The 120,512-nt window shown below is 32.2% G+C and overlaps 5 protein-coding genes, 2 long non-coding RNA genes, 1 other non-coding gene and 1 pseudogene across 11 annotated transcripts in view; 5 read left to right on the top strand and 4 right to left on the bottom strand.

Annotated features, from left to right (window-relative positions):
* Window positions 1–11,719: 11,719 nt before the first annotated feature.
* CENP-C (centromere protein C) lies at window positions 11,720–23,457 on the bottom strand. 2 transcript variants are annotated; one of them, XM_088807692.1, is made up of 11 exons: window positions 23,177–23,457; window positions 22,877–23,052; window positions 22,679–22,767; window positions 22,467–22,569; window positions 22,217–22,359; window positions 21,051–22,030; window positions 20,845–20,944; window positions 17,620–17,702; window positions 16,205–16,286; window positions 16,007–16,117; window positions 11,720–12,152 (listed from the first exon to the last, which is right to left on the bottom strand). In XM_088807692.1, exons 1-11 carry the CDS (start codon window positions 23,360–23,362, stop codon window positions 12,022–12,024), a joined length of 2,184 nt encoding a protein of 727 aa, XP_088663818.1. In that variant the 5' UTR covers window positions 23,363–23,457; the 3' UTR covers window positions 11,720–12,021. The 2 variants fall into 2 exon arrangements, with proteins under 2 accessions (XP_088663818.1, XP_017979460.2); XM_018123971.2 differs by having other exon boundaries at window positions 21,045–22,030; window positions 23,177–23,456.
* Window positions 23,458–26,916: 3,459 nt separating this feature from the next.
* LOC148762151 (uncharacterized) lies at window positions 26,917–91,247 on the top strand. Its single transcript, XR_016027200.1, has 3 exons — window positions 26,917–27,041; window positions 90,193–90,276; window positions 91,112–91,247. It is a non-coding gene; the product is annotated as an uncharacterized LOC148762151 (long non-coding RNA).
* LOC148762152 (zinc finger BED domain-containing protein RICESLEEPER 2-like) lies at window positions 54,110–54,688 on the bottom strand (annotated as a pseudogene).
* TRNAS-AGA (transfer RNA serine (anticodon AGA)) lies at window positions 57,884–57,965 on the bottom strand. The gene has a single exon. It is a non-coding gene; the product is annotated as a tRNA-Ser (tRNA).
* Window positions 58,037–62,620, top strand: ATXRCC1 (BRCT domain-containing DNA repair protein). Of its 2 annotated transcripts, XM_007023980.3 has the most exons (8): window positions 58,037–58,121; window positions 58,375–58,608; window positions 58,697–58,885; window positions 59,370–59,481; window positions 60,170–60,249; window positions 60,372–60,482; window positions 60,601–60,687; window positions 62,033–62,620. In XM_007023980.3, exons 2-8 carry the CDS (start codon window positions 58,444–58,446, stop codon window positions 62,369–62,371), a joined length of 1,083 nt encoding a protein of 360 aa, XP_007024042.3. In that variant the 5' UTR covers window positions 58,037–58,121; window positions 58,375–58,443; the 3' UTR covers window positions 62,372–62,620. The 2 variants fall into 2 exon arrangements, with proteins under 2 accessions (XP_007024042.3, XP_017978017.2); XM_018122528.2 differs by lacking the exon at window positions 58,037–58,121 and having other exon boundaries at window positions 58,171–58,608.
* EMB2753 (tetratricopeptide repeat (TPR)-containing protein) lies at window positions 65,037–80,569 on the top strand. The gene is made up of 26 exons (XM_007023977.3): window positions 65,037–65,283; window positions 66,407–66,485; window positions 67,208–67,290; window positions 67,381–67,530; window positions 69,578–69,693; window positions 70,512–70,617; window positions 72,711–72,782; window positions 72,885–73,000; window positions 73,524–73,656; window positions 74,522–74,599; window positions 74,691–74,744; window positions 74,881–74,951; window positions 75,228–75,282; window positions 75,393–75,488; window positions 75,956–76,084; window positions 76,192–76,274; window positions 76,358–76,588; window positions 77,361–77,484; window positions 77,562–77,669; window positions 77,791–77,922; window positions 78,275–78,331; window positions 78,451–78,548; window positions 78,706–78,764; window positions 78,856–78,967; window positions 79,071–79,171; window positions 79,803–80,569. The coding sequence occupies exons 1-26, from the start codon at window positions 65,233–65,235 to the stop codon at window positions 80,003–80,005; spliced, it is 2,697 nt and encodes an 898-aa protein (XP_007024039.3). The 5' UTR covers window positions 65,037–65,232; the 3' UTR covers window positions 80,006–80,569.
* LOC18595860 (RING/U-box superfamily protein) lies at window positions 80,823–85,807 on the bottom strand. 2 transcript variants are annotated; one of them, XM_018123303.2, is made up of 5 exons: window positions 85,653–85,807; window positions 83,985–84,850; window positions 82,262–82,387; window positions 81,890–82,175; window positions 80,823–81,496 (listed from the first exon to the last, which is right to left on the bottom strand). In XM_018123303.2, the coding sequence occupies exons 2-5, from the start codon at window positions 84,647–84,649 to the stop codon at window positions 81,320–81,322; spliced, it is 1,254 nt and encodes a 417-aa protein (XP_017978792.2). In that variant the 5' UTR covers window positions 84,650–84,850; window positions 85,653–85,807; the 3' UTR covers window positions 80,823–81,319. The 2 variants fall into 2 exon arrangements, with proteins under 2 accessions (XP_017978792.2, XP_017978793.2); XM_018123304.2 differs by having other exon boundaries at window positions 85,559–85,737.
* Window positions 91,248–100,487: 9,240 nt separating the features above from the next.
* On the top strand, window positions 100,488–102,324 carry LOC148762150 (uncharacterized). Its single transcript, XR_016027201.1, has 3 exons — window positions 100,488–100,599; window positions 101,249–101,332; window positions 102,168–102,324. It is a non-coding gene; the product is annotated as an uncharacterized LOC148762150 (long non-coding RNA).
* Window positions 102,325–118,733: 16,409 nt separating this feature from the next.
* LOC18595859 (acyl-[acyl-carrier-protein] hydrolase FATB2, chloroplastic-like) overlaps window positions 118,734–120,512 on the top strand; it is a 2,977-nt gene continuing 1,198 nt past the window's right edge. Inside the window, exons 1-6 of the mRNA XM_088807650.1 lie at window positions 118,734–119,145; window positions 119,282–119,391; window positions 119,503–119,639; window positions 119,787–119,900; window positions 120,014–120,182; window positions 120,430–120,498. Of these exons, the coding sequence (XP_088663776.1) occupies window positions 118,734–119,145; window positions 119,282–119,391; window positions 119,503–119,639; window positions 119,787–119,900; window positions 120,014–120,182; window positions 120,430–120,498 (1,011 nt within the window). The remainder of the gene's footprint in view (window positions 119,146–119,281; window positions 119,392–119,502; window positions 119,640–119,786; window positions 119,901–120,013; window positions 120,183–120,429; window positions 120,499–120,512) is intronic.

Below are 120,512 nucleotides of genomic sequence, written 5' to 3'. Positions count from 1 at the left end.
TTAACTGTCTCTATTTACTCGGCTTTAGATGTTGTAGATGAACTTTGCTTATTCACTGAGTTTATAAGAACCCACCCCTTCTTTTTACCCATTTCAGGCTCAAAACAGTCTGTAGACAGCCGATTTTGTTGAAGGTTGCTTTTGGATTGCATCCTTAGAAATCGAAGGTCTACAGTCTTGTACATATTTGTTTATTTTTGGGGCTCACATGTCCTTGTAGAATATTTTGTATACCTGGCTATGTGTGTCACTGTATGTATGAATTTATTTTGATTTTACGCTATAAAAATTATTTACGCAGAGTTCTATAAATGTTGTTTTATAAGAAAATGAAATATTTTATTTAATATTTTTATTTAATTTGAATAGCTATAATTTCACTTTAAATTGATGAATTAGACAACGAAACTTATTTTTAGACATGAAATGGATGCTTATTACTCGTATATCATAATTTTACCAGGGTTTGAAAATTTTGGATAAAATGACCAAAATACCCCTGTGTAGTAGAAATTACTTTTTGATTGTTTTTGATTTGAAATTAGTCTATATTTCTTTAAAACATGGTATTTAATAATTGTTGCTCACAGGGGAGAAGTAAAACTGATGCGAAAACCTTATAAGGTTTCGATTGGCATTCCGGGTAATGAATGTCAATGGAGACATCGCGACGGTTGTCACGGGCTCAATGGGAATTCCGGGTCGTGACAACTTTCCTCCCTAAAACATGTTTTTTTGAAAAAGATCAGTTCTCCTCCATTTGTCGACTATAAAGTAAGAAAAAAAAGAAAATGTTGTAACCATTTTCACTTTTGACCCATTTACTTTATGAACTTCTTGGTAATACAGGTGTTATTAGGCTCGATGAAAGCGCTTTAGTTATAATTTTTTGTTTAGGGTCTGTTTGGTAATCAAAAAATAATTTGTTAGAGAAGATTTTTTCAATGTAAAATATTTTATAAGAAAATTTAATGTTTTCTGTTGTTTGAATAAATTGTCAAAAATATTTTCTATCGTTTGGATCATCCTGTGAAAAATATTGTTTTGCTATAATTAGTAGAGTTTTTTGGGTGTTAAGATGATAAATAAGAGTTGATTACAAAGTAATAATGTCATTTGATTTTTACTAATTTGGGATCAAAATAAAAAATGGATATGAAAATTGGTAAAATCAATAATAATATTTTTCAAAACATTTAACCATGTATCTATAACTATATATAAAAAGAAACCTTTAATGCCTTGTCTTTGCGTCACTTGGAGTGATAGTTTTGTGTTGTTTGGAGTTCCAATTGACTGACATGTGGGTTGGTTGAGTTTGGAGCCTTCTAGACGTGGATTTGGTCGTTTTGGTCTTCCACCCTAAACCACTAGATTTAAGGTCTCCCATACCTATGTTTTTCATTTTTAACTTCACAATCTCCCTTATCATCTCTATTCCCTTTATTAATTCTATTCCACTTAGGCTTATGAATTTCTGTATCAATTCCATTACCTTATCCTCAGCCATAATGTTTTAAATAATGGATTAGATCTTTGCCTTTTGTCTCAGTTTGACTTTTTCTAACTTGTGAAACTTTATTTTCTAGGTTATGGGCTTTGCATCCATGTGGGTATGGACCATTTTTGCTCCCCTATTGCCAATTGTTCTCTGTATAAAATTCCAATGCTTTCCTTAGATAAATTATCGTCCTTTGGATAAAAAATAGTTTATAGCAATTAAGTCATTTAGATTCGGTTAACAGGTGTTTATAGATACTAGTTAAGCATTCTCATCTCTAAATATTTTATTTAATGATTAGTGCAATACAATCATTCATACGATTCTTAACTCTTATACAATGATAGTTTACGATTAAAATAACCTCTAATTTTCAAAAAAAAATTCTATCTCATCCTTTTTTTACCATAACACGAAAAATATTAATATTTATCAATTGTGTAACACATCCAAAACTTATATTTATGTGTTTTCACTGTAAAAATATCAATATTTATTAATTGTGTAAGATATCTAAAACCTATACTTATATGTATTCATCATATCATTGAAATATTTTTTATTATAATTATTAGTAAAATTTATTCAATTTATAAATAAAAAATTTTAATTGCATTGAACGATTTTATTAAAAAATATTTTTTAAAATTTTAATAGTATTGAATAATTTAAATATTAATATTTTAAGTTGAATATTAATATATTTTTAATTTTTTAATATTTTAAGTTAAATATAAATATTCAGCAAATTTATATACTTAGACTTAATATAAGAGTTTTTTTTATGTTATCTGAAAAATGTCTTACACCCCTCAAAGGCGTAAGACATTTTTCGTAGTCAATGGTTGTTTTTCTCATTAACTCGTAAAATATTTTGTTAGCCTTAAAATTATTATAATTTTGATTATGACAAAATGATCAAATTTGCTTAAGCATTATTTGAGTGATTCTTGACAAGCTCTTGAATTGATTTAACTCTCATACATTTGTTCTTACATAGTTACAAGCTTGACTCTTAAAGTTATTGAACTATATCTATAAGCTTGTATGACTTAGTTGTATATGTGCTTATGATTCTCATTCATTAAAGTCGAATTTAAAGATTAAAGGAAAATCTAAATGCACTCATTAAGGGGGAGTTTTAAATATCTTTTTTAATGATGACAGAAAGAGGGAGAAGGAATACTAAGTTAAATAGAGTTTGATAGGTCTTTATGTTTAATTTATGTGTATGATGCTTTGTTATGGTTTTGTGCTACTTATTATGGATATGTAATATATCTTGCTTAGCTACTATGGATATTGTATATCTTGCTTAGCTACTATGGATATTGTATATCTTGTTTAGCTATTGTAGATATTATAAATATGTTATTGCAAATCTTAAAAAAAAAACTAGATGCATTAACTAAGGAGGAGCAATCCTCATTATGTATAAAGATTTAAAGCTTTCATACTGAACATGGATATTGCACTCTTAACTAAGAGTGTTTTTTCATTATCAAAATAAGAGAGAGAATGTTGATTCCATGTGTTTTAATGATAACAAAACATTCTCATTCATTGATGTTTAATTATATTATTTAAGTGTGTAGGGGAAAGTTTAAATGTTTTAATATATTTGTTGTTTGAAAGCAAGTCAAGAAGCTTGCTGTGTTACAAGAATCGTTAATCAGTTAAAAGAACAAAGTACAAAGGGCTAAGTGGAAGCAGAAAAATGTTAACTGATTAACATAAGGCCTTAATTAATTAAGACTATCCAGGGCACTATATAAAAGTAAGATAGAAAAGTGTTAATTAGTTAGCACAAGGCTTAACTGATTAAGAGGGTATTGAAAGCGAAACACAAAAGCTTGCTAGTCGTTTAAGTAAAGGGGCTAATCGGTTAAAGCTCGAGTTTGAAGTACCAAAAAGCGTCAAAAATTCAAATTTAAAGAGTGAGTATTTCAAACTTAATTGGAAAAAATCAAGGTAGTGGATATAAGTCAAAAAGATCAAACCACAATAAATATTTATGTTTTGTCATTTTTCTTTACCCTCTCTTTACTTGGTGATTTTCTGCCTTTAAAAGTTTTAAACTCTCCTTTCGAAAATCCTTCAAAAGTTTTCAACTTTTAGAGTTTCTTTCAAATTTTTTAAAACTGTTATTCACCCCCTTCTAACACTCCATTAAAACTAACATGTTTTACATTTGAAATAAATTTTCTATCTTCCAAATAAGCATAAATCCTGAAAATATTTTTTGATAAATGTTTTACATCAAAACAAACAAACCTTTATTTTCTAACTAAAGAAAATGACAAAATCCTTCCATATCTTACATGAATAGCCCTGCCCAACTAAACTCTACATAATTGACACGTAACTAAAAAGTTAATTGAATGGTCCTTCCATATAATAGTGAAAAGCCTATTTTTATGGAAACTAGACATGAAAATTTGTGTTTTCATATTTTAATAGCGTCCTTATAATATAAGGTATTAATTGTTATACGGATAAACACAAATAAGACACAATAGTAAATTATATTAGGATCTTAAATACGTACATATTTAATAAATGTGTAACACTATATGACACAACTAACTCGTTTATTAAATGTATGAGATTAAATTTTATGCAACATGAAAAGATTTATTCACGTGATTAAAGTTTATGTAATTTATAACCTATTTACATGATTAACATACAATTGATATAATTAGAATGATTAAAACATAATTAAAATAATTAGATTAAAATATAATTCCATTATTTAAATTTATAATAAAAAATTATAAATATCATAATATTTATTACATAGAATAAAATTCACTATTAATAAATTTTAATTATTATAAAAATATTAGTATTTATATAGGTCAATAAATGGAGCTTAATCGTGTACTAAATGTATTTACTTGACACATAAATATGATTACATAAATGGATAATATATAGCCTTGTGGCACCACAAGACATTGTCTGCGAGTACACGATAATACAATTAATTACTCGTATATTAAATAGATTAAGCAAATTTGACATGATTAAGATGTGTCGACATAATTAATACACGCAACACGACACGATTATTCAAAACTTAAACTCATTTAAATTCGTGTTGTATTGGTATCATATTATCATGTCATATACAAAATTATCAAACATATCAAAAACATTACACGTGAAATTTGGTACCAATCAAAGTCAAGTTACAATGAATGAAGCAAAAGAAAAAACTGCGGTCTCTTTTCTAAAACTTGCACAATCAGATATACCAAAACATTGAAATAAAAAAAGCATGAATCTAAAGGTTTTCTTTTTCTTTCGATGATTTCAAAACAAAGAGTACGGCTTTTTATAACTCATGGGCTGACTCATGATGGAGAAAGCCCTCCCTAACCCCAACAACGAGAGTGACCTTCTGAAACGAACTAACAAAACATTCAAGCATTTGAAGGTTGTGAATGAAGATAAAGATGAGGATACGAAGACTTCTGTTGTTGTTGAAAATGGTTTTGATCATGTTAATGAGAAATCCTCATATAAAGATATGTTGACTGGTTCTAAAGATTCTTAGCAATCTTTTTGGAAAAAGTGGGATGATGTAAAGCATGGGGATGAGATGCAATTTGATGAGGTGATCTCTGATGATGAATCAGACTCAAACCAATCACCATGTGTGGAAGGACAAAAACTGAGGGTTTGTTTTACAAAGGGGAAGAAGGCGATGAGGAGCCCTTGGCGTAAAGCCTTGATCATGAAATTGCATGGATAGGTGCTTGGTTTTCAAACCTTGACGGCTAGAATAAACATCTTTGGAAACTTGAAGGGAGGTATTAGGTGATTGACTTTGGTCATGATTACTTTCTCTTCAAGTTTGAAAAGAGCTCATATTACAAGCATGTTCTTGAAGGAGGTCTTTGGATCATTTGGGGGCATTACCTTACAGTTAAACAGTGGGCTTTTAATTTCAATCCTAGTTTGGACAAGATTAATAAGATTATTGTGTGGATACATTTCTTGGGTTTGCTTATGGAGTATTATAATAATCTTACACTATCAAGAATGAGGACTCATGCAAGAAAGATTATTCGCATTGACTGAAATATTGAAGAAGCTTTGAGAGGTCATTTTGCTCGTTTGTATGTCAAGCTTGATCTCACCAAGTCTTTAGTGTCCAAGATACAAGTTGGCAAACATATTTAGAGAGTGGAGTATGAGGAAATCCACCTCATTTGTTTTGAATGTGGAAGGTGTGGACATAGGTAAGAGGTTTATCCGAGTGTTCTGGTGGCTGCGACACCATTGACGGAGGAACTTTTGGCCACTTCTGATGAGAAATCAAATGTCACACTGGAGAAGAACTTTCGGCTTAGGATGATAGCCCAATGACGGAACCACAAACCATAAAAACGAGAAAGCTTCGTTAATGGAAAAGAATCAAGGAAAAGTGATTTGTAAGTGTATGCTTTACAAGCCAATCGAATTTGATTAAAGATACACTTTGTTTCTTATATTTTAGATATTCTTTTATCCTTTTATTAATAAATATTGAGGTATTTACTTTATCAATAAATCAATGGATGCGAAATAGTTTATTATTCACTTATTGGATAAAGCCTTTAGATAAATTTATGCTTTGCAAAGAGATTGTAAAAAGTTATAATTATGACCCTTACGCATAAAAGCATATATCCTAAGTGTTTCTAGCCATTGTATTATAGAGACGGGGCATCTATAATGCTCAAGGTCTGGCACATGTTATGTTCCTCGTATTGGTGGGCAATCGATCTCTTATAATGATAAGTATAGGGATACTTAGAACAAACATGCGGGTGCTTGTTCAAGCTAGAACAAATTCATTGAACATGACCTAACAAGAAAATTCCATTTGGTATCTCACTCAAGTGTCTATGAGGATAATTCTCTAGCCACAATTTTGTAAATGATCCTTAAACTTGTGACACCATTGTTATCCTGTATAAGGAGTGTTATACTTTTATTCCATCTTTCCGGGTCCTAATCAAGCCTAAAAAGGATGCCATTGGGTATAGCATGAATTATTTAGAGGCATAAGATTTGTCTAGAAAGGAATCATTATCTTAAGTGATAAGCAATGGGAAGTATCTCGTAGACTAGTTGACTTGTATTTGCTTTTATGCAAATCCTTGGCGAAGGTAAAATGAGGATTTAGGAAAAATGAGTTTTCAAGGAATCTTCATTGAGCAAAATTTAAGGACAATAGCAAACATGGAAAGATATAAAACGTACTCATTCCAAGGTACATGATGATGGGATTGAATTACATAGATAAACTGTGTACTAACTAGGTTGGTCCAACCACATTGACCTTTCTAATAATTGGGAGTCATGATGTATTACTAGACACTAATCTTGGTCTATGAGTATGGATTGATCAATTAGAGAATTGAAGATTAATTAAATAGAGATTTGATTAATCTAATTCTAAATACGATTTAGGATGACAATTATACTCATTGCCAACATAATTAGAAACCTAATGGGTTACACACATAAGGTCAATTGTCAAAATTAATTTGAAGTTTAATTAAATGTAATCTAATTGATTTTATAGAAACTTAATCCGATTAAGTGTTACACTAAATCAAATGTGATTTTATAGAGTATAAAGGAAAAGGGAAATTGACAAAATCCATAAAGTATGGGATTTGCGATTTTTATTGGTTGGACTAAGGATATCGACCTCGCATGGATTATTCTTTCTGGCTTTGTTTTGGACTTGACTTATGTGTTTTAATTATTTTGGGCCAAGTCACACTTAAGTTTGATAGTTAATTATACTTGTATAATTAAACAAAGATCTAATTAGGCCCGATTAGTGCAAGACATATTCTAATCTTTGTAGGACATGAAGTATGTCAATTCACTCTATAAAAAGATCTTTTAGCCACCCCTTGTGGTTGAGAGAAGAGTTTTGATTTTTGTCTCTTAACTCTTGAGAAAGAATTACAAAAGAAATAAAAATACAAGAGAGCTCTAAGTTGAGAATTTGCTAGTATAAGCTTTGGTTAAGGGATTCATTCACTCCTAATGAAGAGATTTCTACAAATCATTATGTGGATCACCATTAAAGGTAGGATAATTGTGTTGTTGTAGTTTGATAAGTCGTACTTGGTATACAATAAGTCACAAACGAAAATTAAAGAGGACTCCACCAAAGAAAGAAGGCATCAAACTTTCAGTTACATGTCGAAATTCTTCTCTTGTGGTTTTCTTATATTAATTTCCAATTAAAGTGATTCATGAATTAAGGGATTGAAAATTTAATATTCCGTTATGCATGACCTGCCTTAGCATGATTCGAATCCCCAATATGATTCTAGGAGAAATGATAGCCAGAAACCAGCTAAGATTAATGAGTAGACCCCCAATGGTTCAGGGCTAATATCTCAGAACAAATTTGCTAGCTTGGTAAAGGGATTTTCAGATAGAGTTAATGAAGAAGTTCCTACTATGGAGTCTACTAGTGGTGAGGTTCCTAATTCCATGCAGTGTAATTTAAACAAGGATAAACTAAAGAATGTTGCTAAGCCTAGTCAACAAAAAAAGAAAGACCAACATGGAACGATTAACTCGAAGGTAGTGGACCCTGTGATCAAACGTTCACTTAAGGGAATTTCTAAATTTATTTTTCAAGCTGGTACTTCTTTGAAGCAAGGTGGTCAAGTATTTAAGGCTAGGCCTAAAAATAATATGAGCTCTAACGTTAAGCAAACTGGCATTAAAATTAAGGAGGGTGGTTTGTCATTAAAGCCTCCTAATAGTAGCTTCGGTAGTTTTTATCTGATTCGCCACTTTTCTGATACAAACTTAAGTTCTTTTCCTTAATAGCACCGCCCATTTCAAAGGAAGGTGGAAATGAGCAGGTGAGGTCGATTGAAGTTGATAAAGCTATAATGATGGACACAACTATTGTAGCAGATGAGAACAACTTGGTTTTGTCAAATGTTTCGATGGAAGGTGGTGGCTTACCGTCACTTGGGGATCACTAGATGTCTCGAACACCATGGGGGTGTTATTTCTTCTCCTTAATAATATCTTATGTCTATATTATTTTGGAATTATCGAGGTGCAAGCAGTGCTAAGTTTTTACATCATGCAAAAGAGCTGGTTGTTGTTCATAGGTTTTATATAGTAGTCATAGTTGAGCCTAAGATTAATGGAATCGAAGCAGAAAGGATCATTCGATGACTAAGTTTTGATTTTTGTACTAGAGTGGATGTTAGAGGTTTTTCTGGTGGCCTTTGGGTTTTGTGGTAGACTAGCATTGGGAATGTTCAAGTCTTTGAGAAAAAAGGGCAATTTATCTCTATCTTTATCACGGATGGTGGAGGAGAATGTTGGGCTTTCACTGTTGTGTACGCAAGTCTTAATCATGCTACCTAAATGTTTCTTTAGAACTATTTGAAGGTCTTTGATGAGTTTGATCGAGTTCCCTGGTTGTTATTGGGAAAATTTAATGAAATCCCCTTTAGCTCTAAAAGCAAGGGGGCTGTAAGAGAGCCTAGGAAGAATGGAACTTTTTTGGGAAGGTTTGATCAACAGAAGCCTTATTGACCTCGAAGTGGTGGGATGTCGATTTACCTAGACTAGTAATCAAGGTGGTGGAAATTTGGTAAAGAAGAGACTTGATAGAGTCATGTGTAATACGGCTTGGAGAAGTAAATTTGCTGAGGCTTAAGTTATTAATCTTCCAAGAGCCCAAAGTGATCATTGTCCGATTCTTGTTAATTTGTATAGAAGAACTCCTATTCATAAAGACTTGAGGCCTTTTCGTTTTGAGATTGCTAGGTTGTCTCATGATTCTTTTATGGACTTTATCAAGAATGCATGGAGAAGGGGGGATAATCTTCATGTCAACCTTACAGACTTTGAAGCAACTCTCAAGGAATGTGATGTGACTATTTTTGGTAATGTGTTCAAGAGAAAGAGACGTTTATTAGCTCATTTAAATGGGATTCAAAAGGCCTTGGAGGTGCAGCCTGATCCTTCTTTATTTCAAGTCGGAGGAAAAACTTGCTTCGAATTATAATAGTGTGCTTTTGCTTTTGCAAGAAGAATTGATTTGGTTCCAGAAGTTACGTTCGAACTGGGTCTAGTTTGGTAATCAAAATACCAAATTCTTTCATACAACCACGATGATTGGGAGGAATCAAAATATGATTCGAGCTTTGAAAATGGCAGATGACAAGTGGTGTAATGATCCATTGGAACTCAAATCCTTGGTTATTAATTTTTTTCATGCACCGTTATAAGGAAAATTCAATTAGTGTTAATATTGATGATATGTGTCCTCAATCTTAGTTTGCTTTTAATGAAAGATAGATCCTAGAATTTTCTCCTAGGAAGATGAAATCTATAGAGCTTTTAGTTCTATGGCCCCTTTCAAGGCTCCAGGTCGGGATAGTTTCCAACCAGGTTTCTATCATGCAAATTAAGAGATTGTGAAGGAGTTAGTTTGCAGGTTCGTCAAAGAGCCCTTTCTTGCAAGATAGTTTGATGAATCCCTTAGTAAGGTATTAGTGATGTTTATTCCGAAAGTGGACCATTTAGAAAAAGGATCACAGTTTCAATCGATTAGTCTCTGCAATGTCCTATGGCATCAATATCCTTAGCAACTCTGATGGGCAATTTAGGATCACAGTTTCAAGGCATCAATATCCTTGAATAGAAATATCCTATGGGATGCTATTGGTGGTAAAAAGAAAGTTGTTCTTATCAAATGGGATATAGTGTGTTGTCCGAAGAGAATAGGTGGTTTAGGAATACGAAAAACTGCTGAGATGAATAAAGCTCTTCTATCCAAGTTGGGATGGAAAATTGAAGATGGCGATCAAGGGTTGCGGGCACATGTTCTTAGAGCTAAATATTTGAAAGGTAAGCCTTTGATCCACGCGATTACCAAATCTAATACTTCTTGCACCTGGAGAAGTATTTGCTCAACTAGAGAGCTGGTTAAACAAGGCTGCTCCAAGTTGGTTACAATGGGAGAAACGCTTATTTTTGGCATGATCAATGCTTAGATGACAAACCACTGGTAAAGGTATGTGATTGAGCTATGAACCTATCGACAAATGATGTTGTAAGTGATTTCTTTGATGAGAATGGGAGATGAAAACCTGATAAGCTGAATGATCTTCTACAAGGCTTGCACGACTAAATGTCTTTGGTGCATCTGTTTCCCAACAAAACTGATCCAATCATTTAGTCCTCTTCCCCTGATGGTTATTTCTCAGTTAATTCTGCTTATTCATTCACACAAAACCATGCTGCCACTTCCTTTGCTTGGTCTCGAATATGGAACATTAGATGGTCGCCTAGAATTCGTCATTTTTTCTGGTTGGTTGGACATAATTGTATTCTTACAAGAGAGGCCTGCTTTCAGGGAAAGCTTTAAAATACCTCTCAACGTCCAAGATGTGATGCTGAAATGGAGAATATATTGCATGTTTTAAGGGATTGCTTAAACTCTCAAGCCATTTGGAGAAACAAGATTCATGGTGCTCACCTTGATCACTTTAATGGTCTTTCTTTGCACGAATGGCTCCTTTACAATTTTAATAGAAAGGATGTCCTTGTGGAAGGCTCTAGATAGCATTGTTTAGATGAATGTCGATGCAGCTCCTATTTCTAATCCAAGAGAGTTTAGCATGGTAGGTTTATGTCCAAATAACCGTAGATATTGGATCTTTGGATTCATGGGCAGACTTGATATGGGCACTATTCTGAAGGCTAAATTACATGCTATTTATATGGGACTTGCGCTTGCTTGGGATCATGGTTGTCAACTGATTGTGGTTGAATCGGACTCTAAACTTGCTGTCCAAAAGATTCACCAAACAATTCAAGATAAATCCTCTTTCACCTGTTATTCATTCTATTCAACCGTTAATGTTGAAAGATTGAGTATGCTCGATACATCATATTTATAGGGAGGCAAATTTCTGTGCTGATTTTCTTGCTATGAAGGCTCAATTGGGGGAATTTGAAGTTATTAAGCTACATTCTCCACCAACTGAGCTATCTTTTTTGCTTCAAGATGGTTTACTTGGTGTTGCTAGGCCTAGAGCTGTGGTAGATTAAGCGGTTTCCGCTGCCATGTACTCAAAAACAAATGAAGTCATGAGCTACGTACATTACATTGTTCCATTTAAATTCACTTCCTCAATGAAAGAAATAGCGATGCCAAAATAAAGTCAGAATTGGATCTCTTCCATACGAAGCAAAGCCCCAGTTGACCACCTCAATGCTACAAAGAAAAATTAAAAACAAAAATAGGAAATGTAGTCTTTATTAAGTCCCATAAATGTCAAGCTTCAGCCCTCGATGATCACAAAATTCACATGGAATAAGATTATCCCTACTACTTCACATCGAATGCATAACATGAATAAATCCAGAAAAGCAAACCGGTGAACAATTGCTCAGATCATCAAAGGATGCTCCACTCACTGCACATTGTGCCCACTCCATAAACAACAATCACAACCATCTCAAAACCTGGCAGCCCGTTCAACCAGATCTTTGTACTCATCACTTACAAAAGACTTTACTTTGAGCGTAGCGTTTTTACCATCAGGCCTCACTGGAGACTCATACTTTATCCCAATTACAGTTGCCAAACCTATCAAAAAAAAAAAAAACAAATTAAAAGCAAATTCCACCACATAAATAGAAGTCTCATGTGGATGGACATCTTCTGTATATAAGACCTGCACTCTTACACTTGTGAATCCTAGACATGCAACTAGTTCATGGTTTGTATAAATGGTATACAAGCATTTTAAATGCATTTAGGTAATTCCTAACACCAATTTTTATTGCCTATGAATAAATTCAGAATTCAAATACAGAATTTTACATCTTTGTTAGTAGTTGGGTCTGCTTTGTCAGGTATTGCAGTTGTGAAAACTATGGTGGAAAAACTAGGATTGAAAACTGTACTAGAAACAGCTATGGAAAAGCAATTTTGCACCAGAGTGTTTGACATACTATGATAATAGTATTGTGATGAGATCAAATATCCAGAAAGGACGTGATGCTAAAATGCAATTGTTTTCATTTAAAACCCAATTCCCAGAGTTATCTCTATGTTATACTACTCAAAATTATCTTAATTTTTAATCAAACATTTTGAAAAAGCAAAAAGAAAATATAAGAGAAAGTGAGGCCTTATTATACCAACAATTATTCCATGTAGAGGAGATGGACTTGCTTTGTAATGAATAAGATAAAAGCAAAAGAGCAGTGTTAAATTGACATGTACAAAGGTAGAAGCACAAATGCACAATAATGGTAATGCAGGTGCCCACCTGCTTTAGTATTAAGCAGTACAATTTCAAGCCTAATTTGACAATTTTTTTTTTTTTTTGAAAGCACACTAGGACCCTTATGCCAACTGAAGTCTTTGTACTATTTGCTAAAGACTTCTTTTGACATATAATAACCGGCCTGTGCATCATCAAGAACTGAACAATTACAAAAACCATCACCACTTCAAGTTCAGTGGTTGCATCAAAATCCTAAGTTAAGCTGAGCACATTGTGCTACAGCTATCTACCCTTTACCAAAGAAACCCAAGAAAAACATAAACGAAGGGAGCTCAGCAAACATTAATAAATCTTCGTCACTCCCTTGAAGCTTAAGACCAGCTTACAACAAAAATTTGGTAACGCAACAGTGGAAACACAAATTTGGTAGATTTGCAGTGGAAATATGATTTAGAAGTGATTTTCATAAAAAATTGTGGCTGCAATGTAGGGAGATAAAATGACCAATAAACTTAAAACGTTATACGTAAAGTGAATCATTCAATCAATAAAAGCATTTTTATTTGACTTTTGAAGTTTCTGAACATTAAATAGTCAAAAAGGACTACCAAGAAAAATTAGTTACTTTTCTGATACAGTCGTACGATCAAATAAGGCAGTTAATATCTAAAAAAAATTCTAAACAATGTCACAAGATGAATACTAACTCATATATTTGTAATAAAACACAAATATTAACTATATCTTTTACAAGAAAAATAAACATAAGAGACAAAGAAATAAGATTGGCAGAATCTAAACCCTTAAGGGTGTGTTCGGTAAAGAGGGAATAGAGTGGGAATGGAATAGCCATTTTGTAGGTATAGCAAAAGAGATGAATAGCTATTATATAGTTTGGTTCATGAGAATAGAATAGGACAACATTTACTATCATGAATTATTCTAATGTTTGGTTGGCATGAATAATATGAATAACTAAAGAATAAGCAAAAAATGATAAAAATACCTTTTATTATAATATCTAATTTTTAAATTAAAATATTTTTTTTTAATAATTTATTATAAATATTAATAAATTGCTATTTAAAAGTTAATATGATTATTTATTTTAATTTTAAAAAATTAATATTTTATATTTCATTTAAAATATTAATAATATATAGTTAAAACAATAAGTTTTATTATTTTATTTTATTCTTTAATTTTAAAATATTAAAATGTAAAAAAATTATAATAAAATTTTACTTTAATTTTTATGTTTAAAATAGTAACTTTTTATAATTTATAATTAAAACTTAAACCTTTTTATTTTAAATTCATTTTAATTTTTTCTTTTTTATTTTCTCTTCTTTTTATTATAATATTTAATTTTTAAATTAAAATATTTATTATTTTAATAATTTATTATAAATATTAATAAATTTTTATTTAAATTTTAATATGATTATTTACTTTAATTTACATAATATTACTAATTTATAATTCATTTAAAATATTAATAATTTATAATTAAAACATTGATATTATTCTTTTATTTTATTCTTTATTTTAAAATATTAAAATATAAAAAAATTATAATTAAAATTTTATTTTAATTTTTAAGCTTGATATTAACTTTTTATAATTTATAATTAAAACTTAAACCTTTTTATTTTAAATTTATTTTAATTTTTTCTTTTTTCTTTTAATTTTAAATTTATTTTAATCTAGTGAGAGAAGGAGGGAGGTAGTCAGGTAGAGAGAAAGAAATTGTAAAAAATAAATAAATTGTATTTTATATAGTATAGTAATTCTTAAAATTAATGAAAGGTATTTTTATCCATTACTTTTTTTTATTCTATTCCTTGCCTTTTGAAATAGCCAATACCAAGAGAGGTCTTGATATTGGCTATATTCCCTATCTCCCTGAATGGCCATTCCTGAGAATAGTCATTCCTTCTAACCAAATAAGGTGTTAAACAAGGATTACAAATAGGAAGAGAATGAAATAGCCACTCCCCCAACCAAGCATGCTGTAAGTATTTAAGTTGTGAATGGACAGAAATGAGTAACATCTAGTTGGTCAACAGAATGCAGCATAGCTTGCAAGAAGTCTAGAGTGCAGTAATGGGGGAAGATGTTGCAATTCGATGGTCAGCTTACATTTGGTTATGAAAGAAAGACAAATTTGGCAGTTTCACTGTTAAAAGGGGCATCACTGGCTTTTCCTCTAACCCACCGCTGGTTGGAGACGCAAAGCCAATTGGTCCAATTTTTTATGGTGTATTATGAGTGCAATGGGATCAACCATGTGATTGGAGAAGCAGCTAACACGTGGGCATAGCATGATTGGCCCAATTGCTGATAGCACTCAGTTCTCACCAGCAGACCCTCACAGAGTGTTTGCCTCAAATGCACTTTTTGGTTGAAAAGATAGGCCTGTTTGACATTATGTTTGAGGCTAGAAACAAACATCTAAGGCCCACATAACGCTAAACTGGATCTAAGGGGATGGGACTTCTGGTAGAGATCTTAACTTCGAGCCTTAGTGCTGTCTTGTACCCAATATAATAATAATAATAATAACTAAAAAAAAAAGGATTAAGAGGGTCATCTACATGAGCACCATTTATTTGGTTTCAAACATCTTCAAGGCTGTACAAATCATTGATGCAAAAGATTGAAATTTGACACTATTTCACTAAAATATAGTTATTTAGGCAGGGAAAAGAATATTTTGCACTTTTGCTCAAGATTATTGCAATAAAATCCCAAATTAAACATATAAGGTATGCTAAATATTGTTACAACTATAAAAATAAATAAATAATTCATGCGAAATGACATCAGGTTGGGGGATACCAAAAATCAGATTTTCTGAACTCATATGACAAGCTTTTATCTCCATACCTTTCACAAAATATGGTTCCAGATTCAGGCACTGATCTTAAACTAATTTGAGATTAAGGGCTCACTTAATCAAGTTGAGATAGTAGAGTACAAGCTAGAGTAGTAATGAGCCGAACTCAAATTATAACCGACATACTTGTCATCAATAAATTATAATATATTACTACACGTGAAGCACGTATAGGCTTCAAAGAATAATTTCGGTGAAATTCTAAATTCTTCCAAAAGCACAGCAGTTAATTTTTAATTTATAATGGCACAATTAATTCTTCGCATAGGATGAGAGTTAAAAAAAAAAACCATAAGGGAAGGTACTCACTTGAATGTATGCGTCCATATAAGAATCTTTCACCTTTCCAGAATTCCAAAGGTCTTGACCTGATCCTAGTGCTCCGTCTCCTCCCTTCGGCATTATATGTTGTACCAGAACCTAGAAAGTAAAAATACACGAAGTCATTCCAACAAAATTACTGAAGAAGTTCAAAGATGCAAGTTGAATTCTTGGTATTAGTAACACCTGCAAGGCTTTGTCTCCGAGAAAGTGCTTTCCTCATTCGTTCATTGCGTGGATGTGGTTTTGTTTTGCCCTTGTTGTATTGCTAAAGAAACAAATTAGAAAGTAGAAAAACAAACATTAAACCTTGACAATTTTTCAAAAGGAATGTAAACCAAAAACAGGCATGAGTCTTATTTCTTTTTCTTCACTAAAAACTAAACTAGTTCACCAAAATACAGAGTGATGTATAGCAAAATGACTCAATTCATAGGTTTATAGACATAGACTAATTAAATATGAAGGGACTCCAGACAGTAACTAAAGCATGCAAAGTCATACAAACATCTACTAAAAACTACCATTAATCCACAACCTTGTAACATTTTTTATCGAAAATGACACCATAAGCCATAGCAGTAAGTAACATGTAATATCCTTGAACACATTGCAAATTTTCACAGTAACCCAGATACCCTTGGATTCAAAAAGAGTTACATACACATAGTTTGATTTTAGAAGGTGAAGTGCATCCAGGACTTACAAATCAAGTTTCAGGCTTTACCTTTCTCACATCAAAGTAAAAGCAACACAATTTGCTCCATGGTGGTTTCAAACATTTTCAATTGTTTTATTTATTTTCATCAAAACCAAGAGTTAGACTAATCAGCCTAACTCTAGATTGGCATGATTTGAGACAATGATAATTCCTAGACAATATAGTGGACCAAACTATTTCTCAACTCGTAAATATAGCTAAGAACATGTCAACTGTCAATTTTGATTATTATATCATGAACTAATGGCAGGCAACTGAATTCAACACATTTCCAATATACGGGGTAAAGGAGCAGTGGTAGGAAAGACAATAAAAACTATTCTATGATAGTTGAGGTGAAATGCACTAGCCACATGTATCTCCCCTGTTGCAGTCCCTTATTCCCTTCAGTTACCTAGTAGCTAAGTTACTTGTTGAAAAAGGTGGTGGGGGGTGATTTGTTATTATTTGCAATCACTGTTTTACATAATAAAACGTGGCAAGGATACCTTTGTAATATATATGTCCAAAAAGAACATAAAAACCACAGATTCTATGCTTTGAGAAGCAGTCCTATTTCATTGCCATAAAATCAACCTTTGTGGTGCAAAATTCTAAAAGATTATTAACTAACAGAAAACCTTTTGAGTTGATATCGATAATATGTTATATGAGCTCTTGCTGCATTGAGAGAGAGAGTAGACCAGAAAATGCAAGTTTGGGAAAATTAAGCCAAATCAGAGAAAAAAAAAATCAATGTTTGGAAAACACAGAGCTAATAGTATAGCTTCTATATATAAGCCCAGAAAAGCACTACAGAACTCCCTAATCATGAATGTTGACTGCCATACTAAATGGAAAAAAATAAGCACGAAGATAAATAATCATGGAAAGTACAAACCCCATGCAGCTCCTGACCACTTTCTGCGGTTTTCATAGATCCATCCATTGTGCAGTCCTCAGCCATAGCAGGATTATATTCATCTGTTAGGGGAAGGGAAATGTGCACAAAGAAAACTAATAAATTGAACCATCAAAAGCACATTAATGACTTGAGGTAAATCTGGTTCATGATGCGCTAGGTCCAAGGCAACTGAAAGCAGAAAGTTATAATTTACTATGTAGGAATGTCACATTTCAAATCCAATCATAATAAATTTAGAAATGATATTTCAATGATAATCTATTTAAAGCATAATAGCAGGTCAAAGATTAACTCATATTTTTGTTACACTTCAAAAGCAGAAATTACCGCCTGAAATTTCCTAGGACTATAACATGAAATTTCTTTTCTGATTTATAACAAACACAACCAACCATGAACCACATATGTTGAAATGATTAGCTAAATGGGTATATCCAGTACAAATTTGTATCTTTGATGTTATTTGACTATTCAAGGGTACAAAGGAGTTAATCTTCACTAGCTATACAAGCTAAAGCATGAATTTTAATAAAAGACCCATTTAACAAGAATGAGCAAGGGTTCCAACGAGTTGCCAAAAGGTCAGCACGAAAGTTTGTAAGGCAATAGGACAAGGATCATAAAATTCTACATCTTGCAACAGCGATATGAAGATCTCTTTGTGGAAGTAACCCTCTAGGACATTCAACTGCTAAGACCTTATGACCTTTAATGCATTAGCAATTTAGCATAAGCAATAAGCCTTAACTGCAGACTGTCAACTGAAATGCATAACTTTCTAGAGGCATTAGCATTATTATGAGCAACTATCATGTGAACTGAAGTTAATCAAGGGCATTTATACTATTCATTCAATGTAAGATTTAAGCACAGAAAGTCAGTGAGGAATACATGTTATTTGGACAGCTTACTAGTTCTATTATAAGATATTGGCATGATGCTGCTATCTAAAATTCAGAGTGTAAAAGTACTCCCCCTTCCACCACAGATTCAATTTTTGCAGTTAGACCACAAAGTGTTATCACATTACAATGGGCGACTTAAAGTTTATTCGAACAGATAGCACCCAAGAGAGACACAGACAGAGAAAACTACCAATTCAACTGAAGAGGAATAAAAAGTGCTAAAAGATCTTTAATAGAGTTGTAGACAAAGTTATTATTATCGTACAATACGTGATACGTATCACAATGTATCACATCATACGATACGTCACGATACTAGTAAAAAATGATACGTATCTATAACTGTATCGCATTTGGTCAAATATCAAAATAGGATCATACGATACATGATACATATCTTACAATACGGGGACGAATCGTACGATACAATCGATATACTTTTTTATAAGCATGATTCTAATTAATTATTAAAAATTTTACTTTTTTATTATTTTTTTGAGTTGAAACATGAAAAATTATATTTTATGAGTTTCAATCTTTAGATTTTAAACAAAAAAAATGCTAAAAAAATCGAATTCCCTTTTAATTTTAACATGATAATTGTTTTTATTTTTTAATTAATAAATTAATATAAAAGATATATATTTCATTTAAAAATCTATATTATAAAGGAATATGTTAAAAGTTTAAATTAAAAAAATAATCATCTTTTCAATTTATATCTTATAATCTTCAATTCAATTAAAAAATATAATATTTTTCAATTTTTTCTTTATTTTACATGTATAAATGTTATTTATAATTAATTTTAAAATTTTTTACCGTATCTTACGATATGATATGATACACGATACTCGATAGTAAAAGCAAGATTTCGATACACGATACATATCTCAATTTAACAACTATAGTCATAGATGACGAACCAAAAAGTTCATGCTGCTAACCACCAATTTCCTAGCTAGTCAGATGAGGAACTATTTGTAAACATACAACTAATGAAGCATCTGAAAGCAATTTAACCTTATGACCTGTTTCGACCTGTATGCTGAAAAAATAAGAACAATCTTTATCCTACCAAATGGAATCTGATCGAAAAAGGGGAAGAGGGAGGTAGTTTTTCAATGGCTTAAAAGGTTAATACTGCACCAGGAGGAACCCAAAAAAATCATTACAACTGAGTCACTGAATGATTCAAATTGTTGCCCAACAAACTTACTCCAGGCATGCAACTAACACAAGAGAGCAACAAGCCATTTTGGGTTTCAGGGAATCTTCGCAGAATAAATGTTATTTGTGCAATCTTTCTACCAATTAGTACCTCTATGTGAGAGAGGGAGAGAGGGGGGGTGGGGAGGATGGGCTACAACATCAAATACTAGCATAACATGGATTTCGTATCTGATTAAAGTGTGAGAACCAAGCAACAAGTGGCAAGTCCATGTATAATTCAGCATAGCAACCAGCAAAAATATACTGGGGGGGGGGGGTTTCTTACAGAGATAGAAAGGGTGGATTCAAATCTTTTCCCTTTCACATAATCAGATAAAAGCTGATCATCATCAATTCATCATAATTATTGAAAGAAATCATAAGACTATTTAAAGGATCATAAGCATCTAGCTAGGCATGCCAAAAGTTGAGAATTAGCTTGCCTCTAATAATTCCTTGACCATTAAGTAATGGTAATTTGTTACCACATCCAACCTAAAACTAATTGACCAAAAAGGAGAAGAAAAACCTAAATGTAAAGCAACTGAAAACTGTCATATAGGATATAATGCCACTTAACATTCTCCCTCGGGTGTAGCCCAATAGAACTTAGAAAAATCAGCCCATTTTGTGGAGTACAAAAAGCCCAAGCTCAATTGATGTGGGATATGACCCATTTAAAATATGCTAAATAAATGGAAACCAAGAAGAATGAATGTTTGACTCTTTCAGAATATATGAAAGATCCCAAAGTACTAATTAAAATTCTGGGAGTTACTCTATTTAGGTATTTGCCAAAGAAATCCCAGATGATTTCTCATTCTTTTTTTTTTTTTTTTGTACTTTTGCTCCTCTCCTCTAGTAGACGTATGGGATAAATGGAGAAGAGGCTAATAAGGAAGAAAATTTCTTTCCAGTTTGGAAAAATCATAAAACATCTTTGAAAACCAATCACTAAGCTACTTCAGGCAACCACTAAATGAAAGAGAAAAAAATAAACTTGTAACTGAGGCATTTTAATTACAGTCATTTGCATCCCCATCCGACAAGAATATCTCATGGCTAACAAAGAAAATAATCATACCTGGCTCTCTCTGAATGATATGTGAGTTATCAATGGTTGGGCCTTCCACATTAAGTTGGGTCTGAGCAGAAGCAACTGCTTCCATTGGTATATCTTCCACCTGCATTTTGTCACGATACCTCAGAGTATAACATTCAGTAGCAAAGATTTCCACTAAACTGCGAATGACTAGTTGTTGAAAAGTTAAGAGGAAAACTCACCCTTACACTGAATTCATTTAGTTTGATTGTATGACTATCTGCATCATCTTCAGGCCTAATTATACTATTACTCTCTAAGTCAGCCAGAGATCCACTTGAGACAACAGGACTACCAGAATTAAACCTCCTTGCATTATCATTTACAAATTTGTCAAACAGACCAGCAAAATCTCTTCCATTGAGCTCAGAACTTGCATTAGCAGTTTCAGTTTGATTTGCTTCTAATATTGGAGACCTCAACATGTGAGACATGTTCAGTTCCTTTTCCATATCAACCTGACTAGATTGTTTATTGATACCATGAACAAGAGATGCATTTCTCCCTGGTGATTGGTCAATATTATCAGTTGAAAAAGGGTGACTTGGGGAATCTGACTGCGAAATTTGATTCTTCTGTAATAATATTGAAGCCAGTGGATTTCTTGGAGGAGTAGGAGAAGCTGAATGATGAGCTGAACTTTCAGCCTGTTGTTGCAGTGTTCTACTATTGTTGTTGTGAGACCCGCTTAGTTCCTTGTGTGTATCAACCTGACCAGATTGTTTACTAATACTTCCAATAGGAGAAGAATTTCTCACTGGCAATCGGTCAATATCATCAGTTGAAAACGGATCACTTAGTACATCTGACTGCAGCATCTGTTTCTTCAGCAATGATATCGAAGCCAATGGACTTCTTGGTGGAGTGCAAGAAGCTAAATGATGAACTGAACTTTCAGCCTGTCGTTTTGGTGTTCTTTTGCTGATCCCTTTCATCAAACTTTGTATGTCTGATACGGAATTTCGAGGTTTGGCCAAGCTTTCTCTAGAAGCCTTCAAATCAATCCTCCGAATATCTTGCATGTCAGGAAGGCATATTTTCTCCAGATTAATAGGTTTGATCTGCAAGCGCTCCTGTAAAAGACTGACTGCCTCATCCTTATCATAATTACTGGTAAGCAAATGATCCAGAAGTTCATTAACCTTCTTCTCAGCATTGGTCACTAAGCCTAGAGATAATATAACATTATGTTATCATACACATAGTGGGGGAAATTTTGCAACATTATGAAAACAAACATAAATGAAAACCAAGTCATATAGCAGGTTAATTTTAGAGAAGATATCAAAAATGGGAGAGCAAGGACGAAATAGAGTAACAACAACTTAGGACAAATCAACCTTTCTAGACTCACCAGACAACTCTTTCTCTTGTAATTCAACATTTGGGTCAGATTCTTCTTGTTGCGAGCAGCCAAGTGGACTGAGAATTTCCTCTTCAAAGTTTTCTACAGGGGACATAGCAGTAGAATAGTGATGTTTGTACTTAACTGATCTCCTGAACATAAAATCATAAGGTTATGTTATATATATACATACGGAAAGGTAAAATAATAACAAAAATGAATACAATAGAAAACTGATGACAGAAAACATTGATCAGACCGCAATATTCCAGGGCGACGAGGCCGTGCAGCCATGGACTGAATATTTTGATCCAAATCCATCAGAACACCATCTGTCTGTTTCTGTATTTCTCTTTTGGCAGCTACAAAACAATACAAACGCGCAGAGAAAAGCTAAGGTCATACAAATAATTGCAGATTAAATTTCCCAACACAAAAGGGAAAAAGAAAGCAATCGAGCAGCAAACTTACTTTCAGCCCTTTCAAAAGCGGTAAAAAATTCTTCCGGATCTTTCAATTTATCGATGTCTAAACTCAGTCCTAAATTCCCAGTAGGCTGACTATGAAAAATTAAAGAAGTAAAATTAAATTCAACTAACAATTTACAGCAAAAAAAAAAAGGACAACGCATATTAAAAAGAAAATAAATTAATTTCAAATAAACTTGACCTTGAGTTAGGTTTCAAAGAAAAACGAGCTCGTTTACGGCCCAAAGCCGGTCGTCGTTCTCGAAGATTTTCCATAACTTCAGCATCAGAGCTTGACGTATCCAAGTTCACGAGTTCTGAACTTTCATCTACAATTGCTTTGGCTTGCTCTAGAAGCTTATTAGGACTTTGTAATGGCTGGAAAAAAAAACATTAAAACAAAATAATTGAACTAAACTTAGTAGTTGCTATCGTATAAAAGAACCGTAACCGTAAGGTAAATTTAAAGGGAAATGAAATAAAATTAAAGAGAGAGAGCAACCATGGATTTGAGGAAGTGGTGGGAGTGCTGAAGATCGTCGGGGTCGTAAGGTCGAGGAGGGTTTGGAAGGGAAGCGAAGGTTCGAGCAAAGAGCGAGAGACCAGTATAGCCCTCCAGCGGATCTGGAGCGAGAGTTTGTAGAGGCATTTCTTTCTGTTTTGATGGGGTCAGATTGGGATCATTCATTCATTGCCTCATCGAAATCCTGAGAGTATGGCTGGAGCCTGGTAGGGGAGTTTCTAATTCGAAAAAGGGAAACTGAGCGGGAGCGGATTCGGTTTAGGGGCTGCAAAACTAGAAGAATTTCCACTTTTGTCCTGTACTGATTTTTTTTTCTTTTTTGCAAATGAATCCCTCCATTTACAGCTATTCTCACTTTAGTAACTTTTTTTATTATTTAGATAAACTCTCAAAAAGTTTTTTGTATTGTAAAAAAATATTTTTCACTATCATTAATCTTCATAAAAAAAACTTATCGTGTCAGTCATAAATTCATCAATTATACAAAGCATCCAAACCTTAATTTTTAATATTAAAAATATTATTTATAAATAATAAAATAACTAAAAATAATAAAACTTATCATCCTATACATAATTAATCATTTTAAAAATATTTAATCTAAATTTTAAAAATAATATAATTAATCATCTTACAAAAATTATCCTACATAATAAAAGAATCTTACATATTTAATTAAAATCAACTTCTTTCATTACCCGAGTAGCCAAGTTATGCATATATCACCTTACATAACTAAAGAGTGATAAGTGACAAAACAATAGTTTTCTATAATCTTCATTGGACTTGTCATAATGGACTAGCCCGACTCAATCCACTGTAAGTTGAAAAAATATGGATTGGGTTGAGTCAACTCATTTTTTAAATGGGTTGTCAAAATCTCAACCTATCTCACCCCTTGCCAGCCCATGGGGTGGGCTGGGCCAACTCATTTTTTTCAAAAAAATTATTTTTACAAATTTACCTAACAAACTCCCTATTAATAAAATTGTTTCATAATTTAATCCATAAATTGAATAATAAAAATATGTTAAAACAAATAAACTACACTAAACATAAATAAGAAAATCAATTGCACTAAGCATAAATAAAGTTTCAATCATTAACATAAACTACAATCCCCTCAATATAAATACATAACCAAATAAATAGAAACTTTAAGACTCATTTATGTCTTTCTCAATCCTCATCCTCAAGCAAAACATTTTAATCTTATTTAGACAGCAATAATGTTTCAAGGTCTGAATCATTATCATACAATATTCATTGTCATAAAAGAAAAAGAGATAGTGAGTTTCAATCTTAGCTAAAATTATTACTTTGACAAGTAAAAATTAAAGATATTAAAATATATAAAATAAACAATACCATCGGTAACTAAAGAAAAGCCATGCAACCAATTTTTCGTGCAAACAAGCATTTGAACATTTTCGTGGCGGAGGGAACTTCTAAACTTGGTGAGAACATGGCCACCAATACTAAAAGTAGACTCTGATGCTACCATAGTAATCAAAATGTTCAATACATCTCGTGCCATAATAGAAAGATTAAAAAAACGCTTAGTATTGTCCTTCCAATAACTAAGCACATCTCATAATCAAGCTTTACCTTATCTAAATAACCATCCAACTCAGATTTTTCAGCAATAGAAATTGTTTCATTTTGAAACATTTTGAACTCCTACAATTTTTAAATACTTAAACAAAAAAAAAAAGCAATTATCAGAACATAAGTAAATGAACATAAATTCTTATGTAATAAAATGTTAGAAAGATATAAAACTTATATTAAAGATCTTTGATCCTTTAGGTTTAGTTCCCCCTCCGATTTGCTTAAGCAAATTACTCATTGAGTAAAAAGAATTACTTGATGATGCACAAGTGTTGCTTGCATATTCTTCAAAGAGCTTGTACAACTTTGTCTTCACATTTTCTAACTTTCCATGACAAGTAGAAGTGTCAATCTTAGAATAGCAAAATTTTAAAAAATCAAGCTTCAAATTTGGATCAAGAATAGCACCTAAGTATTTGACTCATTGGTTGATGCATAATCCCCCTGTTTAAATAACAAGGTTCAAATCCCCTCCTCCCCCAATTATAAAAAAAAAAAAACCTTAGGTCAAGAATAGCTTCAAATGCAAGCACTACACTATAATCTTTCCAGTACTTGTCAAATTTCATTTTCATCATTCGAAACATATCTTTAATAACCTCATCCTCACTATGCAAATTCTCATTCAAAATGAATTCAATTTTCCAAACTTGAATGAAATACAAGTTGGAAGTTGGATAAGATGAACCAGATATCAAGTTTGTGGTCTCATAAAAAGGCTCCAAGAATTCACAAATTATCATTGTTCTCCCCCATTTCTCATCGGATGGATTATATTTATAAGTTATATCAACAAATTGGAGACTAGCAAAAGCTTTTTGATATTTGATTGCACGATCAAGCATCAAATATGTTGAATTCCATCTAGTTGACACATCTAAACGCAACCCAACACCTACATCAATGCCAACTTGTTGAACACATTCTTGAAGCTTTTTCATCCTCCCATCCACTGCCTTTACATATTTCACACTCTCCTTAATTTTAAATAATGCTTCATTGGTTGCTTTCCAGCCCTCTTGAACAATAAGATTTAATATATGAGCACAACAATGCACATGAAAAAATTCACCATCACAAATCAAGCTATTTTGCAAATGAAGGTGGCCTTTCAAGACAGCTTGCATGAAATACCCCATACTTTGATATGGTGATAAATAAAGTTGATCGAATGCAAATTGAGGTCAATTAAAATATTTAGAAGTGATAAAAGACGAAAGGAGTAGTTTAGGATAAAATATTCCGCAAGTGAGAAAATAACAATAAAATAATAATAATTTTATCGGAGGAGAATTTGTGAGATAAAAGGCGATTTGGAAGTCAATTGAGGCATAATAAGGTATTTTGGGTACCAAGGAGACAAGATAAAATTTTTAGAATAAAATAATATTTTATTAATAAAATAATATTAAAATATTAATATTTAGCCGGATGTCGAAATCAGTCATCAAGAAGGATCATATGGTTGATCCAAGTGGAGGAGAAGATGACAAGCCCGACTCTATAAAAATATTTATCATGACATACATGTGATGGATAGCATGTTTGCATGCTAGGAGAGTCCCAAAAAATTTACAAAAGTCGGTATTGTACCTAGGGGTACAATAAAGTTGATTGAAGCCTTGAACTAGATTAAATAGAGAATTTATGATGAAATTAAGAATTTTTAAAGTCCCAGAATGGTTTAATCTGGTGATTCGGAGTTCGAGGATCAATTTGGAGTCAAATCGAAATTTTTGCTATCTAGGGGCAAAATGGTCATTTGCCACTTGGGGACAAAATGAGAATTTTAGAAAAGATTTTTTTGGCCCCATTTGACTTATTGGAGTAAGATTTGAGGTTTAGAAGTGAAAAATTTTAATTTCGGTATAATTTCGAGTAAAAGGGTAAAATGGTAATTTTGCCACCCCAGGGGCAAAATTGTAATTTTCCACCACCAGGACATTTTTCCAGCACATGGTCTTCCTTTATCCTCATTTTGACCATTGACTAATTGTGTGGTGGAGATAAAAAGGATTAAAATTTTTAAAATTTTAAAAACGGGCCAATGACATGATGCCATGTGTCATACCTTTATTATTTTATTATTTCTTTATAAAAAGGCATAAAATCAGCCCATCTTCCACCCCATGGCCGGCCAAACCAGCAAGAAGAGAGAGAAAACAAAAACAAAACCCTAGAGAGAGAAAATCAAAGAAAAAGTGTGAATTTTCAAGGAAATTAAGTGAAAAAGGTGGTGAACAAAGTACACTGGTAAAAGTACAGAGATTGTGCTTGGAGACTGAGATTAGGAGTACATCGACTCCTAAAACTGTGAGTGAACTTATTATCGTCTTAATTATCTAGAGTAGTTTTATACAACTGTGTGATTTTATGAAAAATGAGTTTAAATGGTAAATTGCTATGTTTTAAGAGAAATTGTGATTTCATAAAATGATTTTATAAATTTTCTGGAAAATCGAATATTGGTTTTGAAAATAGAGTAATTGGAGACTACTAGTTTGTGTTGCAAATTTATGGTTTTGAATTGAATGGCTTATGATAATAAATGAGCATGAACGGCTAAACTGATTTTGGTGTTAGAATTATTTATACTGTGTATTCAGCCTTGAGAGGCTAGGTTGCAATAAATTGTCATGTCATGCTAGAATGAATTTTATTGATTGGTGGATTATATATTAATTATTTACTACAGAGGGGGTTCGTGGACCAGCCTATTAGAGGGGCACGGTAAACTCCATTATATTATTACCTCGAACGGAGAGGCGCGTAGGGTATCTCCTGGGGTATAGCTTAGGGTTCACTTCACGCCAAACCACCACGTGAAGGGGAACTCAGCCAACGCCAAGGAACGGCTGCATTTTTCTCAAACTAAAATATATTTTAAGTGTATACAAAATTTTAACAGCCTTGGCGGACTCGGTTAGATGCCATGCGCAAGGTATCATCGAGTATGAGTTTTGGCACGAGCCAAAGTTTTAAGAAATTTATAAGCCAAGTTGATTTCTCGATTTTTATGGATTGATTTTATTTGGTTGAAATGAGTTGAAAGGTAATGAAATTACAGTATGATGATTTATTTTAATTGTCTCCATTTACTCGACTTTAGATAGTTTAGATGGTATCTGTTTACTCACTGGGATTTTATAATCTCACCACCCTCATTTCCTCACATTTCAGGCTTAGGGAATTCCATAGTTAGCTGACTTTGACAAGGACTTTCATTTGGACTCGAATCGGTAAAAGCTGTAGGTTTTCAGCTTCCGATGCATTTTGGTTAGATGTGGGCCCACGTGTCACTGTAAAAGAAATTTTATGCTTTGGTTATTTGCTTTATAATATATATAAATATAATTAACTTTTACGCTATAAGAATTATGTACCGATAGTTTTATGAAAATTATTTTATAAGAAAATAGTTTATTTTATTGAATATTTTTATTATATTCAAATGGTCAAATTTTCACTTCAAATGAATGTTTTAGATATTTAATTTATTTTTAAATCATTAAATATATATTTTTGGCTTACTTACTACATTTTTAGCAAGTTTCGAGATTTTTGACAAAAATGACGAAAATGCCCCTGTGAGCCAGAAAAAAAATGTTATGTTATGATTTGAAAATGATTTGTAATCCTTCGTATTTTGATATTTGATAACTATTGCTCACCAGGGAAGTGCGAAAGCTGATACGAGAGCCTTGCGAGGTTTCGATCGACATTCGGGGTGAAGAATGTTTGTCGAGGCTTCGCGGCGGTTGTCATGGGCTCGATGGGGAGTTTCGGGTCGTGACATTGCATGTTATTATTAGCAGAAGCATTATCTAAAGTAAGGGAGAAAACTTTTTTATCTATTTCCCATTCTTTCAAACAAATAAATACATTGACAACTAATTCAACTCCAATGTGTGGAGGAGGCATACGACAAAAGTTAAGTAACTTGCTACATAACTTCCAATTGTCATTGAGAAAGTGAGCAGTCAAACAAATATAACCCTCAGAAGTAGATGTTGTCCATACGTCAGAAGTTAAACAAATTCTATTAAGTACCTTGACCATAGCTTGTTTGAGTTTCTCTTTCTCTCTCAAATAAGTCCTCCCGACATCAAATACAGTAGTGTTTCTAGAATGCATCACCACATCTGGATTTACATACTTAACCCAAGCTCTAATCTTATCATATTCAACAAAAGCATAAGGCAAGTCATACTTAATTATAGCTTCAGCAAGCATGTTACGTAAAATCCTAAGATCAAATTTTCTAGCCTTTATTTTCCCTTCATGATCCATAAGCATTTGATGTGGATTAAAATATGAAATAAATTTACAAGTTTCAATGTGACGACGCAAATGTGAAGTGCTATAATTAGAGCCACCGGGTTTAAGACCAACCTTATACTTCGTTTTATAATTGTTACAAGTTGTCCTTTCTACTCCATCTTGCTTTTTGCCTATTTTAGTGAAATAACTCCAAGCATTTGAAGTTTCATTTTTCGCCCTCTTACTCAATTGTTCAGATTTAAATATATGGGATTGGGAGGGAATTTCATCTTCATTCAAAATTTTAACATCATCACCCAAATTTACACAATTTTCAACTGAGTGATCCATCATCATTACCTTCAAATAACATAAACATGAATAATAAATATTAAAAATTTACACCAACGAACAACAATATTTATTTATATATGATTAATAAAAGATAAATAAAATAAACAAGGAAAGAAAAGATTAGTAATTAAAAGTGGATCCAAATATTTATGGGTTGAGAAGCCTAAATCAAAACAAAGCATCTCCCCCATCTTTATATTTGCGGGTTGGGACAAGCTGTGAAAAAAATAAAAAAGATTGCAAAAACCCTACAATTCAAGTGAGAATTAAATGTGGAAATAAAAGGAGCAACAAATAATGACAAATATTTCATGTACTAAAAGTCTAAAACATGTGAAATAATATATTACTAAAAAATATTTCATGTACTAAAAAATATGACAGGTGCTTGTTCAAATAAGGGGATATACTTACTAAAACAAATGCTGGGAGGGAGGAATGGTATTTACAATATTTTTACTACATGGCCTTGCGTTAAATGTAAATAGCGAGAGATGATTTCAGCAGTGATTTGTACATATAATTATAGGTAAATTGAGGCTTTTTTTTTTCTATTTTCCATGGAAAAAGAAATAGTAGAAAAAATTTATTCAACAAAAATTATACTTGTTATTTATATACAAGTTAGTTTGCTTTTCCAATTAAATTTCTTTCCTTCTACTCGGATGCAACACGGTGTTGCCTTGATTCCTATATTTAATTTAAATATAATTATTAATTTATCTTTTCAAAAAAAATATGTGAAATAATGATACTATACAACAAATTCCAATAGGTAATTAGAATTTTTTTTGAAAGACAACTAATTAGAACAATTAATCATCACTTCTCTAGATTTATATCAACAAACTTCCCCAGAACAATCCCAAACCAATCTTCAATTACCCAAAAAAAAAGTAAGTAAATGTAGCAACAGTCAATAGATAAAGCATATATAAAGAAGAAAACAAAAAAAATACTGAATCATAAAAAGAGAGAAAGAGAAAGAAATAACCTCAAAATATAACCTTTTTGGCAAAAAAATCAAAGAGAGAAATAGATCATTTAAGATCTAAAAGTGTTGACCTCAAAAATGTAAAAGATAGATAAATAAAAAGAAAGAAACAAAAGGAAGAAAAAAAGAAGAAAAGAGAAATGGGATGCAGACATGTAGTCATGAAGAATTGAATATGGTAGCAGACTAGCAGTAGAGTGAAAGAAGAAAAGGGGAAAAATGGGGCGGTAAAGTGAGTTTGGCTAGTTGGCAAAGCAAAAAAAGAAAGGAAGCTGGACCAGCTTGTGGACTTGGCCATTTAAAAGATTTTTTTTTTCTTTTGGCTTATTGGGTTGGCCCGTCCCAGTCCGATATAGCCTAATATTCATATGGGCGGGCCATCTAGGTTCGATTTTAATATAGGCTTGAAGAATTCAAACCCAACCCATCCAATTTTTAATAAAAAATGGGTCGACCCAATAGGCCAGGTCAATTTTGACAGGTCTAATCCTCATTGCTTCCAACATAATCATAAGATCTTACCCCAATACCAAAATGGAATAAACCTCCTAAATAAACGAAGATAACTTGGCATGTTGGGTCAATTTTGGTTTAGTCTTGCAAGTCAAAAAGTCTCTTGTTTAACACAAGATTCGACACTCTTCTGCACTAATACTTGGGAATCTATGCTATATGCAAATACAGTACTTAACTTTTTTTTTCCTTCCAAAGCAATAAACCAAGATCTCAACACATTACTATTTCTCATCATTACCGACAACAAATTTACTAAACATTATAATCAGGCCAAACTTGCTTCTGGGACCAATATTCGTTATTGTTCCAAGTCATTCCATTATTGACAATCAAAATTCAAAACGTTTTCACGCAAAAAATAAAGTGTTTCCAAATGTTTCTCTTGTTGGTGCGAAGCTTTTTCCATGAATCATAACCAAAGAGAATATAAATTTATATATTAAATTTGTCTCTAAAAGGTTTAATTAATCACCACATGTCATGTCCATTTGATTTATATGTGGAGATCAAATTGATTGGATTAGGAGAGAAGATTTTTTTTAGGGTTTTTTTTTTGTGTTTGCTTTATTTAAAGGTATCTTTTAGTCTTTTGAATCTCTAATCTTTTTTTTTTGTTGAGAGAAAATTCAGATTTATCATTTGTTTTAATGTTGTTTTGTCTTTTTCATGTTGTTCTTTCGTTTTCTAATATTTTTTCCTCTTTCTAAGATTTAGTGTCTTTTTTTTTTTGCCTTTCCAGCGTAGTTGCTACATTATCTTCCTTTTAGAAATTTCTTCTCTTGTTTCTCAACTCGACTTTTTTAGTTCTTTTTCCATTTTTAGCTTACTTGACAGTCCTACTTCTTTGCTCTTTTTTTTTTTTGTTTAATTGTTCTTTTCTTCTCCTTTCAGTAAGGTTAGTTTGTTATCTTTGCTTATGAAATTTTTTTAAAAATTTTTTATTTATTCTTCTTATATTTCATGCCTAGTTTAGTCTTTTTTTGTCAATGGGTTTTGCTCTTTTTTTTTTATGGCTATGAATAGTTTCTTCCTTGTTTGCTTTTTATTTTTTTCTTTAATTTTTATGGTTGGTTTGGTTCTTGCATTCTTTATTTACTTTTTAATTGTATTTTTTGTTGATTTTCTTTTGTGATTTTTTTGTTTTTTGTTTACCATTGCACTTTTAGGCTTTTTTCCATATATGAATGCTGATGTTTTTTTATTTTATTCATTTTTTCTTTTGATTAGTAATTGTTATCTTTCTTTCATTTTTTTGGGTCTTTACTTTGTCACCTTTTTTTTTGTTATTTAATGTTTATTTCGATTTATCAAAGCCAAAACCTAGCCTCAGTTTCATCCTTTGCTACAAAACAAACTAGCAATTTTTCCAAAGTCATAAATTTTATCTTGCAAAAGCTCTTCTATGATATTTGCATCCAAATTCTTTATATACAAATTTATGTATTAAACATCGACACTTAGCATTACTCGATCACTCTTTTTCATAAATTTTTCAACATATCTACACCACAAGATATATAATAATTACAATGCAAAGGCAAAATGCTGAAGAATTTCATATAGAAAAAAGAAATAGTCCTTACATCTGAAACACCGTGCAAACAAAATAATAACAAATATTATAACCATCCCAAAATAATAAAAATTCAAATATAATATGAAAATTTGATAATAAAATTGAAACACCAAAATTTTTTAAAAAAAATTATCAATATTTTAAAATAATTATCTTTGATTTGTTATTGCTATTATTATTTATAATTTTTTAATTTAAAATTATTCTTTCTTACTATTATTATCATTATTTACAAGATTTTTCTACTAAATATCCTTGATCTGTAGTGCTACAATTTCAAACATAATAGATGATATATTTGATATAGGGCGTTATAGTACTAAGCATAATACTTGATATCCTTGATTTATAGTGATACAATTAAAATCATTATGTTTGATATCCTTAATTTGTAGTGCTACACTTTCAAGCCTAATGCTTGATATCCTTGATCTTGGATACTACAGTTCCAAGCATAATAGATGACACCTTAATATAAGGTGTTATGGTACCAAGCATAATGCTTGATAGTCTTGATCTATAGTGATACAGTTCAAATCATTATGCTTGATATCAATGATCTCTAGTGTTACGCTTCCAAGCCTAATGCTTGATATCTTTGATCTTGGGTACTACGGATCCAAGAATAATAGATGATATCTTTGATACTGTTTAATTATATCCTTAATTTTTAACGTTACGTTTCTAAGTATAATACTTGATATCCTTGATCTGAGGTGCTACAATTCCAATTATAATGCTTGATATCCTTGATTTGTTGTGATATCTACTTGATATCCACTACTTAATTATCCTTGAATTGTAGTGTTATGATTCCAAGCATAATGCCCAATATCTTTGATCTAGGGTCCTATGGTATCAAGCATAATAGATCATATCCACTAAATATCCTTGATCTGTAGTATTACAATTTCAAGCATAATAGATGATATCATTGATATAGAATGTTATGGTACCAAGCATAATATGCTTGATATCTTTGATCTATAGTGATGCAATTCAAATTATTATGCTTGATATCCTTGATCTGTAGTATTACGCTTCCAAGCCTAATACTTGATATCCTTGATTTGAAGTATTACGGTTCCAAACATGATAAATGATAATTTTTATATTGCTTAATTATATCCTTGATTTGTGCTGCTACGTTTCCAAGTATAATGTTTGATATCCTTGATCTGAGGTGCTACAGATTCAATTACAATGTTTGATATCCTTAATATATCGTGATATCTACTTGATATCTACTACTTAATTAATTATCTTTGATTTGCACTGCTATAATTCCAAGTAAAATGCCTAATATCCTTGATATGAACTTTATGCTTCCAAGCCCAATATCAGTTACTATATTATCAAATTATATTATGTCCATAAAATCTTACTATACCGACTTAATTTTAACCAATAAATTATATATATTGTCTGAACGTATACTTGCTTCTGGGGCCAATATTTGTTACTATTCCAAGTCATTCCACTATTGGCAAACAAAATTCAAAACTTTTTCACACAAAAAAAAAGTGTTTCCAAATTTTTCTCTTGTTGGTGCAGAGCTTTTACCACGTATCATAACTAAAGAGAATCTATAGTTATATGTTAAATCTGTCTCTAAAGGGTCTAATTAATGACCACTTGTCATGTTCAATTGATTGGGTTAAGACGGAAGTTTTTTTGGGGTTTTTTTTGTGTTTTCTTCATTTAAAAGTCTCTTTTGGTCTTTTAAATCTCTAATCCTTTTTTCTGTTGAGAGCATTTTCAGATTTATCATTTGTTTTAATTTTTTTTGTCTTTTTCATGTTGTTCTTTCTTTTTCTATAATTTTCCTTCTCTCTTTCTAAGGTTTAGTGTTTTTTCTTTTTACCTTGTCCAGCTTACTTGTTACATTTTCTTCCTTATAGAAATTTCTTTTCTTGTTTCTCAACTTTGCTTTTTTTAGTTTTTTTTTTCATTTTCAGCTTACTTGACAATCTTACTTCTTTGCTCTTTTTTTGGTTTGGTTGTTTTGTCTTCTCCTTTGAGTAAGGTAACTATTTTGTATCTTTGCTTATGGAATTTTTTAAAAATTTTTTTATTTATTCTTTTTACATATCATGCTTAGTTTAGTCTTTTTTGTCAATGGGTTTTGCTTTTTTTTTTTTATGGTTATGAACAATTTCTTGTTTGTTTGCTTTTTATTTTTTTCTTTCATTTTTATGGTTGGCTTGGTTTTTGCATTCTTTTATTTACTTTTTTCAATGTATTTTGTGTTGATTTTCTTTTGTGATTTTTTTGTATTTTGTTTGTTATTGCGCTTTTAGGCTTTTTTCATATATGAATGTTAATTTTTTTTATTTTATTCATTTTTTCCTTTTGATTTGTCATTGTTGTCTATCTCTCATTTCTTTGGGTCTCTACTTTGTTGTCATTTTTTTCGTTATTTAATGTTTTTTCAAATTTATCAAAACCAAAACCTTTTGAGGAATCAGTTTCATCCTTTGTTACAAACAGGCTAACAATTTTCCCAAACTCATAAATTTTATCTTGCAAAAGCTCTTCTGTGATATCTGCATCCATATTCTTCATATACAAATTTATGTATTCAACATCAGCACTTAGTATTACCCGATCAGTCTTTTCATAAATTTCCCAACATATTTACACCACAAGATATATAATAATTACAACACAAAGGCAAAATGCTAGAGAATTTCATATAGAAAAATAAGTAGTCCTTACATCTGAAACACCATGTAAACAAAATAATAACAAACATTACAATCATCTCAAAATAATAAAAAATAATAAAAATTCAAATATAATATGAAAATTTGTTAATAAAATTGAAAAACTAAGAAATTTTTTAAAAAAATTATCAATACTTTAGAATAATTATCTTTGATTTATTATTACTATTATTATTTATAATTTTTTAATTTAAAATTATTCTTTCTTTCTATTATTATCATTATTTACAAGATTTTTCTATTAAATATCCTTGATCTATAGTGTTATAATTTGAAGCATAACAGATGATATCTTTGATATTGGGTATTATAGTACTAAATATAATACTTGATATCCTTGATTTATGGTGATACAATTTAAATCATTATGCTTGATATCCTTAATTTGTAGTACTACGCTTCCAAACTTAATGCTCGATATCCTTAATTTGGGGTACTATGGCTTCAAGCATAATAGATGATATCATTGATACTACTTAATTATATCATTGTTTGATAGTGCTACATTTCCAAGCATAATACTTGATATCCTTGATCTGAGGTACTACAATTCCAATTATAATGCTTGATATCCTTGATTTGTTGTGATATCTATTTAATATCCATTACTTAATTATGCTTGATTTGTAATGCTATGATTTCAAGCATAATGCCTAATATCATTGATTTAGGGTCTTATGGTAACTAGCATAATAGATGATATGTACTTGATATCTACTAAATATTCTTAATCTGCAGTACTACAATTCCAAGTATAATAGATGATAACCTTGATATAAGTTTTATGGTACCAAGCATAATACTTGATATCCTTGATCGATAATGATATAGTTCAAATCATTATGCTTGATATCCTTAATCGTTAATGATACAGTTCAAATCATTATGCTTGATATCCATGATCTGTAGTGTTACGCTTCCAAGCCTAATGCTTGATATCCTTGATCTTAGGTACTATGGTTCCAAGCATAATAGATGATATTTTTGATACTGCTTAATTATATCCTTAATTTTTAGTGTTACGTTTCCAAGTATAGTGCTTGTTATTCTTGATCTTAGGTGCTATAGTTCCAATTATAATGCTTGATATCCTTGATTTGTTGTGATATCTACTTGATATCCCAAGGGCGGCCCAATAAGTTCAAAGGCCTAAAGCTAAATATTCAAATGAGGCATTTTTTATTGAAATTAAAAAAATATTAAAATTTTATTCTTCTAGCGTTTTGAGATGCAAAATTTTTAATTAAACTTTTATAATCAAGTTCTTCTAATATTTCTTTTTCAATTAATAATATAGTCAATCCATTTAATCTTTCTTGAGACATTGTTGATCTTAAATAAGATTTTATTAATTTTAGTTTTGAAAAACTTTTTTCTCCTGAAGCAACACTTATTGGAATTGTTAACATTATTCTAAAAACAATATAGGCATTTGGAAAAGAATCGAGTCTTCTTATATGATTAAGTATGTTAATTGGACTGTTTTCTTCTTCTATAATTTCTTTTAAAATTTTTCATTCTGAAAATAAATATAAACCACCAATATCAGAATAGTTGTTATATTTTAAAAAACATTCAAGATTAAGGCAATATTCTTTCAAACTATTATCATCTAATAACTTCAACTTTTTACCGCTAAATAAAAAACTAAAAATATTTTCATATATCTTAAATTGTTCAAATCTACTTTGAAGTGAAAAAATTGCTTGATCTACTATATACAAGAAGTAATCAATTCTAAATGATTCTTCAAGAGATCTAGTTATTTCATTATCAACATTCTCATTAAATTGTTTTTTCCTACAAATAATACGTGTATCACGAAATTTAGATTCTATGTTCATTTTAGATGCAATTTCTTTAGAAGAAATCATAGCATATGCAAATCCATTTTCTCTATATTTTTCAAAAAAAGAAAGAAGACCTTTTAATTGTTCTATAGCAACCGCAAATGAGGCTCACAGTTTTATAAAGATAATAAAAGAACATACTTCTTGTATATTCTTTGGAGAAAAATTGAAGTTAAAGGAAGAAAGAGCAAATGAGAAAGGAAGATTTCAAAAGTAGATATTATACATTGAAAAGAAATTTTGGTTTTATATATAGGAAAAAAAACTGTTGAAAATCATTAAAGGCATTAATTAGAAACAAGAGAAATAAGTGAGAAAAAAATAGTTGTTGGAGATGATTAAATACACATGACTGTTAGTTTATTGGAAACAAGAGAATATAGTTGAAAATTAATAGCATTCTAGAAATAAGGAAGTAATAGAAAATTGAGATTTATTAGGCACATAATTAAAAAAGTGAAAGAACAAATAATTTTATTAATTATTTTTAATTTTATATATTTTTTAATTTTTATATATTTTTAATATAATTACTTATACCATAATTATTATAAAATTATAAATCTTCTCTAAAATTGGGGCCTCCCCAAATTAGAGGCCTAAAGCCCTTGCTTGGGTGGCTTCACCCAAAGGCCGACCTTGTGATATCCACTACTTAATTATCTTTGATTTGTAGTGCTATGATTCCAAGCATAATGCCCATTATCTTTTATCTAAGGTCTTAGGGTATCAAGCATAATAGATGATATCTACTAAATATCCTTGATCTGTAATACTAGAATTCCAAACATAATAGATGATATCATTGATATAGTGTGTTAAGGTACTAAGCATAATATGCTTGATATCTTTAATCTATAGTGATACAATTCAAATCATTATACTTAATATCTTTGATCCGTAGTACTACGCTTCCAAGCCTAATGCTTGATATCCTAAATCTGGAATATTACTGTTCCAAACATAATATATGATAATTTTGATATTGCTTAATTATATCCCTGATTTGTAGTGCTATATTTCCAAGTATAATGTATGGTATCCTTAATCTGAGATGCTACAGTTTCAGTTATAATGCTTGATATTCTTAATATATAGTGATATCTACTTGATGTCCACTACTTAATTAATTATTTTTGATTTGTAGTGCTATGATTCCAAGCTAAATGCCTAATATCCTTGATACGAAGTTTTATGGTTCCAAGCCCAATATCAATTACTATATTATCAAATTATATTATTCTCATGAAATATTACTATATCGACCTAATTTGAACCAACAAATTATATACATTGTCCAACCGCAACGTGCCGATATCACTCTAGTAAAAATTTATATAACAGTAAATTTTTGTTAAATTTTCATTTCACTATTAATTTAAACAAAAGAAAAAATAGAGAAGAAATGTATATTAGTAAACTGATAGAATCAAATATAAAAAAAATAAATTGTTAAAATTTTTTTAAAAGGTCAATGACAAAAAAAATACATAACTATTTATTATTACATCAATATTTCAATATACCCATAAATTAAAAATTACACCTTACTTTGTCAACCATTTTCCTTAAATTTATTTGCCCAAATACAATGTTTATACTTCTTTTTCTTTCTATTTCTACCTATTTTCTTGGTTTTTAATATGGCTTGATTTCAGTTTTCCATTGCTTTCATGATTTTACTTTCCTTTCACTGTTTTTTTTCTTTCGCTAATTTATTTGTTTTAAACTCTCTTAATTACTATTCATTTAATTGTCAGTACCAATTGTTTGATAAAAGTTTTGTTAGAGATATTTCTTAAAATGTGTTAAATTGACGAAAACCTGAATGACATGTAAAACTTTATAAGAACAATTCTTTTGCTTTTTACGAGATTTTTATAGTAGCTTATGTCCATAAGAATTAGTAAGTCACGCTTCTTAATTATTTTGACAATATACTGCTTGTTTTTTACTTTTTTTATTTGAAAATTTATGTTCTTTTAATTTTTTGAGTGTTTATTGAAAGTCTACTAAATAGAATTTTTGTTGTAAGTTAATTAAGAGGATTTAGTAATTCCTACTCTTAGTGAGGTGACATAAATATGAGCATAATTAAGGCACCAAAGAGAGCAAAAAGATGAGGTAGTAGACATTGCATAATAGTCTAGCATTTATAAGGTTTAAGTACGTTATCAAATAATCAGATTTGAGTTAAAGTATTTTAAAAATAATATGTATCCTACCAGATGACATCCCTATTACTAAAGTCTCGTTTCGTATTACAGAAGTTAAGCACTTTGTAGGGAATTTAATTAGATATAATAACCTTATCACATTTGATATGATACTATAATGGGAGGTTACTTTACCACATCTGCTTGAGGGAAAGTGACCTTTCCATGGAAGAGGGAAAGTCAAGAAAATGGGTTGGACAAGTACACCCGTCTCAAGTTAAAAATCCTCTCTTCTTCAATAACTCCCAATTAAGAAAAATTTTGCTATCAGCGTTTCAAAAAGCAAAGATCATTTTTGGATAATATTTTTTATTATTAGTATGATAATTCTAGGTATTATTATAAAAATTATTATTATTTAATATTTATAAGTATTATTATAAAAATAAATGTTTAGTAATTTTATATATTTTTAATATTTAAATAATTAATATTCAAATATTATGTTAATATTCAAATATTATGTTAATATTAAAATATTTATAAGCATTGTTATAAAAATAAATATTTAGTAATTTCATATATTTTGAGATGGGAGCCTTTTCGTTCTTCAAGGGGGTTTTCTTCATGGTGCTTTGGCAAGCCTTTTATGGTTTTTGGATCTTTGAGCTGCTTTCTTTTCTTGGTGATTGATGGATCATTCAAGTTTTTGGTTTTTGTTTGTGATGATTCGATGGCCTTTGTTTTTTAAGAATGTGTTTGTATTTGGGAATTCATGACTTCTTATTTCCTTAGCTCTATTACTGGTCTTTGTTGGGGTGATCTTAGTTGCCTTTGTCTCCTGATGACTGTTGATGTTTTTGGTTTGGATCTGCCAAGGTTTCGTGACCTTCTTTGCTGCTGTGCTAGAACTATGGCTATTATAATCAGCACAACTAGGGGATCTTCTACCACGCTTGTGCTTCACCTTTTATAAAAAAGTTATTTTGGTTAGAGAGAGAGAACATGTTGCAATGAGTGAATCGGAATACGTTAGAGGTGGCAAAGAGGAAGACTAGAGTAGTCCTTGAAGCGTGAGTGCTTTGGGTGACAAGTGGTGAAGGATGAGAAAAGGTGGAAGAAGTGGCGAATTAAGGCGAATGGGAAAAGCTAAACAAAAGACTGTTTAGAGGAGTCTAAAAAAAGCTTTCAAGATAATCTCTGCTAGGTGTCTAATGATTTCTGCTCGCCTTCCAACCTCTAAGGCCCTTGTATTTATACTGAACAAAGGCACTTTCTTAGAAGTAGTTAGAAAGCATCTTCAATCATGGGAGAACATGCTTGTCATGGAAAAGCAGTTAAAGAACGGTTTAGGAGATATTAAAAGAATGACCATGTAGTTGGATAGTGGGTGTAAGTTTTTGGCAATGGAGTAGTGACACTTGATAGTGCGTCACGTGTGTTCTTAAGAACCAAAGAAAGGTCAAGGGGTAAAGCACATGTACTTCAAGGAAAGGTTAAAAGGAAGCCCTCTTAACTATCTCCATATTTGAACCACCATGCCAAGCCTAGAACATCTTAAATATAAAGGTAACTCATGAACTCTGCCACTTGTTCTGAATTACTTTCACTTCCCCGTACAAATAGTTGTTCCATGCTTGTTTCTGGGTATTTTTATGCTTGTAATGCTCCTGAACGCTTCCGTGCATGGAACTCCCCTGGGCGTTTCCACACTTGGAACACCCGTGGGCGCTTTTAGGCTTCGAATGCCCCTTGGGTGCTTTTACACTTGAAACACCCCTGAGCGCTTCCGCTCTTGAAATGCCCTTAGGCACTTCCGTGCTTGGAACACCCTTGGGATTTCTCTGCTTGGAACACCTCTAGGCGTTTTTTTGCTTAGAACACCTTAGGCGCTTCCATGCTTAAAACGCCTCTGGGCACTTTTACACTTGGAACACCCTTGGGCGCTTCTGTGCTTAGAACACCCTTGATGTAATTTTTCTGTAAATAGTACTTCAAAAAGAATAGTTAACCAAAATTAGGTATTTACATTTTGCCCTATACATAAAAATTCTTATAAGGAGTTTTATGCAGAAAATAAGGAGATGCATATTAGAATAAAACATGGCAATGTTTATATAAAAATAAATAAATAAATAAATAAATGAAAAATAGTTTGCAAATTTATATATTTATTATTTTACTTTTATTTTTTTCTTATTTATTTTTTATATTTATTATTTTTATTTATTATTATTTTTTGTTATCGTTATGCATTACACACTTGCTAATGTCCCTGAGCACCTCCACGCTAGGAACGCCTCTAAGTGCTTCCACGTTAGGAATGCCCTTAGGCATTTCCATGCTAAGAACTCCCTTTGGCGCTTCCCTGTTAGGAACACTCCTGGGCGCTTTCCCGCTAGGAATACCTTTGCTTGCTTCTCTGCTAGGAATGCCCTTGATGTAATTTTTCTATAACTCCCTACTTAAATATAATAGTTAGTTAAAATTGAGTATTACATATTCTTCCATACAAATTATTACCTAAAATTGTGTTTTATTTAGCTTTATATACTTATCTTTTATAAGCTCGTACAACAGTGATAATGCAAAATTCAACGCTATATACGATGGAGTAAAACTTACAAGCAATTCAAGTAATCTCCTAACCACCAATTTTATTTGTGAAGTAGACTTAATGTACTCTTATATTCATAATGCTCATCTCTCATATGATTTATATCAAAAAGCGAGAAACTTAACTTGTTTTATTTCCTAAAATTAATTACAAAGCAACTTGAAAACTATCAAATTAGAGTTTTCAGAGTTCTGTGGAAACCCTATTACTCAACATAAATAATTCACTTAGACATTTCAACAAACACATGGAACGTTATTATAAAGTTCAAAAATGGATCAATACAGACCATAAACTCAACCTCAAATCCAAAACCTAGTTTACAAAATCTATACTTAACAACAAGTGCTATCTTTACGTTGAATGATTAAATATCATGAATGGAATTTAAGAGCTCCAGTATTGTGGTTTTTTGACAAAAGGTTGTCTTTGAACGAAGTGTCATAATTTTGCCAGCTTGACAATTACTCAACTGGAATGTTTCTTTCTTTTTGTTTTTCATGTGTATCTGAGACTAGCTAATTAAATCTTTCTTATACTTAATTATGAAATAAGTAGAGGCATATGAGGAAATGCAATTAGAGGTAGAAAAGAATTTGATAAGAAAATTTAAAGAATTAGATTTTTACCAGGAAAATAATTCCTGAAGTCTATAAATATGAGAGAATAGTTATGTAGAAATTTACAATCAATTTTCAAAGTCTTTTCCTAATTCCCAAAGGCTCTTCCCTAAAATTTTGAACAAGTAAGTTTTCTTTACATCAATATTGTGTTTGTTTCTTCTTTATTTTTTTTTGTTATTATTATTATTTAATTTAATTTATTGTAACGTAGCTTTCAAGGGAAGAAAGAAAAAAAGACAAGAAAAAGAAAAAAAAAAGAAAATTATTGTTGCTAGATAGCTTTCCCGAGAGATTTTTTTTTTAATGTTCAGGGATGCTTCTACATTTGGAATAGCTTTGAGCATTTTTTGCTTGGAGCGCCCGAAACACTTAAAGTAGTTTCCCCCTTGCAAAAAAAATTTTATTATTGAAAATAAAAATTTCATGCATATTTGTAATATTGAAATTAATGACAAACCTTGAGGTTTAAGGCTTCCATGGATTTCCCTAGAGGGATTAGTTTTGCAGAAACTCACAATTAACTTCTAAGGCTTTCTCCAAAATTTCTTCGAACAAGTGAGTTCTATTTAAATAATTTTATTTAGTGTGTTCTTGTTGTTTCTAGTAGGAAAAGAGAAAAAAAATTTGTTGTTAATTTTTTTATTACTACTTTTACCTCCCATGGCACAACACATACAAGAGAGTGCTAATTTTTTTTTTGTCCATGGTCAAACTACTCAATATAATATATATATATATATATATATATATATATATATATATATATATATATATATATATATATATATATATATATACAGCATAACAATGTCTAAACCACAAATAAAAAACCAATCACTCTCCTTCCTTATCTTAGGGGGACTATCGACTAACCTTTTATTGCTCTACCCATCTTTTAATAGCGAAATCCTCTTCATTTTCAATTACAAGTTTTCAATTGTTTTTTTATCCTAATTAAGGGCTACTATAATCTACAAAAATTCATTACACAGCTTACTTTTACTTCTTTAAGAAAACAAAAGTCATTAATAATATAATTCAAATGCAGTTGAACTTATATTTGTCACACTTGAATCGTAATAATTTTAATTTTTTTTTTGTTCCTTTGATTTCTTTGAAGCGATATATGATAACGTCAATACTCGTCATGATAGCCTCAAACTAAGAGCATGCCTTCTAATTTTCCTTCCCCCTTTCTTAATATCCCATAAATCAAAATTTTTCATAAATACAAGATTCAATCTCAGGTTCTTACTATAAGAACTTCATCAACTAAAATTAGTTAACATTTGGCATGATGCTTACAATTGATTGATCCAAATGAAAGAATAGTGTATAGACGGTATGACTATATATAAATAAAACCTTAATAATGGTTGGGAAAGCTTTAATGGTTGGTGCTCTCATGGAAATAATAAAGTAGAAAAGTTTGCTGCACAATGAGGGTTTTCTTTTATAATTTAACACATATTTAACTTGTTATTTTTATTATTATTATTATTATTATTTTAATATAGAAAGAGTCTTTATTTATTTATTGTTGCTTGCTTCTCCTTGAGAGGATTTGTTTTTTTTTTTCGTTTAGTGATTTATATACATATATCTTTATTTGTTTTGTTTGGAAAAAAGATAAGACTAATCAAACAAATATAAGGCAAAGATAAAAAATAATAAATAAACATGGGATATTAATGCATAAGTAAGGAATGATAATGTGTGAATACTTATCTGATTGTCTTTATCGTTTGTGCTTGTTGGAATCTTGTTGCCTTATCCTATGGTCAAGACTCGTTTTACCCTAAAAGTTCACTATGGTGAGCCTGGTAGGGTTGCTCTGAGAAAAAAAAGGAAGACTATTGCTGCAACCTCTCTTTATAAGAAAATGTGAGTAGGGAGAACTAGTGAACTACCTCCTATGTCAGAAAATTGGGATGATGGTGTCATTAGGAAAGGAGGAGAAGATTGCTTTTGGGAAGCAATGCATGCAGAATAGGTAGATAGGCATCCATATGCATCTGTTGGCTATCATTGGGATCGTATTTGTAATGAAGCCGCTTCAGATAGAATGTGTTCCATCCCAGGAGCGTCAGTGTTGAAGTTTATATTTGAACATGGTGTATTCCCTCTTTCAGTCATTAAATTTGGATTTAACTCACTATGGGTCTAAGGTTGGGATGAATGGGTAAAGAAAGTTTTGAAGAATTCCACTTATGCGACTACTCTCAACAATGCTAGAGTCTTTGACGCTGTAAAAGTCACCATGAAACTTCATATTCGTAAGGAATTTAGAATTGAAGTATGGCGCGCTATTCTTGCAAGGTGGAGTACCTTTCCACATACCATGGTTACTACTTGGGGAGAATTTACTCTTACAGATGTATGTATTCTTTTAGAACTCATTTGCATTGGTAGAGAGGACCTTCATTTCGTTATACTTTCAAAAGAGGAAAAGAGTGTCAAGGAATTCTTCATCGACTTATTTAAGAGTCAAGTTAAGGCTTATAAAGTGGCACGCTTCTCCAACTAGGTAAGGCTCTTTTATAAGAACTTTAGTATTAAAGGTGAAAGTAGTCCTCCCAAGTATCCAGATCACATTCATGAATTAGTAGCTTTGTTGATCATGTGGTTGGCTCGATATGTCTTCCCAAGTTATCCAGATAATGGAATCTCTTCTTCAGTTATCCTTTATGTAATCAAAATTGCTCAGGGTATGGGCTTTCTTCTTGCTCCACTATATCCGGGATCCTTGTATAGGAGGTTAAACTTGTATCATTCTAAGGCTACTAAATCAATTGGTTTTTATAGAGTTTTGACTCATGTGGATGTATCTTTTATTCAAATGTGTTTATGGGAGAGATTCTGTTGTTGTGCCGCCACTTCTAACATGTATCAACCTTTTGTGTCTTCTGTAAATACAGTTTTATGGGACAATTATAGAGCTTGGGCATGGTGTGACCAAATTTCCAAAGACAACATTCTTAAGGTGTTAGACGAGGCAAATCAATTTACTGTAAGCCCTTATGTGAGATCAAACCATGGTTTTGGTAGTCCAACTATTTATTATGGTAAATGACCATTTGAGATTGGAAAACTAAGCTCATGTGGATTGAACTTCTTAGTGTGGATTCATTCTTCTTAATTGCCTTCCATGATTGACGACTAGTTTTGGTGCTGATAGGGATACATTATCTATCGAAGTATATTCTCTTTACAAAGTGGTGTGCCAATTTGGATATGATCAGCCAGCTCCACCTAGACCCTCTTTTCTTGAAAACTTCTCCTCTTGCACTTCTATATTCCTTATTGGCATGCTTAATCATACTATGGAGAAATTCAAAAACTGTGTTGTCCCAACCTTTGACAGAATAGGTGCCTATACCAATGGTTGGTATGCTTATTGGGGAGATTGTTTTCAAGGATGGACCTCATTTGTCGTACCCGATCTTAAGGTGCAATTGCATGTTTCTTCCATCAGTAATAATGACGTGTCACTTCCCTTAATTCGCTTTAAGAGGAACAAAACCTTTTGTCAGGTAAGCTTTTTTCTTACTCTCTTTATCTCCCTTTTCATTTCATTCTCACCTAGATATTTAAACTTTTTTTTTTTTAGGAAGAGTTAATTCCAAGTGTAGAAGTGGAAGGACAAGGTATCTAAGAGTTTGAAAATGAAGAAGAATCATGTGACCACATGAATAATCATGAGTCTAGTGATGAGTCAATTAAGGAGAGGCCTTCCCAAACATGGACATTTGAGTTTGGGAGGATAAGTAGAGGGTAATGCTATACAATGAGGTCTGATAGATATGACCAATTTCCTACCTTCTACTATACAACATGTTAGTGAAGATGAGGTGCTACGAGAGTTAGTGATGATGATGTGGATGCTGCTATTGGAGTTGGTGGTGATGATGTGGATGTTGCTATTGGGGTTGGTAATGATGATGTGAATGCCATTAAAAAAACTGATCAGAGCTCTCTTGAGTTTGGCTTTGGAACGCTTCAACATAACAACGTAAATATCATTGCTAGGGGAACCTTTGGAGTTACTCGAAGTATTCAGAACAACTTTGGAATCGATGCTACTCTTGGTGTTACTCATAACATCTCTTCTTTCGAAGGTGTCCCGAATGTTACTCGTGATGCTTATTCTCTTGAGGTATTCTGAATGCTACTTGAAATGGTTCTTCTTCTGTGGGTGTTTCGAATTCTACTCACAGTTCCTCATTTTCTCTCAAAGGTATTTAGAATAACTTAAACATTATTTATTTAAATATTGTTACGCCTCCTTCTTATTACTCACTGTATGCCACCCTTTTTTTTCAGCGGTAGAACGTAAAGATGATGCTTCCAATACTTATTTGGAAGACTTTCATGGCATTCTAGTCATGCTGTAACATTTGCAGCTTTTGGAGCATGTTTATAAAGTAAAAGGTGAATTTTGGCATTTTAAACACAAATTTCTAAATAAAGGCATTATGGATAGCTTGAGTACTGCTTTAGAGATTGCTTCCTCCCCATGGGCAAACATTTTTCTCGAAGAATTACAGAAGATGGTGGGTCTTATGGAAGATGTCCTCCTTTCTAGTTGTCATATTAAAAGCCTTGACGCTTGCATGGCTAAGGCCAAAGGATACATTATGATAAAAGTTGACAAACCTAACACAAACTGCACGTTTGGTATGGAGAATAGCTATGATATTCTCCCTCTATTCCCAGCCATTTGCTGTACCCTTGTTTGGTTTAAAAGTGTAACAAGGAATAGGAATTCTGCAATAACATCTATTCCTTAAAATGGGTTAAAAATCTTCTTTAACTATATTTGATTCTCCCCCTGGTATTATTTATTCCATGAGACATGGAATAGCTGTGAAATTTGTAATGACTAAAATACCCTTATTAGATTTACAAAATTATAACTTGATTTATAAAAAATAAACTTTTTCTCTCTCTTCCTCCTTTCCCTCTTTCTCTAAGTCGCTCTTCCACGGTTTAGGTTTTGCCAGTAGCACTGCCTCTTTCATCCAACTTTCCAGCTACATTACTCTCTTCCATAGTCTAGGTGTTTCCTTATTGTGCTCTTGTTTTTTGTTGAAGGTGGAAATAACCCAATGTTGAATTATTTTGAAAATGCTTTGATTTGCTTTTATCTTACTTGTGTTTTTCTAGATATTTTGTTTGTGGGTGGAGTTTGTTCTCCTTTATTTCTTTGATTGTTAATGTTGTGATTATGCATGTTGGCTGTGATTTGGGTTTGTTGTGAAAATATTTTGGGTTTGCTGTGATTATGCTTAGTTTGTTACATCCTAATTATTTTAGGTTTCAAGTTTAGGAACACTGATCTGGGTTCGAACTTTCCCTTCCAAATATGTGTAAACTCAGGAAGTTTATAAAAATATAATTCATGTTTCTTTCAGCTAATAAAAATCCCCCCTCACACGGCTTTGCCAAAAAAAATAAAAATAAAAATAAAAACCCAACATCAAAATCCAAGAAAAATCAAATTCACGCAATAAATAATTACAACTTAAAAATAAAAAATTTTTTATTGTTTAATTAAAAAATCAAAGAGCACTAGCCCCCGCTCTCTTTTTTTCTCTCTTCTCTTTGTTGTCAGTTTGTATTTTAATAACTATAGTTTCCCTTTCCCTAATCACAATCTTGTATATCTAATCAAGTCAAAAACTACAAATATTTCTTGAACCATTTGATCAAGAAACCCACGAAAAAAGAAAACCCATTTGTTAATTAAATTCTAATTGACTTTTTATCAATTTGTTTATTTCACTTTTGTTTTGATATTAAAAGCCTAAAAAATAACATCATGTTACCGTGCTTCCAAAGATTTTACTTCTTACATCAAATCAATAGTAACTTGATCCTTCCTAGCAAGTAGGACATTGCTTGCTGTGGCTCCACAAATAACTATTAATGATTTAACACGTATAGCTTTACAAGTTGGGATTTTTTCCTGATGAAAAGAAAGGCCATTGATTGGCTTGAAAGTCATAATTGCCCCACTTCTTTTGACCATTTCTGTTGACAACATATCAACGTAATTCAGGACAATAATTCCAAATCTGTAAATGTTGTGTTTTGAGGACAAATGGTTAAACTTTACTAGAAGAATACATTTCAATTTTATTCTACTAACATTAATATTCGCAGATATTATTATAAAAATATATATAATAAATTTCTTTCTCTTGAGTATCACATGGCACCTAATTAAAATCAAGACTTCTCCTTGTGATGTTTTTTCAGTAACTTAGGTAAAGCAATTAGTCAGTTACAAAGAGAAATAAGAATATGTGAAGGATACTATAGCCTATTTATGCTTTCTAATTATGTGCTTATAGGGCTTAAATGTGCTCTTGAGGTCACCTACTTTTTATATGCCATATGGCTTTAATATTTTTTGTACATAATAAAATAGATTAGAATATTTATTTTTTGCAATCATGGTTCGTTTGTATTTAAGAAGAGATGTTGAACGACGAAAAAAGCTACTAGCTATGTTTAAATTTTATATGGAGATTTGTCATGCTATTAGTTCATTCTTGACTTTATTGTCGGCAGCGTCGACTTTATGTACTTATAGGTCAAGAGTAAGATCTTATGCATTAGATTTTGTTGCAAATCGAGAGTATGTGAGGCGACTTGTGTATGATAATGATATTTCATGTATTTCACAAATTAGGATGAATAGAGAAGCATTTTTTAAATTATGTGAAATGTTAGAAAGTATGAGAGGGTTGAAGTCAACAAAGAACATGCTTGTAGATGAGCAAGTAGCAATATTCTTACATATTATTGCTCATCATGTTAAGAATCGAGTAATTAGTTTAAATTTTAAAAGGTCGGGTGAGACAATTAGTCGGCACTTTCACAATGTTTTAAATGCAGTGCTGAAATTGCAAGAACGTTTGTTTAAAAAACCTGAGCCCATTCCAACAAACTCAACAGACAAAATTATCCCTAATGAAATTGACCCATTTATTTGGCTCCGCGTCTCAACCCGAAACTTATTAACGGGTCAAGTATGTTTAGGTCTGTGCCTCAAACTGACTCATATTTTTCGAGCTTTCCTCACCTGACTATTCATCTCTGGAGTATTCCTTACCAGAAAGAAAAACGTTTAAGCATTTTGAGTATTTTGGAGTAGTTTTTTATACACGGAGAAAACCTGTGAACGTTTTGAGCATTTTTAAGCATTTTAGAGTGATTTTTTATATATGAAGAAAAACTTTTGAACATTTTGAGCATTCATATTCGTTAATTATGTTGTTAAATGAAATATGGTGTATCATTTGAAGTTGTTGATCATGTTAAATGGAATTCAGTAGTTTTTGTGATTTTTGAGAATTACATGACTAGTTTTTAGGCATTGCATGACTAACTTTGGACATTGTATGACTGACTTTAGGCATTGCTTAACTAGTTTTTGATAAGGCATTGTGTGACTAGTTTCTGATAAGGCATTACGTGACTGACTTTAGGCATTGCGTGATTAGTTTCTGATAAGGCATTACGTGACTAATTGATAGGCATTGCGTGACTGACTTTGGGCAATGCGTGACTAGTTTTTGATAAGGCATTGCGTGACTAGTTTCTGATAAGGCATTGCGTAACTAGTTGATAGGCATTGCGTCATTAGTAAGGCATTGCGTGACTAGTTAGTAAAGCATTGTGTGACTTAGGCATTACTTAAAAATCAGTCACGTAATTCCTAAAAACCAGTCACACAATGCCTAAAACCAATCACGTAATGCCTAAAAACTAGTCACGCAGTGATTAAGTTACATAATGCCTAAAAACCAGTCTCGCAATACTTAAAAACCAATCTAATCAATTTCAATTCTTTAACTTTGGGATTCTATGAATAAACCAATAAACTCAAGAACCTAAAACACGTATTTTTTTTTTTTGCTAAGCCATGAAATTTTGCATTTCATAGAAGATAGGTTACAAAACTCCATAAGCCTTAAAAGCAAGACAAAATAAATCCCTATTGGGAGGGCCTTGCTCACTCTCCTTATGCAAAAAGAAAATATACTCTCTTTACAAAATATTCCTTGAACAATTTCAATTCAAAATCCCATAAAAAAAATCAAAATCTCCAGCAAACATGCATAACAATCATTCCAATCCTAAACACAACAAAACCGTGAACCATCATAAAACCGATCAAACATACTTCAGCTACTTCTTTTCCCTGAGCCCATCATCTTAACCAATCTAATCCAACTCATCAACACAGGCATCTCCATCGCAGCACACGCTTCGAAACAAGTCATCACCATAAAGCATCCAATTACCAAATTTATCATGCTACTTGCAATTACCATAGAAGAGTAAAATCGTTGTTCATCATCCTTAAGAACCCCAAGATCCACTATCTAAACAAATAAAATAAAATAAGAAAGAACTTGATGTTATCTTTGAATGGCGAGATAGACAGTATTTGATCAGAGAGAGAAATCGAGATTTAATTTTAAAATTTTTGTCTGGATGGCGGGATAGAGAAAATTGAAACCATTTTAATATATCTGAAATTGTTTAAAGGGTATTATTGTCAAGTCATGTCAAAAATTGACTAAAAATAATTAAAATTATAAAATTTGATATTTTTGAATTGAGCTTATGAGGAAAATTATTTCTCACAATTTTCTCTATTATTTATTGCTTTCCATGCTAATATGCACTAATTATGTTTGTAAATTGTCATTTTCTTCCCAGAGATTGAATGCTTATCTATGTTGAAAGACACGTTATTTCTCTCTTTGGCATTTATGTTTCCTCAACACCACATGCTAGGTTTAAAGAAATGATTCTTTTTTTTAAAAGGTAACATGAATTTTTATTTAATATATCAAAAGACATAATTTACATTTTTTGTTAGGAAAAAATTGAAGCCCATCATTCTAATTTCAAAAATATGATTTTCTATTTAATATATCAAAAACATGATTTTCTACTTCTTAATGTTTTTTCATTTTTTTCCCAAATATTTATTCTCCAATATTTTGTCTATGGAATATTTTGAAAATGATTCATAATATGTGAAGAATTTACTAAAAATAAACATCTATACACAAAATTTAATTGATTATGATGGATAAAATATAATATAATTAAATTATATTTTAGGATAATTATCCATTTATAAAAATATGAGTAAATTATAATTATTTTTAGCAATTGGGATAAAATATAATTATGATGGATAATTGTCTTTTGGGATAAATATGTATTTAAATTATAATAAGGATAATTTTATTTTTTTATGAAAATAAATGTTAATATGATCAAGGTTATTTTTATCTTTTTATCATTTTTTCCTTTCTTATTCTAATCTTATTTCTACAAACCAAACACTGCAATAAGTCATAATAATAATTCCCGCTCTATTCCATTCACTATACCAAACAAAGTAATAACTATTTTATTCTATTCCTACTTTATTCTATTCTCACAGAATAATTATTCTATTCTATTTTTGTCTATTCTGCGAACCAAACGTGCCCAAATGTTGAGATAAAAGAGCTTGACGCAAGGAAGATGGAGTTACAAGGAAGATTAGATAGCCTTTCTAGTCTTGAGAATGATAAATCCTCATGCCTTCTAAACTTTATACTTAATTAGCTTTTCCTTGTTCTTCTTTTTTTGATATTGTAAACTTGTTTTCCAAAGTAAACATTTAATTTGCTTTCTTTATGGTTTTATTGAGCTGTTGGTTTTGGTTTGTGTATATGCATAAGAGATACTTCTAGGGCTGTGCAAACGGGTAGTTCGGTTAATTCAGTTATTGGATATCCAGTAACCGAACTCTTATATAAAACTAACCGAAATCGAATCGAAGTAAATAACTAACCGAACTAACCGAAACCGAACTAACTCGGTTAGTTCAGTTCGGTTATCAAAAATCGAACTTAATAATTTTTTTTCCTTGTTATTAGGTTTTTTTTTTTAAAGGCAATAAAAATTCCATTTCATTTCCTTTCATTAGTAACCTGTACATTTGCAAAAGAAGGCAAAACAAAATAATTGCCCGTACAAAAGGAAGGGCAGCATAACCTCCCCAGTCCAATGCCCAAAAAATTCCTACAACTCCCTTGTACATATTCAAGAAACAAAGCAAGAAATATCCCACAGCAGCACAACTATCACCAAAAATCAAGGAAAGATGTTGTACTTTTACAACAATTTAGATATGCAAAAAGAAAAAGGACCTGCATCATTTCGATCCTTATAAATTTCAACATCGTAAAAAAGCAAAAGATCCAATAGCAGCAAGAACATCCAAAACTAACAAAATCCATAAATTATTTTTCGAAGTGGACAGATTCAGCTAGATAAAAACAACAACAAATAGTCTTCAACAACAACAGAGGGGGATTCAGATGGAAGGAAAGATGTAGGAGACAAGGGTAGTGCAACAAAGGGAAGTGCAATGGCAGGTGCTTGGGTTGGATTTTCAGCAGTAGCCTAAAACATAAAATTCAAGAATAAAGACTATCAATAAAGACTGTCAATAAAGGCTAAACCTTTTCAAGAATAAGATAATATAAAATTGTTAATTTGATAAATATTTAGGAGTATATTTATCAAGTACTAAACCTTACTTGATTACCTTAAAGATTATCAAGTACATTATCCACTGTGATCTTTGACAACTCTACAATACATAAACAAGAAAGTAAGAAATAAAGCAATAACATATTAATAATTGAAACAACAAAAATGAAATGATGATATAAATAAAATACTTACCTTCATCAACTTTCTCAAGCTTTGCCAAATCATTCACAATGTCATGAAGATAATAGGAAGGTCCACGTAGCCAATCTTGAGCACAAATAAGAGCTTGCACCATCTTAGGCATTAAAGAACTCCTATATGCATCAAGCACACGACCACCGGTGCTAAAAGCTAATTCCGAAGCAACTGTGGATGGAAGAATCGCTAATACATCACGAGTTAGTAGGGCAAGAGTAAGATACCTATGACTATTGAGTTTCCACCAAATGAAAACATCAAAGTCATCACTATTGGTTGCATCAAGCTCATTTAAACTCAAATACTTCTCCAATTCCGAATTATCCTCTTCCCTACCAATTGCAATCTTATATCTCTTAAATTCATTCAGAAGAGCAACACTAGCACTAGAGTCAACATCATCATCAAATTCAGAAATTTGGCTTACTTGGGATTGGCTACTATCACCAACTTTCTCAAGAGGAGGTTGTACATTTTTTTGGTTTTCAACAAGTAACTCTTCCATTGTTTTCTTCAAACTCACACAAATCGATGAAGCCTGCTCATTCGAATACATTTTCCTTAAACAAAACTCCACAAATACAAGTTTCTTCCTTGGATCAAGAACAGAGGCAACATAAAGCAACTTATTCATTTTTTCTATATTTTCCCAATACTTATCAAATTTCTCTTTCATTTTCTTTGCCATTGTTTGCAACTCAACATCAGGATGCCTTTGTCTATCTCTCAAAATGCAATAAATACCACAAATATCATCAAGAAAAGTATTAATAGTGGCATAAGAAGTACTTGAAACTTTTACTGTGAGTGTGTAAAAATGTTTCAAGAAAAGATTCAACCTCCTAACATTTTTCTAATCCTCATGTTCAGGTATCCCATCTCCCATCAACAAATCAGTTCTATATTGAGAATCAGCTTCCTCAAATAAATTAAAGGCTTCTTCAAACTTTTGAGCTGTTTCTAACATCAAGTAAGTGAAATTCCATCGAGTACTAACATTCAAACACAACAAATTTTTTGATTGAATATTTGTAGACTCAACACATTCTTTGAACTTTGCTAACCTAGCAGGTGACTGTCTCACGTATCTAACTGTCCCTCTAATACAAGCAATTGAATCATTCATTTCCTTCAATCCATCAGTGACTATGAGATTAATGATATGTGCAATGCATCTCATATGTAGAAATTTGCTTTCTAAAAAGTTATTTCCTGCTAAGTTCAATTTTTTCTTCAAATATGTTATTGCAATATCATTGGAACTAACATTATCAACAGTATTAGTGAAAACCTTACTAATCCCCCAATCACGCAAACATCTATCAATTATTTTCCTAATGGCCTCACCTTTGTGACTATAAATGGGACAAAAGTTTGAAATTCTTTTGTGTAATTTTCAATCATTGTCTATAAAGTGAGCCGTAAGACACATATAATTCTTTCTTTGAATTGATGTCCATTTGTTAGTGGTCAGAGAAATTCTAAAAGAAGATGTTCTCAATATATGCTTGAAATAGTTCTTTCCATCAACCAAAAGGTTAAAGCAATCTCTAGCAACAGTCCATCGTGATGGCATAATAAATCTAGGACATGAAGTTGCCACGAATTCCTTAAATCCTTCCCCTTCTACAAATCTGAAAGATAACTCATCTCTTATGATCATCTTCGCTAGAGACTTTCTAATGGCTTCTTGACTAAATTTCCAAGTTTCTATTGACCCATCCATCGATTGAAAAGCTAACTCAGTTTGAGTAGAATCATTAGCAGAACTAGGAAACTTTTTGCAAGAATTCATGTGATTCTTCAATGAAGTTGTGCCATTATATTTAGTATTAGTAGAAAGTACTTTATCACAATAATTACATCTAGCTTTTTGTTCACCTTGATTATTGACGAATCTGGTGAAGTGTTTCCAAACTTCAGACCTCGGTGAAAGTGCTTTCCGTTTCTTAGGATTGACAGCATCACTATCATTAGTGGAGATTATAGTTTGTTGTGTAGTTGGTGTTGGTGATGATGACGACATGCCAATAGGAGTAGGCTGCATAGCAGCATCACTAGGAGTAGGAGCTAAAGCTGGATTATCGCTTTCACTTGCCATTGAAATCTTCAACTTGTCACTCAAAAAGAATTAATTAATTAGCAAATTTGTCACGATAACTTTCTGTTGGAAAAAATTAAATGCCAAAAAATTTATAAAAAGAAGATAGAAATAATGCAGATTGTCAATTATGTAAGTTCTACAAATGGAAATGGTTTTTTCTTTGCGGAGATTGCTCAAACTCAAAGGATATATTCGGTTGTTACTTTTACTAGTAACTGTTTGTTAATTGCTTTTTACTTCTTTAAAAGTTACTAAAAAGTAAAAGCATAATCATCATATACAATTAAAATGAGCAAATAGGTAAGGTAAAAATGTAAAACATGTAGAACATAATTGATCCATATTGTTTAAACTAGAATCATGCATTCTGTTTATTTACACATTTATTGCTTCTTTTTTTTTTTTGCTTATAATAACAACCAAAATGAGCCTAAATTTTGGAAGAACAGCAATCTAGCCTTGAGTCTACTATGACTGTAGTCCAACTCTGATCTCATTGAAATCCAAGCTAAGTATCGAAATATAAACAAAAATCAAATTTATTTTACCTCTTTAAATATGCTAAGAAAGCAAAAAAAAAAATATGCGTTAAAGCTATCATTTGGACAGCATTAAGAAACATTTCCTGATATCTCAAGCATTAGACACTCAAAATTTGGATCCTTGCTTCCTTAAATTAGTTCATGATATCAAATTTATTAAGCGAGTTTGAACCCCCTCTAAATTAGGTCAAAAACCAATCATATGGTTGCATTTAAGTGACTTCACAATAGCCATTAAACTTTCCAGTATAACCACAAACTCTATATGGCTTCTACATTCTACAATAGCAATTTGTTTCTGGACAGCATTAAGAAACATTTCTTGAGAACCAAACGAAAGATCAATAAAGTAGAAACGGGCAAAGAAAACAAAGTGGATAACATGAAAATCCTGGAAAGAGGAAAAGGTTTAGGAAGAGAGAAGGAGCGACGGCATTGAGAAGAAAAAGTAGAGATCTTTCGCTTGGGCTTAGCAGCATCTTGAGGCAAGGAAGTGGAAGAGAGGAAACGTGAAGAGTCGGAGATCGTGTAGCTAAATTTTTTAGGTAAAATTTCTATCCCAAAAATCTCCACTCTCCACACTCATAAATCAAGGACTAAATATGAACTTAAAATCTGAGTCTCTGTCCCTAATCTCGTTATCACGATAACCCGATAACCTTAATCTCTATTCAATTTTTTGAGAAAAAAATAGAAGCCCAAATTGTAGGGTAATCAACACGAAATTAACCACAAGAGAGTTGCTAGGGCTTACCGATCGAGACGGGGAAAAAACCACAAGAAAGATGAAAGTTGGCGATCGTTGGGCGACTAGGGTGTGTATGTGTGAGAGAGAGAGAGCCTCTGAAATTGTGTGGGAGACAGGGAGAGTGGCGAACTGGCGATGAGAGTCACGGTTCACGGGACGACGGAAACTAGAAAGGGGAAGTGGGGAACTGCCGAACTCTAATCTCATATTTTAGGTTTAGGAATTTTTTTAGGTAAAATCTCCAACATGCCCTTCGGTTAGTTTGGTTAGTTCGATTAAATATTTTTCTAATCGAAACTGAACCGAAGTAATTATACTAACTGAACTAACCTAACCGAATTAACCGAAAAACTAAACTAACTGAATCGAAAAAATCGAACTTATTTCGATTCAGTTCGATTGTTCGGTTCGGTTTCTATTTGCTCACCCCTAGATACTTCTCATGTGCCTTGTCGTTCCTTCATCTTGAGGCAAGCTTGACATAATCCTGTTTTTTAGGGACTCATCGTTTCGTAGGATTTTTGTTTTTTATAAGTTGTTGAGCCCATGTAAAGTTTCTTCTTGCCAAGCCGGTTTCCATGCCAATAGAAGTCTTTGGCAAATTTAGCTAAAGATTAACAATGGCATACTAGATGTATGGTTAATAAAATTCATTTTTAAAAAAAATATTTTAAGAGATAAAATTTGAAAAATTAAAAGTTTACATTTAAAAATATAAATTTATTCAACTTTACATTTTCATATATAAAGGTGATTTTGTAAATTAACACTACATTTTAAGTAAAGTGTTGTCAAACCAAGAACTATAATATAATTTCTCAATAATTACATTCTCATGTATACTAAATGCTATAATATTATCTTATCAACAATTATATACTTAAAATTATATTTCTAGCAAAATACCAAATGTCACCTAACTTCGTTTCATTGAATGGTGGAAAGGGACTGAAATCATAGCTTTAGTAAATCATTTTGCTATTTATATATTTGTTATATGTTAAAATGAAATAATCGTATTAAAACAAAAGTTTTTTTTTTGAAAATGAGAGATTTATACATTAAAAATTTTTTTAAACAAAGAAAAGGGTACTATTTCCCCTCCATTTTCATTCTATTTCATTCATTCCACCCAATCCAAACAAAAACAAAAGTGCTAGGATTAGACATATCTTTGTAAAAACCGAAAAAAAAAAAAAGGGAAAAAACTTTTCTTATCAAAAAAAGAAAAAGCGTGAACGGCAGGATTCGAACCTGCGCGGGCAGAGCCCACATGATTTCTAGTCATGCCCGATAACCACTCCGGCACGTCCACTATGGCGAGTGAGACGCCACTTTTATTATGTTATAAACATATAATAAAATGGGCTGTTATCGAAATTCTGAGCCTTTTCCTCTTAAACTGAATATCACAGGCATAACCCAATTCCTAAAGCACGCTTCCTTCTAGTTTCAAACGGAAGAAAAACTGGTCTTCTCTATTCTCTCTTTAAATTTTGTTTTCCAGCTTTAATTAGTAATTCGATTCAATGTCTTATTTTGGTTTAGCAAAACTGCCCAATCATCATATGAATTTGTAAAGTTTTTGTGATCATTGATTTGACATGTAATGCAAAGATAGTAATATTAATATAGTATAATTGTTTTTAGACGGCCATGGTTGGTAGTCATTTTAAGTGAAATTTTTCTCCAGTTGTTGCTGATTAATATGGAATCTGAAACAGCTTGCTTGCATGGTATCAAAAATTGAACAAAGACTATTATAGTTATCGAGGTGGTCTTTAAAGTTTAACATGTCTGATTCAAAGACAAGCCGAAGTGGTGGTGTTGGAAAGACCCAGACGCGAAATCTTCCATCATGGATGAGTTCAAGAGAGAATGAGAGTAAATCAAATAAGTCAAATGATGGTAATGGGCATGGTGAAGGTTCTAACAACACAAACTTTTCCAAACTTATGGTACTGAATATTTATGAAGTGACTTTGATTTTCTTAGTTTCTATGATCAAGCAATGGAATTGTATTTGATTTGTTTGTCTCTGGGCAGGAAGGGGTGGTCTTTGTTTTGTCAGGATTTGTTAATCCAGAGCGCAGTACATTGCGGTCGCAGGCTTTGGCAATGGGAGCAGAATACCAGCCTGACTGGAATTCAAATTGCACTCTCTTGGTATGTGCATTTCAAAATACTCCAAAGTTCCGACAAGTTGAAGCAGATTGTGGAACAATTGTATCGAAGGTAATGTAAACTGCTGAGGTATAAATGAATTCTAGATCCATTGCACCACTCATGACTAAGTTGTTGTAGTCTCCTCTTTTTAGTTCAGCTATCCAATTTGCTATTTGATCAAATTTCAACATAAGGAGATTCTGTGCTTTTGAGTTTTAACAATCATCTGGTTACTCCTATTTTGTCTTAAGATATTATGTGTTATCTGAGTTATAAAATTTGAGGCTGCTAACTATATGGGAATGGGAAACTTCATTCAATGCTGAAATCAGGTGAAAAGGATATGTTAGTGGATGAGCTCCTGTGGTCATTTCATTCACATTAGAGTAGATTGTTTCTGCTTATCGAAAAAAAGTAGCAGATTGTTTCTGTATTATCTGAGATTCTCCTCAAGCTATCATATGATACTTGTGTAGACTCTTGCCTGTTAATCTGATTACATCTACTTTGTTCGGCTTTTCAAAAAAAAAAAATCTACTTTGTTCTGCCTCAGGAATGGATATTAGAATGTTATGCGCAGAAAAAGCTTGTAGATATTGATCCTTACCTCATGCATGCTGGGAAACCTTGGCGTAGAAGCAATATTTCCCATGAGACTAGTGAAGGTAATGTAATTTGGGTACCTTCTTTTGTGCCCTTTTGAGTGAAGACTACTTATTAAATTATTATGTTAGAGAAGACATAAATGGAAGACCTCTTTGAGCCTTATCCCTTGTCCTAATCACCCAAGCCAAGGTTTTTGGGGCTTGTTTGTTTTCACCCTTGTTTGAATCATTTGGGCTGCTGATCATCAAACATATCTTTATAAAACTTTAGTAGGTGAGTTTTTAACAACTTATGGTGAAAATTGATCTTTGAGAAGAATGAAGGAGATTTACTTTGCTTCAATGTGACCTGGTTTATCTTGGAACTTACTGAGTTAACTAATAGAACCACAGAGCTGTTGGCCCCTCCTCTTTCAGATTTGCAGTCTGGAGCTATGTTACAGCAGTGAGCCAAATTTTCACGACTTCTGTGTGCAAATGGCTTTATGAAAGATCAGAAAGAACATATCTTTATGACAAGCCCTGTGTGACTATAACCATGTAGTTTTTCCAGCTGTGATTAATCATTAGCAGCGGCTGAGATGAGTCAAAGGACATTCAGTTTTTAACTGAAAAATTTTGGTGCATTATTGAAGTCTAATGTGTTGTATTCATCTAACTGTAATTATTGTAGTGGTTTCGCTACTAGTATTTCCATTTTTCAGCTTGTCTAAGAAGTCTATGTTCTTAATTCAAAGAGTGCTTGCAGAACAACAAGGATCCTCATCCACAAAATCTTACAAGCAAGTTGAAAAATCACAATCAAAGAGAACTTCCAGTCCCTACAAGGTAGCCTTTGATTGTTAAAAATGATAGAATGGTTGCTCTTTCCTTTCTGTTCCATTATCCCATAGTTTAAAATACTAGGACTATATAGTTGCTATTTTTTACCAGTGGTGATTTATTTTCAGAATAAAGCTTCTCATCCTGCTAAAGAAAGCTTTCCTCCTCCTGAAGTGAAGAAGTGGGTTATTTATGATTTCATTGGAACGATTTCATGGCTAGAGAGTCAAGAGGAAAAGGCGAGTGGCATTTATTGCTTTCATTTTCAGCTGATATATTGGTGTATTTGGCCTCCTTGTCCATGTAGACTTCCAATATCTATTATACTAGCATGATATCTGCTTTCTCTTTTAACAGCCAGAACCACATGAGATAAAGCAAATAGCTGGTGCAGGGATCTTAACTTGTTTGCAAGATGCCATAGATTGTCTTGAACAAAAGCAGGTATGCTGTTCTCAGGAAAATGAGTTTAAGCTCCTGAAAAAATTTTCAGGATTATATGGTGAATATAATATAAACTAGATAATTCGCCTGGCCACCCTGAGGATTACAATTTTTTTTATTATGAAAATAGTAAATAGATTAATAAAATATCTAACTTTCAAAATATTTTCTATTTTTTTTACTTATTTGAAATCACAATCTTTTTGAAGAATAAAATCTAAAAAATTTTAAATAAATGAGTAAAAGAAAGTAAAATGTTTTACTCTTTTACACATCATTTATTTTCTCTTGTTCTCACTTTTTTTCTTGTTTTTTTTTTTCATTCAACACAGCATTTTCAACAAATTTTTTCAATTTATTATATTACAGTATAATATAGTTAATTTTAATTAAAGAAAAAAGTTTCGCATAAAATAGATAATAAAATTGTCCAACATCAAAATCTTAAGATAAAACATTTAAAAACTAAAATGATTAAAAGAAAAAAGAAAAGTAGGTGGGTTCAGAGCCGGCGCTCCCATGGAGCTCCCAACCCAACTAGTATTGTTTGTTATTGATGTCTCCCTCTAGGAGGTACTTGTAGCACCATCCATATAAATATAAATTTGCCTGTTGCAGATTCATCGATAAAATATTCTCCCTCTTAATTATGATCATTTTATTTGAAAATTAGACAAAATGCCGCAAAGCATTCAACTTAGTCACAATTTATCTATGATGGAATAAATATAATTGTTGTTGCAGAAGTGTTATTCAAAGGGGAGGGTCAAGGGTGTTTACGTTCTCTTAGATCATTTGCCTTTTCTTAGCAACTCAGTATTCTACAAATGGTATCCTAGAAATTTTTCCCTCTTATTTTCAGCCGTTGGCGAGTGTTTCTTTATGATTTTCGGGCATTATTAGCAGTAATGAAGAGTGAAGAATGATCATCAATCAGTAACCTCTTTTTGTTCCTTCAGCAGGAGCCTCTTGTAATAGACTATCTAAAGCAGTTCTGTGAATGAGGATTTATAACAGTGGTGTTTGTAAGGTCCATATTGTTTGTAACATTCGTCAGTAAAACGTAAAATTATTCAAAATGAATGTTGATAGCTGACAGTGCTTCCTGATAACTATCTTGGCATAAAGAAATTAATATACTTGGGGATCATTTTATTTAGTTATATTATGAAATTGTTGGTTTCTTTCATATTTTTTTTCTCTAGTTGCCTGTAGCTGGGACTATGATGCAGAATCTTGGTGCAAGACATGTTCATATTAGAAATCAAAAATTCTTATAACCATTATTTTTGTGGCTGTTACTATCTTGCTCCTAACATAATTTACCATTTCATCTGTTGTTTAGGATGTGCGACAAATCACTGAGCAGTGGAGCTTTGTACCTCGTGTGGTCAAGGAGCTTGCCATGTTTGAGGGCAGTGAGCATGGTTCACTCACCAAGGAAGATCTTTTGAGGAAAGCCAAGGTCTGCAAACAAATATATGAGGATGAACTAACCAGGTTAGATGGTGATTCTTCATCAAAAAATAAGAAGCCAAAGACTGATGGAGGTGAAGAGGGTAAAAAGTGGGGAACCAAAGCTAGCTCCAGGGACGCAACAGGATATGACAGCGATGAAACAATTGAGATGACCGAGGAGGAGATAGACCTTGCTTACAAGAATTTTGCTTCTGAAACTTTGTAAATGAAGTTTTACGCCGGTGGGCTGGAAGTAACTGTATAATTTGTGTTATATGATAGCTTATTGACTTGAAGCATACGCATTACAGGTTTAACAACGTTGGTCGGAGAGAGACAGGGTTCCCGGTGCTGTTCCTTTGAGCTTGCCATACTCTCATCTTTCCTTTTGGATGTTTGTCTCTTTCATAACTAACTCAGGCAATCACATTTTTTCACTATTTATATTGTATTAGTTTGAAATTCGAGGCTGAAATCCCAACCACGTCCATGACCGGCCTTGAAATGCTTGAGGAAGAATTTCTTCGTAGCAGATGTATTTTAACTCTTTTACCCGTTTTTTAATGGATTTTTAACGCACAACTGAGCTCCTTGGATGTTGCACGTTTAGAACCCGTGTGAGGCTCACTGGGCCCATATCAGGGAGCACCTCTTTTAGGTAAAAAGGGCTCCCCTGTAGCCCAAGTCCAACTTAAGAAGAACCTCTCAACCCCGACGAAGAAAAGTCAAATAAATATTTATATATATAACATTTATATAAAAATGACAAATTTTTTATAATTTTATATTTTCATTTATGATTTCAAATAATTTTTAATTTTATATTTTCTTCAAATATTTTTCTTAATTTTACCAGTATTGAAGAATTTATAGATTAACATTATAAAATTTAAATGATTTTTACTTCAAATTTTACACTTTAATAATATTTGTATGTATATATAATTATTATTAAAAAAATAAATAAAAATAAATATTCATGTGTATTACATGTTTTCATAGCGTGAAGATTCTTATACTCAATTGTTTGACATAAACAAGAGCCTATTGATTGGTACTTAATTAGTTATGTGCCATTTTGTAGTCTTATTAAAATCAATTTTAGTTCCATATTCAATTTTATTTCCTTTACTTCTTTTCCATTGTATTGTTTTTCTATTTCGGATAATTATTTTACTTTATTTTCTTTGAAACAAATAAAAATTCTTTGATACTAAAATTTTTCAAAAACATTTTCTCTTTTAGAAATTCTTAAGAATCTCTTTTGACATCCTTGAGATTTCATCATTGAAAAATTTTTATTTATTTGAGTCTATATTTTCATCTATTTATTTAATTTATTTAATTATCTCTGTTATTAATATTTATGTAAATTCTTAGTATTAAAAATTTTCCAAAACCTCATACTCTTAAAAGATTTTCTCTCTTTTGGCATTTTGAGATATTATCAGTGGATTTGCATAGATTAAATAGATAGATTATGACATAAACACAATTATATTGGGTTTATTCGTAATTCACAAATATTTTAATTGCTTATTTATCATTATTATTAATTACAATTTATGTCTTCTACAATCCTAAAAGAACAAAAAATATTTAAAGATTATTTAAATACTACATGACAAAAACCCTAAAATAATCTAAGATATAGAACAATAATGACATCGTAATAAAAGAAATTATCAATTTGTCATTTGGTTGATTAAAATATTAGAAGAAAACAATTAAATATCAAAAAGGAGAAAAAAGGAGACAAGAAGCCTATGTTAAGCTTAAAGGATCCAAAAGAAAACAAAACCCCAAAAAGTATATTTCTTTCACCTTGCCCATTGCTCTATCTATTTTGCTTGAATTTTCTTCGAATCTGTTAACTTCTTTCCTTAAATTTTGGTTGAATTTAACTTGTTTTTTTTAGAGATGGATTAGGATTAGTTGATCGGATTAAGATAGGGATCCCTTTTAACATTATCTTCTTTTTCATTTTCTGTTTTTTTTTTTTATTTTTTATTTTCTCAACCTTTGACAAAATATCCCAAACAAAAGGGATGTCTACACTTGTGGCAATAAATAAATACTTTCAGAGGTAAGAGAGAAAAAAAAATTAAAAGCTTCCACTTTCCTTTTCTTTCTTCCGTTGTTAGTAACTCACCTTCCATCCTTGGACCTTAATTTGTTACCATTAACTTAGTAAAATTACGATAAAATTTTTATAAATTAATATCATTATGAAAATTTATTAATTAATAATTTATATGTTAATTAATAAAAATTTAATTATTAAAATATTTTTATTTTTTTAAAATATTAAACTTAATATATATATTATATATTATAATTATAGAATATTACCATTAATGCAATTGAATTACATTACAACAAATACTATAATGTAATTTAATTGAACATATTGTAGTGCTTATTTTTTTTTAAAGAAAGAGATTTCGAACTCATACTTTTAAAGAGAAGAAATCATATACTAATTAATGAATCAAAAAATTTAAACACATTTTATAGTGTTTAATTAGAGTTTAGGAAAATCTTACCTTGTATTGATGCTATATATAAATATATAAATCATAGTAAAGTCAAAAGCACAAACAGCAAAAAATAATAAATATAAAAAGAAAGGGAAAATAGAAAAAAATTTCCTAAAATCACGACGGCTGTTTTCATCACTCTCCAACAAATTTATTTTTTCTAAGCCGCAAGTTCGGAAAAACTAGTATAACTAATTATTTAAGTTTACGAAATTACAAAAAGAACCCCCAACAAGGCCCAAAAGATAAATGCCCTCTTGCCATTTTTTTGTAATTTAACGGCCGGTATATTATTCAACATAATTATTTATTTATTTATTCATATTTTTATTTTATTTTGTATTTTTTTAAGCTTCTTGTTCACAGTAGGGTTGAAGCAGATAAACGCCACCACTCTCTTTTCTCTCTCTCTCTCTCGCAAACCCCTAACTCTCCCTTTCTATCTCAATCTTTTCATATCTCTTTAAACACTTTCCCTTTTGTTTTCTCTGTCTTCGATTCTTATTTTTCTTCTAGAGGTTTCTAATTTTCTTCAAAAGAGAAGACAATGGGAGCTTCGTTGCCTCCGAAAGAAGCTAACCTCTTCAAACTCATCGTTGTAAGCTTCGATTCCTTTTTCTCTCTTCTTTTAATTGGTATCTACGTATTTCTACTTGGTCTTTATGCTCGTATTGCTTTTTTTTTATTTAGTGTTTATACGATCGCATTTCTTTTTCTTTTTGTTTTTTGCTAGCAAAAACCCTAACTTGATACTGGTCTGTCTGGTTGCTAAGAAATCGGTGGATTTTGAATGAGAAATGGAAATTTGTTCTAAATATGCTTTTTTTGTGAATTTCGTTTTTTCAATAATTTTTTTGGTAAAATTAAGTTCATTTTCATTTCTCTTTTTCGCTTTTGAAGCTTGATTAAGTTTATTGACTTTACTTCAATCCGGTCGATGAAGTGGATTTTGTCGAAAAATCAACAGTAAAAGATTGAATTTTGCATTGACCTTTTTTTTTTACTCTATTTATTTTTAAGTAACGATGTTCTTTGTGCTTTGCTTTGGTCACAAATCATTTGTATCATCATGGAGAAATTTACAGAAATGAAAATAAAAGGATTTCGTGACTTTCACCGTTGTAGTGATTTCTCTTGCATGTTGTTAGCCTTTTTGAGCTTGAATTTCCTTGGTTTTTAATGGGAAGCGATCGTGTGGCATTTGGGTTGGGCACATGTAACCATTCAAGACTTAAGAATTATCTCTGTGCAGGAATTTGTTAAGAATTTGATAAATTGAGTGAGCTGGTTTTTAGGTAATTGTCGACTGCACAGGTTAAATTTGTAGCAGTATCAATGTAAGGATGCACTCTATCAACTGAATATATTGCATTGCTTTGGGGTATATAACTACATTTTTATATAGTTTAAGAAATTGTTGGTTTCAGATAAAGAATAGGAACATTTGAACGTTTCCATACACCACTGAGTGTCCCCCCACCCCTTTTTATACTATTTATAGTTGAAAAATGGAGTTTTGCATGGTAAATTCTCAACCCTTTTTAAGTAATATAGTAATATAGTAATGAACTCTTAACACTGTTTACCCTGATTTTTGTGTAATTAATTTTTATTTGCTATTATACTCTAGCTAATTCTCATAACAGAATATTTATGTTATTGACTTAGAGGTCCATGTGCTTTTGCTGAAGCTGACTGTGTGTATATTTTCATCATTGCAGAAATCATATGAAACTAAACAGTACAAGAAAGGACTGAAGGCTGCAGATGCGATATTAAAAAAGTTTCCTGATCATGGAGGTTGTTTAATTTCATGCACTTATAATATATTTTTTCAGCCAAGAGGCACTTGTTGTTTAATGTTAACATTTTCATGGTCTTTTTAAATGTACCTCTGAAAAGATGCAACAACTCTGAAACAAAAAAAACTTTCTACGTTAGAGGAAGAAGTGGTTATCACTAGATAGTTTGTGTTGGTATCCATGTTGTTGGTTTGGATAATCTCTACAATATGTCTCTGAACTTGACATGATTGTTTCTATGGATTCATTTCTTATGTCTTATTATTGTCTGTTAATTTCCGTTTTTGGAAGCACAGCTGTTTACATGGTATATGATTCAATGGTTCTAGTGATATGTGGAATATTGTAGCAGTATCAATGTAGGGATGCTTTCTCTATCAATTGAATATATTGCGTTACTTTGGGTATATAACTACATTTTTATTTCCAATAAGGTTTAAAATCTGCAATATTTGAATAATTTCTTCATCTTGGTTGGTGTTTTTGTGGATATTCATCAATGCGTGGTATAGTATCAGTAGTTCTCTAACTCTATCTCTCTCCCTCTATCTCTCTCCCTCTCCGGCTCCCCCCTGCCCCCTTCCCTCTCAGTCTGCATTTTATTTGATATATTCATCCTTTTGAAAATGCACTTTTGAAGTAACAATTTATACTACTTAGTAACTGTTTGTTTATTGTGTTTGTGTATTGTTCTTATGGACTTTTGTTCTTTATTATCAGAAACATTGTCAATGAAAGGGTTGACCTTAAATTGCATGGATCGTAAAACTGAAGCATATGAACTTGTTCGGCTAGGTGTAAAGGTTGTCTCTTTTCTTTTTCTTTCAATCCTTCTAATGTCAAAGCGGTGTTACTTTTTCCTAACATTGTGTTCATGTTTGCATCTTATGTAGAATGATGTAAAAAGTCATGTTTGCTGGCATGTTTATGGTCTCCTCCATCGGTCAGATAGAGAATATAGGGAGGCTATCAAATGCTATCGCAATGCTTTGAAAAGAGATCCAGACAACATTGAAATACTACGGGACTTGTCACTTTTGCAGGTATACCTGATTTGCCCTCTCTGTAATTCATACTTTTAGACCCAGTATTTAATCTAAGATGTGCATCATTTGTATACTTACTATTAAGTAAGGAACACATGCTCACACTAGTTCTTGACATTAATGCTTGTTTGGCATTTTTCGAACAATTAAAGGAGTTTCTTTGTATAAGATTTCTTAAGCTTTGTGGCTTGCCTTAAAAGTTTTTCAGATTCCATTGCTGAATTTGATAATGAATCTGAAGTATTGGCCTTCTAATAGTCAAGTCAAGAATGCAACTAAAATTGCTAGGTGTGAATCTTTTTTGCATGTTCATAGTGGTAACTTAATAAAACTGGATGAAAACCCTTATATCAGGCTAAAGTTAGTGGTGAAAATAAATTCTATAAAATTTAAGCTGTTAGTAGCTTGCTAGTAGATGGATAGAAAGGATAGAGTTATAATGAAATAGTAACGAAAGAAATGAAAAAAAAATTAGATGAGTCAGCTGGCTTCAGAACTTTGGAAATCTAGATCATAGTTTTGATAGAAACGGTTTATGGCTTAAGAGGAAGGAAAAGGATATAACAGGCATCATCTGATATTCCGGCAGCAGATTTTATGAGAGGTTCAGATTTAGCTTCTTCATTGAAGGTCTTTTGATGCACAGACAAAAGTACAAAAAAGAAAGAAAGTAATACAGTCAAAAGTAACCAGTTTGATTTGATCCTTTCATTCTCATTATACTGTAAGAACAAACCACCTTGAATTGATACTTTCTGGCCTACTTCCACGGATCCTTTTCTCACTCATTCTACTAGTTCCTTAATGGTTGAGAATGAAATAGTAACGAAAGAAATGAAAAAAAAATTAGATGAGTCAGCTGGTTTTAGAACTTTGCAAATCTAGATCATAGTTTTGATAGAAATGGTTTATGGCTTTAGAGGAAGGAAAAGGATATAACATGCATCATCTGATATTCCGGCAGCAGATTTTATGAGAGGGTTCAGATTTAGCTTCTTCATTGAAGGTCTTTTGATGCACAGACAAAAGTACAAAACAGAAAGAAAGTAATACAGTCAAAAGTAACCAGTTTGATTTGATCCTTTCATTCTTATTATACTGTAAGAACAAACCACCATGAATTGATACGTTCTGGCCTACTTCCACGGATCCTTTTCTCACTCATTCTACTAGTTCCTTAATGGTTGAGAATGAAATAGAAACGAAAGAAATGAAAAAAAAATTAGATGAGTCAGCTGGTTTTAGAACTTTGCAAATCTAGATCATAGTTTTGATAGAAATGGTTTATGGCTTTAGAGGAAGGAAAAGGATATAACAGGCATCATCTGATATTCCGGCAGCAGATTTTATGAGGGGGTTCAGATTTAGCTTCTTCATTGAAGGTCTTTTGATGCACAGACAAAAGTACAAAACAGAAAGAAAGTAATACAGTCAAAAGTAACCAGTTTGATTTGATCCTTTCATTCTCATTATACTGTAAGAACAAACCACCATGAATTGATATGTTCTGGCCTACTTCCACAGATCCTTTTCTCACTCATTCTACTAGTTCCTTAATGGTTGAGAGTGTTTGTAGAATGATCTTGCTTGGATCAGATCTGATTCGATGCTTCACTTCATCTTCATATGTTCCTTACCGCTCCAGAATGGTAACAAAGTCTAATGAAGAAATTGATGAATTTTAGATTGAAGACTAGTGATCTTATGATTCCCTGTATGCTGATTTCTATTTCTATTTCTATTTTCTCGTCGTTCCTTTGGTGCTTTCCATATTCTATGGATCCTTAACTCCTGATATTTGGAACAATTAAAGTCATCTGTTGGCAGTAACTGATTTGTGTTTTTTTATTTTTTATGGCTTATATGCCTTATGTGAATTAAAGGAAAAATAAGTATGAAGATCATGAGCCCTTGTGTTTCTACTAAGATATGGAGTTTGAGAAAATTTTTGTCATATTTGATAATGGTTTTGTATTTTCTCATTTTTCTCATTACAAGTTTTTTCAGAAATTGTTACAATTTTCTTTTATCTTTTGTATTGCAGGCACAAATGCGAGATTTGACAGGATTTGTTGAGACAAGACAACAACTTTTGACTTTGAAACCAAATCATCGCATGAACTGGATTGGCTTTGCTGTAGCCCACCATTTAAACTCAAAGTATTCGTCTTTGTTTATTTTTTCTTCAAATATAAATTTTGTTCCATTCTTATGCTTATCTTTCACCAATTTCTGTCAACTTTTGTTTTCTGTAACATGCTTTAGAATGCTGTTATTGTTGTGCTGTATTTTAAGGTTGGAATAGAGGGGCCTCCTAGTATTGAATATTGAAAGATTTGTTGATATATTAAAGCCTTTCTTTAAATTAAAATTTCTAATTACATGATCAAATGGGTGCTAACATGGATGAAGTTACTGTTGATTTTTGACGGGTGGTTATATGATTTCAACTAAGCATCCAATAAGATTTCATTAAAGGTTAAAAAATAAAGGCTCTGTTGAAGGTATTAAAATACTTTTATGATAGTATGTGGGTGTAGACTGTGTTGAAGATGTTAATAATATATATAAAATTATAGATAAGTAGGTGGGTGGATAGAAAGGTACCCTACTTTACTAGGAAGCTGGCGATACATGCATTTATGAAATTTTGTAGCAAATTAGCGATTTACAAACAATCTTTTAGAGTGCCTTCAAATGCCTTGTTAACTGCAGAATTATGTTGTTTTTGCTATGGTTTATTTGGAAGCAGTGATGATGCCATATTTTCTTTTGTCTTTTATCTGTTGATAAGAAATGATTATGTTCCATATTTGATGAATGAATTCAGTTATTGCATCGGCACATCAATTATCGGGGTTTTTTCTTTACTTTTCTGTTCATGCAATAGCCAAGTAGTTCTAAGCGAATGAAGTTTTACTTTAGTTTCTTTCATCCTTTAGGTATTTTGCCTAATGCCTTTCTTTGGTTGATATCAGTGGTGCAAAAGCAGTTGAAATTTTGGAAGCATATGAAGGGACATTAGAAGATGATTATCCACCAGACAATGAACGTTGTGAGCATGGGGAAATGCTTTTATATAAGGTATTGATCATGTACTGCTTTTAATTTTTTTGCATGCATGTCCATGTGGCTGCCACTTTACATGAGTTCGCTTCATTATACGGACATTCCAAATTTTAGAATTATACTAATATATAATGAGAGTGATTGAGTTGGTATCGCTAGTTAACCAGACACCATAGTAGCTAGTGAAATTAATAACAAACCAAATAATAAATACACAAAAGTAAAGCCTTTTTAACTTCTTTATAAATGTGGTCCTATTTTTGAATTAATGTTTTCTTACATGCAATTAAAAAAACTACCCGTTTCTTTTTAACTTCTTTTCTCCTTCTGCTTATATTTTTGCCAAAATCTAGTATTCTTTTATGGAAATGTTACACCTAATATTAGCACACCTAATCTTTCCACTTTTGAAGTGTGGATTTTCGTGATTTTGTGTGTATGCTAGATAACTTAAATTAAATCAAATCATCTCCAAGTTCACTTTAATTTGAGTTGGAGGACTAACTGGTAGCCCATAGTGGTGTTTGGCATCTATAAGATATTTACAGCTTGTTTGGTTCATGAAATGGAATAGAGAAGGAATAAAATGGCTATTTCCTTGGGAATAGAATAAAAGGCTGATGACTATTTCATAGTTTGGTTCATTGAATGGAATAAAGGAAGAATGCTATTAAGATGTTTGGATGGCGAAAATTATATCAAGGAATGAGTAAGGATTAAATTGAAAAGTACTATTTTACCCTTTAATAAAAATTAAGTATAATTAACTAGAACAAAAAATATAGTAATTGATTAATCAATTAATAAATTTTATTATTATATTACTAAAAATATATGATTTAATGTTTATAAAAATATATTTTTTTACACTTTATTTTTCCTCCAAATTTTTTCTTTTTTTTTTCTCTTCTTTTTCCCTTTTCTTCCACCCAATTCACCGATGAGGATGGAAAAATTGCCACATGTGACAGAAAAACTCATCGTCGACGTTGGAACAGCCATCATAACGATTGCTTTTAGTCATCGAAACCCGGATCTGGGGTTTCCAGTGGCAAATATGGTTGTCTGTGCACCTATTCAGTGTTGTCCCCTCTAGATCTGGCTGCTGGTGACTCGTTTGGGGTAGACCCCAGCTAGATCTGACTGTTGACTTGCTGATCTAGCCCTTCTAGGGGCTAGATCTAGCCACCACGATCTCATCCAATGATTGCTGAATTTTTTGTAATTGTCAACGAGAATCTAAAAGCTACCAGCATAAGATTCAATGTTTAGCAAACCTTTTGGTGTTCCCAAAGGTCAGATCTGACCTGCGGAAAGTGGATCTGGAGTTACTATCATCAGAAACTTTCTCGGTTGCCAGAATGATGTGGTAGTGGTTGGCTGAGGACTTTTCTATCTCCTAGCATGTGGATAATATTGGAATTTTAAAAATTTTATTTAAGGACAAAATAGCCATAAACATATAAATTCTATTACAAGATATTGGGAATAGACTCAGAATAGCCATTCTTGGGTTTTCCTTTAGATGGCTATTCCTTGATTTTAAGGAATAACCATTCTGTGGAATGGCTATTAGTTTTTTCAAAATGAACTCAAGGGTGGAACAGCCATCCCATTTAAAATAGACCATGGAATGGCCATTCCATCCAAGCAAATGTGTATGAAATTCTATGTTGTCAAGACATATGATTAATGTTGAGAGAAATATGGCTCGTTCAAAGAAGTATTGTGCCTTTTACCAGGAAACATATCTGTGGTGTTTGTAGTAGCATCTGAGTCTCTATCATTGTTGATCCCCAAGTAAATGTTCTGTGGAACCATTTTGCGAGTTGTTCTTGTTGACATATTAATAAGCAAGTATACTTTTTTTTTTTACATACTCTTTTGGTTTAACACCAGTAACATGATCTGGAAATAGCTTAACCAATTGGACAAGTACCTACGAGCCCTTTTTATAGTATTTATTTTTTAACAAGTTTCTGCTCTATTTGTTGGCATAGATTTGTGAATAACTATTTATATTGCATAATGCTTGCTGTCTATTACTAGAGTATTTGTGCCTTGTGGAGCTTTTTTGATGGATATATGGGTATGGTATTTTTCTCCAGATCTCTTTGCTAGAGGAGTGCGGGTTTCTAGAGAGAGCACTTGAGGAGTTGCACAAGAAAGAGTCGAAAATAGTAAGTGTCAAATGATATAATGCCAAGATACTTTTAAGGTTAAATATTTTCTAAGTTTTGAATTCTTGGATGTTAAGAATCTAACCAATTTTGTTCTTCTAGGTTGATAAATTGACTTACAAAGAACAAGAGGTTTCTCTCCTGGTGAAGCTTGGACGCCTAGAAGATGGTGCCAATATTTACAAGACTTTACTCAACATGAATCCTGACAACTACAGGTGAATCTTATGCATTTGGTATCTCTTTTGAACACGTGGTTAAACTCATTAATGAATCTTTCGTAGTAAATAATATCAACCAACTTTCTTTTTTATCTAGTGCTTGAAGTTATAAGGAACTTCTTTTTCCCATTGCCACGGTGTACTATTATTCCAAGTAATCAAGACTTTTAATTTTGCTGAATAGTGGATGTCCTTAAATATATATTGTTTGAACTAATAGGTTCAAGTCTCCCCATATTAAATAAAAAAGCATTAGGCACCACCTTTAGATGCAAATATATTTAAAAAGTAGCAAAGCAACTATGATACAGTTGTAATTCTCTACAAGCATACTCTACCTTTATTAACAGTCTCTTGGGTGCTTCCTCAGATAGGTAAATGAAGGGAATTCATATCACAGAAATGTTAAATTCTGTTTCTTTGCTTAGTATATGCCTATGTATCAGTTTAATTTATTGCTTTTAGGTCTGGGGACCCAACCGACTTACAACTTTTAGACTTATATATTTATATTTTTCAGATATTATGAAGGCTTGCAGAAATGCTTTGGCTTGTATACAGAAAATGGCAAGTATTCTTCTGATGAAATTGATCAATTGGATGCATTATACAAATCGCTTGCACAACAGTACACTTGGTCATCTGCGGTTAAGGTGAGGCGCTAATGTCCTGTTTCTATTTTTAATTAAGATGGATGTTTGTGATGTTTTCAGTTTATTGCAAGAACATCCTGGTTACAAGTTCTAAATGGTACCTGGGTATGTTCTGTTCATGATATTTGCTGTAGATTGCTTCTCTCTCTTTCTTACTTTCTCTAACACATATATTTATAGAATGACATGATGAAATTGCAACAAAAATATTGCTTTTCTTTGGAGCTGTCAAGCTCTCTTCCCTTTTTTAGAGAGTGGAGGGGTGGCTATGTTTACAAATACTCTTGTAGGGATTTTGTTTTTCTTGATGGCTTGAATAAGTAATGAGGTGCCAAGAAGAATCTAGCAATGTGGTTTTACTGAAGACAGAGTACATTGAATGGCTGTGATGTTCTTAAATAATTTGGGAAAAGATGATTGTGGTGTTATGCTGAAATGCTTGATTGATGTCATGATGCGAAAATAGTGAGAACTTTTGGTTAAAATTCTACTTTCACATGCTGCACCCTTAGAGAGTTGACATGGTGGCAGCATCACTAATTCCAGAGCTAATTCTTTTATTAATGGTTATCTCTTTTTGTTTCTTTCAATTAAGTTGCAATTTTCCTGTATGAAATCCTTTGAAGGGTGGGTCCATGACCATGAATTGACATGGCCACAGTACTGCATGATAGAAATAAAGTGTTAAACTTTAGAGCTTTTGGAATTCGACTCTTGCAGTTTAATAGTTTTCTTCCATAAACCCACATTTGTAAATTTTGCTGTTATGATGTGCATCATCGTTGTCAATACATGCCTACTTTCTTTCTGATGTATGATGAATTTTCCAGGACTTATGTTGGAACTTTGTTTTCTTAATTTTTAGAGGATACCACTTGATTTTCTGCAAGGTGGCAAGTTCCATGAAGCTGCGGTTAATTACATTAAGCCTCTTCTAACAAAGGTATATATGCAAATGAGAATTTTTTGTGGTTATTTGATTGTTGTTTCTAGCTTGTTAGTGAAATAATGATATAGTGCCTCTGTGCTCTTAGGGGGTTCCATCTTTATTCTCGGATCTTTCTCCCTTGTACGATCACCCTGGCAAGGTAAGTTTGTGTGCTTACATTTATTCTAAAAATAAGATTAAGTTCTAAATATTAATTCTTCTAAACTGTTTGGCAACTGGCTGTGGGCATGATTTCATTAAAAATGATTTTCCAGCTTTGTTGACTTTTTTTACAGGCAGACATATTGGAGCAACTTATTCTTGAGTTGGAGCAGTCAATTAGGAGCACCGGGACATACCCTGATAGGTAGTATATGCTTTCAACCCTTGTGTAATAGTGTAGTAAGTCTTAAAGCATTCAAATGTTTAGATATACCACTCTTAGAGGTTATATATACTTTCAGCCCTGGTGTGATATTGTAGCAAGTCTTAACAGTGTCAAAATGTTAAATGAGTTGATAATGGTTATTACATATTTGCATGTGTAAAGTACCTAAATGTTTTTGTTTATCTTCTAATACACAAGCACACATTTGGTGTTTTGCTGAGTCATTTGTTTGTTTGTGTTTCATCTTGAGGGCAGGACAGAGAAAGAGCCCCCTTCAACACTTTTATGGACTTTGTTCTTTTTGGCTCAGGTAAACCGTCAGTTTTCCTCACCACATGGACAATGGTCTTTCCTGCAGTAAATATTTGGTGTGATTTCTTTTCATTTTTCCTTTTTGTAACTTTGGATTTATTGATGCAGCATTATGACAGAAGAGGCCAATATGATGTTGCTCTTTCAAAAATCGATGAGGCTATACAGCACACACCAACTGTAATTGATTTATACTCTGTCAAGGTTTGTTCTTGTTGTCAATTTTAAAATTTTTACATTGGCTTCATCTGCAGGGTTCTATATTTCTGTCAGCTGGATCCTTTTTTATTTTTTATTTTGCATTGGTTTTGCCTGCTCTTTCTCAAATTTCATGGAGACATAGCGTTTCCTGAAAACCCTTCAAGATATTTCCTTGGACTTATTAATCACTTGTAAGAGACTCATCACTTACAATGATACTGATGTTGATGGGATATTTGTTGTGCACTAAATTGTGCAAGTTGCTATACATATTCATATAAAATGGATACAAGTTTTTCGTTGTTGAAATAAGTCTTGATGGGCATTTGGCATGCATATGACCTTGTTTCATAGATTTAGGGTTTTGGATGCATGTCTTTTGCATCTTGATGAACATGTATTTTGGAGAAATTCTTGGAATTTTCTTGAAGTTGGGTGTAGATGCATATTAGTTGCTTCTGTGGTGGCAGAGCCGGATAATGAAACATGCTGGTGATTTGGTAGCTGCGGCTTCATTGGCAGATGAAGCTAGATGTATGGATCTTGCAGACCGCTATATAAACAGTGAATCTGTCAAGCGAATGTTGCAGGCTGATCAGGTTCTAAAGCTGTTTCCCCCACCTCTATTGTAATATTTGATATTTGTCACTATTGAAATTTCTTTCACTATTACTATACTCTTCATGAACTTTTTCCACTCTTGAAGGTGGCGTTGGCAGAAAAAACTGCTGTATTGTTCACAAAAGATGGGGATCAGCACAACAACCTTCATGACATGCAATGCATGTGGTCTGTTTTTGTTTATTGCTCTGGGCATGTTATCTCTAATTATAATTTGGGTACACCAATTGAGTGTTATTCATCTTTTGAAGGTATGAACTTGCTTCTGGTGAAAGTTACTTTCGACAAGATGATCTTGGACGGGCCCTGAAGAAATTTTTAGCTGTGGAGAAGCACTATGCTGATATTACTGAAGATCAATTTGATTTCCATTCTTATTGTTTACGGAAAATGACGCTGCGTGCATATGTTGAAATGCTAAAATTTCAAGATCGGTTGCATTCACATGCTTATTTTCACAAAGCAGCAGCTGGTGCAATCAGGTGAAGCATTTTTGTTAGGATCTGCGAGCTTTTCAATGATTCACAATAGACTTATTCTGTTTGATATGTGGGTGTAAGAGGCTATTTTTTCACTGTTGTCTCCTTGTGAGGGTGCTTTTAGTGTCTGTCACGTATTGCTGATCAACACTTGCATGTGGTGCTTCATTTTGGGTTGGGTTCCTCTTTGCCTTCCTCTTTTTCTTTTTTCTTTTTGAAAATGGGGGATGATTGCATAGATTTCAGGTGCATTTGTATGTGTTTGAAAGTTGCAGGGATGCAATTACATTTATTAGAGGATTCCCATGATGATGAGACCTTGTGATATACGTCAAACAGGAGCAAAAATTTTACTTGGTAGTCTCACTCTGCTTCTATCTTTTGTAAATTTCTATTCTCATGATGTTATTACTGAAAGGATTAACAAATGTTCCTTGTGGGCATATTAATTTGAGATTGTGGCTGTTAAATGATAGGAAGGCGGTTCCTTGGATTTCTGTTGGGTTAAGGATAGAGAGTTGCATGTTACCAGAAATGATTTGTGGATCATAACGTTTTATATTGATTCTTATTTAAAGGGATGGTGTAATGGAAGGGGATGATACAGTGATGGACCATGCAGCAATTAAGTGAATAGTTTTTGTCATTGATCCATTGTCTGGTTTCCATGTTGGTGTTTCTTATTCAGAAAATTTTTTTGTTGAAATTGGTGATTAGTTAAATTTCAGACTTATTTTTTCTTTATTGGTGATAATTCTTGGATTTTGAAGTGCAGATGCTATCTAAAGTTGTATGATTCTCCTTTGAACTCACCAGCTGAAGAAGAGGATGATGCATCAAAGACTCCTTCTCAGAAAAAGAAAATGAAGAAGCAGAGAAAGGCAGAGCGAGCTAAGAAAGTATATCAGCTTGTTTTGATGATTCTTGGGGAACATTCTCTTTGATGATTTCATTCTAATGGTGTGCACTATTTTAGGAGGCAGAGGAGAAAATTGAAGAATCAAGTGCTGGTGGCATCTCTAAGTCTGGGAAACGACACGTTAAACCTGTAGATCCAGATCCTTATGGAGAAAAATTAGTGAAGGTTTCCTTTTATTGTTTTTCTTCTGTTCTTTAGATTCCTAATTGAAGTCCTCTTGTGCAATAAAAATGTGTTTCTCTAATGCCTATTAAGCTAGGATTCTGTTTAATGTGGTTTTTAACAGACTGAGGATCCCTTGTTAGAAGCAACAAAATACTTGAAGTTGCTTCAGAAGAACTCGCCTGATTCTTTGGAGACACACTTGCTTTCTTTTGAAGTAAATATGAGAAAGCAGAAGATTTTACTTGCCTTTCAGGTATTTATATTTTCCAAGACCTTCTTCTTTTTGTCATGTTTGATCAACTGAACTAATATTTAAATGTGAACAAGTGGATTAAGAATTTGTACGAGGCAGCCCCCTCCTCCCTTGTTTTCTCCTGTCTTTTTGCTTGCTGCCTCAATATCTGCTTGGAGCATAGAAACTGTAGCTTTTCACCAAACATCTTTGTCTTATTACTTGATTCATTCAATGAAATTATGTGTGAATTAGATAGTTTGGGTAACTTATCTTTGAGTTGAAGAATAATGGTTTTGCTCAGTTGTGCTTTTATTATTATATGCTATCATATTAATATGTTTGTCTTGCTTTTATTTTCTTTTTCGTGAAGGCTGTAAAGCAACTGTTAAGGTTGGATGCTGAGAATCCAGATTCACATTGCTGCTTGGTATGTAACATCCACTGTACCATATTGTGCGCTGTCATGCACAAGTACATTCTTTTTGGTCCTTAGATACAAAGATCATCTAATCTTAACACTGCTCATTTGAATTTAATTTAATGTAGATTAAATTTTTCCATAAAGTGGGCTCAATGCCTGATCCAGTGACTGATGGTGACAAACTTGTTTGGAGTGTCTTAGAAGCTGAACGTCCATCCATCAGGTTCTATTTGAAAATAGGCTTTATGATAGTTATTCCCTCAGCTGGAATTTTATTTTATTACTGTTATTATTATTATTATTATTATTATTATTATTGTTATTATTATTATTATTTTGATCTCTGATGCATTAAATTGCTCCATTTTATATTTCTGCAGTCAATTGCAGGAGAAAACTCTTGGTGAGGCCAATGAAGTTTTCCTTGGTAAACATGAAGGTATTATTGACCTTATATAACATACATGCATATGCATTTTTGGCTCCTTGAGGTAGTATAGTCATGCGATGTTGACTTTTCTGTTCTGCAGATTCTTTGATGCATAGAGTGGCAGTTGCAGAAATGTTATATACCTTGGAGCCCACCAAGAAAGTTGAGGCTATTAAGTTAATTGAAGATTCAACCAATAAAGTTGTGTCAATGTAATGATTTTAGTGTATTAAATTTTCTGCCGTTTGATATTGATTTCATTGCAACTTGCTCGTGAGATTAATTGTTTACGATTTTTCTGTTTTGCTGATACAGGGATGGAGCACTTGGACCAGTAACAGAGTGGAAACTCAAGGACTGTATTGCAGTCCATAAACTCTTAGAAAAGGTTCTTATTGACCATGATGCTGCTTTGAGTAAGTATTTTTCTCCACATAAATTGATACTGACTAGAAATTGTTGACCTTGACTTAATTAACAACTTATGGAATTGATTACTGATGTTGGTTTCGCGAGTGTCTTCGTAAGAAATTTTAATGGTTTTAGAATTTTGATATACTGTTATTAGATATTTGTAGATCAGCTCTGTAAAAGTAATATGTTAAATTATGATTTAAATTTTTGGTTTCAACATCACAAGTTCTGATGGCTGTTGTATTTTGTTATTACGTTTAATCTTTAAAAGGTGGGTGATCTGATTTGTATTGGCATTTTACAGAAAGGTGGGACTTTCATGAATCAAATTTTCTCGCTTTCTTATCCATGATAAATCAATTGTTGTCTCAAGCTATAGAAATGGTTGTTTATTCTTTGATTAGACCATCTTTATAAATACTTACTAGAAAATTGAAGTAAGAGCACCTACTCCTTGCAGGAGTTGTCAAACCTTGAGTATATTGAAAATTGTTCTACAAATAGGGGAAATTTGCATGTCTGGTGCTATTGGTCATGTGTTGTACTCTTAGGGAAAGGCTAATTGTCTAATGTAAAGATTGCTCAGGCAGAAAGAAGTAAAATCTTTGGTCTGATAATTTTCTTATACTGCAGGATGGAAAGTGAGATGTGCAGAGTTCTTCCCCTACTCTACCTACTTTGAAGGTAGTTGTAGCTCTGCTGTGCACAACGTGTTGAACAATCAGGTTAGCAAAACCCCTGTGAATGGGGGTACAAGCCATCCTGAAATCAGTCAAGGTGCAAATTCCATTATATCAAATGGAAAGCTTGAGGCATTTAAAAACCTTACCATTTGAAGATGATGCTGCTTATGTGCATCAACTGACATCAGACTCAATGAGTTTGAATGGTGGGTCGCATTAAAAGTACCCTAGAAAGAGTGCTTTGCGGCTGGGGAAAGAGGAGTATCTTGAAGTTTTGCAAGCCGCCAACCATTCGTCTGTTGCTTTGAGATCAAAATTTTCTCTGCCTTTCTTGATTGTGAAATGCATTCCTTTGCAAATGTGTATAATTTCATGGCATTTATGATTTTAGGGTTGAATATATATTATATATATTTTTGCTTTTAATTTGCTCACCATTTGGTGAGATGCTTAGAGTTTGGCTGGCTCCATGGTTTTGCCCCAAAATTTGAGGCACTATAGAAAATTTTTGGGTACTGGTTCTCAAATCTTCTGGTCAGCATAGAAAAAAAGGAAAAACAAGAAGAAAAAGACTGATTTAGAGATTAATCTTTGGAGCATGTTGTACTTCTTGGCCCATTTTATTAGTAGTCGTGTATAAACACTACATAATGTGGAAAATTTTGCTACGGAGCTGAAAAAGAGTGGCTATCAGAAAATTTCCAGTTTTGCTGTTTATTTATGTTTCTTATGGTCGCTGTGATTTATTTATTTTTAAAATTTTGGCATATGGTGAATTGCAATTAAGTCATACATGTTTAATTTATCTTTTAGGTCATACGTACTGATACTGGAGATTTAGTTATTAGTTGAAATTATGAATTGTATTGGTCATACGTACATGTTCAACGGTTGGATTCCAATGCTGTATTGGTCTCAAATGGTGCAGCAACGTTCTCACCTGTACTATCAGGATTTCATATTCAAGTAATGAAGCAAGATTTCCTGTTTCCATCATATATACGATGATCGGAGAAAGTAGTTCTTTTGCATTTAGGCCGGCCAAACCCAGTGTAATTGAGGCACCTAATATTCCAATAAATTTACAATATGGTAAGGGCAAATGGAGTACTCATTAACAGTAGCAATTCCAATAATTTCGTGGCAAGAAAGGAGCTATATAAACAGTGGTGGTGGTGGGAAAAAGAACAAGAGAGGTAGGCCGAAGAAACCATCTCTGATAGTGTAGATCTAGACTAACTGCATATTTCTATCCGGTGCCTGGGGTACTGTCACCTTGCACAACTTGTGGCCAAATGCAAAAATCTGTCCAAAAAAACACAGTAAGGCTCTTCAAGGATTTTGCATCTCGTGCTAACTATCACACGTTAAGCAAAAGCCAGCTGGGGCTGATCGCAAATAACATTTAGACATTGTCCCACGACCTTCAACTGGTACCTTGTCCATTCTCTTCCTACGCCGTTAATTTTAGTCTCTCGCTAATGGTAAACCACTGCTGCTCTCACCAACCTCACTTTTACATAGGGGACAAGATGCATTGATTTTCAACCATTTATCTACACACTCCACATGGAAGACATGGATGCATGGCAGCTCCCTCAGCTCATCATTGTCTGCATATTTTGCCAAGCAAATACAACAAACCTGCAGCACCTCAAGTTAGTATGCTGTTTATTGATTCAAGGACAGGCAAATCAAACTGCTCATAACCACCTCCAAGTTAATATACTACATCTCTTTCACGTATCCAGTAACCATGTACATAAAGAGATACATTCATGTCCACTCACAAAGTCATGCAGCTTTAGGACAGTACTCATCAGGAGTCAAGTAGTGCAACCTAATAGCTAAACTCAGCAAGTAAATTAAGAGAAACAAAACTAGCTAGATGCTCCAAAGTTTGTTCTTCTACACCTATCTAAATTTGTTCAGTTCCATCCAGTTTGATCCTAGCAAGTACTCTGAATGCAGTTTAAGTTATTGCAGTTTACATCTAAGACCAATAAACTGGTAGCAAATTCCTATCATTAAACTTACTGCATCTTCTCCTGATATCGCACGTTCCTTTGCTGTCCCTGCTGCTAGGATTCCACCGTCACCAGCTGAGTTGTCCTGATTATTGACATTTCCACTTTTCCTGGATTTGAACTTGTAGATTGGCAATGCATTTATAGATTCCACAGTTGCTCCTCTAGTTTGTGAAAAATCCTCCCGAAAACCAAGGACAGAAATTATGCAGGGTAAACAGCAACAAATTGTTGCACATAGTATGAAAGGCATGGCATATCCAATACAGCTAAAAGTAAGGAACACTATACATAACCTGCAACAAAACCAATAAACAGTTCGTAAAGGTAATCAAATTGTGAATCTCAATAGAGCAATAAATTTTATTAGTCCCCATTGTACCTGTACAATTTAGGAGCATCAGAAGGAGATGAATGACCTCCAAATATCCATACATTGCCCACGACAAACCACACTGCGAAAAAACAATCTAGAGCCATCTTGAAATGGTCTACTAATCCATTAAGCCTGCATATTATACACCAATTCTTCACTCGGTGACACCATCTAAATGATAATATGCAGAATGTACAGAAACTTCTGAGATAAGATGATAACAGCTTATTATATTATATTTTGTATGCGTACATATAGTTTTTCAACTACATTGCCTTTTTATGGCCATAACCACTTAACTGTGGCATGCTTATTTTGTCAAAGTACAATTCTGTTGCACTTGGGAAAAATTTTGGCTTCACTTTTATAACAAATAAGTTTCAGATTTTAAATGTTCTCCTTGTGAGAAAATATTAAAGGAAACCTCAAATCTCAAATGAAGCACACAATTGGGACTGTTTCACTCCCATTTCATAAGATTTTCCAAAAATCTATGTGAAATCATAGTAAATAAGCTGATATGATACTACTAATATCTTAAATGCGTGCTTATATGTGTTGGTCAACAAGATTAGTAGGCTCCTTTTGCCTATCCCAGCTTACATTTTAATGATCACATTAATCCAATATATATCAGTTGTTTATTATGCAAGAACGACAATTTGGAGGATTTATAATCTATATTGCACACTATTACTAAACAAAAATTTCTTTCCAATACAAAAAGAAAAAATCATTTCCAAATAATTCAAAAATTGACTTTCTTATATAACAAAAAGCATAGCTCATTGTGTTGCAACTAAATGAAGGTTCAGATAGATCTAATATGATGTGCAGCATATATATCCATCTCCATTGCCAATGCCACTGCAATAGCAACTGCAACAACTGTCTCTGCATTGCGGCACCACTACTCACCAGCATTATGACAAAACAAAGATGTTAGCAGTAGCACCATTGAACTTTGCAGTATTGGCATAATTTTGTAACTGAATCATCATCATCTTCACTATTTTACACCACTACCACTGCCACCATAAACACCATCTTTTCTTTCTGCTACCACCATCATAACAGTTTTGCTCTTAGCATTTCCCCCTTAGCTAAAGCATAGAGAAGAAGGATAAAAAGGAAATTTGACGTCCTTTCGTCTAAACATAATGATCACAATTTCTTTAAGACATTCACAACCTATTTGGAAAACTAACAGACATATATATCGTTTGACACATTGATGAATATTCCCACTAGAGAAAAACCAAAACAATTCATTCTGTTAACTGCAAGTTAAACCTTGAAATTCTTCCAGAAGTGTTACTATGTTTTCTGTGCTATATAACAGCAACTTAGTCCAACAAAGAGTTCACAAAGAAATCAACCAAAAAATAGCAGGAGCCATAGCTTTTTTTTTTTTCTGATGCTCTTACATAGAGTTATTCAACTAAAATGTACGATTAATTAGTATCTTCATTATGGATGATAAATGCAAGCAAGTTTATAATGTAAAGTGCACCCGAGCATTTGGCTCATTGGTTGGTGCATGATCCCCTTGCCTAAAGAGTAAGGATCGAAACCCCCCTCCCCCAATAATTAAAAAAAAAAAAGTTTTATAATGTAAAGTATTTCTCAATCTACTTTATCAAACTTTATAATATAAAAAATAAGAGCCGAGTGTAGTTAATACAAAAGTAGACATAAAGTAGCGATTGAATAACAAATGCAAACACACCTTGTACTCAGGGTTCCTGCAATCTGACTGTTCCTTGTTGCTGATTCAGTGATACGATTGTTCTCCTCATCTGAAGCTTGAGTAACTGAGATAGCTGTATAGGATGTAGACTCACTGGGATTTCCATGAGAAGAGCCTTGACTTGAGTGTGACAAATCTTGCTCAATACCTTGGTTGCGGATACGAAAGCGCCAATAAAGAATGGGAAGCGTTGCAATGCAACCGGATGCATAACCAACAATCCATGCAAACAGTGGAGCTTGTGGCTTTTCATTTCTTGACAGTGACAGAACAACAATAGATGCTATAATCTGACTGACAGTAACAACTAACTCAACAGAAATCCATAATCCAGAATTTAAAGGGCTCCTGCGACGTCGACCATACCCATCACTTCTCCTCATGAATGATGAATTCCTAGAGTTTAATCTGTTTGAAGAAGAAGTCTGATTAGTGGGAGCTTGTGTGCTGCTTGAAGGTCTATCTTCACTCTGTGCTAAGTTCAATCCAGGAGGTTGCTCATCATGAGATGAGCTTGATGAAGCATCATCATGCCTTGTTATGTCAATGATGTGCTCTTGATCACTATGGCTTTCCACTCGTTCCATTAGCAATGGGTATCGGTCAGTTTGCTCACTACTTTCTTCCAGAGAGGAACTGTCCATCTAAGTCTGGCGACCCAATAGAAGGTGTGCTAGCATAGGTCGCTGATAGACTTTCCAGATATCTACTATTTTCTGCCCCAATTCTCTCCGAACATCTACCAGATTTGTCTTATAAACTTAATAAGCTTGCCAAGCACCTTAAAACACTTGGCACTGCAAAATCTCTGAATCCACCAACTTTATTCCCTCTTTACACAAAAGCTGCCATGAAATCAAACGTAGAATCAATTTTTATACAAATCATGTCAAGAAAACCGTGTCTGGAAATATTGGAGAGAGCATGTGCGTGTATGTATGTAGTTATAACATGGTTACACAGCATAATCGGTAAGAAAAATTAAGCAGCACCAGCTCAACAAAATGTTGAACCAACAGCACAATCAGACAACAAAGCAATTACAACAAATAGAGGACTGCATTTATTACAAATACATTAACAAATCACCAAATCAGGTTGTGAGATCACCACTACATAAACAAAAGAAACTAGATCCTTAAACAATAAAATACGGCGTTACAGTAACATTAAGCATGGACAAGACTTTATGAAGAAAAGATCTGATATTTCCACACCAAATTCATAACAAACTGAAATAAAATCCCAAGCAAAGAGAAACCGAAATTTTCAAACGATCATGATTAAAGTAAACAAAACATTACATTTCCAGTTATATTTTTTGATAACCCAAAACACTATTAGGATAATACAATAACTTGGCTTCAACTAAAGAATAATTAAAAATTCAATCTTTTAAACATTTTGAAGCTATTTTTTAAAGAAAACTAAAACCAACCCATTAATTAACTCCAACAAAATTAAAAACCCATTATTAATTGCATAATCAAGGTGAATTAACATTATAGAAAAGCCCTAATGAAAAAAAAAAAGAAAAAAGATTGGAACCTTACCAACGTTTTGAATATTAAATATCTGATGGTATATGAGAGTAAATAAAAAGAAGAAGTGCCAATAGATTCACTGATTAAGCTTTTCAAAACCCACCTCTTTTTGTTCTCCTTTCTTTCATTTTCTCGAGAAAATATAGCGTCAGCTTTTCTGCTCCATTTGCTTACGCCAAAACAGAGAGAGAGAGAGAAAGAGGAAAGAGAGAGAGAGAGAGAGCAAGCGTTTCTTTCTTTTTATTTTTATTTATTCTTTTGGATGGAAGATGAGAGAGAATTAGAAATAAGTGAGAAAAATCGTGGACCGTTTGATTGAGGGGGTTCTGATCAAAGTGGTTGGAATTTTTTGGTATTATTGGATCCAGCGGTTTGGACTTATTTAAGATGACTACAAATAAAAATCAGAAGTCTATTTCCCAATTTGTTGCAATGAGGGCCCCATCCATCATATGTAAAATTTACACATGTAAATTCATTGAAATGTGTTTTCTTACTACGAGTGCTATACCACCGCAGAAAAGCTAAATTACATGAAAAAAAACCCATTTTTTACTAATTTTAAAAAGTTGGAATAGGAGTCAAAATTGTAACTTTTTATAAATTCAAATTCATAGTGAAAAAAGTGCTTAAAATTTTAAAATCATGCTTTGTAATTTACCCAAATTCTTGTAATTTATCCATCGGATATCTTTTTCTTGTTTCACAAGCAAAAAGAAGGAAAATGTTTGAATTTATTTTCTTTGAATATTGAGGCAAGGCAAGTTGTACAGCCCTTTAAAAATAAGAGGTTATGCTACTCTTTTTTGATAATACACAATTTATTATAGTTTTCTCAAATTGTTCCTTATTACTTACAAAATCAAGATTATTTCAAGTGTAAATTCATCCCTCTGCCAATTTTGGAAAAAAAAAAGTGTTAATGTGTAATAACAAAATACTTAATGATATTTTTCTATGTTCTCAATTTGTTTTTCAATATAGGTAAATTATATGTTTTTCCCAATCATCTTTTTATTTGGTTCAATTTTTTTCTTGATTTTATTTATTATCTATTTTTAAGTAATAAAAAATATTTTATTTTATTTTATTTTATTCATCACTTTCATTTTCCAATTTATAATTTAGTTTAACAAAATTAAGTGCTTTTTTATTTATTGAAAACATAAATTAAAATATTATCAAAATAATTTGTTACATATTAAAACAATTCTGCATTAAGTTTATCAAACACTATTTTATCTTCTCTTTATTACACATTTCAAAACAATGTTATTCGAATAACACATCTTGTATAATCCAATACTTATGGCAGAAATCAGGAACAATCTCTCACCTGAAAATTTTTTTGAAGTTATTAGTTATAACCTTCTCAAAATTTCATCATAGGAGAACTTTTACTTATTTATGTTTTTTTCTTATTTATAAATTTTTTTATTTCACTCTTATTATTTTTATTATTTTGTTATTATTATTATCATGCAAATCCTTCTATTGAAAACTTTCTAAAATTTTCTAATACTTTTAGCAAAATTTTAGAAGATTTTCTTACCTACAAATTCTCTCGAAGTTATTATTTACAACTTTCTTGAGATTTCATTATCAGAAGATTTTTATTCATTTATGTTTCTTTCCTAATTTCCTTTTAAATTTTTTATTATTTTTATTATTTATTTATCATTATTTATGTAAATTCTTATGTTGAAAATTTTCTGAAATTTTTCAATACTTATGGCCAAATTTTAAGAAATTTTCTCACTTAAAAATTCTCTCAAAATTATTACTTGTAACTTTCTTGAGATTTCATCATTAAAAAACCTACATATATTTATTTAATATTATAATTTTAATTTTCAAAAATTTTAAGTATTTATTTATTATTATCTTTTATGTCTATAGTAATATTTATAAATAATTTTTTTTACAAAAATTAATTATAAGATTACCACTCGATACTTATGACGAGGTCTCATAATTATTCTTACTTTGAAAAATTTAAGAAAATTACTACTTGTAACCTTCTTTAAAATTTTCATTTAAAAGATTCATTTTTAAATAATTATACAATTTTATGTGTATATTATAGAATTTTAAATGATTTATTTTTTTATTTTAAACTATTATGACTAAAAATCAATCTTGATAAAAGGCTTGGGTTTCTCATTTACTTTTTTTTTAACTTTAATTTTTATTCATTATTTTAAATATTATTAAAATATAAAAAATATGAATAAATAAATGATCTGTTTCTAAGACCTAAAACACTAATTGAGCCTCTGGTCAAGCTTGTAACAAGCTTTATGTTGGATTTGAATTGGGTCAAAACCTCAAACCAAATTTGTCTTCTTTCTTCTTCTTTTTTCCCCACTCTCTTGTGCCTCATTTTTACTATTTCATTTCTTCTCTTTCCCTCTTTCTCGATTTTCTTTTCTTCCTATTCCTTTCTTGCACTAAATGGAAATCTTCAAATTTCCCAAAAGACAAAACCTAAAACTAAACTTTCACAAAAAAAAAAAAAAATCACACAATCTCTCTTCCAATCCCCTCTTTTTTTCTGCCTTTAATGCTGGTTGATTAAAGAGTATTTATACCCATTTTTGTGTTGATCTTAGATTAGGATTTCCTTCCTTTTATTTTAAATGAATGTAAAAAATTACTGGATTAAGATCGGTTTAAACTGATCCTTGATTCGTTTGGTTGTTCATTCAAAACTTTTCTTATCACTATCATTATCTTCTTCTTTTTTTGTTTGAGATTATTATTATTATTTTTATTTATTTTCTATTTCTCTTATTTTTACTTTTTAGTTTTTATTTTATTTATTTTTATCAGTGGAGCAACTCCGGACAAATAGGGTGTCTACAACAGTTGTTTCAACTATTATGCAATATTCATTAAAAATTTGAGATGTAAATTCATCAGCATTATCAAGACGAATTGTCTTAATTGCATAATGTTAGTTAAAATTTTACCTATGCAAATATACGTATCGCAAAGACAATACAAAGGTAAATAGAGTGTCGATCCCACAAAGAATTGTTCTAAAATTTCACTAAGTACTAAAATTAAAACAATTTAATTTTATTTAAACAATCAAAAGTAGAGATATAATTAAACTAGAAATTAATTAACCAAAACTAACTAACCAATAATTAAAAATCAAAGCAAGAATATAATTAAATAAAAATCAAATTAAACAAACCTAAGATTACAATATCCTTCATACTTCATGTAAAGCCCGACCTTATAAAATACTATTCATGACTTACATGTGATGATAGCATGATTGCATGCTAGGAGAGTCCCGAAAAATTTACAAAAGTCGGTATTGTACCTAGAGGTACAACAAAGTTTATTTAATCCTCGAACTAGATCAAATAGGAATTTTAAGGTGAGATTAAGAGTTTCACAGTTCATGGATGACTTAAAATGGTAATTTGGAGTTTGAGGATCAATTTGGAGTCAAATCGGAATTTTCACTAACTAGGGGCAAAATGGTCATTTGCCACTTGGGGACAAAATGAGAATTTTAGAAAAGAATTTTTTGGCCCCATTTGACTTATTGGAGTATAATTTGACTTATTGAAGTATGATTTGAGGTTTAGAAGTGAAAAATTTTAATTTCGGTATAATTTGGAGTATAGGGGTAAAATGGTAATTTTGCCACCTCAGGGGCAAAATTGTAATTTTTCACCACCAGGATATTTTTTCCAGTACATGGTCTTCCTTTGTCTTCATCTTTGACCCTTGACTAAACATGTGGTGGAGATAAAATGTTTAAATTTTTAAAATTTTAAAAACGGGCCAATGACATGATGCCATGTGTCATGCCTTTATTAATTTATTATTTTTCTTTTTAAAAGGCACAAAATCAGCCCATTTTCCACCCCATGGCCGGCCAAACCAGCAAGAAGAGAGAGAAAATAAAAACAAAACCCTAGAGAGAGAAAATCAAAGAAAAAGTGTGAATTTTCAAGAAAATTAAGTGAAAAATGTGAGATTTTTTCTATTAAGCTTGAGTTTTCTTATTCCCAAGCATTTCTCTTTATTTTTCATGATTAAATTACATGTTTTTATGATGAATTCAATTCTGAAAAAATGGGTTAGGAGAGAGAAAGTTGTTGGATTTATTTGATTTTAATTTATGTTAGTGTTTTTAGTTAGTTTAGCATATTTAGAAACAAAACAATAAGAAAAGAATTTATTTTCTCCCCCAACCATTAATGGCTGAATTTACCATGTAGTGAGTGAGGATGAGTTTGATTTTGTTCTAGGAGAATTGGTTAAGGAATAATGAATTATGAGCCTAGAAAAATAATGAGAATTTTCGGAGCAAAAATACGAATTTTTACCCATTAGGAGTATTTTCGTAATTTACTGTTGGGACTGATAATTTGCACCACACTGAGGGACATTAAGTTAATTTGGGTGCAATTGAGGTATAGAAACTGAAAAGAATTAAATTGGAGTTTAAACGGACCCGTTAGGAATTTAATCGGGTGATAAGACGAATTAGGCCAATACCGGGTTTAGATAGTTACCAGTGCATTTTTGCATTCCATATCATGCATTGATAGTCTAAATTAGTTTAATTTTGATTTAGTACCAACTTGGTGAAACTCTCGATTTTGTACTATGTCAAGGTGGTGAGTCCTCCGATAAAGGCAAGGAAATTGCATCCGAGGACCAGTAGACAGAGTGTTTCGAAAGTCTGCATTCTAGACATTGTGAGTAAACTTACTGTCATTTTAATTATCTAGGGTGGTTTTTAGATGCTTTCATGAATTCTATGGAAAAAGGAATTTAAAAAGATAAATTTTCATGTTTTATGAATAAATGAGTTTCAATGAAATTAAATTATAAATTGTTTTGAAATTAATAGTGATTTTGAAAAATAGAGTACACGGAGACTGTTAATTGTGGCAATTTGATTGTTTAAATTAACTGGCTTATGATAAATCGAGCATGATTGGCTAGTTGGCAATTGTATTGAAATGCGAATTGTTTGGTTACCTTGAAAAACTACGAATTACAAAATTGCCATATCATGTTATTGAGTTTTATTATATGGTGGATTATATATTAATTAATCACTGCAGTAGGGGGTTTCTGTGGATCAGCCTTTTAGAGGGGCACGGTAAACCCCATTATATTCTTACCTCGAACGGAGAGGCGCGTAGGGTATCTTCTGGGGTAAAGTTTAGGGTTCACTTCACGCTAAACCACCACGTGAGGGGGAACTCAGCTAACGTCAAGGAACGACTATGTTTTCAAAACAAAAACATGATTTATGTGAAATGTGAATTTTAATAGCCTTGGCGGTCTCGGTAGGATGCCTCGGCCAAGGTGTCCCCGAGAACGGATTTATGGCACAAGCCTAGATTTTTATGAGATTCATAAGCCTTTTTACGTATTTTGAACGAGATGTGTTCTAATTGTATAACGCAGTTTATGATGATTTACTTTATTGTCTCCATGTACTCAACTCTAGATGTTTATGATGATGTCTGTTTACTGATTGGGATTTTATAATCTCACCACCCTCATTTCCACCCATTTCAGGTTCAGTATAGACTGTAGATAGTTGATCTCATCGAGGACTACAGTGGGATCTGCATTTTTCAAACCGTAGGTTCACAGTCCTCTTTACTTTTGTTTATTCGGGGGCACTCTTGTTATTGTAAATTAAATTAAATATTTTGGCTTACTGTATTTCAGTATGTATAAATTTATTTAGCTTTTACACTATAAAAATTATTCACGTATAACTCTATAAATATTGTTTTATAAGAAAATAGAATATTTCCCTTAATATTTTTTTTATTTTCTTATTATATTCAAATAATCGTAATTTTGTTTTAAATGAAGATTTTAGACTTTTAAACTCATTTTGAATATGAATTATGTATTTTGTACTTGTATATTACGTTTTAGCCAGTTTCAAAATTTTTGAGAAAAAAATGACCAAAATACCCCTGTGTGGCGAAAATTTTATTTTGATTGTTTTTGATTTAAAATAGTGTATATTATCTAAAAACTTGATATTTAACAACGATTGCTCACAGGAAAGGAAAGAAACTGATATGTAAGCCTTGCGGGGTTCCGGTTGGCATTTCGGATAATGAGTGTCAATCGGGACGTCGCGACGATTGTCATGGGCCTGAGGGAGGTTCCGGGTCGTGACAATTCGATTGGTATCAGAGCTTTTGATTTTAAAGATCAAAGTTTTTAGTTTTAAAGTTGTTTTAAAAATTTACAATATCAGTGTGGCCCCGTATTAAGTTAAGTTAGGTTAGGTTAAATAGAATGCATGCATCTGCATATAGAGCCTAAGGTTACCTAAACTTGCTCGTATTTTTTATAGATTACAATGCCTCCTCGACGCGGATGCCCACCTCTCACTAGATCGGTTGGGAGGGGAAGAGGTCGTTCCCAACGTCATCAGCCAAATACAGTAGAGGAGGAATCAGCTGCATCTACCCTTCGGGCAGCACCTGCTGCTGAGCAGGCCGATAGTCCTCCACATCCTCCATCTCCTCAGCCACCTACGGGTATTCCCGCCATGCCTACTGAGGCAGCACAAGCATTGGCAGCTTTCTTTGCAGCAATGGCTGGTCAAGCTCAGACTGGTCAAGTTCCACCTGTAGTGCCTCCGACTACTCCTTTAGTTCCACCACCAGTACAGGATGTATCCATTTCCAAGAAGCTGAAGGAGGCTAGGCAATTGGGTTGTGTATCTTTCACGGGTGAGTTGGATGCCACGGTGGCAAAGGACTGGATTAATCAAGTTTCAGAGACTCTCTCTGATATGGGATTAGATGACGACATGAAGCTGATGGTGGCTACGAGATTATTAGAGAAGAGGGCTCGTACTTGGTGGAATTCGGTGAAGTCCCGTTCCGCTACTCCTCAGACATGGTATGATTTTCTTAGAAAATTCGATGGTCAGTATTTCACTTATTTCCATCAGAAAGAAAAGAAGAGAGAATTTCTGAGTTTGAAACAGGGAAATCTAACTGTAGAGGAGTACGAGACTCGTTTTAACGAGTTGATGTTATATGTGCCGGATATGGTGAAATCTGAGCAAGATCAGGCCAGCTATTTCGAGGAAGGGCTCCGTAATGAGATTAGAAAGCGAATGACAGTGACTGGTAGGGAGCCACATAAGGAGGTGGTACAGATGGCTTTACGGGCTGAGAAACTCGCGACTGAGAATAGGAGGATTCGGACTAAGTTTGCAATAAGGAGGAATCTTGGTATGTCTTCTAGTCAGCCAGTAAAAAGAGGCAAGGACTCAACGACTTCAGGGAGCACTACTTCTGTTTCCGTGACATCTCCTCGACCTCCATTTCCACGATCACAGCAGAGACTTTCGAGGTTTAGTAGATCTGCTATGACTAGTTCTGGGAAGAGTTTCGGAGGTTCTGACAGATGTAGAAATTGTGGGAATTATCATAGTGGGCTATGTAGAGGGCCAAAAAGATGTTTCCAATGTGGACAGACGGGTCACATTAGGAGTAATTGCCCACAGTTAGGACGAGCCACTGTAGCTGCATCATCTCCACCAGCTCACACTGATATACAGAGGAGAGATTCTTCTGGGTTACCACCGAGACAGGGAGTAGCCATACGGTCCGGTGTGGAGAGTAATTCCCTGTCACATCCACCTTCGTGTCACGACCCGGAACCTCCCTCAGGCCCATGACAATCGCCGTGACGTCCCGATTGACACTCATTATCCGGAATGCCAACCGAAACCCCACAAGGCTTACATATTAGTTTCTTTCCTTTCCTATGAGCAATCATTGTTAAATATCGAGTTTTTAGAGAATATATACTATTTTAGATCAAAAACAATCAAAATAAAATTTTCGCCACACAGGGGTATTTTGGTCATTTTTTTCTCAAAAATTTTGAAACTGGCTAAAACGTAATATACAAGTACAAAACACATAATTCATATTCAAAATGAGTTTAAAAGTCTGAAATCTTCATTTAAAACGAAATTACGGTTATTTGAATATAATAAGAAAATAAAAAAAATATTAAGGAAAATATTCTATTTTCTTATAAAACAATATTTATAGAGTTATATGTGAATAATTTTTATAGCATAAAAGCTAAATAAATTTATACCTACTGAAATACAGTAAGCCAAAATATTTAATTTAATTTACAATAACAAGAGGGCCCCCGAATAAACAAAAGTAAAGAGGATTGTGAACCTACGGTTTGAAAAATGCATATCCAATGGTAGTCCTCGATGAGATCAGCTATCTACAGTCTATACTGAACCTGAAATGGGTGGAAAGGAGTTGGGTGAGATTTTGCAATCCCAATGAGTAAACAGACATTATCATAAATATCTAAAGGCGAGTAAAATGGAGGCAAGTTTAAACAACAAATTTCAACCCATTTCATAATGTTTTCAATTTGTTTCTTAAACCATAAAATATTTGTAATTTACCAAAACAGTTGTTAAGGCTTATGTCTTTTATTAAAACAAGGCTCAAGCCAAAACTAATCCTTGGGGATACCTTGGCCGAGGCATCTAACCGAGTCCGCCAAAGGTGTTAAAATATTCACACGTGAAACACATTTTTATTTTTAAAACCAGCCGTTCCTTAGCGTTGGCCGAGTTACACATTCACGTGGGGGTTCGACGTGAAGTGAGCTCTAATACTACCCCAGGAGTTACCCTCCTCGCCTCTACAACCGGAGTAACTATATAACTGGGTTTACCGTGCCCTTCTAATAGGCAGTCCACGGAAACCCGTCACTGCAGTGACTAACCCACTAATTTTAATAAAATTTCGACAGTATAACGTGGCTTTTATTTATTTATCCAGCCTGCATAGTAAAATCAACTTACATAAATTTTTCAAATGCACTCACAAAATATAGCCACATATACTCATTTCTCATAAGCCATTCCTAGGAAAATATATATTTTTCAAGTCAATTTGCAGCCTCCAATTACTCAATTTCATAATCAATACAATATATTTTTATTTGTCACATTTATTCCTAAAACATCAAAAATCTCGTTTTAATCTCGTTCTCATTTCATAAAATACATAAAGGGCATTTAAAAATAAACTCTAGATAATTTACAATAATAATAAGTTTACTCACCGTTTGTACAAACTAAAAGCTTTCTAAGCGCCCCGATCACTACTCGTCGGGTACGACATCTTTGCCTTTTCCGGAAGGCTCTCCTCCTAGACACATTACAAAAATTTACACAATTCATCACATTGATGCTAAATCACTATATAATTAACTTAAATCCTATACTAATGCATGGTATGAAATGCAATAGCCTAAAACGGCTTAAACGCGGTATTAACCTATTTTTGGCACTTTGCCCGATAAATTGCTAACGCGCTCCATTTTAGCTCTAAATCATCCCATTCTCTCTCCAATATTTCTAACCATTAAATATCAGCCAATAACCTTCTAAAAACAAAAAAATCAGCTCACTCCCTTCCTTGAAAAATTCGGCCAAAAATGGGACATTAACTCGGTTAATTTTCTACTTTGTTTTTCTATCACGTTTAATCGTTTTTCATCATTTTCTCTTCATTTCCCTTAGAATAAATCAATTCATCATCATTGTACAGCATTGAGCATCTAGCCAAGAGTGGGTATTGTGAAAATTTAATGATTTCTTGCCCAATTTAATTTCTAAACACATTTAACTAACTAAAACTATCAATTTAACTAAAAATTAAAACCTAAAAATTTCAATTTCTCTCCCTTAGAATTTCATCCAGACCTTGATATCACTTTTTGATCTCTCTCCTCAAGCATGCTAAATGGAAATAAAGGCATAGGAAAGGTAGAAATCAAGCTAAAATCGAAAAATCTTACCGTTAGACGCGTAAACGGTCGAAAACTGTGAATTTCCCTTTGAATTTTCTTATTTCTCTTTGGTTTTTCTTTTTTTCTTCCTTTCCTCTCTATTTCCTCTCTTTTTCTTCCTTATGGCCGGCCAGCACTCAAAATTTGGGTTTAAATGGGCTGACTTTTCATTAAAATAATATTATTTCATTAAAAAATGCCACGTGTCACTTTCCCATTGGCCCATTTTTAAAATTTCATCCATTTGTTTCCAAATTTTCACCATACACTTGTCCCACATATCCATAGCTTAGATAAAATTCTCAGACTTATCCAAAGTCTCGGTGGAGTAATTTTTGAAATTTACACTTTTGCCCCCGTAAAAGTCAAAAATTATATTTTTTCCCCAAAAATTGAAAAATTGCCCATAGACATATTTTTCATCCCTTATACTCCTACCATTCTCCAATTTGTCAAATTTGATTTTAATTCTCTCAAAATCTCAAAATTTGTCCGTGGGTGGCAAAATTACGATTTTGCCCCTACACTCCAAAAATCACCAGAATTAAACTTTTTCACTTCCTATCATTAAATTATACTTCAAATAGTTAATCTTGGTCAAAAATTGCACTCCATGATCAAATTATTATCTTAGGTGGTAAAATAACGATTTTGCCCTTGAATATCAAAATTTCTAATTTTACCCCAAATGAACCCTCGAACTCCGAACAATCATTTTTTGTCATTCCTGGACTATAAAATATTAAATTTCATCCTACAATTCCTATTTGAACTAGTTCGAGGTTAAATCAACTCGAGTGTGCCATTATGTACAATACCGAGTTTCGTCTATTCTTAGGTGCTTTTCCTAGCATAATAACATACTACTCAGTGCATGTATGTCATGACATGTATTTATAGGGTCGGATTTTACACTTCGAGACCACAGACTCGTACCGCGACAAGAGTTTTTGCTGTGATAGAAGATGAGGCACGGGTCCGACTTGGAGCAGTGACAGATACTATGTCTTCATTTGATAAAGATGCTTATGTTTTGATAGATTCTGGCTCAGATAGATCTTATGTGAGTACGACATTTGCATCAATTGCTGATAGAAACCTGTCACCATTAGAGGGAGAAATTGTAGTGCATACCCCTCTAGGAGAACAGCTGATTAGAAATACTTGTTATAAGACTATGGGGTAAGGGTAGGTGAGGAAGAATTTAGGGGTGACTTAATTCCTCTAGAGATCTTGGATTTTGATTTAATATTGGGTATGGACTGGTTAACTGCACATCGGGCGAACGTGGATTGTTTCCGAAAAGAAGTTGTTTTTCGAAATTCGGAAGGAGCAGAGATTGTGTTTGTAGGGGAACGTCGAGCATTACCATCTTGTGTAATCTCAGCCATCAAAGCTTCGAAATTAGTGCAAAAAGGGTATCCGGCTTATTTGGCATACGTGATCGATACTTCAAAGGGGGAACCTAAGTTAGAGAATGTCGCAATAGTAAGTGAGTTTCCTGATGTATTTTCTGATGATTTACCGGGACTACCTCCTGATCGAGAGCTTGAGTTCCCTATTGATTTACTTCTAGGTACTGCACCTATTTCTATTCCTCCATATAGAATGGCTCCAGCAGAGTTGAAGGAACTGAAAGTCCAGTTGCAAGATTTGGTGGATAAAGGTTTCATTCGTCCTAGCATTTCTCCTTGGGGAGCACCAGTCCTATTTGTAAAGAAGAAGGATGGCACTCTTCGATTGTGTATCGATTACCGTTAGCTGAACCGAGTGACCATCAAGAATAAATACCCTTTACCCCAGATAGATGATCTTTTTGATCAATTACGAGATGCTATGGTATTCTCTAAGATTGATTTGAGATCTGGGTACTATCAGTTGAGGATTAAGGAGCAGGATGTACCTAAGACTGCCTTCAGGACGCGTTATGGGCATTATGAGTTTCTGGTGATGCCGTTGGTTTGACTAATGCCCTGACAGTTTTTATGGATCTTATGAACAGGGTGTTCCATCCATACTTGGATAAGTTTGTGATAGTATTCATCGATGACATCCTGGTTTATTCAAAGAATGATGATGAACATGCTGCCCATTTGCACATTGTGTTGCAAACTTTGCGCGAGAGACAACTCTATGCCAAGTTCTCTAAATGTGAATTCTGGTTGAAGGAAGTGGTTTTCTTGGGACATGTGGTGTCCGGAGCTGGAATTTATTTCGATCCTAAGAAGATAGAGGCAATCTTGCAATGGGAGCAACCAAGAACGGTTACAGAGATTCGTAGTTTCCTTGGTTTAGCCGATTATTATCGGAGATTTGTTCAGGGATTTTCTTTGATAGCAGCTCCTCTGACTCGTCTGACTCGTAAAGGAGTTAAGTTTGAGTGGGATGATGTTTGTGAGAATCTATTTCAGGAGCTAAAGAATCGGTTAACCTCTGCTCCCGTTTTAACACTTCCTGTTAGTGGAAAAGAATTTGTGGTATATAGCGATGCATCTAAGTTGGGATTAGGGTGTGTGTTGATGCAGGACGAGAAGGTAATAGCTTATGCTTCTCGACAGTTGAAGAAGCATGAGACGAATTACCCTACTCATGACTTGGAGTTAGCAGCAGTAGTATTCGCATTAAAGATTTGGAGACATTATTTATATGGTGAGCGTTGTCGGATTTTTTTTATCATAAAAGTTTGAAGTATTTGCTCACCCAGAAAGAGCTTAACTTGAGACAGAGACGATGGTTGGAGTTGATTAAGGATTATGACTTAGTGATTGATTATCATCTGGGAAAAGCAAATGTTGTAGCGGATGCTTTAAGTCGTAAATCCTCATCGTCGTTAGCAACACTTCGGAGTTTTTATTTTCCGATGTTACTTGAGATGAAATCTCTAGGAATCCAGTTGAATAATGGTGAGGATGGAACCCTACTTGCTAGTTTCGTCGTGAGACCTTCATTGTTGAATCAGATCAGAGAATTACAGAAATCTGATGATTGGTTGAAACAGGAAGTTCAAAAGCTGCAAGATGGAGAAGCTAGTGAGTTTAGACTCAACGATGATGGTACTTTGATGCTTAGAGACTGAATTTGTGTCCCTAAGGATGATCAGTTGAGACGAGCTATTTTGGAGGAAGCTCATTCTTCCGCCTACGCTTTACATCCCGGAAGCACCAAGATGTATCGGACTATTAAAGAAAGTTATTGGTGGCCGGGTATGAAACGAGACATAGCAGAGTTTATAGCGAAATGTCTCACATGCCAACAGATCAAGGTGGAGCATCAAAAACCGTCAGGTACTTCAGCTTTTACCGATTCCTGAATGGAAGTGGGAACATGTGACTATGGACTTTGTATTGGGTTTACCCCAGACACAGTGGGAAGGATGCTATTTGGGTGATTGTGGATAGATTGACTAAGTCCGCCCATTTCTTGGCTATCCATAGCACGTATTCTATTGAGAGGCTGGCAAGACTTTATATAGATGAGATTGTGAGATTACACGGAGTCCCAATTTCTATTGTGTCAAATCGAGACCCTCGATTTACTTCTCGATTTTGGCCGAAATTTCAGGAAGCTTTTGGAACTAAATTAAGATTTAGTACTGCCTTTCATCCACAGACAGATGGTCAATCTGAGAGAACTATTCAGACATTAGAGGATATGTTACGGGCTTGTGTCATTGACTTTATCGGGAGTTGGGACAGACACTTACCATTGGTGGAGTTTGCTTATAATAATAGTTTTCAGTCTAGTATTGGGATGGCACAATACGAGGCTTTGTATGGAAGGACATGCCGAACTCCGCTCTGTTGGGATGAAGTAGGTGAGAGGAAATTGGTGAATGTGGAATTGATTGATTTGATAAACGATAAGGTTAAAGTTATCCGAGAGCGATTAAAGATAGCTCAAGATAGGCAGAAGAATTATTCGGATAAACGAAGGAAAGATTTGGAGTTTGAAGTCGACGATAAAGTTTTTCTTAAGGTTTCTCCTTGGAAAGGTGTGATTCGATTCACGAAGAGGGGAAAGCTCAATCCAAGATACATTGGACCCTTTCGTATCATTGAAAAGATTGGGCCAGTGGCTTACAGACTTGAATTAGCCCCAGAGTTAGATCGGATTCATAATGTCTTCCACGTCTCGATGTTGAAAAAGTATGTTCCCGATCCCTCTCACATTTTAGAGACACCTCCCATTGAGTTGCATGAGGATTTGAAGTTCGAGGTGAAGCCTGTACGTATTCTAGATCGAAAGGATCGAGTGCTAAGGAACAAGAGCATTCCAATGGTGAAAGTATTGTGGAAGAATGCTCGAATGAAGGAGATGACATGGGAAGTCGAGAGCCAGATGAGAAACCAATATCCACATCTTTTATTCGAATCAGGCAAGTGAAATTTTGAGGTCAAAATTTTATTTTAAGGGGGGTAGTGCTGTAAAGCCCGACCTTATAAAATACTATTCATGACTTACATGTGATGATAGCATGATTGCATGCTAGGAGAGTCCCGAAAAATTTACAAAAATTGGTATTGTACCTAGAGGTACAACACAGTTTATTTAATCCTCGAACTAAATTAAATAGGAATTTTAAGGTGAGATTAAAAGTTTCACAGTTCATGGATGACTTAAAATGGTAATTTGGAGTTTGAGGATCAATTTGGAGTCAAATCGAAATTTTCACTAACTAGGGGCAAAATGGTCATTTGCCACTTGGGGACAAAATGAGAATTTTAGAAAAGAATTTTTTGGCCCCATTTGACTTATTGGAGTATAATTTGACTTATTGAAGTATGATTTGAGATTTAGAAGTGAAAAATTTTAATTTTGATATAATTTGGAGTATAGGGGTAAAATGGTAATTTTGCCACCTCAGGGGCAAAATTGTAATTTTCCACCACCAGGATATTTTTTCCAGCACATGGTCTTCCTTTGTCTTCATCTTTGACCCTTGACTAAACATGTGGTGGAGATAAAATGTTTAAATTTTTAAAATTTTAAAAACGGGCCAATGACATGATGCCATGTGTCATGCCTTTATTAATTTATTATTTTCCTTTTTAAAAGGCACAAAATCAGCCCATCTTCCACCCCATGGCCGGCCAAACCAGCAAGAAGAGAGAGAAAATAAAAACAAAACCCTAGAGAGAGAAAATCAAAGAAAAAGTGTGAATTTTCAAGGAAATTAAGTGAAAAAGGTGAGATTTTTTCTATTAAGCTTGAGTTTTCTTATTCCCAAGCATTTCTCTTTATTTTCCATGATTAAATTACATGTTTTCATGATGAATTCAATTCTGGAAAAATGGGTTAGGAGAGAGAAAGTTGTTGGATTTATTTGATTTTAATTTATGTTAGTGTTTTTAGTTAGTTTAGCATATTTAGAAACAAAACAACAAGAAAAGAATTTATTTTCTCCCCCAACCATTAATGGCTGAATTTACCATGTAGTGAGTGAGGATGAGTTTGATTTTGTTCTAGGAGAATTGGTTAAGGAATAATGAATTATGAGCCTAGAAAAATAATGGGAATTTTCGGAGCAAAAATACGAATTTTTACTTATTAGGGGTATTTTCGTAATTTGCTATTGGGACTGATAATTTGCACCACACTGAGGGACATTAAGTTAATTTGGGTGCAATTGAGGTATAGAAACTGAAAAGAATTAAATTGGAGTTTAAACGGACACGTTAGGAATTTAATCGGGTGATAAGACGAATTAAGCCAATACCGGGTTTAGATAGTTACCAGTGCATTTTTGCATTCCATATCATGCATTGGTAGTCTAAATTTGTTTAATTTTGATTTAGTACCAACTTGGTGAAGCTCTCGATTTTGTACTGTGTCAAGGTGGTGAGTCTTCCGATAAAGGCAAGGAAATTGCATCCGAGGACCAGTAGACAGAGTGCTTCGAAAGTCTGCATTCTAGACATTGTGAGTAAACTTACTGTCATTTTAATTATCTAGGGTGGTTTTTAGATGCTTTCATGAATTCTATGGAAAAAGGAATTTAAAAAGATAAATTTTCATGTTTTATGAATAAATGAGTTTCAATGAAATTAAATTATAAATTGTTTTGAAATTAATAGTGATTTTGAAAAATAGAGTACATGGAGACTGTTAATTGTGGCAATTTGATTGTTTAAATTAACTGGCTTATGATAAATCGAGCATGATTGGCTAGTTGGCAATTGTATTGAAATGCGAATTGTTTGGTTACCTTGAAAAACTACGAATTACAAAATTGCCATATCATGTTATTGAGTTTTATTATATGGTGGATTATATATTAATTAATCACTGCAGTAGGGGGTTTCTATGAACCAGCCTTTTAGAGGGGCACGGTAAACCCCATTATATTCTTACCTCGAACGGAGAGGCGCGTAGGGTATTTCCTAGGGTAAAGTTTAGGGTTCACTTGACGCTAAACCACCATGTGAGAGGGAACTCAGCCAACGCCAAAGAACGGCTATGTTTTCAAAACAAAAACATGATTTATGTGAAATGTGAATTTTAATAGCCTTGGCGGTCTCGGTAGGATGCCTCGGCCAAGGTGTCCCCGAGAACGGATTTATGACACAAGCCTAGATTTTTATGAGATTCATAAGCCTTTTTACGTATTTTGAACGATATGTGTTCTAATTGTATAGTCCAGTTTATGATGATTTACTTTATTGTCTCCATGTACTCAACTCTAGATGTTTATGATGATGTCTGTTTACTCATTGAGATTTTATAATCTCACCACCCTCATTTCCACCCATTTCAGGTTCAGTATAGACTGTAGATAGTTGATCTCATCGAGGACTATAGTGGGATCTGCATTTTCCAAACCGTAGGTTCACAGTCCTCTTTACTTTTGTTTATTCGGGGGCACTCTTGTTATTGTAAATTAAATTAAATATTTTGACTTACTGTATTTCAGTATGTATAAATTTATTTAGCTTTTACACTATAAAAATTATTCACGTATAACTCCATAAATATTGTTTTATAAGAAAATAGAATATTTCCCTTAATATTTCTTTTATTTTCTTATTATATTCAAATAATCGTAATTTCGTTTTAAATGAAGATTTTAGACTTTTAAACTCATTTTGAATATGAATTATGTATTTTGTACTTGTATATTACGTTTTAGCCAGTTTCGAAATTTTTGAGAAAAAAATGACCAAAATACCCCTGTGTGGCGAAAATTTTATTTTGATTGTTTTTGATCTAAAATAGTGTATATTCTCTAAAAACTCGATATTTAACAACGATTGCTCACAGGAAAGGAAAGAAACTGATATGTAAGCCTTGCGGGGTTTCGGTTGGCATTCTGGATAATGAGTGTTAATCGGGACGTCGCGACGATTGTCATGAGCCTGAGGGAGGTTCCGGGTCGTGACACTTCATCTAAATCTTACATCTCTTCTTTAACTTATTCCAATGGATTGAATTGTTAATATAGAGTTATCAATTATTTATAATGCTCTCTTGAGCCTCTTATAAAAATATCTATTTTAATCAAAATACAATATTCCTATATGAATTGAAATTAAAATAGACTCATTAAGTTAAGGCTTTAATATTGACTACATACAGCATATAAGTATATTCCTATCCTATACACAAATCAATTTATTCATTTAATCAAATAAATAAGATCATATGCAATTCCAATTTTAGTTTACACTAAACTCCATTTCTCAAGTTTGTTTAGGTTTTTAGATAAATTTAATTGGTGATTAAGTAATTAAAAGCATTAAGAATAAATTCAAATAATCAATTCAATCCCATTGAAAATAAGTTAAAAAGAGATTAAAAATTTAAATTACATGTGAGTTCAATTGCAATTCTAGAAAAATAAATTTAGCTAGATATAATTGTAATAGTAAATAAAAACATATAAAGTTTAGTCATTAAGAGCAACAAGAATAATAAAAGCTAAGCAAGAAGAAAATAAATATTGATAGCATTGATCTTCAATCTTCAACCTCAACTTCTAACTTATTGAATCTCTCTTAAGATTTCTCGTTAATGTGTATGTGTATGTGTATGTGTATGTGTATATGTATATGTATATGGCTAACTTCTCCTTAAGCTAACTATTTATAAGCTTACTTAACCTAATTCTACCTAAACTAAACTATTTTAGCCTAAAAACTCTTATTATGGGTTCAGAATAAGTGTAGAACCCAATGGTCTTAAGTTGACCCACAAAATTTCCTTTTTCGCGGCTTCATTTCGATTACTATACATAATCAAGTTTGACTACAATTTTCTCCATCTTCAAAGTACAACTGGGCAAAGTGATCTTCATGAAAGTTTTAACTCTGTCTCTGAGCTTTTCAATGGTAAAAGAATCGCATCATTTGAAGTTCTGGAGCTAAAGTTATGTTTAAAATACCACGACATATATGAATACGGCCTAAACTCCTTAAACACCTTTCTTCACCCAATTAAACCTTATTCTTCTAGAATCTTACAAAAACATAAAAACTAATAAATAATAACTAAATTAAGATAATAAACATAAAATTAGCATAAAATAAAAATAACTTAATAAAACTAAACTAATTAGCAAAATAACTAAATATAATTAAATTCTAACATAAACTCAAGAATTTAGCTAACTTTTAAGAACAATTTGAGACAAAAATAATTCTATTCCATAGAATTATCACATAATCAGAAAAATATGCTTGTAAACAAATGATTTGGGCAGGTAATCTTGAAAATGCTAAATTGCAAGTTGATAATAAGCACACATATGACTATCTAGTCGATGCATCAATTAAAACCATAAACTATCTAAATAGTTCACATGATGGATGTATGCATCCACATATATCACCCTGAATACGTTCCAAAAATGTAAGGGATTCAGTTTTAATTTTTGCTGGTGATGAACTTATAATTAATTTGCCTTGAGAGCATGTACCACATGAGTATTCATTAGATTGAAAAATCTTCTGGTTTTTCAATGGATAACTATATGTATTTTCAATAATTTTTCACATTATTATAAATCAAAGATGGCCCAACTGGTTATACCAAACATTAAAATTATTAGTAAACTTCTGGTTTACTATAGCATGAGTTTTAATTATTCTAATATTAGTGTAGTACAATCCAGAGAACAAAGCGAGTATTTTTTTTAACACACACTTCTTACCTAAGATAATAGATGTAATATAAAGTTATTAAGTGTCTTTTTCATTTATTGTCTTAATATTATATCCATTCAGACGAATATATTATAAACTAAATAAATTTTTTTGAGACTTAATAGAAAATAATGTATTTTTTATTATAAACTTTGTTCTTTCGGGTAGTATAATATTAGCTCTTCTAAAACTTTCAATTAATTTTGTACTACTAGATATTGTATTGAAATTGATTTCTTCCCTTGTCAAGTGAGAAAAATATTTCTTGTCATTAAATATAGTGTGTGTTGTAGCAATGCCTGCTAGACTTAAAATTAATTAAATATTTCAACTATATTTATAACTAATTAAATTTCATAATTTTGTGATTGAAAATAAAAAGTTTTGGAGAAAAAGAAAATGGGAAGAGATAAGAAGAGAAGGGAAAAAAGAAATAAAATGTGAAAAGGAGAAATTAAAAAAAAAGGGGTATACTTGTTTTCTTAATTTAAAATTAGCTTAAAAATTAATACTATCATTTTTTCAAAAGAGGAAAGGTAAGAATGTTTTTTCCAAACTAATGACGGGCAAGTTTTATTTTTAAATTATCTCAATTCATTTAGAGATATACTAGAAAAACGTAGAGTATCGTTCTCACAGAAAATTGTTTAATTTTTACTGTTAACTGCTAAAATTATAATATCTTAATTTTATCCAAACAATTAAAATAAAAAAATTAATTCTAATAAACTGAAACTAAAATTAAATAGTAAATAAAATTCACTTAATTACTAGACCTAAGATTATGATATCTCTCAATACTTCATCTGATTATTGTCTCTCTCTCTTAACTCAGTTTAATGGATTAAGTTGATAACCTAGAGTCTTAAATTATTTACAAGTCTCTATCGAGTTTTTTTGTAAAAATGCCTTTTCCAATTGATTTACTATATGTCTATGCAAATTAAATTGATGAAAGATTCATTAAGTTCATGCTCTAATCTTGGCTACATATGGCTTATAAGTGTACGTCTACCCCATATGCAAATCAAATCACCTAATTAGCTAAGTGTATTCGATCATACGCTATTCTATTCAAGGTCTACCTAAATCTCTTTCTTCAAGGTTTAACCTTGGTTTCTAATTCAATCTAATTGGTGGCCAATCAACTAAAAGCATTAAGAGCTGAATAAAATAAATAACTTAAATCTATTAAACATAAGTAAAAGAGAGATAAATAATTTAGACTACATATTGAGTTCAATCATAATCTTAAATTAACAATTTAGTTCCCCATCAAGTCATACATCATTATTGAATAAAATTTAAACATTAAAATCAAACTAAGAAAAATAAGAAACCAAAAAAAAAAGATAGAAAAATCCAAGAATTGTATTCTTGATCTCCAAATCTCCTTGAATCCTTTAAATTCTTTTTAGCTTCAATGACTCTGTGACTTAACTCTCAATTGTCAATCTAGTGTTTTTTCTCTTTTTAAAAGTCTTCCAAAAGGTTGTTTTTATAGGCTTTGAAGTTAGGCCAAGAAAGAAGTCAATTCCAATTAGGATTTCCTCATCAGACTGCATAGGTCACAGCCTTGCCCATTTAATTAACGAAAATCGTAAGTGCTCTAAGACTACTATAGTGTGTTAAATTTAATAAGATTTTTAACTACCTTCCAAGTTGAACTGGGTAAAGTGGTAAACATAAAAGTTGTATATTTTTATCTTATATTTCCAATGGTTCAAGAATTGCTTCATTTGAAGCTTTGTAGAGAATGTTATGGCCAAAACATTGAAACATGTACAGTAGAAGTATGCACCTTGAAATTGCTCTTCTTCTTTCAATAAAATTCTTCTTTCATTAAATACCTACAGAAACACAAATAAATCAATAACAACATATCTTAACCATATTAACACCAAATTAAGTATAAAATTAACTATGATTAGATTGACTCACCTAAATTAACTAATTTAAAATAATTAAAATAAAACCTACTAATTTCTATGCATTACTACAAGAATTAAGCTAAATTACTATCAAAATTAAGACCAAATAACTCTATATTATAGAGTTATCACCTTGGAAGCATTTAATGATGGAATTGTGTTGTACACGAGAAATTCCTCCACTATACAAGTGAAAGGAAAAGGCACCACAGAATTCATGTTTATTTCTAGAAAAATACTTGAACTAAATAATGTCTATTATATATCAAAAGTTAGAAAGAATCTTGTGTCCGGTGGTTTATTAAATAAGTATGGCTTTAAATTAGTATTTGAGGCGGATAAGTTCATCTTTACAAAAGGTGGACAACATGTGGGAAGTGGATACTTATGTGAAGACATGTTTAAGCTTAATATTAAAAAGAATGCTACTAGTTTTACTGATATTGATGTCTTATTTAATATTTATGATAGTAAAGTAGCATTGTCTAATTTATGAAATTATAGATTAGGTTATGTCCATTATAAAAGAATGCATTATATGGCTAAATTAGAGTTGACACCTAATATTGATGGAAATAATGATATGTGCTAGACATGCGTGGTTACTAAAATCACAAGAAGCTCATTTTCTAAGGTAGAAAGAAACTCCAATTTGCTTGCATTAATACATTTCGAAGTTTGTGACATGCATAGTACTTCATATATTGGTGGAAATAAATACTTCATAACATTTATAGATGACTTCTCTAGATATTGTTATGTTTACTTATTACATGTAAAGATGAAGTAATGGAGAAATTTAGAATTTATAAAAATGAAATTGAATTGCATTGTGAATTGCTTATCAAATGTTTACGAAGTGATAGAGAAGGTGAATATTATGATCCCAAGTATTTTGAGTCCACTAGTATTATTCATGAGATTACCGCTTTATACGCACCAGAACAAAATGGTGTAGTAGAACCTAAGAATCTAGTTCTTACGAAAATGGTCAATGCTTTGCTTTCTTATTCAGGTTTGGGAAAAGAATTTTGGGGCAAAGCCTTATTAATGACTTACCATATACTAAATAGAATCCCAAACAAAAGGAGTAAAACTACTCCTTATGAGCTATGGAAAGGAAGAAAGCCAAACCTAAATTATTTAAGAATTAGGGGATGTCAAGCCATAGTAAGAGTTTCAGAACCAAAAAGAAGGAAATTGTTGAAAGAGGAATTGAATATATATTTATAAGATATGTTGAACACAGTAAAGCATATAGTTTCATGGTGATAAAGCCCAATGAATCATATTCCATTAACACAGTCATAGAATCAAGAGACGCTATTTTTAATGAAACAAGGTTCAATTCAATTCCAAGATCTAAAGAACTAGTAATAGAAAATGATAAATTTTCAAAAAATGGTGAGGAAACTATTGAGCTTTGAAGAAGTAAAAGAATTATAAAGCAAAGACATATGGATAAGATTTCTTCATGTACTTAGTAGAAGGTACAAGAGAAGAACCATGTGAATACTTATCTTACTACTGTAATGTATAAGGTGAAGGAGATCCTTAAACTTATGAGGAGGCAATGAAGTTTCAAGATGCTTTATTTTGGACAAAAGCAATACAAGATGAGATAGACTCAATAATGGGAAACAAAACTTGAACGTGGGTAAACCTTTCACCGAGTTCTAAGCCAATAAGTTGTAAGCTGATTTTCAAATAAAAAATGAAAGTTGATGGAATCGTAAATGAGTTTAAAGCAAGGCTAGTGGCAAAAGGCTTTAAACAAAAAGAAGGTGTTGATTATTTTGATATATATGCACTGATAGCAAGAATTGCTACAATTAGAGTGCTTATAGCACTTGAATCTATACATAAGATGGTAATTCACCAAATGGATGTTAAAACAACATTGCTAAATGATGAATTAGATGAAGAGGTGTATATGGAACAATTTGAAGGGTTTGTCTTTCTTGGTCAAGAAAGGAAAGTATATAAGTTTGTAAAGTCCTTGTATGGATTAAAACAAGTGCTTAAACAATGACATCAAAAGTTTGATGAAGTTGTGCTAACTAACGGCTACAAGATCAATCAATCCGAAAAATGTGTCTATAGTAAGTTCCACAATGGTAGAAGTGTCATCATTTGTCTATACGTGGATGACATGTTAATCTTTGGTACTGATTTGGAACAAATAGAGGACACAAAATGGTTCTTGTTGAAGAATTTTGACATGAAAGATATGGGCGTGGAGGATGTTATTCTTGGTATAAGAATAATCAGAGACAATAATGGCCTAACATTGTCTCAATCTTATTACATTAAAAAGATTGTAATGAAGTATGGTAAGTCAAATTGTATGCCAATGTCTATGCCTTATGATTCTAATCTAAAGCTAGTACCTAACACAAACAAGCCAATATCACAAAAATGAATATACAAAAGTGATTGGACGCTTAATGTATGCTATGGTCTATACAAGGCTAGATATTGCTTTTGCGGTTGGGATGCTAAGTCGTTGTACAAGTAATCTAAGTAAAGAATATTAGTATGCTGTTCATAGAATTCTAATATACTTAAAGAGTACAATTTATTAGGACATTTGTTATTCAAGTTTTCCTTTAGTTTTATAAGGGTATACAGATGCTAGTTAGAACTCAAATAGAATGATTCATACTTTTATGACTGGTTGGATTTTTATAATTAGTGAAGGTGCTGTTTCTTGGGGTTCTAAGAAACAATCTTGTCAAATGGACTCTACTATGGCGGTTGAATTTATAGCTTTAGCATTTACCACCCGAAATATAGAATGGTTGAGAGATTTACTCTATGAAATTTCGTTGTGACCTAAACCAATGGCACCAATCTTGATATATTGTGATAATGAAGCAACGGTATCAAAATCATATAATCCCACATACAATTGAAAGAGTCGATATATTGGACTTCGACATAACATTGTAAGACAAAGAATTGGTGATGTTATAGTCACTATAAGTTATGTGAGGTCTTGTGAAAATTTAGTGTAACACCCCCATGCCTTCGTATTAAAGCCAATATGACCTTATCGATAAGACAAAGGGTCCATCGGTGTAAATTTAAGTGTCAAAGAGCGGTGACAAGTGAAAGGAGTATTTTGAAATAAAATATTTCACGTGCGATAAAATAGTAATTAAATAATAATATTTTTATCAAGGATAAATTAGTGAGCTCAAAGGTGATTCGAAAGTAAACCGGGGTAAAGTAAGATGTTTTGGAGCCCTAGAAGGCTAGAGAAAAATTTTGAAATAAAATAATATTAAAATATTAATATTTTATTTATTATTGAAATTAGTCATGAAGGAGGATTATATAACTAATCTAAGCAGGGGAGAAGAAATAAGAAAGAATTTAAAAAAAAATGATGACGTGGGGCCTGCGTGTCTTTAGTAAATAAAACTAGATTAGGTAAGTAAGTATTTAAATATTATGATAACACCTTAGTGAAGTGCAACTTTGATATTTTGATTGTACACATGTAAAGGAGGAAAGATAGAAGGAAATTAAAGTTTAAGAAATGTTGGAAGGACCCAATTGTAAAGGATGAAAGTTGAAGGGGTCACATGGTAAATAAGGAAAAGTTTGAGGATTTATTTGTAATTTCAATATTTGAAGTTAAAAAAGGAAATTTCCTAACCAAGGAAAGTTAGATTATGAGGAATATGAGATATACATGTGGAAGTTACTATTACATGCAAACTATGGTGTGCAAAAAGGAAAAGTTAGTGGGGGACATGTGGGACCCCTACCATGTGAAGTAAAAGAAAGAATAAGATTAAAATTTATTTGCATATAATGTGATTGATGCGTTGGTGGTCAAGTGAAGAAAGAAGAAAGTGGGTTGCATGTGACTTAAACGGGACAATGAGTGACTAAATAAAACATGAGTTAAAAGTGGTGCATGGAATAAAAAAAAATGAAAAGAAAGAATGGAAAGTCAAGGTGGTGGGTGAAAAGGTTGCAAAGCCTTTTGCCTTGTAATTTTATCACATAAAATAAAAGGAAAAATATCAAAAAGTCATCAAGTTTTGGGCAATCCGCCCATGCAAGAAAAGTAAAGAGAAAAGAAAAGAAAATAATGGAAAAGAATGTAGCCTTGGGCAATCCGCCCATGTGTGAGCAAAAATGAAAAAGTGAAGAGATTTTCAAGGCTTTGGCCTTGAAAAGTCCGCCCATAACCAAAAAGAAAAGAGAAAGGAGAAGAAAAAAAGAAAAAAAAGAAAAGAGAAGAAAGAAAGAAAAAAAGAGAAAAGAGAAGAAAGAAAAAGAAAAAGAGAAAGGAAGGAAGGTTCGGCTTTGAGAAGCTAGAGAAAAAAAATCGAGAGGTTTTTCCTCCCACCCACATGCCATTGTTGAAATTTAAGGAGAGTTTGGTGGTTTGACTTAAAGATTTCAAGATAAAGAAGGTAAAAATTATTATTTTGATTGAATGCATGCTTTTTGAACTGATTATAATGTGTGAAAATGTTTGTGGCAGCAAAAGAATACCGTGTGGATGCCAAGGAAAGCATGCATGTTGGTGATTCGCAAAAAATGTGAGATTAAACTACCAAGGAGCTTGAGATTTCTTAGTTTTAGTTCAAGATAAATTATTGAGGAAAGGTAAGACAAATTATGGCCTAATCCTTAATTGTTTATGCTATATGATTATGGGTTAGAAAGAATTCTTATATTGGTTGTGAGATTTGATGTTGTGAGAATGTAATGTTTGAAGAAAGTAAAGGGTAAGGATTATGCATGCAAAGATTAAAGACTTCTTTGGTAAAGTTGCTACCATATATAATTGTGTGTAAGCATGAGATTAACTATGAAATTAGGTTAAGAATTGATTGATTGAAGTGTTGCCCGTACATGTGTGGAATTAAATATATTGAGTTTACATGGTTGCTAGGAAGTTGTGTGAATGAAAAAGATTGCCGTGGTGGCATGTCGAAGGACGAAACGGGTGGCGGGCAAGTAGAATTAGCTAGATATGCACCTAAATCGATGGTAACATAGTGTCCTGCTATCGTAAGATGAGTAAGGGGTGCCTATTTGAAAATTTCCATAGCTATATAATGTTATACATTTTATAAACGTTGCCGGATTTCATTAAATGAAATTGTAGAAAGCATGAGCTGTTAGCCTCGATAGGCAAATTCTAAATGGATTTACAATGGTTTATACACTATTATTGTGGAAAGCATGAGCTGGTAGAACTCATAGGAGATTGTGGATGTAAGCTAATTTGAAAAATTATTTTTGTAGACTATATATATACGTACATATATGTAACGAGTTTTAGAAACCGAGAAACAAGCCTTTTATATTGTTTTGCATCAAAAATCTGTGTCTTGTTTTTTTGTGTGATACGCATTTGTTAAATGATTTATATGCAAATTTTCAAGAGCCGATTTTAGTCTGATTTTTATACAAGTATTTACACCGTGCCTTTTTAATGCGAAAAGCATTTTGAAAGGTTATTGAACCTTGATTTCAACTGATTTGAACAAAAGCCTCGAAAAACATGGATTTGGTTTTGAAAATGGTTTTAACAAACCAAGAGCGTCGAGAGTAGGTCGAATGTTACATCGAGATAGTGTGACCCTTATGCACAAGTGAGCTCTAACTAGAGAACCTTTGGGTCACCGACGGGTTGTTAGACATGGCTGGGGTCATGGTTTGTGATTTTATGTGGCAAGGCCACGGGTTGTTATATGTGGCTAGGCCACAAGTGATATTCGCGATTGTGACCGCATGATTTCTCCAATGTCGGCCAACATTATCGAGACTGCCATGGTTGTGGGAATCCGGTGGAGAGAGGCTCTCGGATTGTTATTACGTGGAAGTGGGTCCACTGGTGATTACTATGCTTAACTACTCGAGAGCCTTGTGAGTTTTTCAACGCATACTCTTTTGCATGGTGGAGAGTTAAGATTTCTCTGTAGCTCCCCTTATTTAAATAAAAGCTTTCAATGCTTACTTGACGAACATGAGTTGGTTTATCTGGCTGAACATGTTGATTTCTTAACATGCCACACATTTTGGGAGCGTGCATACTTTTATACTATTATTTGTATTTTGATGGCAAGTGATGTTTTCGATGATTGAACTCTGTTTTGCTACACTTGTTTTTGGCATTGTTTTGCCAAGTGAAATATTGCATTGTGATTTTACAGCATCATTTCTATAAGGCACAAAGTTTCCTCCATGTGATTTGGTTTCTTAAGATCATCATGTTTCATTCCGGTTTATTATTCAACTTATCTACTTTATGCTTGTTTCCCATCTACGCCCTTCTCACGAAGTCGATGATCACTGAGTTTATAAGACTCACCCCCTTATTTCCCCGTTTACATATAGTGATTAGCCTTGCGTGCAATCATTGGCGCTTATGGTCCACCGTGAATAGGTAAAGGCATCTCATAGCACTTTATTTCGAGTTGCTTCGCTGCTAGAGGTCGAGTCATTTATAGCTTGATGTATTTGTAAATAATGTCGATGTAAATGTGTAGTTAGATACTATAGACTTTAATGAATTCTTACGATTATGGTGAATAAAGGATAAGATGGTTTAATATGATTTATGTTCAATTTTTATTACAAAGAGGTACATGGTTCAAAGTAATTTCATGGATTGATGGCATATTAACTAAAGTTTCAATTAAGGCTTGTTCGGGACTTAGCGATTTCCTCCGCGAGACTTGGATGTCGGTAGCGATTGAGGAACGGTTGTTACATTTAGTGGATCATCAAAGATCTGAAAAAGGACTTGGTAATAAAGACCTTAAGAGGGATGAGTCTCAAGTCTATCAACTAAATCTCCAATGGTGGGAGCTCACCTCGACGTTTGTGACGGACTTGCAAATTTTGTGTACTGACCATTCTACCACATGGGTGATTGCAAACACTAATTTATATTTTCCATCCCAAGGTATATAGTGTTTGGTTTCCATAATATGTAAGGAAAGGTTAAACAAAAGTTCTCAATAGACCCATAACATGTATATGTTGAAGTACTATAATTACAGGATACTTTCGATGGGTGCTACTTATGTGAGTGGAAGTGTGGTCGCTTCTAGGAGCTAAAGGCTTGACTTTGATAGCACTTATGATTGGATGCAAAACATAAGGCCATAAAACGTGTTGGCAAAACTAGATACAAAGTGAGCAAGGAAACTTGTGTGTGTTTAGTGGGTCGACTAGTCAAATGAAGAAATGATGGTTCAATATTTTGTCAACCACTCAATTCAAACTAAAACCAACCACACTCACTAAATAAAAGTTCAAATCTACGAAATACCTTTATTTATGCACAAGATTCCCAAAGTTATTGGTATTTGAAAATTTTGAAAAGGGTGAAGGATTGTTGGTGTATTTTCAAAATCAAAGGTTATGTCACATAATGAAAAACTATCTTAGCTCAAAGGTTATGTCACATAAAGTGACATGGTGTGACTATTGGATTGTAGGTAGGTTTTTCATGTGAATAGTTATGTCTTTTGGTAAAATGGCATTCAAAGGTTAAAAGACAAATTGAAAAATCACTACAACTCAAAAGTTTAAACATGAAAAGTTATCGTTTTAAATTATAGCTTAAAGATTATGTTTTATGGAATAAATAATTGTCCTTTCATAAAGTGATTATTGAAACAATACCTTTATCCAAAGGTTGTGTTTTGCAAAATGTAAAGATGTCTTTTTGATAAAGTGGTGCCTTAATGAAAGAGTTGTGTCCTTGAAGAAGAGACTTGTAAGCCTATATAAAGGGTTTGTTGCCAACTATTTTGACACACCAAAACAAATAAGTCAAGTACAGAAAAATCAAGAGAGATAAGAGTGTTATGTTCTAAAAATAAACATAAACACTTGAGTTCCTATCATCTATCAAAGGAATCCAAATTTCTTATAATCTACTTGCTGTAGAAAGTAAGCTCTAAGACCGAACAACTTTACAAAGCCTCAGGTGTATCTAGCGGTTTTCTCCCATAAAGTGCAAGACGAAGTTAGACATTGACTTCATTGTATCCCTAAGGCTATTCGCATTATTCTCCTTTGCATACTGAGTGGTGAGGATGAAATAAGTTTTAAGATGACGTTTATTGAAAGACTCGCCTTAAAGTCAATTTTGCTAATTCATTGAATTTCATCTAAACCCCATTTGCACCAACAATATATGTATGAAATTTATGCTTAGGGATGAAAAAGAGTTCTTAAGCATCTACATTGCAATTAGCATAAGTTTTAAAAGGTTCGTTTGATTGTCTCGAATTAATATATTTTTTTCGTTTTAAATTGACTATGTTGTTTATATATTTTTTTAGTTTGTTTCAAAATTAATACCATGTTTTTGAAACCAACAACTCTTACTTTTCTATGCTCTATATTGATTTTTAATTAATATATTTTACTTTTTGTCACTGAAAATTATAGTATATTACTATTAATAATTTTTTAAACTATTAAAAATATTAAAGTTAAAGTATTTTTTACTGTTCATGGCAAGTCAAAGTAAATATTTAATTTGAAATGGAGAAAATATAATTTGTCTTGCCTTGAGAGATTAGGCAACCTATTTATATAGTTTTAATTCAATTAATTCTTTCAATAGAAATCTCGCTCATAGAAAATTTAAGAAAAAAATAAATTTTCATTCTTTTTTTATTTTTATGAAAAAAATTGTGAGATAATGAGAATATGATCAATAATTCAAGACTAACCTTAAAGTTATTGCTATCTTTAGAAAAGCATATCAATAAAAGTCAAGGAGATACCAATTTGCCACCCTGTATGGTGAATTTTCTTCGTTTAATTGGTTAATTTTGGCAGCAGGGTGACTCAATAACTTAGAAGGTTTAAAGTAAAATATTTAAAAATGATTTTTTATTGAAATTAAGAAAAAAATTTATTAAAATTTTACTCTTTTAGTTTTTTGGGATGCAAAATTTCTAAGTAAATTTTTATAATGAAGTTCTTCTAATATTTTTTTTAATTGATAATATAGTTAATCCATTTAATCTTTTTTGAGACATTGTTGATCTTAAATAAGATTTTATTGATTTTAGTTTTGAAAAACTTCTTTCTCCTAAAGTAATATTTACAAGAATTGTTAATATTATTCTAAAAGTAATATATGCATTTCGAAAAGAATTGAGTCTTTTTATGTGATTAAGTAGTCGATTTGACTAGTATCTTCCATTTGTATAATTTTTTTTAAAATTTTTAACTTTGAAAATAAATCTAAACCATCAATATCAGAATAGTTCTTATATTTATTATCGTCTAATAACTTCAACTTTTTACGAAAACAAAAAATGCTTTCATATATATTAAATTGTTCAAAGCTACTTTGAAGTGAAAAAAGTACTTGATTTAATATATTTAAGAAGTAATTAATTCTAAATGATTCTTTAAGAGATCTTGTTATTTCATATCAACATTCCCATCAAATTATTTTTTTCTACGAATAATATGTGTATCACGGAATTTAGGTTCTATGTTCATTTTAGATAAAATTTTTTAAGAAGAAAGGAGAAATAGTTGAGAATTAATAGCACTGTAAGAATTGAAAAATGATAAAAATTGATATTTATTAGGCACATAATTTGAAAAATGAGAGAATATGTTATTTTATTAATTTTTTTTGAAACTTGTTATTTTATTAATTATTTTTGACTTTTACATATTTTTTATGAGAAATGAGATAAATAGTTGAGAATTAATAGAGATATGAAAGTGAGAGAAAATAGATATTTATTAGAGAATAGGTAAATATTTTATCAATTATCGTATCTCTTATATATTTTTAATATAATTAATTATATTATAATTATTATAAAATTATGGGACTTCTTCAAATTTAGGGCTTAAAGCCCCCTTTTTGGGTGGGTTTACCCAAGGCTGGCCCTGTTTGAAATGAATCATGATAATGACTCTTGCTAATATATAATAATATAATCTTGCAGCCAAAATGCAAGACTTGATACTGTGTGGAAGATTGATAAAGGGTGAACTGACTTGCTTTCCAGCAGAACTTTTTCATTAAATCATTTCATATAAATCCTGATAACAAAGCGTAATTAACTTGGTCACTTAGTTGAGACTCCATATAGTTGTCAAATAAGAATACAAGAAGACCGTCTAAGTCGTCATAGGAAATTTTAAAGGAGAAAAACCCTTATTCATGGGTCAATTGTGATGCTAACGTTGTAGATTTGAAACGATGGATCACATCTGAAAAGGTTTAATTGTACATAAGAGTTACTTGGACCCTATTTGGTACTTTGAATAGAGTTGTTGTGATGCTAACGTTGAAGATTTGAAACGATGGATCACATCTGAAAAGGTTTAATGGTATATAAGAGTTACCTAGACCCTATGTGGTGCTTTGAATAGAGTTGTGTTTGTTTTTTTTTTTTATATATATATATATATAAGGGAAAAGATAAAATTTTTACATCATCCTAAGTCATGATATGCCTAGATTGTCTGCAAATAAATAGAAAACAATACCTCACGGGATTTCATTGCTTAATATATAAAACACAAGTACATGTGTTTGAGATTTCAATCAATGAATCCTTTTTTGGATGAAGGCTGGGGAAGATTCTGGCTATTTTTAATTGATAAAATCTTTTTGCTGCCATTAAATAATAGCATGGGTATTTTCAGTGGCAAAATCAAGATTTCACATTTAAGAAGACGAAGGGTCAAAGATAATATTTATAAAACATTCATACTGAAAGTTTAATGCTTGACAAAAATATAAATCAACTTAGATGAAAAAGTTCATATGAAAATTATACAAGTAAATTCTGAAAATTATTTAAAGGAATCAATTTTAATAGTTTACTTAAAAAATTAACTAGTATAATTATAAATAATTTAATAATGATAATAATATCAATTTTAGATAAACTTAACAATAAACAAAAAGTAACAACTATAATAATAAAAATCTCAATGGGAGGTAATCTTCTAAAAAATATTAAGGGTTATCAATAAACAATTCAATAGGAAAACAATCCCCTAAAATTAATCACAAAAATTAAATACAATTTCAATAAACAATTCAATGAGAAAACAATCTCAAATAAAAAACTTAATTGTTTACAAGAATTTAAGAAAAAAAAACACAAAGCATTTGTAAGAAAGCAATCAGCCAATCTCTAAATGAATAAGTAATAACTAACCTTACGTGCTTAATCAAATCATTTTTTTTTTTTGCTTTTAACAAAAATGGTTAAGACAGTAATCACAAGTCAAAATCACCAATTAGAAATTAATAAATAAAGAAAAATTTAAAGTTGAAAATATTAAAAATAAAATGAGTAAATAAACTAAACTTATCAATTATCATGATTTGAAAATTAGGTTAGTTGATTAGAAGTTATGCTGGCAAGCAAAAAAGTGAAAAAAATAATTTTTTTTTTGTTTCTATGGTATTTGGTAAAAAGAAAAGAGAACAAGAAGGGGTGGTTGTGAAGTTTTGGAGAAGTAGAGTTTAGGAATAATTCTATTGTAATAGGTTTTATTTTAGTATTATTAAAATTAATTGTTAGCTAATCTTTCAGAAAAAAAAAAATTGTTGGTTAATTGTTGTGGACATCTCATCAAATAAAAAATTATTATAGGGGTAAAATCATAAAATTTCAAAATAAAAATAAAAATATGTTAGAAAAATTTTAAAAATGTTGTAGGGGTGAAATTATAATTTTTTTTAAAAGAGTGAATTATAACAAATTTAAAGTTGCCCCTCCGCGTCTGTATTTATTTAGTGGATTGAGATATGGCTTTTTTTTTTGGGTACATTCTAGAATGACAGGTGTTGTCTCTATTTTAATTGATAAAATCGTTTTGAAAACAGAGAGGGATTATATTGCTATTTTAAAATAAAAAAAAATAATGAAACTTTATGTAGATTGAGTGAAGGTGTTTTTATTTTTTAATTGATAAAATCTTTTCTTGATTACAATGAAATTCACATGCGTACAGATTTCTCAGTGGTATAAATCTTAGTCCCAATGACAAAGGCATCATCCGCAAGCCCAAGATCAATTCCCTGCATTCTGTCAGATGTTGGATTGATGCGCATTGCCTTCTTCCCTTGATAAGAGTTTTCAGAAGTGACAGTTATCTTATCAGGTTTCAATATGAACTTTTTTAATCTTGTTTACATTCAACTCATATCAATTTTAGTTTGTTCTATAATATTTCGCCAAAGATCCCATGTAGTTTCATATACGAATGCTCTGTGCATATTTCAGGTTAACTGTTAACAGTCTGCTCTTTTTAATCTGGACTGATTTCAGTAAAGTTGGAGGAGAAAGTTCCATCCAAGGTTTGATCACATCTGCAGCTTCCAATATTCACCAAGTTCAGTGTTTCCATCTAACTATTATGGCAGCATCTTCAAACATTATGACATCGAAGTTCTTCATGGCGATCTCTCCCTCATCCTGGAATTCAACGAATAAATCAAAGATTTGCTTGCAACAAATAGATACAAGTTCAAATACGAATGGAAAGATGGTTAAGTTTACTCGAGACAGTAGTTTGAAGGTCAAATTGCAGGCTCAAGCACTGCTTACTAATGACAGTAGAGCAACATCAATGATAGAAAGCCTGAAGGATGAGGAAATGATGACTTCACCACCCGGTACGAATTACTCCTCCATAATGTTTTTCTTCTTCTATCTTTTAGCTTGAATGGTAGAAAGCCTATATCGTTTTGATATGAACACGTGACTAGAATCTTTAATTTGCAGCAACAATGGAACACCTGACGACGGAAGGAAGATTGATAAATGACGGACTGGTTTTCCAGCAGAATTTTTCCATTAGGTCATTCGAGATAGACTCTGAGTACAAAGTTTCAGCAAGGGCTATAATGAATTATTTGCAGGTTTCATAATCTTAATTTCCACTAGAGCTGATTATAATAAAAAATTTACAGTACTTTACTGTATTTGATAATTTGTTGGTCTCCCCTCTTGCCTTTTCTCTTCTTGTATAGGAGTCATCACTTAACCATAGAAAGAAGATGGGGATGTCAAGCGATTCCCTTGTAGGTGTAACGCCAGAGATGATTAAAAGGGACTTGCTATGGATATTCCGTGGCATGTGTATTGAGGTGGATCGCTATCCTTCTTGGTAAGTCAAATTAAACCATTCTTTACGGAGTTATTATTACGTTGATGCAGATAGATAAGTTTAGTTCGAAGTTAATTGTTTAACTGGAAATAATATCATGTTTGAAGAGAAATTACGGGTGGATGACGAGGCCTTTGTGTTTTGAAGGGCTGATGTTGTCCAGATATACCACCGGATCTATACATCAGGAAGGACTGGTTTGCGTTTGGAATGGATTGTCAATGACAGCAAGACAGGCGAAACTCTAGTTCGAGCATCATGGTTAAATATGTTGCCCTAATGATCTGTATATTATTAGTTAACATGCATATTTTTATAGCTTCAATGTCCCTGAATGCTTATTTGCATTGCCTTGTGCTGTTGGCTATGTGCAGCTTAGCTGTGATGATGAATAAGAAAACAAGAAAAACATGCAAGTTTCCGGAGGAAGTCAAACAGGAGCTAAAGCCTTATCTTACGACAGACGCTGAGCCTCTCTTCGAAGCTGACAAAATTTTATGTCCCCAAGTTGGGAAAATGGATAACATCCGAACCGGATTGACTGTAAGTAACGTTGTGTGTTGCCATATGTGATCAATCGATTTAGAGTTTAGGGTTTAGGGCTTAGGACTTAGGGCTTAGGGCTTAGGGCTTAAGGTTAGGGTTTAGGGCTTAGGGTTAGGGTTTAGGGCTTAGGGTTTAGGGTTTAATTTTTATGTTTTTATGTAACGTTGTGTGTTGCCATATATATATGCTAATTAAGGATGTCTTTTTTATGTTTAATTTTTTTGATCATTCCCCAAATATGCAGTCCTATTGGCATGACCTGGATTTCAATTACCATGTAAACAATGCAAAGTATCTTGACTGGATTTTGGAGGTAAGATCGCCTTT

This window comes from Theobroma cacao, chromosome 6 (assembly GCF_053813885.1).
Source record: "Theobroma cacao isolate CCN51 chromosome 6, ASM5381388v1, whole genome shotgun sequence".
NCBI classification, from domain to species: Eukaryota; Viridiplantae; Streptophyta; class Magnoliopsida; order Malvales; family Malvaceae; genus Theobroma; species Theobroma cacao.
Note: the sequence above shows the minus strand (reverse complement) of the source record. Positions and strands in the feature narration are given on the sequence as shown.

Excerpts from the sequence above, each read along its gene's own strand:
- LOC18595860 (XM_018123303.2), bottom strand. The coding sequence starts at position 84,649 with ATGGACAGTTCCTCTCTGGAAGAAAGTAGTGAGCAAACTGACCGATAC. Across the intron at positions 82,176-82,261 it reads GATGCTCCTAAATTGTACAG|GTTATGTATAGTGTTCCTTA; the intron begins GTACAATGGGGA and ends GTTTTGTTGCAG. Across the intron at positions 81,497-81,889 it reads CGATATCAGGAGAAGATGCA|GTTTGTTGTATTTGCTTGGC; the intron begins GTAAGTTTAATG and ends GAGGTGCTGCAG.
- CENP-C (XM_018123971.2), bottom strand. The coding sequence starts at position 23,362 with ATGAATGATCCCAATCTGACCCCATCAAAACAGAAAGAAATGCCTCTA. Across the intron at positions 16,287-17,619 it reads GTGGTCAGGAGCTGCATGGG|CAATACAACAAGGGCAAAAC; the intron begins GTTTGTACTTTC and ends TTGTTTCTTTAG. Across the intron at positions 16,118-16,204 it reads TCGGAGACAAAGCCTTGCAG|GTTCTGGTACAACATATAAT; the intron begins GTGTTACTAATA and ends TTTACTTTCTAG.
- EMB2753 (XM_007023977.3), top strand. The coding sequence starts at position 65,233 with ATGGGAGCTTCGTTGCCTCCGAAAGAAGCTAACCTCTTCAAACTCATC. Across the intron at positions 67,531-69,577 it reads GGGACTTGTCACTTTTGCAG|GCACAAATGCGAGATTTGAC; the intron begins GTATACCTGATT and ends TTTGTATTGCAG. Across the intron at positions 75,283-75,392 it reads CTTTGTTCTTTTTGGCTCAG|CATTATGACAGAAGAGGCCA; the intron begins GTAAACCGTCAG and ends TTATTGATGCAG.
- ATXRCC1 (XM_007023980.3), top strand. The coding sequence starts at position 58,444 with ATGTCTGATTCAAAGACAAGCCGAAGTGGTGGTGTTGGAAAGACCCAG. Across the intron at positions 58,886-59,369 it reads GTGGAACAATTGTATCGAAG|GAATGGATATTAGAATGTTA; the intron begins GTAATGTAAACT and ends GTTCTGCCTCAG. Across the intron at positions 59,482-60,169 it reads TTCCCATGAGACTAGTGAAG|AACAACAAGGATCCTCATCC; the intron begins GTAATGTAATTT and ends GAGTGCTTGCAG.